Genomic DNA, 123,797 nt, shown 5'->3' with positions numbered 1-123,797 from the left:
TGGTAGGTGGGCCTACATAGGTTACAGTGCACTTGAAGCACATGTTTTAAAATCTTGTCAAATCTTTAGCAGTATGAAACAGTCTTTGACAAGTTTTCTTGTAAAGTATTGAATTGAAAGAAGAATTTGATTGTGTACAAGCTGCTTTAGGGAGATACAAGAGTGCTGCACACTTTTTGGTATGAGCCACGAGAATCGGGGTGAATAACAGCAAGGTAAGGACCCAGCCATTACATGAAAAAGATAAAAAGTTATGTTACATATGTTACTTATCATGTTGTGTGTTATTTCAGAGTTCTGCACATGAAATTGACTCATTTTCATGCATTCAGTTTATTCTTTCTGTGAGCCTATTCTTTTTTGTTTTTATTTTTCTTCTTTTTTTTTTTTTTTTTTTTTTTCTGTTTCCAGGCATTATTTATTTTTCACTTAAAACATTATGAAATGTTAAGAAACGAAGTGACACTGTTCATTATTGTAAAAATAATTGAATTATAAAAATATTAGGCTACATAAATTGTTGTAAATTTACGGATATAAAATTAAATTGCAGAAGATAAATTACTCTTTTCAGACTTGAAAGGGATAAATAAATAATTAAACAGTTTAGGTTTATGATCGTCCAAAGTTTCCAGCAGCTGTAATAGATGCTGTATGAAGTTCACAATTCTTCAGGATTATCTGCACCATTCATACATCTTTAACATAATATTCCAACATTTTAATTAATTTTGAAAGGCTGCCACATATTTAATTCCTGATAAAAGGAATTGGTTGGGTCACTGGCTGAGAAAAAACTGCCTACTGAAGGATGCATTGGAAGGAATGGTGAACAGGAGAAAAGTTGTAGGCAGAAGAAATCAGAGAGATATGGATCATATGCGGAGACAAAGAGGAAGGCAGAAAATAGGAAATATTGAAGAATGCTGGGTTTGCAGCGAAAGACCTGTCTTTGGGCAGAAAACTGTGAATGAATGAATATTGAACTTAGCGTGGGGATTTATTATTATTTACTTTTTTTTTTTTTTTTTTTTTTTTTTTTTAAGCAATTTCAACAACTGTTTATATGAATCATTTTAACATCTGTTTCTTATGTTATCACAGTCTACTATATACAGTCACGAAACTTGAGTTTTGAGGGTGCTAGAAACAATAGACTGTGCCAGTACTATTTTGCATTGCCTGTAATGAGGCGATATTAGCGATCCTAGTGGTGAGCAACTATCTAATGTTTGCATATTTACTACGTATTGAGCTTCGTGACTGTATATACTAGACTGTGATGTGATCCTATATTTCATTATATTTTTAATTAATTCTAATCTCTTTTCTTGGAGTATAATCTTGAAAATATTCTACCAAGTCTTTATATGAAATTCTTTTTGAGTAAACTTTGTTATTGGTAGATATTTTCAATGATTGTATCATTTGTCATGCTCCCAAAATTTTCTATGCTCCCAATTAATTGGTTAGTGTGTTGGCATTTCTTTATTGAAGTGTTATTTTTTATAGTAAAACGGTGGTGCACCCAGATTTTTGGGTGGAGTGAGTGGGTCTATTTATAATCAAGTGTCAGAGGAACATTATAGGTGTATCCTTATGTGAAGCATGAATGGTTTGAACACAAATTGCGTCACTGAAATGTGACTGGCAGGTGGAAATGGTTGGCAGTACTGTCTCGCTCTGAATAAAAGTTATAAAACTTCGAACTCACGTGCCGGGGGGGGGGGGGGGGTTTGCGTGTTTTTTTTTTTTTTTTTTTAATTTGTGTTATTAAACAACTGCTACATAGCAGCACTCTTGTTTTTATGCCTCCATATACTCGTTGTACGACCAAATTTTACAAAAAAAAAAAAAAGGGGGGGTTTCTTATCTTCGAGTAGACACGGTAGCTCTTTACTATGACTATCTCTTTCTTTTGTAGACATTTCTATATGCTTGTTTCTTCAAATTAACTTTTTCCTCTGTAACTTTGTACTACTAATAGGCCTACGATCCTCTGCCTTCTAACTTCCAACTTGGCGACCCAAGTTTGATCCCCATCTGGGTCATGAAGGAATTAGTGGTAGACAAAGTGAAAGCGAGGGGTTCTTCTCGGGGTTCTACTGTTTCCCCTCACAATTATAATCATCCCACCAATACTCCACAAACATTCACACAGTGCAACGTCCTGAACCAGGCTTCCAAAACATATAGACTATTATAATAAACGTGTGATTGCGGTTCTGGCTTTTGCATCTATTATCAGGTGGTACATCTCACCTGAAGTGTCTCAGAGGAAGAACAATGTTGTTTGTATACATCTTAAGTCTGAAAGTCAAAAGGATAGCAGTGGCAAAGAAAGCGTTTAATAGGAAAAGGAGCATATACTGCAGACCTCTGGAAAAAGAGCTAAGGAAGACACTAGTGAAGTGCTTTGTGTGCAGTGTTAAATTATATGAGGGAGGAACATGGACATTACGACGAAGCAAATTGAAGCATTTGAAATATGGATATGGAGAAGAATGGAGTCTGTGAAATCGATAGACTATAAGAAATTAAGCTGTACTAGAAAGAGTGAGTGAAGAAAGAATAATGCTGAAACTGATCAGGAAGAGAAAAAGTCAGCTGCTGAGAAGAAACTGCTGATTGAAGGATGCGCTGGAAGAAATGGTGAACGGGACAAGTTTGGGGCAAAAGAAGATACCAGATGATAGACAACATTAAGATATATAGATCATATGCGGAGACTAAGAGGAAGGCAGAAAATAGGAGAAATTGGAGAATGCTAGGTTTGCAGTAAAAGACCTGTCCTCTGTCAGGAAACTATGAATTTTAAGTCTGATTAGTGAAATATGTTACTATAGTCAGCGATGTATACAATGGAAAGGAACCGGCTACCCTACCCTATTATCTCCTGGCTTAGTTGCCTTATTTGTATCACTTACGAGGTTCCGACCAGTCTTTGGACTGCTTTATAATAGATGAAATTCCAATATTGTAACCAGTGATGCAGTAATCATGGCTCCTATTGCTCAATTAGTCCAATGTAACAGCCATAGACCCTGCCGATCCGGAATTGCGCTCGGGAGCGGGTTCGATTACCGCTTGGGCTTTTTCCAAGGTTTTCCCCAATCGTAAGGCAATCTATGGCGATTCCTCGGCCTCATCTCGCTATCACCAATGCCATCGGCGCTAAATATAACCTCATAGTTCATACAGCGTCGTTAAATAACCAAGTGCAAAGACCATATATACAGTATATAGTAAGCGGAGCTACAGCTTTCACTTGCAGCTGACGTGTTTTGTCAACACTCGACAGGTTAATGTGGTTCAGTTGCACCAACAACTAGTGATGGGCGAAGTTGTTCTTTTCCCGGAACAGTTCCGACTGTTCCGGTTCCGAAAAAATACTATGTTCCAAATAACAGTTCCGAAATAACAGTCACCAGTGGTGATGAGTCGGAGTCGTTGAGTCGTTCAAACGAACGGTACAGTACCCTCACTCTTCACCATGCTGCTCACACTGGAGCACTCATAGGCATGACATAGTACACATTCTTATCTATAGATGGCACTGCAATGCACATTCGAATCGATTTTGGAAAATTGCTGTGCATGCGGACAGAACTCAAAAGCTTAATGTTAGTAATTACACAGCTGTTGACTACAAGGACAGAATACAACACTTTGTTTTCGTACATAAAGTTATAAAGACATGGTAGCCAACTAAAAAAAAAATAATATAACATTTAAAACATATGGTATGTAATTTCTGTTCTCTCTATTACATAATAAAAAAAAAAACAAATCATTAATTTTTATTTTTACTTTTCTTAATGCACAGTTATAATAATAATAATAATAATAATAATAATAATAATAATAATAATAATATATATTACAATTTCATAAATAAAAAAGATATATATTGGCAGTACTGAAACCTGGAAACCCCGCAGTGGGTTAGTAAAATGTTGGAATCGCATCTTTACCAAAGTGTAATTTAAACTTCGCATTAAACCTCGCTCTCCAAATCAGTACTTATATGGGTAGTTTCCAACAAATAATGCTACAACATTTTTGTCGTTCTTTGATAACAGAGAAGATAGCACAAAAACTTGTGCTTGTCAGACTTAACCTCAACAAACGACATACAGACATTGTAACTAAACCACTCATTACCATTTACGACTTTAACCTTTGTATAGAATCAGCTGATCAATTAATTAATAATAGTATGCGTACTTTATGACTTTGTAGAATGTTTATAAAACAGAATTAGTCAACTAATGGTGAAATAAACCATAAAGCGGGAATGAATATTACAGATTATTAAATACTTACTATAACATTACAGATGATTGGCCAGTCTTACAAATGTTGATATTAAAGTTCGCGCCACCGCAAGGATTTCAATTTCCAACCACGTGAGAGTTTCAAGTACCAACTTCATCCAACGAAGTTCCAAGTATAACATAAAGAACAACGAGAACAGTGTAACTACAGCTGTCGTTGGTTCATCGGAACAAGCTCCGACGTTCCGACTGTTATCTCGGAGTCGGAACATACCTTGTGCAACGCGGTACTGCGAGCCCGCAACAGCTGGGCAAGTGAGCAGCTCGGAGTCGGAACACTGTTATTTCGGAACAGGAGGTTCCGACCTACTGTTCATTTTTGCAACAGTTCCGAGACCGGAACAGTTCCAAAATAACTGTTGTGTTATTTTTTACCCATCTCTACCAACAACATCGTACGAACAGATTGCGCGAAATATCCCGCCGGAAGCAGTGATGAAGGCGAATTTATTAACTGTTAAGAAATTTCTTTCATTAGCATAGTATTAAATAAAATTAAACTCCTTAACAACTGTCAGGTGTAATTGTAACGCATAAAATTGTAGAGTATACATTGAACTAAAATAAATAGCGAAGACAAGCATTTAAATTGCAGAGCAATTTCACATCACAACTTCAATCTCAAACGCCTCAATTCAGTACTGCAATGTGCACCGGTATACGTGTATGACAATGGCGACTGACAGGGATGTTTCTCAAGTAGATGGTCATTTAGATCGGTTGAGTATTGCTTCAGAGGATAGTTTTAACCGCTCAAATATAGACGGTGATGCTAGTAAAGAAGATGAAGAATCGCTGGGGAATTGGGGATTCCGGCTGAATGATTTGTATCGTCTTGCTTTACGATTTTATAAAGGTAAGCCAGAAGTCATTGTACCTTTGTATTATAACTTTTCACATTATCTTGCTTGACCTACTGGTTATATATGTTATTTTAATTCTTTTTTACAACAAGTAAACTTGTGAAAACCAACAATAACAGTAAGATGAAGCTTTTTATTGACTTTGAAGAAAGTAACTTTTCCAAGGACAGATTCAAAAAGTAGTTGCAACATTTTTTTTTTTTTTTTTTCGTTTTTTCAGCAATGGTTTTTGCAAGATTTGTACATTGTATGTACATTTGTCTTTAATATCAGGACAGTACCATTACTACAAAAAACAAAGGATTTTATGTACTGTGGCGCGTTCCCGAGATTGTCAAGTAGGCTAAAGATCCAACCTAACATAACCGTATAGGCCTAGACAGTAGCCTAGATTTAAAACATTTGAGTGTTACGACGCATTAGTATATGTTAATTTAGTATTGTGAGCCATCTTACACAAAATTTGTCGACTCATTGTTTATTTTATATGTTGACAAGTGGTAATCTCTAATGAAATGTGTTATGAAATGACAGATGTATAAGTGATCAAAATTTTTTCGTATTTGAAGTCATTTTACACTTTGTTCGATTTCGTTGGTCTCTACATCACCACAATAATACGATTGTTTTTCTGTATAGTACCGGTAAATAGGCGCGAAGTGGCTGGAAATTGTGTTAGCGATTCCTTGAACATTTATTCTGTAAATTTAATTTCTTGTTTTTCTTTGTTATTTACTATAGTGAATTAAAGAATTTGCGTGACACATGAGTACAGCCGAACGTGGAACTGATTTTGTTATATCATGCAGCCAGTGAGCAGAAAGCATTAATGCTCTGTTTCCATGACGATCAATATACTATTGCCATTTATAGTGATGAACTGACATTCAACTATTTTAACACATTTTTCTAGTGTCAAAAATTGCTGCAATATACAAGAAAAAGGGCCTTTGTTTATTAATTTGCTTATACTTGTTTTTCATAAGTAGGGCATCTCCTGTTGCTATAAAAACAGACGTATTTAAAAAGTTGACGCATTGCGTGTCCCTATACAAGCAGTCCAGAAGCAAATATGAAAACTTTGGATGAATATCAGTTGGTTTAGTCCCCTTAGAACAAGTTATGGTTAGGCTTGTGTTTCCTTGTGAGTTATAAGACATCACTCATTCTGCAGCACAGTGTTTATAGTACAATAAGTTGCAGGGTAACTTAGTATTTCTTTATTATAGCGTTACCACGTTAAGGTACAAATGTATTCACATTCTTCGGTCCTAGACGAGTCATAGATATCATAAAAAGAAATTGAGTGCCGCCACAAATTTCACACCCAGAATAAGGGTTGAAAGTTGCTGTGAAAGTGGGGACCGATGGAGAGATGTGGGCAGGAGGGATCACTCCGTCGAGGTGGAAGGGGTAGACGGCTGTGAGGGACAACACATAAGCTCATTTCCATTCATATCCTTACTGATCACAGAGAAAAAGCGAGATTAGGTTAGTTTAGACTTTTTGTATGCCTTGCATATACTTATAGTTATCTAAGAATGTGCCCTTTCTTCCAAGGTATACCAAAAGCCTAAACTAACCGAGTCTAACCTGTTACTGATTCAACCTTACGAAAACTCGCTGTGGTTGAATCACTGACAGGTTAGGTTAGTTTAGGTCAGCCTTGGGTACATAGGGGAAGGGAAAGGGAACGCAGAAACCCCCATCCATATCCTTTTCAATTACACCGCCTTATAAACAAATACACAGTAAGTACTGTGCATCAGTGGTGGATTTCAGGCGACCAGTGAGAGCCGAGAGTTCATAAAAGCTATGGTGCCCACTTTATACAATCCATCACTGAACAATGCTTGCCTTCCTGTCTACTCTTATCTGGCCAAAACATTATTGTCTCAGCTGGGGAAGGTGGATTGTGTAGTTTAGTGACTCAATTGAGTTATTAGTGCCTAGGTCTGGTTTAGGCTTTTGCTATGTCTTGTATCTTATATACTCACAATTTTATTGCCTAAGAATGTGCCCTTTCTTTCAAGGTGTTCCAAAAGTCTAAACTAACCTAACCTAACACTGTTTCCATCTTACGAAACAAGCTTTTTCTCTGTGAACCAGTAGGGAAACGCAAGAAAATGAGATGCAGGTGCTTCTCCTCCCTGTTGCCTACCCCTTCCGTCTTGAGTATGACTGTTCTTCTCGCCTACTGTTGCCCATCATGCTTTGCTTCTGCACTCTTCCCCAACCCCTATTAATAGTTCTTGTGATCCAAATTGATGATGTGTTAGGTCTAAAAAAAAATACATCTGTACATCGTTGCCATTGCTGCAATAAGCTATAAAGATTTTTTTTTTCTTTTTTCACAGAAAAAGAAGGCAAAGCCGTACATCTCTCATATGAAGACAAGTTGAAACTCGTTGCTTACACATGTCAAGTGAGCCATGGGAAGTTCAACCCAGAAACACTGCCTCCATTAGGGGTACTGGATGTGATCGGGCGAGACAGAAGGTGCGTAACTAGCATTTGTTATTAATTTATTGTGTGCTTTGATGTGCAAGCGTGCATTTGCATCTGAAGTGTGTTCTCCTATCGTGTTACCTTATCCACAGATTGGCATGGCAGGCTCTTGGAAATGCTAGTCGGGATGAAGCCATGTTGGGCTTTGTTGAACTCATGGACAGGCTGTGCCCTTTATTCAAACCCTTTGTTGAGGCACATAAGTGGGATGTGGAGGAGCGTGAACGACTGGCGTGAGTAGCAACCAACACTCTGTTAATACCTCATTCCATACAAGAAGACTCCGCATATCAACAGACATAACGCAAAATCCTTTCGCGCCCCAACCGCTGATTGCTCCTAGTTTGTGCTGGAAAATGAGGCATGCATTGACAGTTGTGAAGCAATGACAGATGATGTGACATAACAGATAATTATTTGAAGCTAACAACCTAATATAAAGTATTGAATGCATGCAGGATTTTTACAAGAATATCTTACATTATGAAGCATCCACATTCAGTAACAGATTATTTCTAAAAGATTTTCCCTTATCATGTTTTAAGCCTGAATTACTGGCAACTGATTCAGCCATTATAGCTTGCGCTATTACTGTATATGCGCCGAAGGATGTTACCAGCATACAATAGCACTGATACTGTATTATAATACAATACTTGGAGCAAACAGTAATAGAAACTGATTAACCGACCATCAAACTGCTTTAAATATCGTATTTCCTTCTCGTGTTTGAAAAATAGTAAGGCCCGTAACACACTTGAAGAGTTTTCGCTAGCGAGAAATGTGTTGCGAGAAAGAGGCGAAGAGCCTTCCTCCACACACTTGGCGAGTTCTCGCTATCACAGATCACATATGATCATCTATGCACAGCGTTCATGCAGGAAGCATTTTTCTGATTATAGTAATGACTCGTTGGGAGAAATATTATAGGTTATGTATTTACGTATATTGTCGTATTTAAATATAGGCTATAACCTGTAAGTATATTGTCGTACTTTACAAATTACGTACGAATGCTATGTTGAATCTGAGTATTCAGATGATGAGGAAATGGAGTTACATGAACATATTTTGTTAATGAAAAGAAAAAGTAGGCCTAAAATTGAAGCCAGAAATATCTGAAAATCACATTGTATCTTACGAAAATAAGGGCGAGTTTTCTGGTTTCGATTTGAATGATGATATGTTTAGGCGTTATTTCAGGTTGAATGGACCTCAGTTTTTTGCCATTCATGATATGATGGAGGATTCTTTGCTATGTTCTGATTAAAATTATGTAAATTGTTAAGACATGCAGATACATTATTTCAAATGTTTAATTAATACTATTAAATCTCATCAAAATAAAATATAGCTGTATTTATTTTCAGATAGTCTGATATTTGTCTCCAGATTTCTTCTTTCAGTTTTGTGTTTTTATAGTTTTCATCCCGTGTATCATATAAATAGGTCTATGGGTGACATCGTACAAGTTCGATAAGTTTCTCACTGCAATTATCAGCCATCTTTCCTCGTTTTCAAATAAAAACAATACAATTCATCGCCACCTGTGGTATCTTTCTCTACATTCAATCGTCATAAAGAGTATAAATGTCAAACATCTTTGATAAATATGTCAAGAAAATTTGCTGAGCTACCGATTCCCGCGAGAAACTCGTGCGAGGTTTTTGCCTCGAACGAGAATCTCTTCCAGTTTGTGGACGTCCATTTGAATCCATGTTATCAATCTTTGAATTTTCTCGAAACGCATTTCTTGCTAGCGAAAACTCTTCAAGTGTGTTATGGGCCTAAGTTTGCCATTAAGACTTTGAAAATATATAAGAGGTGTGCTTTCAGATAGGGAACTAGTATTAATGTCACATTGTAGATTCCATAAAGAGGTTGAATAATTTCAAGGGAAAAATTGTTCTGGAGCCAGGTATCGAACCCGGGACCTGTGGCTAAGTGCACCAACGCTCTACCAATTGAGCTATCCAGGAATTCTACCAGACACCGACTCAATTTTTCCCTTTATATCCACATACTTTAAAGTGGGCTGACAGACTGTCAAACATCCAACATTGAATGCACACAAATTCAGTGTGACTTGGATTGTGGTTTTCTGTTAATGAACAGTGACATGTATTATGGAATACCCGACCCCGGAACAATTTTTTCTTGAAATTATTGAAATCATCTTCACAGGGAGCTATACTTGAAAGGTAGATTTGCATAAAGAGGTTCTTCATCCTGCAGCCAATTGGAAGGGCTTCAGATGTGTATGTTTATTTATATGCGGAGTTTTTTTGTATGGAATGGAGATTAGTAATCTAATTATAAATGTCATTAAGCTTAATTACTACCTTTTTAAATATGAAACATATTCTTTATTTAAGCATCGGGCTTTTATACATCCAAGATCAGCAATGCAAGTATAGTTGCTATATGTCCCGATCATGGATTTTCCGGGACTGTACCAGAATTGAGATCTGTATTCTGGCATCCCAAAAATAATTCTCAGGGCACACAAATATCCCAGTTTTTAGGAAACAAAAAAGAAAATAAAAAGATACAGTTTTCTTTCTTTTTGCATGATTGGATTTTCTTCAATTTATGGGTATGGCAACTCAAAAAAGTTAAAAATAAATGACTTGTAAATACAGTATATACAACATTGGATTTAAGTTCACGATACAACTAGGTTCATATTAAATGAAACATCTGTTTCATTGATATGTCAGGGATAAAGTGTTTTGCTCTAGTCTGGATATTGTTATTATCAATATTAGTTTTTGTTTCCATCTGCCTTTTGCTTCAGAGTTCAATATTTGAAATTAGTTTTCTGTAACAATATTGCCTTCCACTAAATTCCTCAGTAATTTTAGAATCACAATAATGTTAACAAGAAAATTAACATTTCTTGTTGGCAAGCCTTGTTTTTCTTCATTACCAATTATATCAGATATGCATCACTGGAAAATCTTGAAAAATATTGATAAAATAGAAAATTATGAGTTGGAAATGTTGTATTATCTATTATTTGCTACAAATAAATTGGTATGTTAGTGAATAATTTTAGTTTAAAATATTTTAACTTCCTATACGTTATGCAATGATCATGTGTTTGCTGAACCAGGGACTGCTTGTGCACTTTTTTAAATCTCTCAATCAGTTGTTTAGTATTGAACATAAAATGAACGTGATTTTTAAGATAACTGCATTTATATGCGTAGTTCGTGTGTTTCAGTGATAACAGACCTGATTTGATTTGCATTGGCACCAAAAAGTCTGTGTTGTTTAATTTATAAGAATAGGTCTAAAGCCTATATCCAGCCTTTTTGGTTAAGTAGCCTACTGTGATTGTTTTAAAGTTTCATGTCATTTTATATTTACTACATCAATTTGAGGAAGTTATGGTATTTTTGTTTCTTTTTCATTTTGCACATTTTAAAGATTAGAAGAAAAAACACTGATTCAATATGAAAAACTTATCAGATTACCAGGAAACAATTGGCATTCATACAGTCCTCTCTGTAGATTGAAAACTCAAAAAAGTTTCATATCCATTGTTCAAGAATTAAAACAGAAAATCAATATCCCAAATTTAAAAGAAAACTTACAAATTAAACCAAACCCTTTAACTCTATTAAATATAGAATATAATCTAAATTTAACAGAAGAAATACTGAAATCAGAAGTAAACACTGAAATACTGAAACAATTGTCTTTAGAGACAATTAATATTAGGTACCCTCCACAAAACTGGCTTCATTTATACACCGACGGATCCTTGATCTCCAGAGAACAAGGTGCCGGTGCAGGTGTTACGTGCTGTCTCTTCTCACTTTATAGATCACTTGGATATGGAACAACAAGTTTTGATGATGAACTCATTGCAATAAGTGAATGTCTCAGGAATCTGCTATGCCACATCAATAAATTTAGGAATGCAGTTATATTGTCAGACTCCAAAGCAGCTATTCTATCAATAGTCTCTAAACACACACCTTCATCTCAAAGAGCAGAAATAACTAAAATGCTCTCTCAATTAATATCACTCAATAAAAGAATTGTATTCCAATGGATTTTTGGGATTTCCATCCACGTCATGTTCAGTGAAGAAACCTCTCAATTGAAGCATCCTGGGAAACGAGAATGCGGATGCATTAGCAAAGAAGGGCAGCACTGCTACTTACAGACCTGTTACTAAATCTACGTATTACTCTGTGAAGAGATTTATTAAATCTACATACTTAGACTTCAACAAACAAACTTTGATAACTCAATCCCAAGGGAAAAAATGGAACTCTCTGCATCAAAATCCACAGTCAATTCCCGATTTACCACGAAAATCGTCTGTAGCTGCATTTAGATTGGCAACAGTAATAATAATAATAATAATAATAATAATAATAATAATAATAATAATGATGATGATAATAATAATAACAACCATACCAGTAATAATAACAAGATGATGATAATAATAATGGTAATAATAACTATACTGGTAGTAATAATAATAATAATAATAATAATAACAACAATAACAGCAAAATGTGTGTAATACCTACCCACTTCACTTGAGTGATTTGGGTTCCGCATACTGCGGATAGATGGCAGGATTGTGACCCATTTTCGAGTTGCGCACCATTTCGGCAGGCCACGTTATGCATTATGTGTTGCTGAAGAGTTATGTTTGGCTAAACACCTGCATAGAATTGGAATATATCAGTCCCCTAACTGCCCATTGTGCAACTCAAACCAAGAAATGGATTCGGAACACCTCAAAATCTGTGCTTCAGTGGCTGACCATGATATTATTGTCAAACGCCTGGCATTAGAAAACAATAACAACAACAACATTTTAAAGATGAAAGTAAAGTGTCCTAGATTTTCACTTTTTAAATATGGCAACCCTAAATGCAAGGATTGCAGCACACTGGTTTATAAGAAAGCATCTGTCAGTATATTTCGTCTTACAGTAAGCTGCAGGACAGATTTTCTAAAGACAGTTTGGTTTCTCTTGGCACATCCATTCCAACACAATTAAAAATCATTGCGTCATATCTTTATAATCTGTGATTAGTCTCTGTAGCCTAAAGGGATTTTAATACAGAATTATCTTATCTTGCTCTGAGTCACCTCGCACTGAAAAGAAATATGTTGCCGTGTTTGTGGAATGTATGCCACGATAATGAAGGAATTGTTATGGTAACTTTCACGTTATTACCAATACCATCTTCCTATTCTTCTTTTTTTACCACCACTAAAACTATATTCACATCACGGCCAAGTCTGTTTCTACCCCACCCAACCCCCATTACTATCTCTATCATCATCACCTCCTGATCACCACCACCACCACCACCACCACCACCACCACCATTCTCATCACCATAGGGAGGAAATTCGTACCAAAACAGTAGATTTCAGTTGAGTACAGTGAGGAGTATACTACTAAACATACTAAAGTACTGTTTTTTTTTTCTTCAGAAGAGTGAATTTTTTAAGCAGGTCTTCTCTAGATCCTAATTTCCCCCCCCCCCCCCCCCAGAAAATTTCTCAAAGGTCATGTTGAAGTTGACATGAACAGTTTCTAAACTATTTTGGATTTTTGGGATTTCCATCCACGTCATGTTCAGTGAAGAAACCTCTCAATTGAAGCATTACTTCCAGGACATAGGCAGTTAAAATTCTGGAGTTGTGCATAGGGAATCATTTAAAAAAAAAAAATCCATTCAATTTTGAGAAAAAAAAGGTAATTTCCTAGTACCCGGTACTCATTACATAGATCGCTTTTGTGTTTACACAGTGGTTCCTTTCTGAAAAGAAAAACAATAAAAATATTTTCTTTTGTCGGAAATGAACTACAACCTAAACTAACCTAACCTAACAACACATTATTATAGATGACGATAAAAATATTTTCTTTTGTCGGAAATGAACTACAACCTAAACTAACCTAACCTAACCTAAGAACACATTATTGTAGATAACGATAAAAATATTTTCTTTTGTCGGAAATGAACTACAACCTAAACAAAACTAACCTAACCTAACCTAAGCTAAGAACACATTCAAAAATATATTAAAAACTGACTAGAATCACATCGAGTAACAAACTATTAAAGTTCTTTTCAGAAAGGAGCCACTGTGTAAACATAAAACGGATCTATGTAACGAGTACCGGGTACTAGGAAACTACCGAAAAAAGTAGCATTTTCTTAATTCCACTTCGTCATTTTCTCTCGTCACATAACCTATGTCTTCAAGCAAGAAATTTCATCAAATAAGCTATCTTCAAGTCAAGGCCATCTGTGTTTGAAGAAAAATAATGGACTCACTGCCTCTTCAAATTGTTCTCTTTCTAGAGGAAGCCTCAGCAATTTCATTGATATCTTATCTTGTGAACTAATAATCGAGGCACTGGAATATTCAACAGAATTTTCGTAAAATTCATGAGCGACACTGAGGATTCTGTTGTGAAATAGCTAAGAGCCATTTCTTCTGAAGATGCTCGAAAGTTGCTTAATTAATGGTGGAATAAATTTATCTTCTTTCCTGGAGTTCAGTTTTTGTATAAACTTCCATAACAACTTAAGACTCAACTGCAGTTACGACCTCCTTGAGTTTTGATAATAGCATCATGAAAATGCGGCAAAATTGCATTAGCAAAATTTATCACAGCAGTGTGCAAAGATCATTAAATCATATTAATAATTAATAATGAAAATCCGGGGATATCTGGGAAAAAATGTAAAATCTGGGGACAGAAACCAAAATTCGGGGACGTCTGCTAACCATAAACTATGAGAATCTTTGTCTGACAATGGGCTCCATAATTAATATCGTTTTGCAGCTAATTAAAATTGCAGATAGTTTTCTTTAAGAAGGTAGACAAAACTTTTGATAATTTTATATAAATTCAATCTTCTTAATGTATCCAGCTGTTTGCTGACAACATAAAGTCCACTATAGTCCACTGTAGTCTATTCAGTTGTTGTGTTTCAGAAGAAATGAGGGGTATTTTGACTGGTGTTCATTATAGATGCCTGTTGCTAGTAGCCAGAGTTGGGGTGTAGTCAATATATACTGGAGGGCTATGTCTTCTGCAACCGGTATTGATGATAATTTTATATAAAAATATAATAAAAAATATGAAAGGTAGAAAATATAATTTACTTAGATAATATGGAAGGTGAATTCTGCTAATTTGATGTTCTACTTTGGGACTCTTTTCATCTTAAAAAATTAGTCCCCCCCCCCCCAAATGTTTTATTTATTTACTCTATGTATTATATTTTTAATCAAAGTTGCATATTGAAAATGTAATTAATTATATTTCATTACCCAAATAAAAACCAAATGACCTGGAAATGTACAAAAACCTGCCCAGACATGTTCAAACATTTTTAACAAGAGCCAGAACAGGTCACATTGTCACACAGTTGTACCTACACCGATTTCACATTTCTGATAATCCTACTTGTCTGTGGTGTAATAATCATGATGATCTGGAACACATTCTTCTATACTGTCCATCCATAAACCACAAAAGAAGTAAATTAAAATCATCAGTACCAGTTCCAGAAGAGACAGTCCTGCAGTATATATTGACTACACCCCACCTCTGGCTACTAGCAACAGGCATCTATAATGAACACCGATCAAAATACCCCTCATTTCTCATGAAAACAACAACTGAATAGACTACAGTGGACTATAGTGGACTTTATGTTGTCAGCAAACAGCTGGATACATTAAGAAGATTGATTACCCAAATAATTTTTATTTTCTTTCTTTTTGTCGAAAAATTTCATTTCTACGTAATTTTCTTATTCGTCTGCACTGAATTCCAATTCAAGAAAGTTGCTGTCACTTTCCATCTTAACCTTTAAGTTGTGATGCGAAAGGTGTAAACAGTCGATCCTGTCTTTCTTTAATATGTATTGAGGAGACGTTGGTGATCATATTTATAAATTCGTTAATCTTCGATGCTACTTACCTATTAGAGTTCTACGAAATGTTTATTTGGCCATTATTCAGTCTATCATTCAATATGGTATAATTGTTTGGGGTGGAAGTACAAAAATTAATCTTAGTCCATTAAATTTACTACAAAAACGAATAATTAAAATTTGTTTGAAGAAACGTTTCGATTATCCAACTAAATTAATTTATTCTGAATTTAATGTATTTAATATTGAACAAATTTATAAGTATACACTGTTAAAGTTTTATCATAAAAATCGTAATAAGTTTGTATTACAGACACACAATTATGACACAAGACGAAATATTAATTCAACATTAGTAGAACCTAAATGTCTCACATCTGCTGGTCTAAAGCATAGCATAAATTTTGGCCCTCGGTTGTACAATGCTTTAACTAAATTACACCCAGAACTTCTAACATGTAACCCACTAACATATAACAAGAAAATTAGAAACGTGTTAATATCTTCAATTTGATTAAATAAATTTATAGCCTATGTGTATGAATTAATCAACCTATATTATATTTGTATTCTATAATTTTGAAATATATGTTAGTCCTACTTTTCACGTGCGATATTATTCTTCTCTAGTGTTAATATTATATTATATAATTCCATTGCCGCTGTAATTATATTTTAGTTCCTATTTTATTTTACTTATTTATTTTTATTATTATTATTTTTTATTTTAATATTATATCTGAACTGCGACCGAGCACGAGCGCTGCTCATTCAGTCTCAAATTTTGTTAATACTACTGTCCCTTTTTTTTATATTGCTTGTATTATTTTATTTCTATTTCTCTTGTTTGTTTTGTAATTATATTCTTTATTCTGTATATTTAATTTAAATAAAATAAATAAATATGCGTATGTCAGAGACACTCGCCAGTACAAGCCTCAATCCACTGACTACTTCTGATTGTTCTGGATCTGTGTCAAAAGTTTGTTGGAACGTCTGACTGAAGTACATGTTCCTGGTTCGGAACTGGTTTGGACGAGTATGTTGGAACACCTTTCCTGTAGTGCACATACTCACAATGGTTACTGACTGTTGTTGGAACGAACTTGTAGAATTAAAAAATGCTAAACATGATCATCAAAACTGCCTGTCTTCTGCTCTTGAAATTCCTATAATGCTTGAAGTTGTAATTCTGAGTTTGTATGTATTTCATTACAGTCGTGAAGAAGAGGCAGCTCGTGAGGAGGAGGCAGCTCAACTGAGGTTGGAGGAGGAGGCAAGGAGGCGTGAGGAGGAGGACCGAGCCAAGCAGGAGGCTCAGAGGTCAGTTCACACAAATGCATGCTTGTCATTTCTCGTAAATATCCTGTCCCTCCGTCCTAATTCTGTACAATGCATGAATAGTTCAGGATGTCTTTTTTATATAGAATATACCTTCTGACTATATAACAACTGTTATCTTGTAAAGCAGTGTTCCCTTGCCAGGTAAATTAATGGTTAATTTCTAATATTTAAATGTTGTATCCCAACATAACAAGTTTGAATGACAACCCCATTCTTGTATGCATGTCGGGTAGCATGAAAAATGTTTAGCAAAACAGCAGATATTGTTGTCTTGTGATGTTGGAAATTTCAACACTAACATTATCTAAATTGGACAGAGTTACACAACAAGAGACCGGCTAGCAAAATGACTTTTTTTTTTATACAGTTATTTATAGTTGCGACGCTGTTATTCCCGGCGTGACTTCTCCTCTTTGCTTACGTCTTAGGAAGTGAAGGCTCTATAAAGTCTAGGTAGGTACTGTCATTGCAAGTTATCTTGAACCTTACATCCCCTAAGTCTGTCTTTGGAACTGCTCGGTACGGCGTGTACTCATCAACGTAACGACACGGCAAGGAAGCCCCTCCCTCGGGTAACGTGACTCTTTTCAGAAAACGTTGGTTCTTTTACCTTACGGCTCTCTACTGTAAAAGAACTTGGTTCAATACAGACATCATCTTCTCTCGATACTCCAGTTTTGAGAGGAGAACATAGTTTCGTAGCAAGCTTTAATTAACCTGTAATGAGTAAGTATTTAAATATAATCGTGTTTACACTCCTCGCTCATCCGAGCTGGGGACCGGCAATGGAGGAGTTACTACAGCTACTTCTGTACATTATATAGGACTGCATGACTTACACCTTCAGCTAATATGTACATATTCTTATAACAATATTTTACAGGCTTATTATTTGAATTTACATTAATTTACAATTATACACAATCCATATCCCTATCATTGCTGCCATCATCGCTTGTTCCAAAATTAATTATTTCGCCAATGGCCTCATCCATTTGGAATTATCTTCTTAATCGTAGACTATGTACTACTTTCTGAACACGATATAATTCTTCGATTGTATCCCGAATAACATGTTGATTGAAGTCGTCCACTTCAACTTTACACAAGTCTAATTCTGGAATGAAATAATATGTTTAGTAGAACTATAAGAAAATAATGACTTGCAATAGTAATTCATTATGTCGCTCTCAATACACACACTATTGTACATAACTATCATAGCAATAATTTCTAAACATTACATAACTATTCTTTCCCGAGTAGTGTGAGGTCCATTCGGTTGTAATTCAGTATTATTTTTAATTCTCTTCACGGAACTAATACTTTTGCCAGAGTATTTAGCCGCTCTCTCATATTCCTTAGCAAGAGGTTCCAGCAAATATTTGTTTAATTTTTCCTCCTCGCAATGCTTAATTTTATTATATTTGCGATAATTTCTCTTTCTCGGCTGTGGATAACAGCATTACTTTTTCTCCGCGGTGGTGTGATTTCACCATAATTACTACCCTGTGGTTGCTGCTCCATGGTAACACTACTGGTACGCAGTGAAGGAAATAGTACATTGTTTCTTGACAAGAGATTATGCTGCGGAGCATGCGCAAACAACTCAGTTGGCTCCACCCGCGTTACGCGGTTTCTTCCCTCTGCCCCTCTGTCCCCGCTCAGAAGGTTCAAGATAACTTGCAATAACAGTAGTATCATTCGCCATTTTTGTTCTTTTGTTGCCGAGCTACCATACGAGGAATCTATTTGTCGCACTGTTAAACATCATGTCGTAGCTCCTATGATAATAAATCAAACACACTGTAATTGAGCGGCAAATAACGTCTTCATGTGCTTTCAGCGAACGCCAACGAAAGAGCTAAAATGGCGGGCGATTATATTAAGTATTTATCGAGCCTTAAGAAATGAATAACATCTTCCTCAGCTAATCACAAGACGCACAGGTTTAAATGTAGCCGACCTGCAATGCGATTGGCTGCCGGAAATTAGAGCGACGGGACTATAGTTGACTTTAAGAATAAACTCACAGTATCAATTTTGTTCAAATGCAACTGACTGTAAGCATGGAAGAAAATAATGTCAATACAAAATAGGGCATTTACAGTTGCCGGTCTCTTCTTTGGAATGAGAGGCACCATTCCAAAAATCTTTGTAAATTGGAGGGAAAAATACAAGCTGAAGAGAACTTCAAGATGCCGTCATCACCACTATAATAAAATTTTCAGTAGCGATATTTCACCAGCATCTTTATGGTGTGCACTCAATTTAAATTGTACTAGATGTCTTTTTTTGTTACATATCTAAATTTCTTTTATTTGAAACCTGTTTATATAATTTTTCATTTTAAATTTTATTGTGAGCTATTCTGTCTCGCAAGGCAACCCAAAATGTTGGGTCAATCTAATAAATTTATTTATTTATTTATTTATTTATTTATTTATTTATTTATTTATTTATTTATTTATTTATTTATTTATTTATTTCATCAATCTTTGTTCACGTCATGGCAGATTAGATGTATCGAGTTCTTAATCCACCATCACTCTCTATACAAATATAATAAAAACTAATACATATTGAACCTATAAGTATCCTCTGTTTACAATAATAATAATAATAATAATAATAATAATAATAATAGTAATAATAAACTAATAATAAGTATAGCTCTTGTATTTAAAACTCTTACTTTAGCTTTTTCACTTCTATACTCAATCTCTTAAGAATTATTCTGTTAACTTCATTGACTACTCTTTCGTAGTTTCTTATCGTGTGACTACTCAACATTTATAATTCCATCTCCGTTAGAGCTTTGACTTTCTCTTCCCATCTAATTTTAACTCTAAAAAGAAAATTTCCTAATTTACAGTATGCAGATTGCTGGCGTTTAGGTGACCATTTTTTATAAGCTACTATAGCGTTTATTTGTAGAAATTTTTTTATCCACCAAACTGTTTCTCAAATCATTCGTTGCCTGACACTTTAACGCAATACGCATTGCGTCTTCAGCTAGTCCACACAAAGGACATAATCTAATACAGTAGAACTTGGTTATAACGACATCCAAGGGACTTTAAAAATTATGTTGTTATAAACGAGTGTCGTGGTAACCGAAATTCACATTATCAATCTAGTGAGGTGGAAAATGAGAAATAACAAACTTAATTAGACTTATTTTAGATTTATGTATTGACTTTTAAGCCTACAATGAACATAATAAAATATACGAAGGCCTACAATTATAAATACAGTATTCTGTATTAAAACAGTTTGTTCAGTACTCACCACACTACTTTACTTAGAAGTGAAGTAATCAGTCATTTTACTCTGTTGTCTTCTACTTGCCCAATACACACTTTCTAGGGCTAACGTTATATGTTCATAATTTCTGTTGCAATTTCAGTGCTCCGTTCCCTAGCTTCATAGAACATGTTCATAATTCTAATGACTTCTAAAGCGTCACTCACTTCTTTTAGTGGCCATACTGCGTTAAAATGCGTGCACTTAGTGAAAACTTCCTGTCGAAACTGATCTAATACTGCATGAATTCGGGCAGGTTACAATGGTGTGGGGAATCCGTTTGCATTCCAGAGGTCTATGACAGAAGGGGACTGTAAAGAATTTGTCAGGGTCAGATTTTAACAAAATATTTCTTAAAATACTTTGTTTCTTAGAAAATCTTATTCCAAACTGAGGTTGAAAATTACGTTACATGTGAGGTAGACGCATATGCTTTTGTCGTATTAAGCAAGGTAGGAAAGCATATGTCCTATGGGGAATTAGTTGGGACCACAGAATATCTGACGTTATAGGCGAGGTGTCGCACAAAACGAGGTCGCTATAACCAAGTTCTACTGTAAATAAATGATGATGTAAATTTTCTAAGATAAAATAAATGTTGGTCTGTTGTCGTGAAATACAAAACAAAGAAAAAAACAACTGAGGAAGAATTAAAACTCAGTGTGGAAAATAAGCGACCATGTATTCAGGTAAAGTTAGTAGCAACTGTTTGCCTGCATACGATACCAAATCTCATTTTTTTTTACAAAATTCCTCAATGGTCTATTGTTGCAGAAATCCATTAACTTAGCTAGCATGCAAGGATTATTGGCATGTTCATTTTCCTTCATAAAGAATAATTGGGGATTGAAATCTGGGCATCAAGGTAGCAACAACCCTCATCCAGTTACAGAAATGTTGTTCAGTGAGGAATGAATAGCTGTGCAGGTTGTGTTACCCTTCATGGAATAGCTGAAGTTTTTGCTTTTTCCGTCAAGTCACTGAAGAATGTAGTCAATACGTCATTAACACATCATTAAAAATTTACTCTCGTGTCCTGAAACATAAAATTTATTACACACAAAATTCACAACTTCCTGTCATATAATCCTATGATTGAGGTTCTGGCTGATATATACCTCTATTATAAATACCCCTCATTTCTCGTGAAAAACAACAACTGAATAGACTACAGTGGACTATATGTTGTCAGCAAACAGCTGGATACATTACGAAGATTGATAAAATAATCCATGGCGCTACAGCCCGTGAAGGGCCTAGACCGACCAGCCGGCTGCTGGCCTCACGCCCACATGTCGAAGCAGAGGTGGACGATCATCCAACCAGAATGGAGGTATCGTGTGGTTAGCACGATGATCCTCCCAGCCGTTATAGCTGGCATTCGCAACCGGATTTCGCTACCTATCATAGCTCCCCAAGTGCATCACAATGCTGGGTGGGCACCGGTCCCATACACTGGCCGAAATTTCATGAGAAAATTTCTCCCCTCATGAGGACTCGAACCAGCACGCATTCCGTAACGCGAGTCCTAGGCAGGATGCCTTAGACCACGACGCCACGGCGTGGAACAAGAAGATTGATTGATACCTCTATTATCAGGCAGCACATCTCACTTGACGATATGTGTCAGAGGAAGAATAATTATTTGTAGGCATCTGAAGTCTGATTAGTGTCATATGTAGCTAGTCGGCGATGTATGCAATGGAGGGGGAAAGGAACTAGGCACCCTACCCCATTATCTCCTGACTTAGTTGCCTCATAAGTGGTGTCATCTTGGTATCATTTGTGAGGTTCAGATCTGTCTTTGGTTGGCATCTCCACGAAGCATGTTTATGAAGTATCATATATAAAAATTGTTTGTTTCGTAATATATATTCACTTGGCTTATCATATCAGTAACATATAGGTTATAGACACTGCCCACTGATAACAGCCCAATCTAAACACGGATGTGCACTGTGGAGTCTAGATTCTGTACCATGTTTGTCTTGATATATATAATAAATACGATATGCAACATGAAACATTCCACAGTGATGTGCAGTATCTGCTGCCTTAATGTAGACTCTCCTTTCAGAGATCACCCCTCAATTAAGGATTTTTACACAAAATAAACCCCTGAAATATTTTTGGAGACAGGGTGGGGTGGCCAATTCGAAATAATAATGAGATAAACACAATATTACAGGGCAAAGACATTGTCAGGTTTATAAAGTCAGCTAGACTCGCATGGTTGGGACATGTACACAAAATGGACGATGCAAAACTCCCAAAACATTTGTTGGATGGAAGAATACTGGGTGTGGCTAGACGAGGTAAACCTAGGAAAAGATGGTTCCAAGATATTTTGGATGATTTGAAGAGGTTACATATATGAAGAGTCCACTGCAAGAATGATGGATGTCACTTTCTTATCGAAAATGAACCAAGACTGTCAATGCATAGCTTAAGACATATAGAATGTACATAGAGAGTTATATGGCATTAACACTGATAGTCATTGTCCAGTAATGATCGGAAAATCACAGTTAAGCTTTGAGCGCTAAGCATTTCAAACTTTCAATTGCTTCTCCTGCAAAATGTATTCCAAATGACATCCATCATTCTTGCAGTGGACTCTTCATATCTGGTTGGTGTGAGAAAGTGAAAAGAACAGCTGAATGGAGGTGGATCGTTGAGGAAGCCAAAGCCCACACTGTGCTGTAGAGCTACTGAAGAAGAAGAGAACCATTTTTAAAAGCAAAAATATATATTTATTTCAATTCTTGGCCCACAGTTTTTACGTTAGAACAAAATTGTTAAGTGTGCTTAAATGTGACAGACTCATGTCAGTAGATTTACTGGCTTGTAAAAGAACTCCTGCTGGACAAAATTCCAGTACACTGGCGACACCGATATAGCCTTGGCAGTTGCGTCGTTAAATAATTTTTTTTTTACTACTGTAAATGTAAGTAAGAGTGTCCAGTTTACTGACTTTTTTTATATCTGGGAGTTCCACATTTGTGCCTAAGTACTAAAGTAGAAGTCTACAGCCTTAATTTAGAAGAAGAAGAAGAAGAAGAAATTTCATAATCTGAACTGTTACTGCTAGTAGTAGGGCAACAAGGTTTTTCACGATTAAAAATATGTAGAATGCAATTAATGCCAATACTTTTTTCATGTTTTGGATTGTTTTGGCAAAACTTCAGTATTATAAAAATCTTCATATTTTGCAAGAATTTTTTGTGTGTTGTCACAACAACCAAGGTTAACCTTGGAAGTAGCCAATCATCATTTGACACTTCCTGCTGTCTTTGTCCAAGCTGGCACATTATCAAACATATCACACTTGACTGACTGACCAGCTGATAGCAGTATTGTCCACGAAACTTATCTGGGCAGTTAAAAGAGACACGCACGAGCAGTAGAGAGGTCGCTTCTAGTGGAAGAGAGGAAGGAGAGGGGAGGATGATCTATGAGACATATGAAATACAATTGCTTGCTTAGTGTGATCGAAGAGTTCGTTGTACTTACAGTTGTGTATTATCTTATTATTATTATTTTACGGTATATTTATTAATATTATATGTTCTTGCAGTGTAGGCTTTCACGGCCGGAGTCTATAGATGTAGATTCATTTTCCGGGCTGAGAGGCCGTGGTCTATTAGTTGGTTTTATACCAGACGTTTCATCTGCAACTGCGGCAGACATCTTCAGTGGAGTGGTATCCGAGGTCGCAAGACTCTTCTCGGCGTACCTGAGGCAACTGTTCCTGTGTCTGGTTGTGCGGGCGTATTTATAGTGCGGCTCGCGGGCCGAGGCCTGTTGTCAGGACGAGACTGACAGAACATAATAGGAATTGCCGCCTAGGACAGATCGACAAATCGGCAGTGGCAGCACATGCCTATCAAGAGGGCGATCACAACATAAGATTCAAGGACACGGACATCTTGAGCACGACGACGCACTTCTTCCCCCGTCTACATAGAGAAGCGATCGAGATACATAAACATAACAACAACTTTAATCGCAAGGAAGAAGGCGTAAAGCTAAACAAGTGTTGGTACCCGGTCCTAAACAGAACAGATAAGAAGCCACTACAACAAAAGGACGGAACCCAGAACGGGAGCAGCGAACAAAGCGGCGCGGACCGCAGCGACAACAGGCCTCGACCCGCGAGCCGCACTATAAATACGCCCGCACAACCAGACACAGGATCAGTTGCCTCAGGTACGCCGAGAAGAGTCTTGCGACCTCGGATACCACTCCACTGAAGATGTCTGCCGCAGTTGCAGACGAAATGTCTGGTATAAAACCAACTAATAGACCACGGCCTCTCAGCCCGGAAAATGAATCTACATCTATTATATGTTCTAATAGAATATATTCATGAATTTCCTTATAAAAGTCTTTGAAACGCAATTTCTTCACAGTCATCCAATTTTTAACAAATTTTAACTTGTATTTAATTTTATGTGTGTATATATATATATATATATATATATATATATATATATATATAGACACACACACACACACACACTTAACATAACAGGTAAATCCATGGAAACAATCAAATGTAATGAAATATATGTGATTTTATTTTAAAGTTCAAGGGCGTGGTTCTGACCTGGTAACCTCCCCCTTGCGTACGCCCTGTAACAGATCTGTAGCTCTTCTACTGAAGAAACTTTATGTATCGCTTACTATCAGTAGTTCACTGTCAGATACGAATTGTTGTTGTTGTTTTCTAATGCCAGGCATTTGACAATAAAGTCATTTGACCTCTTGCACTCCAATATTTGTCAGAGATATTGTCATGGTTAGCCACTGACGCACAGATTTTTGAGATGTTCTGAATCCATTGCTTGATTTGAAGAGTGAAAATGGCAAGTTGTAGCCAATTTAAGTGAACACCATATTTTAATGTTTTGGTGGCTACTTCATTCACACACAACCCCCAGAATGTCTGGAGGACCACTCCTGCTGCTGGTCGACAGGTCCACTGGACCTAGCTGGGAGATCTTGTTGATCACCAGCTTTCCCTCCTTAAGCCACTGGCGGACGATTTTAGTACCATAGCAGGTCAGCACTAGGAACAGAAAAGTAGGAAGAGGAGGAAGGAAAGTGAAATGAACCCCTAGGCCTCGAAACCTCTAATACTGTCGGGGTCGAAGACAGTAAGAGTTCAGTCAGAGGACTGAATAGGAGAGGGTAAAGAGGGAATTAGGTATTGAATAGGGGAAAATTATACCAAATTTGGTCTTTAACTCATCAAGCTGACCAGTGCTAATTGATGAGTAGCCCCCTCCCTTTAGTTCAGCTTGTAAAATTATATATATTATTTTAATGTACCGAAGTACATATGATATTTCCATGCAGATATTCTGCGTCATCATACGATGAAAGAGTAATGGAATGGAGAAAAATTCTCTCCGGCGCCGGGATTTGAACCCGGGTTTTCAGCTCTACGTGCTGATGCTTTATCCACTAAGCCACACCGGATACCCACCCCGGCGTCGGACAGAATCGTCTCAGATTAAGTTCCAACTCTTGGGTTCCCTCTAGTGGCCATATGATGACGCAGAATATCTGCATGGAAATATCATATGTACTTCGGTACATTAAAAAAAATGTATATATGATATGCGTAAATCACTTCGTGATTTAAGACTGCGCTTATTCCGTCGGATCCCGGCCAACTAGTCACTCATAACGAGTGCACCTCAGCACATGTGTGGACTTCGGTCCTACGTTCATAGACATCTATGACGTAGTGCAGAGGGCGGCCACTAGAGGGAACCCAAGAGTTGGAACTTAATCTGAGACGATTCTGTCTGACGCCGGGGTGGGTATCCGATGTGGCTTAGTGGATAAAGCATCAGCACGTAGAGCTGAAAACCCGGGTTCAAATCCCAGCGCCGGAGAGAATTTTTCTCCATTACTCTTTCATTGTAAAATTATGCTTACTAACAGCTGCACCACGGGAAGGTAGGAATGGGACATTGGGTATTTGTCCAGGTTGGTTCCTTAAAGCCTTCAGGATTAATGGCTTTTCACCCTTTATTCGACAAATACCGTTTTGCAGCCAAATACGAATTGTAATAATTGGAGTTGTGATTATGCTGCATTGTACACAGACAAAAAAATGTAATTTATTTATATTTGTTATTTTGTGAATCCATGCACTTTCACCTACCATAACCAGTGGAATGCACTGAAAATAAATACCGAATGATGTTTTTGTAACTGTACGTACAACTGCTGCAGCGATGGTCAGGTAGCCAGCAGATAGCTACGGGGTAGTGAGAGAGCACTAGGGAACCCAGCTGCCTAGATAAGTTGCACGGACAGTAGCAGCAACTTGACGGTATTAACATGACAAGGGATCTGTAACCCGTGCGGCCAGCAAGCTGTCACAAATGGAAAAAAACTCTAATTCTACTAGAGTTCCGACCTTCAGCTTTACTGTCACCTAATTTGTTCTTTTTTTTGTGACTTCATGGGTTTTTCGTCGTAGAAAATAATATTACCTGACACAATGTGTAATTTTCTGCCAGAGAATATAAAAAAGTTACTTGTATTTTGTTGTAACCAGTGTTGAGTCCAGAGAGTTTAAGAAATATATATATATATATATATATATATATATATATATATATATATATATATATATATATTTTATTATTTAGTTCTCTTCAGTGTAAAAAAATTGAGTTACCTAGTTCTTGCATTCATATAAGAATTAGACAAACTGTTTAATTAAGCAGATTTATTATATTTTATTTGGTAACATAATTAAATGCAGACGAAGCTATTAATCTCTAAAGGCTTATTTTGTAAATGATGATGTAAACCTGCCACAGATTGGTTAGGAACGAAGATATTTTAGCATTAATTTAATGTTTTCCAGGTTATTATCGCTAAAACAGAGGATGCTTTACAAAGAGCCATTTATAATTTGCAAATAATCGCCTCAGATTTCAATATGGAAATCTCAAAAGAGAAAACAAAAGTCATGACATTTTCGGGAGAGAACCCAATTCCAAGTAAGATCATGATAAATAATACTTTAATTGAACGTGTTAATTCATTTAACTATTTAGGTTATAACCTCTCTTACATCACTGATGAAGATATGTCAAACAAAATATCTAAATTTATAAAAATCACTGGCGTAATTAACGCCGTCTTCAAATCCTCCCATGTCCAGAAACATACAAGGCTAAAGGTATATAAAACACTAGCTCGACCGGTCCTCACTTACGGTAGCGAGGCATGGACAATCAGAAAAGCTGATGAGCAAAGGCTGACGACAGCTGAAATGAGGTTCATGAGACGAACAGCGGGATGCTCTTTGCTGGAACACCGTAAAAATGTGGACATATTGCAGGAACTAAAAATGGATCCTATAGTTAATTTTGTTCAACAATATCGACTTCAGTGGAAAAAAACATGTCGAAAGGATGGATCGCACTAGATGGCCTAAACAGATTCTTACTTATGTACCAAGAGGAAAGAGGAAATTGGGAAGACCACGCAAGCGCTGGCATGAGACCGTAACAGATCCTGTAGGGTCTAATATGTGAAGGATATGATGATGATGATGATGATGATGATGATGATGATGATGATGATTATTTAATGTTTTCATATTTTGGCAAAATTTTCTTCGTGTTCTGCTGGTGTCTGTTGATAAAATTGCGGAACAGGGAATGCATTTGCAGCCAAGACCTTCGCATATGGCATCTTTATCCAGTGCCTTTGCTTATTCGACTCTCATTTCATAAACCTATGGCTGTCTTCAAAACAAAATTTTGCATGCCATACAAAAAAAACTAAATTATCTTACATTATATAGGCCCAGAAACAAAACTTGTCAAGATATATTCAAACACGTTATGAAGTGCAACAGTATTAGTGTAGTTAAAACACAATTAATTATAGACATTCACTTCCAATAGACAAAATTGAGATGTCTGAATATTGCAAACTCTAGATTATCTGAGCTAATCACTGGACAAACGCACATCTATAACTGAAAACATGGATAATACGATTTTTACTTTCGTATATAGTATTAGACATACAGCAGTGTGTTTAAAAATGCAATGTCAAACATTTAACACATTCAATTATGTCTTTTAACCATAGAATAAGCTAATGCAAAATTATAAAGTACTTAACATTTCCATTTAAATTCTTTCTTATGCAAATATGATATTTTAGGATCTTAAACTGCAGAGTGTCATTTTTTGCAGTGGGATAAAATGTTTCATGGAAATATCAATAATTATTTTCCTTTTAATATAAACTGTATTGAATAATAGTACATTATGCAACGAGCCTATAATGATAGTAATTAAGAAGCGAGTATGGATGTTTATGAAACAAGCGCAAGCGAGTTTCATAATTTTCATATGAGCTTCTTAATTACCATTATAGGCGAGTTTCATACGACGTTTTATGCTCGACCATATTTCTAACTTGAAATTATTCAGATGTATACATTTTATTTGTATCTGACAAGATTGGAACTGACCTTGTTCTAGGTCGTGAATTGTGAGATGTGCGCAGACGCGAAAGTATTGATTTTTTCCGAGGAATAATAATGTCATTGACCTTGATGTAATCCCGTTAAACTTGATGTAACCTTGATTATTGAATTCGACATTGAAAAACGAGATGACAAATTGAATTTATTTGAATATTATTTACAATTAACTTAACGCTAATTATTATAATAACAGAACATAACCTTCTGTGACAGTATTGGATTTCCAGCCTCCGTGACTTTTCGCTAATTCTCTTTCGATTGCATATCCGAGAATAATCGATACTTGCGGTTTTATAATGGTACAAAGCTGACTTTTCATTGGCTGAACACCTGTAAGCTGAGTTGTCATTGGCTGAACACCTGTACTTTAATGAGTAGGTGTACTTTAATGACCTGCATTAAAGGACTGCTACCGGGTGTATAATTACTACATTTCGACATGGTTGAGCATAAATACAATTACAACATACTATTGCCACACATTATGTATTATATTAATATTTCTATTACTTAAATTTTTATGATGGACAATTTTTCAATTGGTGACATAAAAAATTAACATATTTCTTAAAAATGATTCAGTCTTATTTTGTTTGTGAATTTATATTAATTAACCCTCCCAGGCCCAAGCTTTTCAGCACCTTCCTTTCACCAAGCAGGGTAGTTCAAATACCTCAGGAAATTTTTCTATATTTTCCACTGTTTGAAGCAATTTTTTTATATTTAATGACATTATATTACCTTTATCTATATATCTGTCCGTCTGTGTCTGCCTACCTACCTACATTTCTACCAGTCTATATCTATCTGTTTGGCTGTCCATCTGTCTGTCTGCTAGAGTCTGTCCTTCCATCCGTCTGCCCATACCTCTGTCTGCCTGTCTCTGTCAGTGCATCCTTGTGTCTGTCCGTATGTCTATCCATCCATCTGTCAGCCTGTCCATTTGTTTTAACTTTTAGGATATTTTTATGTAAATGTAAGGATAGTTTATTGGTCACTTTTAAGCTAATTTTAGGTCATCAACATCCGCCCCTTAGTCATGAAAATTCTAACCATATTCATTACAAATGGGCTTATGCTAACATGAGCAACATGATACTTCAAGTCAAGAATACTCAGTTTCATATCGACCATGAGAGGAAGTGCACATTTGATACAGTTATCAAGGTTACTTCCTTTCCGTAATCACAACCATTCAAAAATAGCGCATAAATTCCACGTCACTTATTTATTAATAAATACCACTAATATATATATATATATATATATATATATATATATATATATATATATATATACTAATATATACAGTCTGCTGTCCAAAAATCTGAAAGTTAGAATTTATAAAACAGTTATATTACCGGTTCTTCTGTATGGTTGTGAAACTTGGACTCTCACTCTGAGAGAGGAACGTAGGTTAAGGGTGTTTGGGAATAAGGTGCTTAGGAAAATATTGGGGCTAAGCGGGATGAAGTTACAGGAGAATGGAGAAAGTTACACAACGCAGAGCTGCACACATTGTATTCTTCACCTGACATAATTAGGAACGTTAAATCCAGACGTTTGAGATGGGCAGGGCATGTAGCACTTATGGGCGTATCCAGAAATGCATATAGTGTTAGTTGGGAGACCAGAGGGAAAAAGACCTTTAGGGAGGCCGAGACGTAGATGGGAGGATAATATTAAAATGGATTTGAGGGAGGTGGGGTGTGATGATAGAGACTGGATTAATCTTGCACAGAATAGGGACAATGGCGGGCTTATGTGAGGGCGGCAATGAACCTTCGGGTTCCTTAAAAGCCATTTGTAAGTAAGTAATATATACAGGGTGATTAACGAGGATTTACCGTCCCTTACAGAGCTCATTTCCGAAGTATTCTGAGGAAAAAAATGTCATATAAATACAGTATTTGTTCTAATCTCAATATTTTCAGAGTTACACTAATTTGAAATTGTTTGTAATATACCGGTGTCATTATTCTTGAGTTTTAAGGGTAAAAGAATATTATAGACAAAGAATGAACTATTCAGGAGTATCATTTCTTTAATTAACTAGTATCCTAAAGCTAGAAATGTGTTGTGAATTTCATAGCTGCTTCGTACAAGTTTTTTTTTTTTTTTTTTTTTTTTCGATTTTTTACTACAAAATTATATTTTCTTACATATTTATCACGACAATTTTTACAAATCACGCCACTCTTGTAAATTCTTCAAGACTGTACATTAGGATGGATAACTAACTGTAATGAATCAAGTTCTTAAAGTCGTATGATTTGTAACAATTTTTGTGATAAGTGCTTAAGAATGATGTCAATTTTAGTTACAAATTGAAAAACAAAATAATGGGTTGGGGACAACTCGCCACAGAAAATTGGCCACAGAGACAACTTGCCACATAATTGAAATTCGTATCAAAGGCAACTCGCTACATAATTGAAATTCGCATCAAAGACAATTAGCCACACAATTTAAATTCGTATCAAAGGCAATTCGCCACATAATTGAAATTCGTATCAAAGGCAACTCGCCACATAATTTAAATTCGTATCAAAGACAATTAGCCACACATAAAGGCAATTGGCCATATACTAAAATTCGCTACAACTTGTAATATATGAAGGCAATACTCAAATTCGCAATACTTTATGATATATTTCTCTGGTAACACAAGACAAATCCAGAAGCTGTAAACTAATTCTGAATTATGGCGGAAGAAATTTGCTTCACAAAATCAGAAAGAGGCTCTGACAAATTAATATATCTTGGCTACATGTACACGAGACTTAGAGAAAATAAGAATGGAGTTGTTTGGCGCTGTGACATGCGTGGCGGGTGTAATGCAACAGTCACGTTATCAGAAGATGGAAGCAGTGTCGTCAAAGAACCGTCTGAACACAAGAATCATTCTGCAGACTGGGGAAGGATTAAGGCAAAGGAATGTGTAGAGAACTGTGTGGCAAATTTTATATTTGTGGCGAATTGTCTATCTGTGGCGAATTGTCCCTATTACTAATTTTCTGTGGCCAATTGTCCGGAACCGCAAAATAATCTGTATAAAGCAACTGACAACACATTTTTAGCTTCTGGACACTAACTAATGATACTTCTGAATTGTTCATTCACTATTTGTAATATTCTTTTATCTTTAAAACTGAAGAAAAAAGGTATTTTACAAACAACTTCAAATTAGTGTAACTTTGAAAATATTGAGATTAGGACAAATGTATATCTGACATTCTTTGCTCAGAATGTCTTTGGAAACAAGCTCCGTAAGTGATGTTAAATCCTCGTGAATCGTTCGGGGGGGGGGGGGGAGGTGCTTGCGCGTGTTTTTTTTTTTCAACTTTATATATAATATTAAAGTTAAAGGATTAATTATTATGGTAATGAATATTTAGTTCACAAGATGAATAATAAAGGCAACAATCAAATGCTATATTATTGCCTTGTCGGCTTGGGTGTGCTGCAGTCGGTAGACTGCTGGCCTTCTGTGTCTGAAGTTGTGGGTTCGATCCCGGTCCAGGTCGATTAGCAGTTAAGTGTGCTTAAATGCGACAGTCTCATGTCAGTAGATTTACTGACCTGTAAAAGAACTCCTGGAGGACAAAATTTTGGCACACCGGCGACGCTGATATATAAGCTCGGCAGTTGTAAGCGTTGGTAAATAAAACATAATTTATTATATTATATTAGCGAAGCTCACTTGGCTAAGGCATTTGCCTGCCGATCTGGATTTGCACTCAGACGCGGTTTCAATTTTCGCTTGGGCTGATTACCTGGTTGGGTTTTTTTTCCCTATAATTTGCAACAATTTTTGTGATAAGTGCGTAAGAATGATGTAATTTTTAGTAAAAAATTGAAAAACAAAATCTGTACAAAGCAATGCACAACACATTTTTAGCTTCAGAACACGAGCCATGATACTTCTGAATAGTTCATTCTCTATTTGTAATATTCTTTTACCGGTACCCTTAAAGCGATGTGCTACTGAAATTTCTAAAATCCACAATTTTTGAGCTAGAGAGTTGAAATTTTTACTGAATATGCATATCAACATCATAATCACACATTGTAAATTTTAATCTTTTCTCATAGATACTTTTCAAAAAATTAAACTTATTTTTATTTTTATTTTTTTTTTTCATAGTGAAAATCTTATGTCTAAAGAAATTATTATTTTTATGTATTTTTTTCTTAAAAGTTACACTGCATATTGTGCAATGGAGCATTGGTAATGCCCTACTATAATTTGTTCATTTGTTGAAAAAACAATATAAAATTTCTTCAATGTCCAAACATAAAATAAAAAATAATACTGCTTTACATATAATTCTCTAGCAATAAAACTTTGCTGAATACAGTCAATCAAATGCTTCATTTCACAACAGAGATATTAATGAATAAGTATGCTAAGTTTCATCACTCAAACTTTAACCACTGAGAAATAAAATGAATACTTGTTGTTGAAAACGTATAAAATTTCTTTTTTGACATTATTAAATTTAAAGTTTTGGTTACACAACTCTTACATTAACACAACTTCTACCAGTTATATAAAAGTATACTTATAATTAAGATATTGAGATAAAATTTTCATGAAACCGTACTACATTTTTAGTGCGAAAATAAAAAATGATAAAATTAGTCAAAATTCGACTATTTGTAGCGCATCACCTTAAAACTAAAAAAAGGGTATTTTATTAGCAACTTCAAATTAGTGTAACTCTGAAAATATTGAGATTAGGACAAATGTTATATGACATTTTTTGCTCAATGTCTTCGGAAATATTCTCCGTAAGTGGCGGTAAATTCTCGTGAATCACCCTGTATTATATATATATATTTTTTTTTTAACGTGGCGCTACAGCCTGTGAAGGGCCTAGACCGACCAGCCGGCTGCTGGCCTCACGCCCACATGCCGAAGCAGAGGTGGACGATCATCCAACCAGAATGAAGGTATCGTGTGGTTAGCACGATGATCCCCCCAGCCGTTATAGCTGGCATTCGCAACCAGATTTCGCTCCCTATCGTAGCTCTCCAAGTGCATCACGATGATGGGTGGGCACCGGTCCCATGCACTGGCCGAAATTTCATGAGTAAATTTCTTCCCCCATGAGGACTCGAACCAGCGCGCATTCCGTAACGAATCCTAGGCAGATGCCTTAAACCACGACGCCACGACCTGTATTATATTACCGGTGGATTATTATATGTGTTGTATTTCATATTATAGCTTATCATATATCATATCTATATATATAATTTGAACTGGAAATGGAAATTACGGGAAAACGGCTGAACGGATTTTAATAAATGACCCCTCATTTTGGAGCTTGAAACTCAAAGTTTTTCAGAAAAATAGTAGTTTTCAGTGAAATGTCAATTTTTCAACACAATTTTCCTATTTTCCAAAATTCATCTGTTGTCAGTTTTGAGAACTAGATAATTGCATTTCAGAATAAAACAAAACACACACTACAGTAAACAATATTACACGAAGGCCATGATCTGCAAGAATGCTGACATGTTTAGAGCTCAAATTAAATTGGTTATTAAAAACTTAACTCACTAAAAATAATTTACAGGTTCGATTCTGTGGTGTGTAATTTTCTGGGTACAGCTGTGTATTGGATATTAAAAACTACAAACTTGAGGTGGTTTGATGACATTATTACCATTAGAAATGAAATATTATTGTAGTTAATGCCATGATGTGACTATTTTTCATTAATTATACATACAGGTATTAATGCTATATTGATGATATGAAAGTGGGGTTATATAAGTAAATGTAGAGAATAACTTAAATTAGATTTTGATTTCTATATTTTACTGAGTGGCAGCTATATAGTATATGTTACTGAAAGCTATAAAACTTACGTAAGATAATAATATTATTAAAAATCAAATATTTTTATAGTTATTAATCAAGTGGGGTTGGGTCTTTTTCATATATTTAATGGTGTGGTGTAGATATTTATATGCGTGGTTCTCTTCAGTATTGGCTCGAGAGAGAGTATCTTTCATTGTTATGGAAGCAAATAACTTTCAGAATGTCTGGTATTCTTCATTGGAAATAAATCTGAAAAATGTTTATTTGAACGTCTAATTAACTTAGTTTGCAGATTTGCTGCACAAGCCACTAGTCATGTTATAATGTTATATATAAATATGGATTTTCGTACAACTGTAATTATTTCCTGCTCCGAATAAGAGAAAAGCATCAGGAGAAATGAGGACTTGAAAAGGTCAAATTCTTTACGTAATCTGCAATAAATATAACTATCGGAAAGAAACAGAATTAATTAAACAGTTATATTCTAATTATATGAACTGTGATATCAGCGCAATTGAAAGGGGAAAAAATAATATTAAAACTGATCTGGACTGAACTGGTTGCAGCAGTTACAAAGTTGTATCGATCTGACATCTGCTGCGGCATTTTTATATCACTGTGGTTTGTGTGATAAGATAAAAGCGCGATGATGTATCTGCCTGTGAAACACCCTGTCGACCTTGAAGAAGCTGATAGTGTGACATGCATGTACAGTATCTTGTTACGTTGGCATTCTGATCAGGTACACAGCGCCCTTGCATAATATCTAGATAAATGGGAAAATATTTGGAAGGCAGACAATGAGAGATAAACATGTGTTTCAGGCGCCAGATCCAAGAGGCTCTGAATCAACAAACTTACCACCAGTTCAAATCTTACGCTGAGCAGCAGTATCCTGGCAACCCGGAACAGGTACACAAGCATTAGCTTTTTATTAACATAAATTTAACTACCTTCTTTTGTTTTATTCATCACGCATGTAATTAAGATAATTCGTTGTATGTGCTCTCTCTTGTTGATTGTTCTGTGCCTTTCATTTAATTTCCGTCTTTTCTGTCTTGTCATGGAACTGTTTGTTTTTTTGACGCATCCCTTACGTCTGCATGAGCTGCGTTTGTGTATCACAGCACACTTGAAACGTACTGATCTGTTTTGTACTTTTTTGTAAACAAATATTCATTCATTAACTCAACTGTTTTATTCTTATCAGATACAGGAGATAACTTGCTGGACTTAATTTTCAAGATAAAGTTTTAACAATGGCAAGAGGAAAAGTTGGGAGGGAGAAAACTAGAGAGATAACGCACAATCTCACGAGAGGTTTCAAATTTGATTAGGATATCTGTGTCAACACTAAGCTTGTTGGCTTGGCAATTTGACACTCAGGAGAATTCCCTCCATCACCAAAGATACTACAAAGAAAGTCACTGACGAGAAATTTGATACTTTAAGAAATCCATACAGAACTATAGGATTTGAAGGGTAGACTCAAACACATTAGGTTGTAGGCATAATATGGTTGACTATTTTTTTTTTTTTTCTGAAGAACGACTTTTTAAAATTGTGATGTCTTCAGGTTTTTTTTCAGTAGTCATCACTTACAGCCCATTTGCTAGGGATTAGGATAACAACAGATAACAATGTAAACTAAGGCGTGTGTTAGAATCTTCTTACTTCCAGTTTTACTTTTTTCTTATTTATTTACTTACGTATTTACTTAGTTATTTTTTTATTTATGTAATTTGGTAATTAAATTTACTGTAACCTTCGTATGCACATTTTATTTATTTGTTTCTCACTTATTTATTTTTAAGTTTTTTATTTATTATTATTATTTTTATTTATTCTTTTTTTTATTATTTATTTATTCATTCATATATAACAGGGCAAAGTTCCCATTACAATAGACAGTACAAAATTGTAATTCTCCAGTTTTTATACTAATATTTTATTCACATTTGCTTTAACATAGTGTTAGAATCATCACACAAAACGTGAGTAATCATGTATATCATACATTTATAATAATTCGCACATATATAATCACTTTATATAAAATTATTGTATACATGTGCAGATACAATATTTTACCTAAGTATCACGACCGTTATGTACATTAAAAAAAGATTTCAGTACACAGAGCTAGAGCATCATATCTATAAAATGAGCCTTTATGCGTTGCTTGCTTACTTACTTACAAATTGCTTTTATGGAACCCGAAGGTTCATTGCCGCCCTCACATAAGCCTGCTATTGGTCCCTATCCTGTGCAAGATTAATCCACTCTCTACCATCATATCCCACCTCCCTCAAATCCATTTTAATATTATCCTCCCATCTACGCCTTGGCCTCCCCAAAGGTCTTTTTCCCTCCGGTCTCCCAACTAACACTCTGTATGCATTTCTGGATTCATATGTGCTACATGCCCTGCCCACCTCAAACGTCTGGATTTAATGTTCCTAATTATGTCAGGTGAAGAATACAATGCGTGAAGTTCTGTGTTGTGTAACTTTCTCCATTCTCCTGTAACTCTTTATGTGTTGCTAATGTAAAAAATAAGTTGATATTATACTGTGGACAGAACATCTAGAAGCTTGGAGATGGTTACTTTTAATGTCCGACCGCCCCCTCCTCCCGCACTAGCAGGTATACTGTACCATTCAGCTGCAAAACATTTTCTGAACAGACGTTATTGTATTGTGAGAGCGCAGCTGGATCAGTGAAAGTAGATGGTCAACGTTTTCAGTTTGTAGTGCAACGAACAATTCTGCTGTCTGTGGGTTCTTCTGTAGTGACGTCACTGAAGCCTCTAGTTGTTCTATCCCCGGTGTACTTATCTCAAAACTTCACAGAAATCGTGTCTTAAAGAACTCTTGTGGGAACTTTTTGTCATGAAATGGTCACAACCGTCACAAAAAAAAAAGATGTGTGCTTTGTAGGATCTACAGTCTCTGTTATAATGTTCTTTTAGAGATTTTGAAGTATTCTGTAAACACTAGAAATAAATTTTGAACAAATTTGAAAGCACCCGGCATAGCTCTGTCGGCTAAGGGGCTTGCCTGTTGATCCGGAGTTGCGTTCGGGCGCGGGTTCGATTCTCCCTTGGGCTGATTACCTGGTTGGGTTTTTTACGAGGTTTTCCCCAACCATAAGGCAAATATCAGGTAATCTATGGCGAATTCTCGGCCTCATCTTGCCAAACACCATCTCGCTATCACCAATCTCATTGACGCTAAATAACCTCGTAGTTGATACAGCGCCATTAAATAACCAAGTAAAAAGAAAAACAAATTTGAACATGAAGTTCTCTTATTAAAACATATTTTCTTTCGTGGACAATAGTTCAGATGTCACAACTGTTACAGTGGAATGATTCTGCATTGAAACTTCTGGCCTTTCGTGCATTGTGTTTCTTTTTATTCCACAAAATAATTCTTGTTTATGTTAGTGTTTTTTTTTAATTAATAATTTTGATAACTTGTCTGATTGTGAAGAGGAAAGTAGTCTTCTTTTTGTACCTTGCTTAACAGTTGGCCCAATTTGGTAAATCATTTTGCATAATGTTTCTGCAGACATCCTTGGTTATTGGCCTTGTGTGAACATCGTTGTCTGTGAGTCACTGTATTAAAACGACCTGTGACCCTCATCCCGAGCAACCACATGACAAACAAAGCAAACGTTTATCAGTGAGAGGTAAATAATGTTAGACAGGTGCATTTTTATGTTTACTTCCTCTGTCGTCATGTGTTAATTGGAGTTGAGTACAATCCAGTGTTCATTGTTCACAGTTCTTTCTAAGGGGTCTGTACTTGTAGTCTGTATCTGAACAGTGCTGTGTTAATTAATGGTGATGTGTTCCATTCACACTAAATTAAGCTTGCTTCTAGTTCAGTGTTGGATTCAGTGACTAGACATAACCAAAGCTGAGTAATTGTCGTGACGAGAAAGGAAGAAACTTTCTTGGCATGGAGTGAAAATGTAATATTCAGCAAGTACAGATTACAGTGCTGAAGTAATATGAGCATAAATGAAAGAGCAATTCATGAGATTGTGAAGGAGTGATAAGTACAGGAGAAACATATTGGGAACTGCTAGGAAGTGTAACAGAGTGCATTGTGTAGTGTGGTCCATTTGTTTAAAAAAATCAATACTTCATTGACTACGTCACCTGCTGTTTCACTGCTCTGGTAAGTGACTCCACAGTTTTCGAAGTTCAAGATCCCTATACTGACAACATTGCCCAGTTCTGTTCATTTCATCATATGGGCTATTCCATCTCAAATCGACCGAAATATAGAGAAAATTGTCCTTGCAATTTTTAAATAAAATGAAACTTTTTCTGTCCATTGACAACTGTGATACAATGCTTTGTGCAAAGTTTGAGGCATCAGAACTTCATAGTGTTTAAATCAAAAATATTTAAATGTATCGTATTTTCATAAAATTAGCAACTTTAAACTGTTGTGGCTCCGAAATCCTTTCACCCAATGATCAGAATCATGGTTTATTTTGATGCTGAGAAATTAAAGTTTATATTGACATGTAAACAGTTTTTCTTACTTTTTATGGAGATGGAGAAATTTAGATTTTTCTTCATTAAGATGCCTTTGCCCACGAAAAAATATTTTTAAAATATGTGGTTAGATTCTGCATTGAAAGTACAAATAAACACATATTTTTTACTGGTGCACCGTTGATAAGAAAGTATTGAAAATATCAAATAAAGAAAATAAATAGTACGTGCGTGAACTAACTAGCTGACTGTGAGGCGGGAGCTAGCCTAGGCAAGCAAGGCCAGGAGACATAAACACGTGATGTTTCGTCTAGTAGTGCATAGCTGGGCTAGCTTTATCACAAGTTTTCATAAACACGGGAGTAAAATGACGCCCAACGCTAGCTTATCTTCAGCTCTCGGCCAGTGCTTGTGGTACTGCACCGTTCAAGTCTAGGTGTGTGAAAATAATTGATTTAATACCCTCGAAACTTATTGCCAAGCCACTAAGCAAACAATGCCGAATCCCTCTTACTAATGCAAGGTTTTTTCTCAATATTTTTTACATTTTTACAAATGGGCAAAAAGCCTAAAAGAAGTAAAATCAGATTATCTGTCTCTCTGTGTACAATAAAAATAAGGATTACTTCTTATCATAACCTACCAAATGTCAGCTTCAAAATGAGCTCCCGTTCAATGTTCTGAAGTAAATGGTTCCTGAGTTCTGAGTGTTGAAAGAGGCTTGTTTTTATAAAATACGCTAAATTTGTCGCTCAATAGTACGAAAACCGTTTGACTTTCGATAGTATATTTTTGCAAATGCACTCCCCTCAGCACCTTATATAAGTAGGGAAAAAATTAGACTATTAAAAAATACGAGGTTTTTTACTGCTCGATTTCATATGGAATAGCCCATATGCTTTAGAAATCTTGTATTTTTAATAATTTCTGTAATTGCAAAGATTTCAGTGATATTTAATTGGTTCCTTATTTCCTTAGTTTAATTTTCGTTGTATCAGACCCTCGGTTAATCCCAAAAGATCATCTGATCTGTAAAAGAGGAGAAAAATTCGCTCCAGCACCGGGGATCGAACCCGGATCCTTGGTTCTACGTACCAAGTGCTCTAACAACTGAGTTACGCCTAAGTTCAATCCACAGCACCGGATCGAATCCCTCTCCTCTAGTGTTTTTCCCTTTTCTAATAATCATTGTTACCATAACATATTATATTCTGTAGGACCAAAAAAATTCATCTTTACGTAGATTCTTCGCCGAACACTGCTTAATATTGTGGAATACCGGCCACCAAGTCACTCAATTGAGTGTGCGCCTTTATAATGGCAGTTAACTTAATATATGTCGAACTTGAAGTCAGGCCACAAAGGGAAAAAGACCAGAGGAGAGAGATTCGATCTGGTGCTGTGGATTGAGCTTCGGCGTAGCTCAGTGGTTAGAATACTTGGTACATAGAACCAAGGACCCGGGTTCGATCCACTGTGCTGGAGCGAATTTTTCTTCTCTAATAACCATTGTTACCATAACAGATTTATTCTGTAGGACCAAAAAAATTAATCTTTACATAGGTCTGTAAAATTGTTTCTTATTGTATAGACTTATTTTAAAAATTTCAGAAAAATAAATGGGACATACAGTAGACAAGTTTTGCTTTCTGAAGTTTGATTGCCATCTCCATATAAATAGAGATTGGAATAATACACAGTCGCAAATGTAACGAATTTTGAAAAAAATACAATATTGGGAAAATGGACAATATTTGACCTTGTCCAAATATTTTTGAACTAGTGATAAATTGCGAAATTAGGATTTACTGCAAAAACTTCGTGAATCTGGTCCTTGTAAAGCCAAAAACATTTTTAGGCAAATTTTTAAGGGGAAAAAATTGTTTGTAATTATTGGTAGTCGACATTCCATTCATAAGCTCACTCATGTAGTGAAAAAAAATCGTCACCCAAATTCTTAAAGATTCCCTGCAGATCATACAATTTCATTTATACCACTCATAAGGTCGTAATTATGAATATGCCATATGCTAATTTTAACTAAAATCTCTTATTTATAAATTTAATTTTAAGGTTATCTTTTATGATTCTATTTTATAATTTTATATTAACAGTGCTTAATTACCTATTACATTTTATTTTTACAACAATATTCATCTTTAATTCATTATATTATTGCTATTAATTTGCGGATTCTCGTGGTCATCCTTAATTAAGGCCGGCCAATTTATTTTTCTTTAAATCTCTCTCTCTTGAGATCAAAATAGATATGGCAACTCGTGATCTCGTGAACTGTGACGTCATTGCTTGAAATAAGTGCAATAGCACATTGTTGTTTTATCCGCACTGTCAAATGTTTGTATTAAATTAAACAATTGAGTAAGGGACAAACTAGAAATTAGCAACAAAACTAAAGGATGCGAAATACTCTCTACAGCTCTACACGAAATAAAATATTTCTTCCAACGATTTAGATTGTGGAAAAGTCCCCATAACACTTATAGCGTTCCCTCGTTGAATGGCAATACTAATTCTTTGGCGGAGGAAAGCCGTACAGCGAGAGTCACCGTTAAGTGCTGATAAATACTTGGCGATATCAGAAGTTAACAACTTCGCCTCGGAACACCATGGGCCCATAGATTCTACGGCGGAAACGACAAAATTATATCGATCCAGAAGATCGAGATACTTATTGCGTTTAATTGTAACAGCAGATGCAGCGTCTGACCCAGCGAGTTTGGAAGTTTGGGGCAAATAAGAAGAAGCGAAAGTGTTATAACAAGTGGCATCCCATAAAAGTGATTTGCCTTTGAACCATGGTGTTAAAGTTAAGCCATCTGGACGTTTGCCATCGGAACGATTTATGCCAATGGGTTCTAGAATGGTAGGAAAACCAGCGGAAATTAGGGCCCTTTTAATGATGTCGTTAATCATGACGTGTCTGGAAAATCGACCAGAATTTTTGAGGCAACATAATCCATGGAGGCCAGAAGAATCGACATCTGCACCACAAATACATTTGTTTGGAAAACAAATTTTAACACCAAGCCTTAAGGCAATAACAATCTTAGAGGACGTATTATCCATTAAGGTGCCTATGTTGGAAGAAGGTAAGGCTTGAAGCCAGCATCCTGATTCTTTTGTATTATTATTATGCACCTTTAGGAAATCTATTCAGAATGCTGAAAGGAAAACATTTTACAGGTATAGAAAGAAAGGAACTGGTTAGAGTTGTAATTGAAAATAATAAATTTGATAATTGCTGTATACAGGAAAAAATTGCCATTGAATTTAATGTAGGTAAACTCCAGAAATATTCCTGTAAGTATGATATTGTTTATTCCTAAGAAACTAGTTCGATTAATTAAAATGTGTCTCAGTGAAACATACAGCAGAGTCCGTATAGGTCAGTTTCTATCTGATGCTTTTCCAATTCACTGCGGGCTAAAGCAGGGAGATGCACTATCACCTTTACTTTTTAACTTCGCTTTAGAATATGCCATTAGGAAAGTTCAGGATAATAGGCAGGGTTTGGAATTGAACGGGTTACATCAGCTTCTTGTCTATGCGGTTGACGTGAATATGTTAGGAGAAAATCCACAAACGATTAGGGAAAACACGGAAATTTTACTTGACGCAAGTAAAGAGATAGGTTTGGAAATAAATCTCGAAAAGACAAAGTATATGATTATGTCTCGTGACCAGAATATTGTACGAAAGGGAAATATAAAAATTGGAGATTTATCCTTCGAAGAGGTGGAAAAATTCAAATATCTTGGAGCAACAGTAACAAATATAAATGACACTCGGGAGGAAATTAAACGCAGAATAAATATGGGAAATGCGTGTTATTATTCGGTTGAGAAGCTTTTATCATCTAGTCTGCTGTCAAAAAATCTGAAAGTTAGAATTTATAAAACAGTTATATTACCGGTTGTTCTGTATGGTTGTGAAACTCGGACTCTCACTCTGAGAGAGGAACATAGGTTAAGGGTGTTTGAGAATAAGGTGCATAGGAAAATATTTGGGGCTAAGAGGGATGAAGTTACAGGAGAATGGAGAAAGTTACACATCGCAGAACTGCATGCATAGTATTCTTCACCTGACATAATTAGGAACACTAAATCCAGATGTTTGAGATGGGCAGGGCATGTAGCACGTATGGGCGAATCCAGAAATGCATATAGAGTGTTAGTTGGGAGACCGGAGGGAAAAATACCTTTAGGGAGGCCGAGACGTAGATGGGAGGATAATATTAAAATGGGTTTGCGGGAGGTGGGATATGATGGTAGAGACTGGATTAATCTTGCACAGGATAGGGACCAATGGCGTGCTTATGTGAAGGCAGCAATGAACCTTCGAGTTCCTTAAAAGCCATTTGTAAGTAAGTAAGTATGATATTGTTAGGGAATATTTTTAAAGAATATGTATTATATCAGAAGTCTCATAACACTAGGAACATTCAGACTTCTTTCTTGAGGATGTCTGCCTTGCAAGGCTTTTTAAATAAAATTAGGACCTTGTGGTGTATGCAAGAAAGATTGCTTAATACATGGGAATTATCTGTTAAGCTCTGAGGCTATTTCTAACAATATTAATATAATTTCATGCTTCTGAGTTCTAAGTTAGTCAAATGGCTAGGTATAAAAAATAAAACCAGCCTACTTGATGCATTACCTGCGTATTGTAATATATCTGAGCTTTGTGTCATGCAGACAGAAGTAGTAGGCCTAAATACTTATTTATCCAGAAAGCTACGTTTCTCAGACTGCTATTTAGAGCTGAGACGAGATGTTATGGCACCAACATGCGCGAAGTTTTAAATTGCCGGCCAGCAGGGTAGAGGAGTGGGGGTTGTTTGGGTTACGGTTCTCAAGCTCAGAGCGACAGGCATATCCGTTTCATCTCTTTCCAAAAACATTCGTCTTACCTTAGTATCACCACTTTCCTACTCAATAGCCGAAGGTACCTAATGGAATTACTCCCGCTATTCCATCTTTACATTCTTATTCTCCGTCCGAATCAGACGACTGATCTGTGCTGGAATCAGATGTCCCTACGTTTATGGAAATGTTCTCAAAAATACTGTCCATCACGTGCTCAATTTCAATGTAATTATTCTCTACTTTCTTCACATAATCATACACTGATATCCATTTTTGGAAGAAGCGATTGCAGAGTCGGCCTCTGCTTATGCGTAGCGTAGAAATTATAAATGAGTCTTCTTATGACTTCCTCATCAAAACTGTCTACAGCTGCAACAATTTTCTTCTTCGGCTGTGATTTTTCCGGACTGGAGAAAGATCTGCTGTTCCTGCCTCAATATTTTTCCCTTCTTTCCTGATTCTTGCCAAGGTTCGCTTTGAAATACCAGTGGCAGCCAGTACTCTTGCACACACGCTTTTCAATGGAATTGGTATTCCATTTACAGCCTCTTCTGACATGAATTTCCATACATTGTATGCTATTTCATGTCCTAGACTATGAACTACTCTATGATTTCACACCTTAGACAATGCCATAATGAGGGCGGTCAGAAGGACAATGTTTTCAGTATTAGCAATAGCGGTAGTAGCAGAACGATCTGATCACTCGGAATGCTAGTAACCAACTAACCCAACATCCCTCCAGTTGAGTGTGAGGGCGAGTCCAAGCAAACGAACTAAAATGCGTCCTTCGCGCCGGTGCCATAACTTCTCGTCCGGCTCTACTTATAGCATTGAATAAATTGTTGACACGGTTTTGTTTGTGATCGACAGAAAGGAAATAGTAAACAATATACAAGAATAATGTTAATTATGAGACAACTGTAACAGATGGCTGTTTTGCAGAACATGAGAACTCGTGGCTTACTGTAGGAAGCACGCACCACTTACAAGCTGATAAAAGTTCTGTACTGTACTCCATAACTAAGTTAGTGTGCCTTTCTTTTTACTGTTATATATACTCTTTTTAACATCTCTGGTCATATCGCGAGTTAATCTTATTTGGGTGAAAACCGAAGGCCTATACACTATTGTTGAGACTGGTTTTATTGTTGTGAACTGTATGTGTATTACTGATGTGTTATGAATGTGATTCAGGGATGTGGGCCGAATTTCCTGGCATTTGCCTTATGTTTGAGGAGAAAACCCTGAAAAATCTCAACTCTACTAGGAAATTCCGCCCCTTTCAGGAATCAAATCTAGGCCCTGTGCGTAAGAGACCAGCATGCTGACCCCTACACCACAGAGGTGGTCCAGTGATAAAATAAGAGTTTTGGTAACTTCATTGAAGAAGAGTCAGAACTTGCCCTGCTTATCTCGTCGCAGTGTTTTGTTTACAGTATTTACCATGACAACACTGAGCTTGTGAGGATGGTAGTAATACTACTAGGTTCAAAAAGTTCCCGGAATTTTACTACCATTTTTCGTATTTATATATAACAAGGGATATTATACATTTGTTTTGTTGGTAACATTCATGATGTCATTTCCTTAAAGTTTGTTGCTAATGACAATTATTGGTTTTGAGTTGTAGGCAATTGTTTATCATAGTGTTTTGTTTGTTCGTCGCATTTTGTAATTATGTCCACAGAGCAAAGTACAAACATCAAGTTCTGTGTTTTGCTGGGGACATGATCAGTATGGCTGATGAAGATGGTGATTTCTTAAACAAAATGAAACTGGTGCTACTTTTACGACCCAGTCCCTAAACGACAGTCATCTGAGTGGAAATCGAAAACATCTCCTCGGAAGCAAAAATTTCCTAGGGACACTTCCAAAGGCAAAGTTATTTTAAATGTTATGTTTTATTTAACGACGCTCGCAACTGCAGAGGTTATATCAGCATCGCCGGATGTGCCGGAATTTTGTCCCGCAGGAGTTCTTTCACATGCCAGTAAATCTACTGACATGAGCCTGTCGCATTTAAGCACACTTAAATCAAAGTTATGTTGGAAGTTTTCTTCGACTCTCAGGGTCTCATGCACCATGAGTTCATTCCAGAAGGTCGTACTGTAACGAAAGAATTGTACGTAGAAACCCTCCGTCGCCTCTGGGACGCAGTGAGAAGGAAACGTCCAGAAAAGTGGGTAGAAAACAACTGGTTCCTTATGCATGACAATGCACCTGCTCATCGCGCAATTATTGTAAAGAATTTTCTTGCCAGGCACAACATAACTGCTTTGGATCACCCACCATACTCTCCTGATCTCTCACCACCTGATTACTTTCTGTTTCCCCGTCTGAAAAGTCATCTGAAAGGACGGAGATTCAATGCTGAAGAGGTTATAGCAAACGCGACGAGAGCACTAAGACGGGTTTCACAAAATGGCTTCCAGGCCTGCTTCCAGGAACTCTACACGCGTTGGCAAAAGTGTGTTGTTGCGGAAGGCAACTATTTTGAAGGGAATGCTGTAGAATAGTGTTTAAGGTACGTTGTTTCTATGATGCTAGCAAATTCCGGGAACTTTTTGAACCTAGTATGTATAATGGATATCAAGTGGAAATGAGAAATAAAGTCGCATGTAGTTGAGAAGAAACACTTTCCATAGAACAACAGTTACTACTATTACTAGCAGTAACAACTACGTCGAGATTTTAGGCAGCATATGGCACTGACTGCACTTGTTGGTAACACTGCCACTGTGGCAGTCTCATTCTCGTTCCAGCTTTCCTCCTATTTCAGTAATTGGAACAGATGCATTATAAGACCCACCCTAAATGTGTTGTTGTTGTTTTCTAATGCCAGGCGTTTGATAATAAAGTCATTTGACCTCTTGCACTCCAATATTTTTCAAAGATATTATCATGACCAGCCAATGAAGCACAGATTTTGAGGTGTTCCGAATCCATTTCTTGGTTTGAGTTGCACAATGGGCAGTTAGGGGACTGATATATTCCAATTCTATGCAAGTGTTTAGCCAAACAATCATGGCCTTTGCCAATCTGAATGCAGCTACAGACGATTTTCGTGGTAAATCGGGAATTAACTGTTGATTTTGATGCAGAGAGTTCCCTAAATATGCAAAGCCACAAAAAAAGGTCAACGGAAATAGCGTTTCCATCAATTAAATTATCGACATATATCGTTTTTATTATGTTGCCAACCAACGAATATTGTGTAAATTAGTTTGATTTTAATCATGGTAGCAATTTCGAATACTATAGTTAAATATAAAAAAGAAGTGGATCAAATTATTTCTATTGGCTTGAAGTGTAAGCCTAGAATTTGAAATTAAGGAATTATAAAGAGAACCTTTTTACTTGCCTTATCCATGAATACAGATATGTTCTATGGTTTTTTATGTGATTGTGGTTTATTTAAGAGTGAAATGTTCTGCAAAACATATAATTCCGGGATGAGTTTTTAGAAATGTAAAAGTAAACGAGATGCACTCATGTGTAGATATCATCGAAAATTGCAAGGTATTAAATGATAAACAAAGGAACGCCATATTGTAGCACTTTGTGAAACCACTTGGATAACGGAGAAACTGAAACAGAACATCTCACTTACGTTCATGGTAAAATGATAATTTTTACAACAATTTTAAAAATGTGTTTTTGGAAAGACTAGTATTTTCCCAGGACTAAAAATGCAGCATAAATGGAGTAAAATTAGCATTTTACGTGGACCATATTAAATTTGTGGTAAAATATTTTAAGTTTAGTTTTGGTTTGTTTCTTTAACTTTATTTTGAATAAAATATAATATATTGTATAACAAAGGTGACTAATATGCGCTTAATTTCATTGTTGTTGGTTTCATTAAATGATACATGTTTGTAGTATACTTTAGTTTTATTAAGATGGCATACTTGATATAATAATCGAAACTGTACAATATATAATCGATACTATGAAATACTTGGGGTGGGTCCTTTAATGCAATCTGAAACATGTAATAATTTGTAATTTCTTTATTTTCTCCAGCAAGGAGTATTAATCAGGCAGCTTCAAGAACAACACTACCATCAGTATATGCAGCAGTTGTACCAACAGCAGTGTTGTCAACAGAAGCAAGAACCAGTGTCACCAACTGAAGTCACTATGGAAGAGACAGCCCGATTGTTGAGTAATGGAGGTACAGATGCACTGGATGGCGATGGAGAGAGTGAGGAAGATGGTTCTCAAGGTAATGTGAAGGCATCAGGACTGAAACAGAAAATATGTTCATACTAACACGCATAGCTGAGAGGTCCTGGGTTCGATCCCCGGTGCCGAAACGAATTTTTCTCCAATAATAGGTATGAACACTTTGTTGACAGTTTCATCTCAGAGGACAGCTCTCTTTTTGTTTTAAAACAAGTCTTGTCCTCACATCATATATGAATTAAGTAGATTTGAAAGCTGACCATGTAAGTCTCTCTCACTTCCATATTTAATATATCTGGCAGCAAAGTGTTGTTGTTATGTTTTGTAATCCAGGTGAATTCCCCACAATTTCTGCAGCTTCCATGTGGACCCGCAAGGACATCAAGGAGTTCAAGGATTCAATACGGAAGGAGGGCGGAGATGCCATAATTAAAGTCGGACATGGCGAGACTGTCACGGTTAGTATCTTAATTGAGTTAATTTATTCTTAGTACTAGAAGTATCTGGACCGTGTAATAAAAAGCCACAACACACAACTATAGGTAGGTGCTCACTTAACTGGAATGGATTCGTTCAGTGCGTTTGAATTTCATTCTTTGCACTCTTGGCTGTATCACCTCTGCCTGCATGATCGGATTCCATCCAGAATTCTGGCCAGAGAATTCCACACGGATTCCTGTACGAGCCAAAATACAAATAAGGAAGGTCATTATGAACAGTGTGTGGCACATGATGGTACACATTTTGAAGACATACTGTACCAATGCAATGAAATAACATTTCAGTGTTGTTAGTTGTGCTGTGCATGGGCTATTCCATCTCAAATCGACCGAAATATAGAGAAAATTGACTTTGCAATTTTTAAATACAATGAAACTTTTTCTGTCCGTTGACAACTGTGATACAATGCTTTGTGCAAAGTTTGAGGCATCAGAACTTCATAGTGTTTAAATTAAAAATATTTTCATTTATCATATTTTCATAAAATTAGCAACTTTAAATTGTTGTGGCTCCGAAACCCTTTCACCCAATGATCAAAATCATGGTTTATTTTGATGCTGAGAAGTTAAAGTTTATATTGACATATAAACAGTTTTTCTTACTTTATATGGAAATGGAGAAATTTAGATTTTTCTTCATTAAGACACCTTTGCCCACGAAAAAAATATTTTTAAAATATATGGTTAGATTCCGCATTGAAAGTACAAATAAACACATATTTTTTACTGGTAGTACATTGATAAGAAAGTATTGAAAATATCAAATAAAGAAAATAAATAGTACACGCGTGAATAACCAGCTGACTGTGAGGCGGGAGCTAGCCGAGGCAAGCAAGGCCAGAAGACATAAACACGTGATGTTTCGTCTAGTAGCGCATAGCTGGACTAGCTTTATCACAAATTTTCATAAACACAGGAGTAAAATGACACCCAATGCTTGCTTGTCTTCATCTCTCGGCCAGTGCGTGCGGTACTGCACCATTCAAGTCTATGTGTGTGAAAATAATCTATTTAATATCCTCGAAACTTATTGCCGAGCCACTAAGCAAACAATGTCGAATCCCTCTTACTAATGCAAGGTTTTTTCTCAATATTTTTTACATTTTTACAAATGGGCAAAAAGCCTAAAAGAAGTAAAATCAGATTATCTCTCTCTCTGTATACAATAAAAATAAGGATTACTTCTTATCATAACCTACCAAATGTCAGCTTCAAAATGAGCTCCTGTTCAGTGTTCTGCAGTAAACGGTTCCGAGTTCTGAGCGCTGAAAGAGGCTTGTTTTTATAAAATACGCTAAATTTGTCGCTCAATAGTACGAAAACCGTTTGACTTTCGATAGTATATTTTTGCAAATGCACTCTCCTCAGCACCTTGTATGAATAGGGAAGAAATTAGAGTATTAAAAAAATTCGAGGTTTTTTACTGATCGATTTCATATGGAATAGCCCGTATGTCTATGCCATCGGTACTAATTGAGAGCATCTTGCCTTGCAGGTTCGTGTTCCCACACATGAGGACGGCACGTGCTTATTCTGGGAGTTTGCCACTGACAGCTACGACATCGGGTTTGGAGTTTATTTCGAGTGGACCAAGTCAGCGAGCAGCCAGGTGTCTGTCCACATCTCAGAGAGCGAGGACGAGGACGATGACGACGACGATGATGATGACGACGAAGGTATGAACTTCAGGAGTTTATAGTCTCGTCTGATTTTGTGACTTCAGCACCTTATGCTGTATGAACAAAAGCATATTCTGCTTCAAAAACTTTAAACTTTTGCCACCTTAGGCATTGCCCTTAGTGTACTAGGGGAGGCAAACAACATAGCACTTCATGATGATTAATGGATAGGGTTCATATTGTAACTTTTATACAAACAAGAATGTAACTTTTATTCAAAACAACAATAATTCCTTTCTACAATTCACTTTAAACACTCTCGTCAACTCCACACAGTATTCGTTAGTGCACTCCACAGACGACACTGACAATTTACTTCGATTATTGAAAACAACAATGTACTGCTAATCTTAACTAATGTTCACAAAGCACTATTTACAAATCAGAACTGTCAGTTCTCAGTTCACAGTATCTCGAACCCCAGACCTTAGAGACAGTCCACTGAACTTCGAACTCAGGTCCCCCCAACTGCGGTCCACTGCACTCGAACTCAGGACTTCGGACGCTCACACAGCTGCGGACACTCAAGTCGAACTCCGGTCTCGAAGCTGGCTTCACTGCTACACAAGACTGGCTGGCTTGCTGTCCAACGACTACAACAACACTCCGCTACTAACTTGCGTCTCTTCTTTTATAACCAAACCATAGTTAAGAGAAAGTTCGCGGTCAGTCGACAGATGCCTAGAAGATGACGCCTATCCAAACTTCTCTGGATTTCTCTCCTCAGTCCCCAGCTGCTTACTCCCTCCTCACCCTTCGTCACGTCCGCGCCTCCACCTCGCGCCCCCTCTTATGTCTGTCCCCTCCAGACCCGAGAGACCGCAACCTTCTTCACCGCGTTTTCTCATGCGCCCCCGACCTCTGTGGGACGCGATCTACTCCCGACTGTCACAATATATATTTAATAAAACAACAGGACACTTTGTTTGGATTCACCAAACAAATGTTATTGCTTGTCGTATTTACGAACTTCAGCAAAGGGAAAAGAACATACATTAATTATAGCGTATACCTTACTTACTTACAAGTGGCTTTTAAGAACCCCAGAGGTCCATTGCCATCAGTCCTATACTCAGCAAGATTAACCCAGTCCCTACCATAATATCCCACATCCTTCAAATTTATTTTAAAATTATCCTCCAATCTATGCCTTGGTCTCCCAAAGGTCTTTTCCCATCAGGTCTTCCATCTAACACTCTATATGCATTCCTAGATTCATCCATACGTTGTTGTTGTTTAATGCCAGGCGTTTGACAATAAAGTCATTTGACCTCTTGCACTCCAATATTTTTCAAAGATATTATCATGGCCAGCCACTGAAGCACAGATTTTGAGATGTTCCAAATCCATTTCTTGGTTTGAGTTGCACAATGGGCAGTTACGGGACTGATATATTCCAATTCTATGCAGGTAAACAACAGATTCATCCATACATGCTGTCGACCTCGTTGGCGAGTTGGTATAGCGCTGGCCTTCTATGCCCAAGGTTGCGGGTTCGATCCCGGGCCAGGTCGATAGCATTTAAGTGTGCTTAAGTGCGACAGGCTCATGTCAGTAGATTTACTGGCATGTAAAAGAACTCCTGCGGGACAAAATTCCGGCACATCCGGCGACGCTGATATAACCTCTGCAGTTGTGAGCATCGTTAAATAAAACAACATTTAATATCCATACATGCCCATCTCAAATATCTGGATTTCATGTTCCTAAAATAAAAATAAATTGTCTAGTCTTTATTGATCAGGTAATGTTTTAGTACTTTGATTTTTCTATTGTAGTTTTAAATTTAATATTACTTGTAATTATTGTTCTGATTTATTCTTCATATTGTAGTTGTAATTCCCTTGTAGAGGGAAAGAGAAGGTTTGATCACCTTATCTCTACCAGGTTAAATAAATACTAAATCAGTGAGTGTAGGACAGAAACATTTACAACAGTGTTTTGTGTTGCAGAACTGCCAGGGGAAGACGTGGAGCGTGGCAGTGGATTGGCAAGTACGAAGGCCACAGACCTGAGTAACCGCCCCCCACTATCCATCATCGTGCCCGTGTACCGACGGGACTGCCAGGAGGAAGTGTATGCGGGGAGCCACGTGTATCCTGGGCAAGGCGTGTACTTGCTCAAGTTCGATAACTCGTACTCGCTGTGGCGCTCCAAGACTCTGTACTACCGGGTGTACTACACACGCTGAGCCACTGTTAACAGTTCCATTTAATTTGATTTCGTTAAAGTCCAGCCGGAGGTTGGCAGTGCAGAACGGGATGGAACCCAAGGATGTGCGCACAAGAAGATTGGTGGGTTCGGCACGTAATGTGCATGTCTCCTCCACTCCCCTTACTTGTGTGTTGTAGGTGTACATTTGTAATGATACTGTATTGTACATACTGTACTAACTGTAAACTTGTGAGTGTAAATTGAAATGTTGATCAATAAAAAGAAAAACAAGTAGAATCTTGTCTCTAGCTAGAGGCTAGTTCACAATAAACAGGAAACGAGAATCGGAACGAAAACAGTAAAATTGTTAAAATGTGTACATTTAAATGTGAGCATTCACAATTAATGAAAAGCTTGCCGGAGCCCGGGATCGGGAACGGAGAGTTGGCCAAGTTTCAACTTTGGCGTTCACGTTTCCAATCACAGCCCACTAGATTCATTCTATTGCCATCTAAAAGCTATTTTGTCGTATATTTTGTAGCAAGAAGACCGTGACATAACCTATGCATTATTTTGTTCTGTGCTGTGCATCATGGAGCAAAGTTTTATTTGATGAGATTCTAATATTGAGTGTTGAGGAAAATCCTCATGTTTACAATAAGCGGTGCGCTTCGTATAAAGATGAGAAAATGAAGGAGAATACGTGGCTTTCAATAGCTGCATCTTTGAACACCGATCGTAAGTGAATCATATTTTATTACTGTATTGGTTGTATTACACACTACATATTCATGCTTCAATTCAACAACTACTGGTGTGTTCATTTTTGTTCTATTATAAATGTTTCTTCTCTAATTATTTTACGTTATGGGAGACTTAAAATAGGTTGTGATAATAAAGATGCGTGGGTATATTAATAGTACCGTTCAAATTTTGAAATTGGTTAATCTGTGTTTATGTAGACTGCCTTGTACTCATGAGAGAACTCCATTGGTCAATTATACACATATAACATCAGAATACGTAATATCGACTTTTCATATCGTTACTGACATGCATATCGATATGCATAGTCGTCTACGTTCTCGGGTTATTGTGAATAAAAAATTTTCATATTCACGTTCTCTGCTTCTCGTTTTCACTCTGGTTCTCGTTCCCGGTTTATTGTGAACCAGCCTTAAGACGTGCATGGAGTTCTCGGCAGGGTATTGTGAGTAGTGATGGGAATATTGGAATAAAAAATACGAATCATTCGAGATATATCTTGAATCGTGAGCAATATGTTGGAGAAATTATCTCTCACCATAATCACTGCAAAACCCAAATTCACAATGTTATTACTTTGCATTATTTACACTAATTTGTGTTTGATAAATCTGACAAAATGCATTAAAGATAATACACTGTTCTGTTGATGCAAAAAAATCTGTTGTTTTCTAATGCCAGGCATTTGACAAAGTCATTTGACCTCTTGCACTCCAATATTTTTCAAAGATATTATCATGGCCAGCCACTGAAGCACAGATTTCGAGGTGTTCCGAATCCATTTCTTGGTTTGAGTTGCACATTGAGCACTTAGGGGACTGATATATTCCAATTCTATGCAGGTGTTTGGCCAAACAATCATGGCCTGTTGCCAATCTAAATGCAGCTACAAACGATTTGCGTGGTAAATCGGGAATTAACTGTGGATTTTAATGCAGAGAGTTCCATTTTTTCCCTTGCGATTGTGTTATCAAATTTTGTTTGTTAAAGCCTAAGTATTGGAGTGTAAATGGCAAGTTGTAGCCGATTTAAGTGAACACCATATTTAAACGTTTTGGTGGCTACTTCATTCACACACAACCCCCAGAATGTCTGGAGGACCACACCTGCTGTTGGTCGACGGGTCCACTGGATCTAGCTTGGAGATCTTGTTGATCACCAGCTTTCCCTCCTTAAGCCACTGGAGGACGATTTTAGTGCCATAGCAGGTCAGCACTAGGAACAGAGAAGTAGAAAGAGGAGGAAGGAAAGGGAAATGAACCCCTAGGCCTCGAATGCTCTAATGCCGTCAGGGTCGAAGAAAGTAAGAGTTCAGTCAGAGGACTGGATAGGAAAGGGTGGCAAAAATGTATTACGGCGAACGCCAGTAGGGGAAGTTATCCCCACCCTCGCCGCTCGGCACCTTGCTAGCCTGCTCTCTCTCTCTCTACTGTCTCTACTATCTGTCCCGCTTCGATGGATCACTGCCTACCATTATGTAATACGCATTAGACAACTGTCCACAACCACAATGCAATACGCATTAGACAACTGTCCACAACACTGACACAACACAACACAATGTAATGTGGTTTTCATTAAACACAACTCACCTGTTAACTTTGCACGTCCTCGAAGTAACACAATAGTCTTTTTTTCCCACAGGTTGGACACTCGTAATGAGTACACGTCTTCGGTACGGATCATCACTACACGTGGTTACGTCTGTACACGAAGTTGGACACGGACACAATGAAGCCACCCCCGTAGTCAACCCCTACCAAGCGACATTCACAAGCCCACCAGTTTCTACCCACACTATTCGGTCATTGTCCCCTTCTACAATACATTATGGCAGTTCCCTTAAACATAAATAGATTCATTTTCCCTTCTACCCCCAACTCGCCTCGGTAGCCGAGAGGTCTAAAGCGTGAACAAAAAGCGTGCGTTTAGGTTTAGTTACGAACTTTCACGGATCGAATCTCCCCTCCTGCGAAGTCGTAAGAAAAAAAAAAGAGAGAGACATTAAGCAAGGAACAGAGAAGGAGAGACTGGAGAGAGAGAGAGAGAGAGAGAGAGAGAGAGAGAGAGAGAGAGAGAGAGAGTGACAGGACGAAGTTCCTCTTTTGCTTCGTAGGTGTCGTTACTTTTTTGTTCCACTTTCCTACACTAGATGTCACCCCACCCTAAACCCCTATTTCCACTCTTTCCCGCTAGGGGGTGTGGTGAGCTTGTAGGGGAAAAGTGGAAAGGGGACGTGGGTGGAGCTTTGCGTTCGCCGTATTACGTTTTTCCCAAAAGGATAAAGAGGGAATTAGGTATTGGTTAGAGGAAAATTATACTAAATTCACTCATTAACTCATCAAGCTGACCAGTGCTAATTGATGAGTAGCCCCTTCCTTTAGTTCAGCTTGTAAAATTATGCTTACTAACAGCTGCACCACGGGAAGGTAGGGATGGGACATTGGGTATTTGTCCAGGTTGGTTCCTTAAAGCCTTCAATGGGAAGGATTAATGGCTCTCCCTCCTGTATCCGACAGATACCCTTTTGCAGCAAAAAAATCTACATCCCATATTCCAAAACATATCTTTATATAGTAAGCAGGTACTGAGGTTTGTAAAATGCAATTTTACAAGCTTGTGGAATTTATACAAGATTTTATACATTATTCTCAGTTGAGCATTTTGTCTTGTCTCCATGGTAGCGCCAGGTCACCATGTAGAAGCAGGCTGTGGACTGAATTGTATTGCATGCAGCAACTACCAATGCGCCAGGCTTCCATGTTGTGAGTTCACTTAACCAAGCTGCATCTCCCGTCACAATGTGATCTGGCCTGCAACTAATAAAATTAGCACCGGTTTTACATAGGGCAGTGAACAGAATTTATTCTTTGGATCATTTTGATAAGAGAAAAATCGCGTTAATAATGATCCAGTTCTTGAATAATTTCAAGGAAAAATTGTTCCGGAGCCGGGTATCGATTCTGGGACCTTTCGCTTAGAGCGCAAACGCTCTACCGACTGAGCTACCCCAGGAACTATACACGACACTCACAATTTTTCCTTTTATATCCACGCAACTCACATGACCTGACAATACGCCAGAACTCAACTGTGAGTGCACACAAATACTGTGGTATAGTTCCTGGGGTAGCTCAGTCGGTAGAGCGTTCGCGCGCTAAGCGAAGGGTCCCGGGATCGATACCTGGCCCCGGAACAACTTTTCCTTGAAATTATTAAAACCTGCTTTACAGGGAGCTACTACCTGACAGCCAGATTTATATGATCCAGTTCTTGTTAAAAAAAAAACACAACTTACATAACTATTCGAATCATAAGAATGGATGTATTTGTGTTGTCTTTCAAACAGAAAATATACAAAACTTCAGAGGAAACAATAATTGAAAAATACTGTTGAAGTACACAGTGTTTGGCATATTTTTAGTGTGGAACATTTTTCTGAGTACCTCTCAAGAAAAGTGACAGGGAATTCATCAATCCCTATAATTGCGTGAAACATTTATGTTCGTGATTGTTATTGTAAGCATGGTTAGGATTGTAAGAGCAGGTTAAATTAACTATTTCTTCGGAAAACGTATTATGTGTCTTTCACGTGTTAAATCACATCCAATCACCCAACACAACACAAACAAGCTGCATTCCGAACAATGGTACACAGACTACTCAACATACCAATGAACCAACATGATTACAAAGAAGAGCTAAACACAGTCAAATACATAGCACAAGAAGATGGATACAACCCCAACATAATACGAAAGACAAAACATAAGAATACAACACAGACACAAGAACACAAAAAATACATCACACTAACCTACGAAAACAAAAACATACACAAGATTGCAACCTCATTCAAGAAATTAAATTACAACATCCCATACAGAACAAATAATACTCTACAAAAACATCTTAACACACAAACAAACAAATACAACCACACAGGCATATACAAACTCAAATGTAACAACTTAGTCGACCTGGTTGGCAAGTTGGTATAGCGCTGGCCTTCTATGCCCAAGGTTGCGGGTTCGATCCCGGGCCAGGTCGATGGCATTTAAGTGTGCTTAAATGCGACAGGCTCATGTCAATAGATTTACTGGCATGTAAAAGAACTCCTGCGGGACAAAATTCCGGCACATCCGGCGACGCTGATATAACCTCTGCAGTTGCGAGCGTCGTTAAATAAAACAACATTTAACATGTAACAACTTCTACATAGGACAGACAGGCAGATCATTTCAAACACATTACAAAGAACACATCACAGCCATAACATAATTACAAAACACTTCCACATATGCAAAACACATCACAAATGCTAACCGCACCTACAGACACATCAACACAGACATGGAAATTCTACACATCCAACCAAAAAGCCAGAAACTAAACACACTAGAACAATGCGAAATATACACACACACAAAAACACATCCAAATGAAATTCTAAACACACAACTCAATTTCAGAACACACACACTCTTTGACTCTATATTACACTACACAAACACATACCCACAGGAAACAAAACAAAAGGGGCCAAGACCAGCAACAACCAGTTCTAAAGATGGCCAGTAGCAGGCCGAAACATGTTAACAAGGTAATGTAAAATTTAACACGTGAAAGACACATAATGAGTTTTCCGAAGTGATATAGTGTGTAATCAAGATGTGTAACTACAGTAGCGTGCAAATTAATCCGAACACGACATATTTTTACATTTTCTGTCATTGTTGGCCTCACAGCTGCTCATACCGCTTTAATTGATATCTGTAGTACGTGTAATTCCATTGTTGAAGGTCTGTCATTATTTTTTTTTTTATAATATGTGACATTTTGCCTGTCGTTTTGTACTTATAAGCATTTCAGTTGTGTTGAAGACTTAATACTGCAATCCTGTGTACATTCTGTCGTCTTCACAAATGGATACAACTCCACGAAAACGGTCTAAAATTATAACATTAGCAGAGCATTCTTCTATGACACAGAGGCAAATTGCTGCAGAATGTCACATCGGTTTGGCTACTGTTAATTCGATCATAAAACGATACAGGGAGACTGGATCCATTACACCCCAGAAAAAAGGAAACTGTGGCCGGAAAAGGAAGACTTCACCTGCAGATGATCGTTTAATTGTCAGGAAAAGTAAATTAAATCCTAGACTAACTGCTGCCGACTTAACCCGCGAGTTAATGGCTACCACTGGGGTGAATATTCACTTCACAACAGTGCGGCATAGGCTTTTGGAAGCTGGACGAAGGGCTCGTCAGCCTATTAAGAAGCAACTGCTAACCCCTGTTATGTGCAAAAAACGCTTAATGTGGGCAAAATTACACCAACACTGGACAGTGAATGACTGGAAGAGGTCCACGGCCACGGCCACCGTGTTTCTTACGTACGGAAAGGATCCGAAAAAGTAACAGCAGCTCATCTCCAACAAGCACCCAAATACCCCCTAAAGTAATGTTTTGGGGTTGTTTTACACATGAAGGGCCTGGAGCATTAATACCTATCAAGGGAATGATGAATTCTGACAAATATATTCACTTATTGGAAACCAGAATCGTACCCCAGCTGCAAAAATCATTTCCGGATGGCAGAGGTGTGTTCCAACAAGACCTGGCACCATGCCATACGTCTCGAAAAACTACAGAATTCTTCAACAAGAAGAATATTCAGGTACTCCCCTGGCCAGGCAACTCACCCGATATCAACCCCATTGAGTACTTGTGGTCAATTTGCAAAAGAAGAATGCAAAAAATGGATTGTTCTACAAAGGAGAAGATGATTTCTGCCCTCATTGGTGTATGGTTTCGCGATGAAGAAATGAAGAATATTTGTGGGAAATTAGTGGAATCCATGCCAAATCGTCTCAGAGCTGTTATTAGGAACAAGGGAGGCCACATAGATTACTGAGGTATGTCTTAGATCATTTTTTTATCCCGTTTGAGTGTTTTTGCATAAGTAAGTTAATTTCGTTGTTCGGATTAATTTGCACGCTACTGTATTTCTGTCTTTATATTTCCCACATTTATTAATCACTCCCATTTGTGTACGAATAATAATTTTTCATTAAACTAAAATCAGATTAATATTTTGTTATGTTTTACACATTAGAAAAAAACATTTCCACGAATCTTCTCTAAGTTTATCTGATACCGAAATCACAGATCTACAACTGTTTTAACACAGCCCAGAGTATATAAAGATATAAATTACTGAAATAAAGAAGCATCAAAATACATTACTATCCATTTCAGTATTTTAAGATGGAACATTTTTCTGCATACCACTCGAGGATATTGTAAAAAAAGTTACAACATTGCCTCCTTACGAAAGTTCCATAAATGCCATCCACAATGCATTTGCTAGCTAAATAACTTCATTTGTTCATTCGTGGTCCAAGTTATGCTTCCACTACAACATTGATCAAATGGAATGCGCAACCTATGCTTATTTGACGAATCTAACCTCATTTGTTTTCATATTTTAAGAGGTTATGTACATCGCATCATTTCCTGAAAGAAATCACCCAGCCATCTGGAATGTCTTCTCTTTATATAGACCATGGATACAATAACTGGAAAATCTTGACAATTTTTTTCATCACAATATTTGCTGTAACTTCTTATGGTGAGAAATTCAGCGATGTGGACTGAGAATCTACTGCTTATGGTAGGAACAACAAAATACTTACAGTGGCATAGGATAAGTTGCAACTATGTCATCATTTGACATGTCTATAACCAAAAGTTCTTGTTTCATGTAGATGTTGTCCCACTGTATTGCCAGCAGGAATTGCGACCCCACAGCCACGAGATCAATGTCTGCACACTGCAGGGCCAGCTCTTTGAGAACTCTTCCTGAACTCCAGTCTGTTATCATAATTGTGCCACCCTCCTTGACATAGACGAGCTTCTTATTGTGAACAAAGAATCTGTGCTTGAGGGCACCTGATGGAAAGCTGGGCTCCGACTGCTCCATTCGGTTGGCTTGTGTCAGCCAGCTAAATTTCTCTATGTTCACGTCATCTGCAACGAGCAGAGTGTATGTAAGTGTGGGTACACTTGATGGCAACATTGCAACCTGCGACAGAGGCCTCGTTCTTGTTACAGTCCACAGAAGAGTTCCCGCATACAGATTCCACACTCTGGCAGTTCTGGAAAGAAAAGTGGTTGAATTACATATGGTTACAGGCAAAGCCAGAACTTTTCATGTGGATGTGCCAAAGATAATTCAACCCCAATCCCACCATAACAGTTCCTTGTGTATTGATATGCCAGATGACAAATGAAAACCTGTGAATTCTGACCAGGAAAAATTATTTCTGTGAAGATTGTTGCATCGTAGTAGAAAGAAGGAAACAGGCAAAATTGAAATTCTTACAGGATCCAGTTGAGGAGAAGAGAGATAATTATTTCAATGAAAGGCGGGAAGCAAGTCGTACACTTAGGAATAAAAAGAGAGGTTACTTGAAGGAAAAACTGAATGAGGTAGAAACAAATAGTAAGAATAAAAACATTCGAGATTTATATAAGGGTATAAAGGAATTTAAGAACGGATATCAGCCAAGGGTAAACGTGATCAAGGATGAGAATGGTGACTTGCTTGCAGACTCTCCATCAATCCTAAACAGATGGAAAAACTATTTTGCACAACTACTAAATGTACATAGTCCAAATAGAAATGATCGGGACAAAATTGAAATACAAACTGCTGAGCCATTTATACCCGAACCCACGATTTCAGAAGTCGAAATTGCGATAGAAAATCTGAAAAAGTACACGTCTCCAGGTATCGATCAAATTCCAGCAGAATTAATACAAGAGGGTGGAAGTGCATTATATAGCGAAATTTATAAACTTGTACTTGCTATTTGGGAAAAGGAAATTGTACCAGAACAATGGAAGGACTCCATAATTGTACCTAGTTTTAAAAAGGGGGACAAAACCAACTGTGGTAATTTTCGAGGAATATCACTTTTGTTGACGTACAAAATTTTGTCCAATATTCTTTTGAGAAGATTAACTCCGTACGTAGATGAAATTATTGGGGATCATCAGTGCGGTTTTCGGTGTAATAGATCGACTATTGATCAGATTTTTTGTATTCTACAGATAATGGAGATAAAATGGGAGTATAAGGGTACAGTACATCAGTTATTCATAGATTTCAAAAAGGTATATGACATGGTTAAGAGGGAAGTATTATATGATATTCTTATTGAATTTGGTATTCCCAAGAAACTAGTTCGATTAATTAAAATGTGTCTCAGTGAAACATACAGCAGAGTCCGTATAGGTCAGTTTCTATCTGATGCTTTTCCAATTCACTGCGGGCTAAAGCAGGGAGATGCACTATCACCTTTACTTTTTAACTTCGCTCTAGAATATGCCATTAGGAAAGTTCAGGATAACAGGCAGGGTTTGGAATTGAACAGGTTACATCAGCTTGTCTATGCAGATGACGTGAATATGTTAGAAGAAAATACACAAACGATTAGGGAAAACACGGAAATTTTACTTGAAGCAAGTAAAGCGATCAGTTTGGAAGTAAATCCCGAAAAGACAAAGTATATGATTATGTCTCGTGACCAGAATATTGTACGAAATGGAAATATAAAAATTGGAGATTTATCCTTCGAAGAGGTGGAAAAATTCAAATATCTTGGAGCAACAGTAACAAATATAAATGACACTCGGGAGGAAATTAAACGCAGAATAAATATGGGAAATGCGTGTTATTATTCGGTTGAGAAGCTCTTATCATCCAGTCTGCTGTCCAAAAATCTGAAAGTTAGAATTTATAAAACAGTTATATTACCGGTTGTTCTGTGTGGTTGTGAAACTTGGACTCTCACTCTGAGAGAGGAACATAGGTTAAGGGTGTTTGAGAATAAGGTGCTTAGGAAAATATTTCGGGCTAAGCGGGATGAAGTTACAGGAGAATGGAGAAAGTTACACAACACAGAACTGCACGCATTGTATTCTTCACCTGACATAATTAGGAACATTAAATCCAGACGTTTGAGATGGGCAGGGCATGTAGCACGTATGGGCGAATCCAGAAATGCATATAGAGTGTTAGTTGGGAGACCGGAGGGAAAAATACCTTTGGGGAGGCCGAGACGTAGATGGGAGGATAATATTAAAATTGATTTGAGGGAGGTGGGGTATGATGATAGAGACTGGATTAATCTTGCACAGGATAGGGACCGCTGGCGGGCTTGTGTGAGGGCGGCAATGAACCTTCGGGTTCCTTAAAAGCCATTTGTAAGTAAGTAAGTAAGAAACAGCACGATCTAACACTTCATTAGGGTCTTTCATAAGAAACTAATCACTCGAAAAATCGACTAATTTTTACGAGTTTTGGCTATGTTATACATCTCTCCTAGTAAGATCCTTTCCTGGTGCCGTACACTCAATTTGGTTACATGTTTTCCCACTAGAAGTCTCCACTTTTCTATTTAGGGATGAATGAAATAACACTATGAAATTTAACACTTGTTAGTGTCAAAAAACCACATATTAAGATAAATTGCGATGAACTTACACTTATTCTAATTATGGTTCACAGCTCTCAACATGTCTGCTGCCTCGAAGATGCACAAATCCAGCGATGGACCACCTCCTCGTGCACTCTCGAGAGCATTTCAGGAGTAACCATCTGTATTGTGTACACAATCCTTTTCGTGAATTCTGGGATGGTGCGAGGCTTATCTGCAAACACACGATCCTTAACAAATCCCCATAAAAGAAATCCAAGGAGTTAAGTCTGGAGATCATTGCAGCTAAGCAATTGGACCTGTTAGGAAACACTTCTTCAACCAAGGTTCGAACATAGGGTTGCCAGATGTATGGTTTTAGCTCTTTTTATTCCGTGTACAGCGTGAGTCTTGAACCATATGCCAAATGTTCTATTTTCAAATTCCAAATCCTGTGCATAGTACCTACATCACATTTGCAGTGTGTGTGGCTAACGAAAAAGATTGGCTATGGCCCGAATCGGAGTCGCATGGTTATCTTGGTCTAGTCAAGGCCATCATGACAATCACCTAATATAAAACATGTTCAAAGTTCTTAAAAAAAAATACTATATTAAACACATGTTAAATGTGCATTTATATTATAATTATAAACTTATTCAATGTTGGCCATGTTATGACTAAGAATGTGACGTCACTATGACGCGAATTGAAGTCACGTGGTTATCTTGGTCTAGTCAAGACCATCGTGACAATCGCCTAATATAAATACATCTTCAAAGTTCTAAAAAACAAAGGAATTGCTATATTAAACTCATGATAAACGTATATTTATATATGTTTTTTTTCTAAGAAACCGAATGTGGATGAAAGATGTTCCTAATTTCCCATCTCAAAATCTGGCAACCCTGTTCGAACATCTCACGCCACTCATTTGTTATACTAATGCAAACACGCATGAAATAGAAATAGCGCTTTCTGGTGGACACATTTGTGACTAGATCGACTTCTGGCACCAGGAAAGGTTCTTACTAGTAGAGATGTACAGTGTAACCAAAAATCATAAAAATTAGTCAATTTTTCGAGTGATCAGTTACTTAATATAGACCCTGTATATATTTATTTATGGAAGACAAACTAGTAAACGAAAACACAGCTTATCCCGAGATATCAAAGAATGTTTGAGAAAATTGCTGAACTTTTCCTGACATCTTATACAGAGTGTGCACAATCACATTCTGTAGCTATGTACATCTCTGATGTGGTGCAGCAATGTTAAAATTTGTAAATTACAATACTAACTGCCTTAATTGTTTTAGTTATTTATGGCTTTTAAGGAAGCCAGAGGTTCACTGCCACCCTCACATAAGCCCGCCATCGGTCCCTATCCTATGCAAGATTAATCCAGTCTCTACCTTCATATCCCACCTCCCTCAAATCCATTTTAATATTATCCTCCAATCTACGTCTCGGCCTTCCCAAGGGTTTTTTTCCTCTGGCCTTCCAAACTAACACTCTATGCATTTCTGGATTCGCCCATACGTGCTACATGTCCTGCCCCTCTCAAAAGTCTGGATTTAATGTATCTAATTATGTCAGGTGAAGAATACAATGCGTGCAGTTCTGCATTTTGTAACTTTCTCCATTCTCCTGTAACTTCATCCCTCTTAGCCCCAAATATTTTCCTAAGAACCTTATTCTCAAACACACTTAATCTCTCTTCCTCTCTCAAAGTAGAGTCCAAGTTTCACAACCATACAGAACAACCGGTAATATAACCATTTTATAAATTCTAACTTGCAGATTTTTTTGACAGCAGACTACTGGGTGTTCATTTCAAAGTGTGTCATGACGTCACTGTTGTGAGTTAGCGATTTGAAGAGAGTTTCAGCTTTTATGTCAGAGAAGTTGCCTATTCAAGGCGTTCAATCTGAACTTGAGAACGTGTACGGTATAACTTGAACGTCGTAGCAACAGATGGTGGTCTGTATGGTCTGTGTGCTACCATAACCTCTTTCGAACTGTGTTTTGCGCGGGCAAGTCGTACGCAGGGTATTTGTTATCATCGGTTGCGTACGGTAACATTCCACAGTACAAATCAAACGCTCCGTGTCCATGTTGACCATCGAAGTTAATGTCAACAAATACGTAAGTAATCGTCTTAACTCTCTCCACAAATCCCGACAGTAAGAAAAAAACTCACCTCAGTACGTGTTTCCAAACAGTTCACATTCCTGTCACTATAGGTGTTACCATATGTATCGGTAAGTACTCTTCAGAATGAACGCCGTACTTGCTAGGCAATTTCTCTGGCACATAAGTAATACCCGTCTGTGGAAGTGTAGGAAGATTGAATTCTCTAGGCTCTACGACTAGCCACATGACGGCATGCAGCGAGCCATGACACACTTTGAACTGAACACGCAGTAGATGACAAAAGCTTCTCAACCGAATAATAACAGGCATTTCCCATATTTATTCAGCGTTTAATTTCCTTATGTTTTGTAAATGATATGTCAAGAAACATTTATGAAAACGTGATAAAATTACTGAACTAATGAGAAAGGTGTAAGTAAAACTTATGTGTTTGTCTGGTGGCTCGGTAGTTCAGTTTATAGAGCATCTGGTTACGGTTCTTGGTTCAATCCCGGATATTGGCGTGATTTTTCTCGTTGCTAAAACTAGAACGTCTCCGGGGTCCTGTCAAATTGAGCACCTACCAGATCTTTTCCAGGCAGGGGTAAAATACAGTGAGTGTGATGCCCACTACACAATCTTATTCCACTTAAACACAAACTTACTACGCACTTGGTCAGTAATTGAGACCAATTCAGACATGACTTCTTGTAAATAGTTCTCTTCATCTATTGCAAAATATTTCAATGCCCTATAATTTCATCACTATATAATTTTATTATTTAGGTTTAATTTGTACTTCAGTAAAAAAAATCTTTCTTTGTTCCTAACTTCCACAATAAATTATCTAGTCTTTATTAATCAGGTAATATTTTCATACTTCGATTTTTATTGTAACTGTAAATTTAATGTTAATTATAATTGTATTCTTCATATTGTAGTTGTAATCTCCTGGTAGAGGGGAAGGGAAGGCCTGATGGGCTTATCTCTACCAGGTTAAATAAATATATACTATACTATATACAGCACACCCACCTGTCTGTACTGCCACTACACAGTAGACCCAGTTTACAGCTGATAGCTAAGCTTGTGACAGTGTTTGTATGTCCGTGGTACTCCAGAAGTTGTTCATTGCAGACTTGCTTTTCGGTCCTTAGTTTCCAAGTGTTTATATATCCATTATGACGACCCATACCCAGTACTTCACCATCTTCAGATACAGCTAAACACGACAGTTTATATGGTACAGAAAACAAGCCCACAGACTGCAGGTCTGCAATCTTCCAAATCTGGACTTGGTTGTGGATTCCTGCAAAATGACAGACACTCTAAGATGATGATGATAATGATAGTAATAATAATAATAATAATAATAATAATAATAATAATAATAATAATAGTAGTAATAATAATAATAATAATAATAATAATAGTAATAATAATAATAATAATATGATAACCAACAAAGTTGTTTTTTTTTGGGGGGGGGAGAAAGAGTGATAAACTTTTCACTGTCATTTAGAAATAGAATCCTTTTTGCATGCTGTAAAGAAATGACGTAGGAAACATGAAGAAACAATCCACAATGTTATTACAAATGCGACACTGAAGTAACAAATATTATTTGACTGTTTATACCAGTAGTGTCAGAGTTGCAAGCTCCGAAACCGGTTGTGGTGCTAGAGACGTCCAGTCTGAGCGTGAACTTGCTTATGTCCGTAGAAGCACCGGAGCTCGCAAAGAGTTATAGTGGAGCGCTCCGCTCCGTTTAGGCTGTGTCTGACAGCGCTGGTTTATACTGACAATGTCCAATATTTAGAATAAGAAATCCTGTATATTTCTGCTGACAAGTTGTTTTGAATTGACTGATGCTTTTCAAAGAAATTATGAAGTCCATCTTGAATCTTGCGCACACTACTTTTAACACTTAAATAAGATAAAATGGCAGACTTACTAGTGTTAATTATACAAGCACGTGTGGGTTAGGGCCTACAGCTGTTTCGGTGTATACTATACACCATCATCAGAGCCTTTAGTAGGCCAGACGTGCTTATATAATTAACACTAGTAAGTCTGCCATTGTATCAATCAAATTATGAAGCTACCATTCTTAACACAATAACTAGATTTATTCAGGGTCGGCATATGTTGATTCATTCTGCAACAATGGAGAATGAATCTTGCTTTATAACAACTTTTGGGGAGTCTAAATGGATTTTAAATTCATAGCATTAACAGTAATTATTATTGTCTTTGAAATATATGCCGCGTGTATTTTATAGATGAATTTGACAAGTAATATTCCCAAAACTTATCTCCACCCCATCTTAAATTCCTAACTACACCACTGGTGTAAAATTACGGCTTTATATCCTTCGAGAGAAAATCATACAAATACTTTTTCTCGCCTTTAAAATCCATTGCATTGTATTCAGTTGGGTTTGAGCCCACAAACCTCGAATCCAATGGTAAACGTGGGAGGTCACTTGACCATGTAGATAACTCTTACTCAGAATTTCTAGAATCTTTTATGAGCTCTATCAATACAATATCAGTAAACGCATACCTGCAATCAGATACCCATTACTATACGCTAGTCCTCTGATAGCTGATCCCCGAAAAGTCTCCGGAACATGATTAAAGTGTTGAAATGCCCTTCCTTGTTTGAGGTGATACAACTGTCGTCTGTGGGCAAGATAATGTTTCTTCCAATCGTCAGTTTCACATGGTAGCACATGACAATTCAAACGACGACACATGCAGTGCCATACAGTATGCAGGGAAGAAATTATCCTGAAACAAAATTAAATTTCTGTGAAAGAGTGTGCCCGGGTTAAAATCCTGGTTAGGGAAAGTTACCTGGTTAGGGTTTTTTCTGGGGTTTTCCCTCAACCAATTGAAGTAGAATTGCTAGATAACTTTCAGTGTTGGCTCTGGGATTCATTTCGCCATCATTAATTCACATATCATCATCATCATCCTTACCATAGCCCGGGTTCAGTTCATGGTGCAGCATACTGAACTTGTACAAGAGCGCGGCCGTTAGGTTACCCAATCATTCACAGAATAACCCTCAGGAGAAAAATAAAAAAAATGGATACTTCACATAACAATCATGTTATTAATAAGCTACCTCCTGATGCAGTCAATATAAATTATTTTAATTTGTTCAAAAGGAATTGGAAACTTTATTTATGTGAAAGAATATATTATATGCTAGGTTTATGTTATGTATTGCAAAAAGATTTAAATAAAACTATGAACTAATGCAAGATTTAAGGGACTTATTTTTTTAATGTAAAATAATAATAGTAATAATAATAATAATAATAATAATAATAATAATAATAATAATAATAATAATAATAATACATAGGTAACTGTATGCATACTATATATTCACACCATACTTATTTGCACTCAGAACTCTTATTTTCGATTTTATTAAGGTAATTTTTAAGTTTATGAATACAGACAAACTAAAACCACAATAATCGAAACTAAACTTTATATTATTTGAGTAATAAATTTAAAATGACATTTTTATACATAGGTCTGTGGATAAGTAGGATTAAATTGTTAAAATAATAAGTACTGAAATTAAAATTATCATTATCCTGAAATAGTTGCTCCAATTTAATATTTAGTAAAATAAATTTATTTTAAAAATGAAATGCTTCTACTTTATCACTTTTACTTATCATCAAATACCGGTATTTAAATTTTGTGAATGAAGAAATGCAGATTATATGCAAGTCAAAATACAGTGAATAAAGAGAATTGGAAAAGAAGCTATTATGAAAGAAGTTACAGGCCCTTTACACACACTAATGAAAAATTCAGTAGGTTGTATGTCCTCAAACCTGTAATATGGAAAATAATTTTAAAAAATTGCTGTAGGGGAATAATTGTATTAAAATTAGTAACATTTAGAACCCAATTCCCTTTCCTTTATTTACTATAAGTGATAATTTGTACAGTACAGTTTTATTTCATATTTAAGAAAATATGTTTATGTATTTCAAGGGTCCAAGGAAAGAATATGCAAAGTTACTTTTCGTACATTTTACAGAGAGCATATCTTAACTTTAATACACTACCAAGACATTTAGTTTAATTTGTCATGTGACAATGCAGGCTTTTTGCCATTCTGATCCACTACAAAGCTAGTTCACTTTATGAGCTAGTAGATAGGACCAAAAAAAAAAAAAATAAAATAAACAAAAAGTGATGTAGCATGTTCTTTCACTGGACCCTTAATTTGCGTAAGAAGAATAAAAACATTAAAATAATTAAAGTCGTTTTTCATCCTCATGTTCTCTTCACTTTTGCATGCAATAAAATAAAATTATATCCAAAATGAATTAATTCTTATTGATTTCAATTTTAATTTTATTAATGAGAAAATTAAATCTACATTTAGTCGGTGATATTTATTAAAAGGACACAAATAACTGCGTTGTGTAATACCATATACCGTAGTTAACACTAATTTTTTTGTAATGCTCTCTATTCTAAAACATACTTGTTCCATTGTGTACTGACACAGCATGCTTTTAAAAGAGTGTCACCATCCAAGTATTTGCACACTATTTCCTGCAACTCTATAGGCAGAGTCTCGAAGGAACACATAATGACTTATTGAGATCTAGTACGTTTGTGGTGCCGTTTATATTTAGTTTCAAGCAGTTCCAAATGACCACTCACTCCTACACTACTATTCTTTGCACAAACATTGATCCTTAATGTGGGTTTTTTCCAATGTACTATGATCTAGGTTAACATCAGTCATCGCAGAGTTTTTTTATATGAAGTTTACAGAAAAATATTTAGACAATGTAAAAATTTAATTTCGAAATTTACGTTTTCAGGATTTAAAGTAAAATCAAATATTTTAATATACAACAGTCTGTATACAACACAAGTTTCCTCATGCAAAAGTTATGTACGCGATTATATGGCAATTTTTATTTGAAACACCATACTTTTTTACTTTAAACTTATTTATGGTGAAGCTGGAATAACATTATTAGCTCGAAAATAGTTCTGATTATTTTACACTTTTAAATGAAAAAACGTGGGAACATTCAGCAGCCTATATTGAAGGCCATGGATTGCCATGTTTTGTTTTGTTTTGTTTTTTGTGACTAAATTCAGATTTAATAAATTCGTATTACTTTCTAAATAGTAATTTATTAGAATTGTACTTATCGCATAAAACATTATGGATCCACATTAACACAAATATTTATTTCAAATAAACCAATCATTCTTGGTCTATAGACCCGGGTTAATAGACGAAAAAAATTAAAAGCAGAACATTTTATCTGAAAAAGTAGGATTTTCCACACAAAAAAAATAACGTAACACATGACATGATGCTTGTATTTAATATTTTATATACCGGTATTAAGGTAAATAGGAAATATTGGAGAATACTGGGTTCGCAATGAAAGACCTGCCATTTGGGCAGAAAACTTTGAATGCAAATGAATTAATAATAAGGTAAATTGTTAATCTTAGTATACAGCAAAATTAATATAAAACACTGTTGCCTGATATAGATCAAAATATGGCGCCGAATCCAGGGGGGCAGCGAGGACTGTTGCCCCGTGGTTATTTAGTAAGTCTATGGTTGCCCCTGCGCTCGTTTGGATAATGGGGGGCGATCAAGTCCTTGATTGTAAATTCGCTAGTCGGCCATCACAGCCGTAAGCGGATGGAACCAAAATAAAATTGCAATGAAAAAGAAAGAACTCGGAAGATGAAGGAGTAGAAAAAAAAGGAACAAACTATTTTAAGAAACTTTTAAGAAAGTAAACCTGCTAATGGCATATTTCGTCCGATTTCGTCAGCCAGAGGGTCTATTCAGCCGTCGAACCCGGTTTCTTTCGTGAAAAACCGATAGGCTATCGAAATGTTAATTTATATTTCTCTGATTTTTCCTTTTTTGTGTGTTTATAATTTATATTATTCATTTTTGTTTGTTTGTTTTTGTTTGATTTGTGTGCTTACTATTTTACTTGTTTTGTAAAGTGGTCAGATGTGGTCTCTGGTTACTCTATTCTCTTTGGCGAGTAAACCTGCTTCAGTTTTCTTGCTACATGTATGGTTTCCCTTTCCGTTTTGTATGTTCGTCATCGCTGAAAATCCTTCTCACAAACTTGGACGCCGTGGAAGGTAGAAGTTCGATGTAGTTAAATCGAAGGAATCGCCATTATCCAATAATAAAAATCACTTTAGGAAAAGTGTTTTAGTAGCAGTAATATGAGAGCAAAGGTACGTATTACTTAGTTTTGCGAAAGTATAAGGAATATTCTTTGTATGGAATGTAATATGTAATACCATGTGTGGTAACATCATGGTTTTTTACTTTAATCGTATTTTACTTTGTGGGTATAGGAAGCGTATAATAATCTTAGTTCAAGTTTACAGACAGCCTACACAGTGATAAGACATTTTAAAACGATCAGATAATTATTTTTCATAATTTTTCAGGATAGCCAATGATTCATGTGTGTATCTTTTGTTAGGCAGTTTGTAGGTCTTTCAGCTTAAATATAGTTATAGATATATAATCTGGGCTCCCCATAATCTGTATTTCCTGGCCGCTACGAACGCCGAGTGTCCGCAATTTGTATAACTTTGCAACTTTTCGGTACCGAGTTCCATAGTATAAATTCAAGGTTAGTTTTTGTATGTTTATGTTCTTTGCTAATTGTTGCTAACAAACGGGGCGTAGCGTATAGTTTTCATGGCAACAGCGCTGTGTCTGGGTATTTTAATCTGGGAAGCCTTTAATCTTTCGGTGTGTGAGAGTTTGCACTGAAATGTTAAAATTGACAACTACGAGATCCTACAGACGCAGGCCTATCTCTATAGGTTACTAGTACGGTATGTTTCAGCCCAGTTAGGAATGAATTGGGGAAACTCTTCACTTAGTTAAATTGCTGAATAAACTCCAGAACATGGATTGCACCCTTTCCCTCTTACTTCAAAATTCCAACCTTGTGCACACAAAATAAATTAGTGGCACTGAAAAGTGCCTTTTTGTAAATATAATGATGCGCATTCGACAAACGCAGACAAATCTGCTCTTTGTAGTATTTTAAGACATAATTTGGTAGGTGCAATCCGGAGTTGAATAACCTGTTCAATAGCTATTAACGTATGCCCCAAATATTTTATAGGACGACCACGTGTTCATTATCGATGGGAGTTTAAGCCCTCCCAAAGGAATCCCCCCCCCCCCGTCCAAGTAGTACTGTGGTGACCACATGAACCGCATTTGCTTTATAAGACTTGTGGAAGAAATGAGTTTACACCGCTGTAGAAGTATTTGTGCGGATATATTACCCTGCTACTAGCTTCCTAAAAATGCGCATTAGGTCCAAATTTACTATAAACATTCAGCCGCAACTCGTAGTAGTAAGAATTTAGATTGCATGGATTTGGAGCGTTTTATAATACGCGACACTGAAGTTATTTTAAAGGTTCGTTCCAACAAGCGGTTCATGGATCAGTTCATGCACGGTTCCTGTACCATCTTATGCGCATGCGCTAGTTGAGCATCTGCTATGGGATTGAAACTGGACTGGACGCTGTTGGAACGCTTTCGCGGATCGTTATGTACTAAATCCAGAGATGCTATAACTGTGATCATCTTTGCTAAGAACGGGATGCTTAATTATTGCCGTTTTGCAGCTAATTCTAATTGTAGAAAATATAATTTCGATCATTTTCTTTAAAAAGATGACAAAAAATATGGAAGGCAAGGATTCCGATAATTCAACGTCGTGTACTGGAGACTCTCATCTAAAAATAGTTCTTTTTAAATTATTTTTTAATTATTAATGTATGTACGTTATTTATTATACTTTTAATCAAAGCTGCATGTTGAAATTGTAATTAACTGTTTCAATACCCAAATAATTTCCATTCCCTTTCTTTTTGGCGAAAATTTAAATTAAATCTCTAGTTTTATTATTCGTCTGTACTGTCACTTTTCATCTTTAACCTCAGTGATGTGAACAGTCGATCATGTCTTTCTTCAGTATCCAGGAGACGTTGGTGAGCTTATGCGCATGCGCGTCTTGCGTACTCTTCCGTACGTACCTCAATCCACGGACTATTTCTGACCGTTCCGAACCCGTGTCAAAAGCTTGTTGGAACGCCCGACTGCAGTACATGTTTCCGGTTCAGGACTGGTTCGGATTGTGTTGGAACACTTTTTCTGTACTGCGCATGCTCACGATGGTTACGGACGGTTCCTGACTGTTGTTGGAACGAACCTTAAGTCTACACCTGTGGAGTAACGGTTAGCGCGTCTGGCCGTGAAACCAGGTGGCCCGGGTTCGAATCCCGGTCGGGGCAAGTTACCTGGTTGAGGTTTTTTCCGGGGTTTTCCCTCGACCCAATATGAGCAAATGCTGGGTAACTATCGGTGCTGGACCCCGGACTCATTTCACCGGCATTATCACCATAAGAAAAAATGATCTAAATTTTCAGAGGAAAAATGGTTTGGAATGTGAAGAATTCGTATAGGACGTCATTTGACTTGAAAACAGAAAATATGTGAAAATTGGAACGTAAAAGTAATTAACACGTGAAATAAAAAGAGGTTAAAATTTGGATCAACTTCGCTAAGAAAATAAGCTTCATTTGAAATATGCACCAACTCGGAAACGTGGATAATAGCAGCAGATTTAATCCGAAATTAGATATAGGCCTAAAAAGATACCTGTATTTTGAAATTAAAACTTCGTCAGGATTGGGTGTGTTGAACTTCCATTTTGTTTTGGTAGTACATATGTAATATCGGTATGGATCACTACTTAGAGTTGCTGTATTCTGACGTGGTGCTGTATCTCATACGCCATATTTTATAATTGTAATTTGGAATTTGATGTATATTCTAATTTGTGGTGTTTGTCTGTTCTAGTGGAGGAAGAAGAGAATGCGAAGGCTTAAGCGGAAGAGGAGGAAGATGAGGGCGAGGTCCAAGTAGACTGTGATCCCTCTTTTTCAACTGTGAGTTCGTTGGAAATAATCCGGAGCACTCCAGAATTTCGTGATAATGTATTGACATGTAATTTAATGCATTTATACCCCAAAAATGGTGTAAAATTTGCAGAAGTTTTGTTGAGTAGGGGAAGGGTACTGTTCTCTCATGAGAAACCTCTTTAACATGGTAATGTGGAAGTTAGCGAGGCTGAATCTGAAAAAAAAAATCGTCAATAGAGGAAGTTATCCCCACTCTTGCCACATGCCAGCTGCTCTGTCAAGCGCACCGTAATGAAATGTGCTCACTTATTTAGCATAACAAAAAACCTAAATTACACCTATTAACTAGCTCAGTTCCGCCAAAATTAAATGTGCAATAGACACTCAACGTGGTAAAAATTACACGTATTAACTTGCTGCACTTACGTAAAATTAGGTGTGCATTCGACTGCCCTCACGTGATAACAATTATTTACATCAATAACAAATTTAAAATTACTGTACTTGGCACGGTACAACACATACCTCTGAAAGTAACACTATTGGAGACCCAAACTCGCTTCCTCACAGAATCTCCCCATTCAATGTAAGTACACTTAGCGGCAAAAAGAATGGGCCGGCCGACAGTTTCTAAGTTCCAGAGACATAACATTGCGCATGCTCGTCTCGTCAAAGCCGTAGTTCACTAGGTAACACATGATTAAACCATTTAAATTTGCTGTATTTTAAGAGTCTAAAATATGTAATAATATCGAATGGCGGGTTGATTCTAGATACACCAGGGCCCTTGAAGAGTGAAATAATAATAAAATTGATAAATACAAAATCACCCGGAGCGATTATGAACAGGAAAACCACGTATTATGTCGAACTGATATTAACAGTCACAGTAGTGTAAGTCGTTACAGCATTGATCATATGAACAAGTTGATAATAGTAGCTCAAGGTTCGAATCTCCCTTAATCTTCTTTTTTTTTTTTTTTTTTTTTATTACAAATTTGCCATCATATGTGTCTCGCAAAGCTATAATTATGTGGCGATATCTCTTAGAATATGCCCAAACTCTAATAAATAATAAACCTTCCTCTCTCTTTCAAGCAATACTGCTATCTGTTAATACAACAGAAAACGATATCCAGAAGGAACACTTCTTCCAGCAGGATAATCATCTGATACACACCGCCAACCGGATTCAAAGATGGTTTACGAGGAGGCGTGATGTCGACCCAGTCGACTGGCCTCCAAATTCACCAGATATGAATGCGATTCAAAATTTGTGGGCTGCAGTCAAAAGAATCCTACGCTCTAATTGGGCAGAACAACTTCCCGTTCAGACACCTGAGGAATTGTGGGACAGAGTTCTAGATGCGTGGGAGGAGATGGCCAAGAATTTAGACCTGTTCCATAAACTTGTGGACTCCATGCCGCGCACAATGAGGGCAGTTGTGGACGAGATGCTAGTCCCCACCACAGGCCTTGTTTTGTTAAGATATTAAAAAATTGTTTGTTTTTGTTAATTTAATTATTTGTGTTTGATATGTGTCCGGTTTTTTTAGGATATGAAACAAGTATTTTTGTTTATACAGACCAGGTCTCAGCTATTAATAGCCCACAGTTGTTGGGCAATAATATTTTTACAAGGCAGGTATAACGAAGTTTGTTAATAAATGCCATTTCACATTTAAACCATTTAATCTATTTCGAAATGGATTCGGAACACCTCAAAATCTGTGCTTCAGTGGCTGACCATGATAATATCTTTGAAAAATATTGGAGTGCAAGAGGCCAAATGACTTTGTCAAACGCCTGGCATTAGAAAACAACATTTAAACTAATAAATTAAGTAAAAATTAAAATAAAAAATAATTTTACCATACCGGGAGGCGATCTCACAATCTCTGGTATGGATGTCAGACTTCTTACCACTGGGCCACACACTGCTTGTAAGGTTTACTATATTATAGACAGACGACTTTCAATGACACGACACCACAGCAATGCCTTGCAGTGGGTTACGTTTACACGAGTGAACCGTGCGATAGAACTTAGCATTTCTATCGATCAAGAGTCGGCCCATTCTTTTTGCCGCTAAGTGTACATTCATTTTCCCTATTTTCAGCATGTGTCTTGTGGTCTAAAGTGTTACTCATTAGTTATTTTATTTTGTTATCATTCGTTAATGATTAAATTAATTACTGTAAATATTGTAGTAAACTTGAATCTTTTCATAGGGGAATTGAAATATACTGAGAGGCCACAGGGGTAACAGTTTGAAAGCCGAGTACTGGTTCTAATCAATTGCATTGGTAGAATAATTAACATGGGGGCATGAGACAATAACTCAGCCTGCCATTATAATTTTACTTTCACTCATATCTCCCTACCGCAAAGAAAAATGAATAAGTTAAAACACGTGAAGAAATATTACATTGCTGCAATTTTTAATCAATGATGGAAAATCAAATCAAAAGATTCGTGTATCTAAATATAATTTGGTTTGGATTTTCAATTAGATATATTGACTGGATGAGAGTTCATGAGTGATGTATTCTCTTTGCCTCATATTTTTGTATGCGACAATGGACTGGGTTTCAGAATATAACTCATAAGGATGAGGGTAGGTTATGGGTTTTTTTTTTTTGGATGAATCCCATCAACATATTATTTTACATAAAATATATTATTTCTTAAATTAATAGTCTTTGCCTCTTTGAGAAGTCCTCTCGTACACTACCATGACATTCTGGAGCTGTTCTGTAACAATACGTGATTTCAGTAGTAAGACAAATATGAACATCATTTAACTTGTAGAAATGTTATATTTGTGGCTTCTGCTTACATGATATTTTTCTTTTCCATGTTTTCAGCACCACTGACATGTTGGGGGCCGTGTGAATGGATCCAGGCTGTATGAAACAGTTTTGCAATCTCAGAACTTGTGTTATTGTTAATTACTACCTTGGTGTTCCAATAAATGACAGTGGTTTATATATCCCAGTTGTTTAAATTGCATGTAGAATGGACAACCATATGCATATTAACAGCAGAGCCACAAGTATTTGTGCAATTTCATTCAAACTTTGTGTTGTACGAAGTTATCCTTTCCTTGCCCTCATACTTGTGAGAAATCTTTGCTAAATGCATATGGTTATGTTCTGAATTGATTCCTTACATTGTTTATCCTTTGTAGAGAATTGTTCATCTTTGGAGTTGGTTGAGGTTCATACTGGCTTTTGTTACTAAACGGTACTAGAGTGTGAATTGTATTAAAAAAATTGCATGAACTGATGTCCTATTTCAGATTTAACATTTGAAATGTTAGTAGAGATCGGACCAACTAGGAAACGTCATGTGAATGTGGAGATGTGGGAGTGAAAGTGCTGACTTCTCCTGAAGAAGCCTTTGTAACATGTACAGATCACCTCAAATATTTCTTTTTGCCTGAGTAACTGATCGGTCAGTTTGGCGTACTGCTTTTTAAAACCTTGAGATGGCTAGATTTATTACTTTGTATATTGTGTTACGTGCTGTCTCTTCTCACTTTATAGATCTCTTGGGTATGGAACAACAAGTTTTGATGGAGAAATCATTGCAATAAGTGAATGTCTCAGGAATCTTCTATGCTACATCAATAAATTTAAAAATTCAGTTATATTGTCAGACTCCAAAGCAGCTATTCTATCAATCGTCTCTAAACATACACCATCTCAAACAGCAGAAATAACTAAAATGCTCTCTTAATTAATATCACTCAATAAAAGAATTGTATTCCAATGGATACCATCCCATTGTGGAATCCTGGGAAACGAGAATGCGGATGCTTTAGCAAGCACTGCTACTTACAGGCCTGTTACTAAATCTACGTATTACTCTGTGAAGAGATTTATTAAATCTACATACTTAGACTTCAACAAACAAAATTTGATAACACAATCCCAAGGGAAAAAATGGAACACTCTGCATCAAAATCCACAGTTAATTCCCGATTTACCACGAAAATCGTCTGTAGCTGCATTTAGATTGGCAACTGGCCATGATTGTTTGGCCAAACACCTGCATAGAATTGGAATATATCAGTCCCCTAACTGCCCATTGTGCAACTCAAACCAAGAAATGGATTCGGAACACCTCAAAATCTGTGCTTCATTGGCTGACCATGATAATATCTTTGAAAAATATTGGAGTGCAAGAGGTCAAATGACTTTATTGTCAAATGCCTGGCATTAAAAAACAACATATTTTTATAAAAACAAAATGTAAAGAAACATGCATGTAAACTAAGCCCTATACTTTTAATACTCGTAGATAGGGATGTGATTTTGTGGCGATTATTTTACCTCTGTTTCGGTGCTTATTTCATCAGGATTTTGGCGAATATTTCGTGGAAATACAAACAGGTTAATACTTTGTGAAAGTATCAGGTCAGACTCAGAGTTATTTGTCTACTGTTGTATTCATTACACTTTTGGTAGGGAACATAGCATAGCTCGTCACCTGTCACATACACCCAATCTATGTACTCTAAACTCTTGTAAGTAATCACAGCTTTCTGCTATGAAGTTCAAGACCTCTGCATCGGGCAGAGGAACTAAAGGTAAACCAAAACACATACAGGATCTGGCAGAAAGGTGTTACATTTGTGGAACGATGTTTATGCCTTTGTCGTGCACTGTCTGTAACTGATATGGTGTCACAACAAAGTTCAGCAAATATTTATTGTCTTTAAACCACAAGGAAATACAATACATAAAGTTGGGATCATTTTTTTATTTTTTGTATTTCAGTACAAAAGGATTTTTAATTCGTATTTCACAGAACATAAAACATAATCAATGCACTTACGTATGATAAACATCTGACAGTTCATTCACTAAGCAAAACAATGTTTACAATGGATAAAACAAAAGTACTTCTCACTTCAGTCCATCTTTCTGCATGCTTGTGAAGCACCAATCTTGGTTACCTTCGTAAATACCTGATCAATTAGACGACACAACCTTTGCATCATTCATGGCTGGTCAAGCTACATTTGACAAGACTACGAAGAATTACAGTTTCTGCCATACTGAAGCAGTTTTCGAAACTAAATAACTATGACAATTTGGAATTGGACTTATGTTCTTGGCTGAAGTGATTTCAGGAATAACTTTCAGCAAAACTGATGTTATTACTTCAAATGGGATTTTATTTAATAAACAATTTTTATGTACAAAAACGAGTCAAGAAATCATTAGTCTAATAAACTACCATTTTTTAGTGTTATTTTTCGAATAAACGTAATATATCTCAATCTCCTGTCTGAATGTAACTATGATAACTGAAATAAAACAAATTCCACAGAAAGACAGATGTACAGTTACCCAAAGAAAGATTGGGTTGTGGAACATTAAAAATCCCAGATACGAGACACTGCATGACCAGAGACCCAGAGCACAGATACACAAGATAACGTACATGAGTTGTCTATTTGGTTTCTGTTGGAACTCGTTCCAGAACTTGAAAAACTGCAAGAAAATACCGTAGAATTTATTTTTTATGAAATGGACTTAGTGGAAAAGAGGTCCAGGCCACAAAAGTTTAATTTTGTAGAAACATTTTATTCCACCGAGATACTATCTTGAAGTTAACTTCTCCTCAACCTTCTCGACTTTTAATTCCATACGTCCATAAACAGCAACACGATCGTCCTATATATTGTAGCATATCATTTTGGGAACTACACCTGCATAAACTTGAAGATTGTCATGCCTTCTTTGTTATGTACACTTCCATGTTAATACAGTGTTATCAGCATATTCCACGACATCTTGGTAACATCATTTTGCTACACGTATTTTAATGGTATATTACTCAGACTGCCTTTTATACCAGTTTTTAATTTTTAACGATTGTGTTTAACTGGAATATCCTAAGTGTTCATTCTATGTTAATATATTTTAATATGACCTGAAGATGCCAAATTTATTGGTGAAAACGTTTGTCATAATTTGTAAATACTATTTCATGTAATAACATAAAGGTTCAATGCATGTAATATTGTTAAGTAATTGTAAGAACTTACACTATTTGATAGGTAGCAAAGAGTTTGATAGCTAAATGAAAGAAAAACTCTAATTTTTATTTTGTTTATAACAAAGAAAATAAACTATCCACAGATGTTTTATTTGTATTCCCCTTTGTAAATGAGATTTAGAACATTTTCAATTTATGGCTTTATTTTAACAATTAATTACAATTTAGATTTGACAGTGAGGGATTCCTAATTGGTATCACTTATGAGGTTCAGACCTGTCTTCGGATAGTTGACTAAACAAGTGAGGAGCATAGTATCAGAGTTAAACTCCTTTTTTTTTTTTTTGCGATTTCTCATAGAATTTTGTATGCTGAATGCGATTCTGGAACTGTTTAGGTTCAAAATCGGACAGAACAGAGCGAAAATAGCATTTAATTGTCTGCTTTACAATCAAAATGTAGAAAACTCCACTGTGGCTTAGTTTCAGTTTAGGACAATTCCTTCAGTAGCCAATGATGAGTCCAAATTCGTACCACATTTTCCCATCATGCATCGTGAATCCAACATGGCTGATTGTTTATATAATCGGTTTGTGGATGAATAAGTACTGTTTTACGTAAATCTGCTTTGAAACCGAGTTAGAAGAGACTTAGATTCAAAAATAGACAATTTCACTTTAAATATTGCTTTGTTTGGTTTAAAAAATAGACAACTCCTCTCTAAGGGGATGCGCTACTGAAAAATGACAGTTTTTGAAGAAATTTCATGTTTTTTTTTTTTTATTTTACTCTAAAAATATTTCACATACAAGCCATGCAAATATATATGTGAAATAAATCAAATTCTGATTTTTTGAGTTCCAAAAACGAAATTTTGAACATTACCCTTGCTTCATATGCTAAATTCCAATGCTCCATTACCACAACCTGTGTTTCAGCTATAATATGCATTATAAAAAACATAGAAAATTCTTGTTTTAGATTCCAAAAAACGGTTTCCAAAAATAAACGTGTTATTTTCAAATTATATTTTTTTAAAGAGTTATTTCTTGACTTAGATCATTCAAGTTTTCCTGATTAATTCATAATCACGTTCATAATATGCTGTTAAAATTTCAATACATTCTCTTAAAATGTAGAAATTAGAAAACAGTAGCGCATCCCCTTAAATATAGCTTCGTTTGGTTTCAAAAACAGACATTTCCATGACTTTGTTTCAGAGATGGACAAGTTCACTTTTTAAACTTAAATTGCGACCTATATATTAATTTTTATCACATTTTGAGACTGAAAAAATGTTTCTATGACCCATGAGAATGTTTAAAAAAATGTACATATAACGGTGACATTGGTTTCCAAGGATCTAGTTTTTCGCCTCTCCTGTAAAAAAAAGCAAAAGTGGAGTTGTCCAACTTTGATACCAAGCTCCTCAAGTGTCATTGTAAATAAAGCGACTTTTTAACAACAGCTCTGAAATTTAAAATATCTTCAAAAGCAAGCATTAAGGAATTTAACTACATTTTCAAGTATCAATTCCTGAAAATGAGAAGGAAGAAATAGGGACTTTTACCTTATGTTCAGAGAAACTGACAGCACTTATCTTATACTCTATGCAAGAAATAAGCTGATAAAATTTGCAAGTTATATTTTCACTCTGTGTATGTAATTTTGGGTTGGGGTAATTACTGTGTAAGGTATGCCTTATTTCTTGTTTTTATTTCACGTTAAATTGTCATTCTCTACACTAGGATACTAGTCATGTCTCATTCTAATAAACTACCATTATGATGCCAGACCAGCAAATATTGTGTGAATCACACAATACAACCCACTAAGAGTTGACCCATATTTTCTTTGAGGAAGAGTACATCATGATAAAAACCAGTCATTGCAGCAATAAAACCCTTTACAATTTATATTTGGAGAAAGTAAATTTGAACTTCGCTAGTTGTACTGAATTCAGTCATCTCATAAATAAAGGCTTATTGCCAACATAACCACAAAATATAACAGGAAATTTTTATTTAAATAAATACATATTATACTGTATGGATGAGTGAAGAATGCAGAAGAAGCTTTCTTTTATTCATGACAAATTAAATCAGTTTTCATAAGATAAATAAACAGTTCGATTGTGACAGACTGAAACAAAAATTTGACACTAGTTTTGAGGTTCACTTCACATATTTCTCCATGAACTTGCGATGGAACTCGGAACGTAAAGAGTCATTGATGAAGTGTTGATCCTTTTTCTTGTCTGGTTCTGACCGTGCACAATTCTTGAACACCACGTCGTCATCCCATCTACGTTTTACCTGTAAGGATATACCAAAACAAAGTTACATATTATGTTGGGTCTACATATCCTCATTTATTTTTAATACTTTACAACAACTTACCTTTAGATCTCCCTTCTGCACCTGTGATGCATAATTCAGCAGTGGGTTTCCACTCAGGATGTTTTCCATTCGAATTCTTTCTTCTTCTTGTCTCTTCTCAGTTTCCTGTGAAGGAAAGAAAAACATTAGAAACTTCCAACATATCATAATGAATTTTATGCTTGACCATGCCGAAATGATGTAATTGTACACCTGGTAGCAGTCCTTTAATGCATGTCATTAAAGTACACCTACTCATTAAAGTACAGGTGTTTTCAGCCACTGACAACTCAGCTTACAGATGTTCAGCCAATGACAAGTCAGCTTTGTACTGTTATAAAACCGCAAGTATCGATTATTCTCGGATATGCAATCGAAAGAGAATTAGCGAAAAGTCACGGAGGCTGGAAATCCAATATTGTCGCAGAAGGTTATGTTCTGTTACTATAATAATTAGCGTTAATTGTAAATAATATTCAAATAAATTCAATTTGTCATCTCGTTTTTCAATGTCGAATTCAATAATCAAGGTTATACCAAGTTTAACGGGATTACATCAAGGTCAATGACATTATTGTTCCTCGGAAAAAATCAATACTTTCACGTCTGTGCACATCTCACAATTCACGACCTAGAACAAGGTCACTTCCGATCTTGTCAGATACAAATAAAATGAATACATCTGAATAATTTCAAGTTAGAAATATAGTCGAGCATAAAAAAGTCGTATGAAACTCGCCTATAATGGTAATTAAGAAGCTCGTATGAAAATTATGAAACTCGCGCTCGTTTCATAAACATCCGTACTCGCTTCTTAATTACTATCATTATAGGCTCGTTGCATAATGTACTATTAATGAATTTCGTTTTATTGGTACTACCTCCCTTTAGAAATGGAATTCGACAATGCCGGAATTCCAAGAATCACTTAGCTCACAGTGGCTAGAGGCAAATATTGGAAACAACACCATGTTGATTCTGAATACTTACACGTTTGGCTTGCTCCATTGCTCGCTCCTTCTTGATCCGCTGCAACTCCGCTAGCAGCTGTGCTGTGTCATCATCACTGTCAGGATCATCTGAGTCATCCTCATCCAGAGGATCGTCTGCATCTAAACTGGCAGCGGGGACTTGGTCCAACTTGGGACGCTTGCTGCTGCATGGATACAAGCAATTTTACACTAAATTTCACACAAATTCCACAACAAACCTCCTTCATTTTCGCTAAAAAGTAACTATGTTAAATACTCTGTGTAGCAGAGTCAATTATACTGAGAACTAGTCACTGTTAAGGTGGGTGATTGCTGAAATTTCTACTTTCCACATTTTTCAAGCTACGTCCTTGATTTTTTGTGAGTCAATTATTTTCAGAGTTATTAAGAAAAATAACTTGGAAAAATTTGCATATTTCAAAATGAAATACATATTAGTTTGCTTATATCTTTACTACAAAAGGAGCAAAAAAAAAAAATTATAGTCACTGGACATCTAAAAATGAAAATTTTCCATTGCTACTAAATTTTGCATTCTTTTATTAAAAAAAAATATTCATTTAATCATAAAACCCATGCACTATTTTGTTAACTACAGTATATAGAACATGCAGTAAAAATGTCGTGTTCCTAGCATCAAAATTGTAAGAGCCTTTACACTTCAACCTGATGAAATGTGCTGAAAAAAAAAGTGTAAGAAAACAGCTTGTAAAATTTCCATGGAATTGATATTCAAGGATGCAGCCATTTATATACTGCGTAATTTTTATAAATAACAGATTGCTGTTTTTTTTTTCATAAGAAAACGAAAACGCGATTTTTGACTGAAAATGACCAAAATTTCACTTTCAGGAATAATTGACCAAAGGTCTTTGTAGCTATGGTAACTTAGTGTGCTGAAGGGAATCTGTGCCTATGAAGTTGGTCTTTCACAAGTAAAAAACAATATGAAATCACCAGGGAGAGTATGGATAATGCGGCAGACGAATGAACCATGTGTCAAAATGTTACTAATTAAACTTACATTACAATGAAAAAAGAGATTGTTAAAGTGAAATATATGAAAAACGAAAGTTATATATTTTACTGTGTCTTGTAACATATAAAACTAAAAGGTCAGTTTCATTATAAAGAGCTTATATATACTTCGTCTTATATCCTAAGAAAAGTGGTTACCCTTACTGTGACACGGCATCTGGAACACGCCTTTCACGTGCTCCACTCTTCTCTTTTTCACGTTCCTCTAACTCCTTACGGAAATCTCTGGAACGCAGTTCCTCTGAGGTCCCCTGGCCATGTTCTCTGCAAGAAAGTCACATTTTATTTGACAAGAGGGCCGTAGTTTTCACATGAAAATAGGGCAAAGTCTAGAATCCGAGTAATGACTGATGCCGTTTATTGCACTCACAAACTCACTCACATGCAGGTTAAACGTGACAAGTAAGCTTACAGTCCTGGCTTTTTCAGTTTAGGTTAGGTTTTGTTTTCTGGAACTACTTTCAGTTTGTTTACATGATTTTTGGGTTAGATTTCTTGAAGTGTGTAATGTGGGAATAACGGTGAACGAGCAACTATAACAATTCGAAGTATTAATATTCTCTCATAGTGCCTGAAACTCTCCAAAGAATACAACATACTAATTAAAAAATGTAGAGAACCTGATAAACCAGGATATTGGGAGTCTAGTACGGTCACATGAAAATATATTTGGTACGTTTCTCGGCAACTCTCCAACTACGAACTACATATACTTAAGAAGTTTACATGTATTTCTTCACTTTACCTGTATTTAAGCTTGTTGTGTGATGGTAGATCTCTACTGGAGTATTGTCTTGAAATTGCTGACAGGTCTTTCTCTCCGCGACCTTGTCCTCCCCGAGCTGGCTCAAATGTAGGTCTAGCTGCTGTAGTCATTTTTAGAGTTAAGATAACTTATGTTGTAACTTTAAATCAATAATTTACACATAACATTCCATCAACTCATTTATACATTGTTTATTCTCTCTGCACACCACTTCGCACCACTTCCTAGAGATGGAAAAAAAATCACTAGCAGCGATTTCTCACCGGTGATTAATAAATCACTTTCACTCCAGTGAGTGAGCTGTTCATTAACCAGTGAAACAGTGATCGAACTGTGATTTCACTGCAACATGCAACTACTGTCACGTATACTGTACATACAGTGATTAAACTCTCTCCTTGTTCTCAAAATATAGCAACCAACGAGTTAGAAAGAGAAGACAACTCGTTGATAGCAACAGACTGTGATATAGCTGAATCTCTTCCATTGCAGTCTTCTTCCATCTGTTGCACAAGTTTTGAACTGCTTGGCAAAATCCTTTACTGGCACCCAAGTTCATTGATCTAGGCTGGCACCTAGTGACCAAGAAAATAGACTTCCCTTCACCTTGAATGACGTCATTAGCGGGAAATTTTAATACCCGCGAAGGCCGCGAATTCAAAAGAACCAATATTTAGCCACTGGCGACAGTTTTGATTTGGTGAAATAAAGGACGCTAATTTGTATATCACATGTTCGTAATTCTATTGGATTTTCATTAGTCAATATGTATTAATACTATGCAAAACATATTAAAATATGCTAATTGTATGCTGTCATTACCTTAATATAAGCAAACTAATGTTAAAATATGCCAATATTCTGAAATAAAACTCCCTCATCCAAAACAAATTTCTGAAATGTCCACTCAAATTTCACTCACATATTTATGACAAATATAGCCTATGCAATTGCATTAACTTCCAATCTTCGGTAATTGTTGACTTACAAAGTTAATGTTGTGCAAAGAAATATTATTGTAGTAATTTCACTTAGTTAATTGTGTAAATATATGTTATTGTAGAGATTTCACCAAGTTCATTTTGTAAATAAATGTTACTGTAGTAATTTCTCCATAATTCTCCAGATTAACTGTACCACAGGTAGATAGATTTTTTAACGTTTATATACAAATAGTATGGAAAACAAATTAAAATATGCTTATTTTATGATATTATAGTATGCAAAACATTGTTCGAATATGTCAATATAATGAAATAAAATTCACTCGTCCAAAACAAAAATTCTTGAAATGTCTACTCAATAAATTTCACTTACGACATTTACATACAGATATGTAATTGCATGAATTTCTATCTCTGGTAATTATTTATGTAAATAAATTTTTTAAATAAATGTTGTTACAGTGATTTAACCGTAGTAATTATTATTGATTTCATGTTAATTTATGGTATGTTCTCCAGAAGAACTACACTCTCTTTACTATTTGCAACATAACCTGCGAGCGGTCCAGGATAATTACTAGAGAAATAGTTTCCTAGTATTGCGTCTTGGACCTGTCGAGTGTTATATTGGTAAGCAGTGGGAGGGAGGGCTACAACAGTGCATTAGAATATACAGGTAAGTATGAAACGATTTTTATGTTGAATATATTGCTACATAGGTCTACACGATAGCTGTTGTATTTATGGGAGCTAACTAAACCACGTGTACATCACAATATACATCTCACAGAAGCCAGTGAAGTCAAAGAAAATTGAGCCTTATTGAGTGTAGCTTTTCTGGAGAATTACTAATATTATTTGCAGTTTACTGTAGTAGTTTAACGATACTGTGGAATGTGGAAAAAATAAAAAGGACTGAGGCGAGGTTCGTTATGGTTAATATAAGAAAGTAAGCCTACTTTGTTCAATCACTCTTATCAGTTTATTTTAATCCTACCAAATGAAAATTACATATTTAATTTAAGTTAAATATTTTTTAAATTCCGCAAATATTTTCAACTAATTTGTCTGATTTCACTGTAACATTTTTTTCTAGACCACTTACGCTAAACTAGTGCTGAGGTAGTTCCCCTTTGTACTCCGCTTGTACACCTTGCATAGCCCATACTAATCCATGATGGGTTAGGTTAGTTTAAGCTTTTATTATTCCTTGCATATACGATTAACTGTATCTCCACAAACATACTCCCTCATAAATTCAATGATTTTCGCTTCCAAAATCACCTCAGCGCTAGTTTCATCTCAGCTAACACAACTTAATTTATACATTCAGGGCCAACCCAGCGCGAAAAGTATTTTCTCTCCACTGAATGTATCCATTTCTTATCCCTTCATTATTTTGAATTTGACACCAACGCATTTCACGATCATAATCACATTCACTAACAATTTCATTAAAAACAGTTGGAGTACTGGCATTTCGTAGTGAGAAATCACTCCATTCTCCAATCGCCGAATCGCCACCACTCACTAGATCACTGCACCAGTGATCAGCTGTTGCAAGACAGCTCGTCGTAATCACAGGCAGTTGAAAATCGCTTCAAATCACTGGATCACTACTTTAAATCACCGTGATTGAAAAAGAACTATCACTGCTTCACCGGTGAGTGAAAAATCACGTTTTACCCCATCACTACCACTTCCTCGCTTTCCTGTCGACAATCACACCGAAACACGACAAATCAGTGTAGCCAAATCTATTCTTGGAAACCCGCCGTGCGGAAATTGCTAAATTGAAATAGTGTAAATGTGAAAATAGAATATTTCGCCGCTGTGAAGGTTTATAAACGCTTAACCTCTATATAAACAATACAAATTTAATAGATTTTACCCACTACACAAAGAAATATAACGAATCTAGCGGGAAAACTGCTACAGTGGTGACACTGACACAATTTACCAGGGTTGTCGATCTTCACAAATTTACCTCACTAAATATAATTTCTTCCCGCTGACAATTATAAAGAAGCAATGAAAAGTTAGAACTGTTATTTCATGGCTTTAAAATAAATAAATAAATTACATTTCTTATTCAAAGCGGCGGCGAATTTTGTATAATGGTCTTATTGATATTATTTTATAAGGGACATTTGAATCGTGAAAATGATTTGAACAAAGTTCATATTCCTGGGTGAATTGATTCACCAGCAAATCACGATTCACGAATTTTCTCCCGTTTACAAACATAAAGATGGCGTATTACATCATACATATGGTCGGAGCGTAAATTGAAATATGATAAATAACAATATGTGTATACTTGATTGTGAACAGTATTGTAAATATATATTACTCCATCAGCGTTTGATTAGGTATAACCATGTCTCTAGGAAGAGGAGAAGAAAAGTCACTCCTTCTTGAAGATTTGCCGACTGAAGTGTTACTTGTAATTTTTAAATACTGCACATTAAAGACACTTGGGAACATTTGTCAAACGTGTCAAAGATTAAACAGTGTAGTAAACGACTTCATATGGTACGGGAGAAGTCAGAAAGCGCTTGTTACTAATCAGATCAGTGCTGACATTAAGAACAGGTACGTAAAATGGTTAAGTGTTAACATAACCTTGCACCTCAGTTTCTGTCGCACTCAAAGTCTACGAAGCTGCTTCATGTCGTCAGGGAGATAGAGAACAAAACATGTTACTGTGTGTACGTTAGGTTGGAAGAGAGAGATTTGCTCATTGTTTTTAAAGATATTATTTGACGTTCAATGTTGTCAATCGTCTTGTTGTCGTCCGGACTATTTAATTTTCTGTATGCTACACATGCTGTGAAGCTCACTTTTATAACTGGTCCCAACATTTCTTCCCCACCCACTGAATTTCTGGAAAGGGTCATTCCATCGTCACTCACCTTAAAATGTAACATCTCTCACCACACATTCTTAATTAAACAGTTCCTGATTTTAATTGCATATTTTTATTTGATAAAGTAGGCAATTTAATTACCCAGTAGAAAGAGTGAAAATAGGTGTACAATTACTTCAGAAATCATAATTTATTAAAGAGGAAAAAAAAAACATGTTAAAATGTAATGTTACTCACATTACAAGACAAAGCTATGCATACACAATAATGGCAAACTTTCTTCTTCTAAAAACGGGAAAGATAAGGTTTTTCCTGTATGTCGAAAAGACAACCTGGTGGCATTGGATTTAAAAAAAAAAAGAAGTTTTTCCTGTTGGACATCACAATATAATAAGTAGTGATAACTGAGTGGAAATAAAATTCCTGTAGGCCTAGAACATGTTTAAATTATGAAAAATCTCCTGCATTTGTGTCACTCACATTACTTGGTCAGAATTGTTAGTAGAAAAATTATTTTGAAGTACAATTTATGCCAAGAAGACATTGAAATATATCATTAACACATTATAAAATGAAACGCAAAGAAAAAATCATACAATTTCTAGTATTCAAAAAAATATAGCCTATAATGCCCGTCTTAGCATAAAGTTACCAATTATATTGTATAACTCAGAGCTTTAGAGAAGCCAAATCTTAAAAGAGTTTACTTATATCATGATATGAGATAAGAAAAGACTAACCTTAAAACCACTGAAATTTGCATGGAGGGGGAGGGGGAAACAGCAATTGAATGGTTACAATGAAATTTCCACCTCATCTCATAATTTTAAAATTTTGATGAAATGTCCCATTCCTCATGGAATGACCCGAAAACATACATCCTGAGTAAAATTCGGGCAGAGAAAATGCTATAGTGCATGAGCTCTACCACAAAATGACTCACAGATGCCAAATTTGAACAGAATCCTTCCAGTAATTCAGGAGAAATAGCAGTAGACCTACCCTACATAAATATGTCATACCAAAAGACTGTTGTTTGATACTAGGTATTCTGAAAGTGTATCTTTTCCAAGAAGATGATGAAATTTACTCTGTCCGTACTCTGTATAGTGCAGACATGGGCATCAGTAGTACATGTCGAACGGAGTCGAATGCAAGGACGTGATCTCCCTCCCTCCACACCCCTAGCTGGGGTACCTGTCCGACCGGTTGAAGTACTGGCGGTCAGCGGTGGATTTCACTAAAAAAAATGTCGCTCTCTAAGGAAGCTCCTGAAGTAAAAAAGTCCAAAAATATTATTTCCACAAAGAATGGGAAAATGAATTCTTTTGTTGCGAAGAAGGGGAGAGCATTAGGTGCTTATTATGCTACAAAATTTTACTACCACGTTGAGCGACATTATGAAAAGACCCGTTTTAATGGAACATTTTTTTTTTAATTTTATTTTTTATAATAATAGTAGTCCACACCTGAGGAGTAACGGTTAGCGCGTCTGGCCGCGAAACCCCAAGTGCAAGTGCACAAATATGGCTGGTTTAGATGTATAAAAGCTTAAACAACTTTGCAAAGTAAAATATTCACATCTTCGGAGTTTTGTTATGAAAATTGCTTCTATGTTTGGCTCAACCTTTATTTGTGAACAGTTTCTTTCTCAGTTGGTCATTGTAAAATCTAAATCAAGATCACGCATTTCAGACGAAAATTTATTCTATCAGCTCCCAATTGCAATGTCTGACATAACTCCAAATTTTGAAACACTTGCTGATTTACGTGACGAAGAAGAATAAACGAATCCTTTCTTTTAAGGGCATGAGTCAATTGACGTAAATTGACGAAAACAACAGAGAACTACAGTAAGAAGTTTAAACAATAGCCTAATTGTTGTTTTTCTGTTTCTTAGTAATGTGCTTGATATTTTGTTAAGAATCTATTTTTCCTTAGTTTCTTAATTTTATTTTCAAAGGATGCAAATTAGTGACTGTGCCCTTTCAAAACAAATAGGTTCAGATTATGGCATTTCTTTTTAACTGTTGTGAAATTGTACGTTTTATATCATTTTATAAGGTTTTTACAGTAATTGTTTAAATTAGAAATACAGTTATGTTTCAGCTTTTTGTAAAATAGTTTGTATTTGTTGTGGAAAATTTGTTTTGTTTCATTGTCATTATTCATAAAAATAACATTTGTAGACAACTGTGTATCTTTTGTCCTGCGTAATTACTTAACGTTCCGTGTTTCAATACTTCACGCAATCCACCGCTGAGTATTACGTTAATAGGTGATGCGTGTTGCAGCAATCAGAGTAGTACGGTGCATCTCTTTAAATGCCCACGTCTGGTATAGTGAAAAAGTAAACAGTGGACCAGAAAATTGATGACTTTAACTGGACAGTATGTTGCTTGTTTGAGGAAGTTTAATTTTTCATGTAAGTAGGAATTATGTTGGCATGTGAATTGACCTACTTGACTCTGCTGGTATGATATGGCGATGTTGTTTGCAGGTCATCACATCTTCTGTCTGCTGGAACCAAGTGTCGAATTGCATACAATTGGGTCAGGGGCAGATATTCTGAGAAGATATACCACCCTTTTAAAACAAAGTAAGTGATTTTATTCACTCTGCTGCAGGGACTAGGATGTAACTTCTTGCATTACTGTAGCCTTTTTTTAGTAGATTATTTTACGACGCTTTATCAACAGCTTAGGTTATTTAGCGTCTGAATGAGATGAAAGTGATAATACCGGTGAAATGAGTCTGGGGTCCAGCACCGAAAGTTACCCAGCATTTGCTCATATTGGGTTGAGGGAAAACCCTGGAAAAAAACCTCAGCCAGGTAACTTGCCCCAATAGGGAATCAAAGCCGTTTCGTGGCCAGACACACTAGCCATTACTCCACAGATGTGGATTTACTATATCTTGAATGCAGTTAAAATTATGGTAATATTTGCAGTATAATTACCATTATCATCATCATAATCCTAACAGATTGTAGTCCTATAAAAACTGTTACGATCACTAGGATATGCAAGCTCCACCACCTACGAAAAGGTCATGTAAGCTTATTCCTCAGGTGGAGGCCATTCTTCAACATATCTCTGTTTATGGATGCAATTGCAGCAATGATTCGATGGCTTACTTCTTGTTACACGACATACATCAATGCGATAGTCAAATTCTTGCCACTCTCCAACATATCTCTGTTTATGGATGAATTCTTATCACTTTCCTACATATATTTGTTTATGGATGCAATCGCAGCTATGATTCCATGTCTTACATCTTCAAGGTCTTAGGTAGAAATAACACACGAACTGCATCCTTTGCATGTTCTCAAAGAAAGAAGTTAATTGGTGTCAAGTCTGGAGACCTGGGAGGCCAAAGCTAGTAGGCCAGATCAGCAGCATGCCCAATCCAACAGTGTAGTAGATGGTCAGTTTGGAAGTGTGTACGAAATAGCCTTCGTATCATTGCAACCGAATTTGTTTTCTGAAGCTGCAGAACGTAAAATGATGTTAGGCCTACAAAGTATATAGTTGTCATTTTTCAACATGTCTTCCATGGCAATAGAATTTAGAGAGTTTGACTATCAAAATGATGTGTATCATGTTATCTTGCCATTAATAATAATAATAATAATAATAATAATAATAATAATAATAATAATATAAATGTGTTACCATCATTTTGAAGTATTATGTATTATGCATGTGTTTTCGTTAGCTGTAATCGTCTTTGAATTTTGTTGGTTCTCAGGTGTATTATTTGTATTTCTAGGTGCAGAATTGATCTCTTACATTAGTTGAGCAATAATAATAATAATAATAATAATAGTAATAATAATAATAATAATAATAATAATAATAATAATAATAATAATAATTTTTTATTTATACTGGCAGAGTTAAGGCCATAGGGCCTTCTCTTACACTCTACATGGTCACAAAGTATACAATCAGTGAAAAATGTAACAAAAAGTTAAAGAACAGAATACTAACATATTACAAAAAAAAAATAATGATAATAGCATAATAAATCGACACTAAACAACATGAAAATAATACCATAATAGAAAAAAAAAAAAAAGAAAGCAAAATACATTGAAATATAGCAAAAGCAACTCATTTAATACAAATAGTTAATATGAAAAACGTAAGGAAGAATATAACAAAATGGAATGTAATAAAATAATAAAAAAATAAAAGAAATACGAAAATTAAATAAAATTCACAATAAAAAGGGTATGATAATAAATTTATCTGGTGATCAAGAGAACAAAAAGGGGAAAGGAAGAAAAAAGATATTTATATATTTTTACAAAACAATCGCAGAGAAAAGGGCTTATAACTGAAAGGAATCAGAATTGAAAAAGTGCAATTTTAGTTTAGTTTAGCAGTGGCTGTAGAGATGTATTTAGTGACAAATTATTATTTCTCTCTTCAGTCATTTATATGCTTTTATTTATTTTTGTGCTCTTTTTCCCTTTGCAGATTCTCGTAATACTAGATTCCAGAATTTGTACTATGATCATCATTAGTGCTAGTGCCAAGGTTCTATTTCCTGACACAGTAAGTTTAAAAGTGAAATTGTTGGACGTTGTATTTTCAGGCACCTACCCTGGTTAGTTCTAGAGCGTGACCGTTTGTGGCTGAGTAAAGGAAAATACATCCGAGCCTTTCAGAGGAAGTCTACTGGCCTAGTACAGTCATCTTCATTGTTCTTGAAAGGTCACAGTGATGATGTCTGTCGCTTCGTGAGTGTGGACGGTTTGATTGTCAGTGGAGGAAGGTAATTGAGTTTGTAGAAAAGTACTTGACTCAAATAGATTTTAAATTTATTTGATGTATTATTTTAATGCTTTTTTTTTTAGGTAACTTTTATACATTAAATATTTAACTTAAAATTTAATATATATTTTGATGTACCGAAGTACATATGATATTTCCATGCAGATATTCTGCGTCATCATTTGATGAAAGAGTGATGGAACGGAGAAAAATTCTCTCCGGCGCCGGGATTTGAACCTGGGTTTTCAGCTCTACGTGCTGATGCTTTATCCACTAAGCCACGCCGGATACAACCCCGACGCTGGTCAGAATCGTCTCAGATTAAGCTCCATCTCTTGGGTTCCCTCTAGTGGCCGCCCTCTGCACTACGTCAAAGATGTCTATGAACGCAGGACCGAAGTCCATACATGTGTTGAGGTGCACTCGAATGAGTGACTGGTTGGCCGGGATCCGACGGTATAGGCGCCGTCTTAAATCACAAAGTGATTTATTACGCATATCATATATATTTTGATGTACCGAAGTACATATGATATTTCCATGCAGATATTCTGCGTCATCATATGATGAAAGAGTGATGGAACGGAGAAAAATTCTCTCCGGCGCCGGGATTTGAACCCGGGTTTTCAGCTCTACGTGCTGATGCTTTATCCACTAAGCCACGCCGGATACAATTTAAGCTTTATTAAATGTATTTTTGCACACTAATAGGAAAACAGAACTGAAAAAAATTACAGGTGCATATGTAATTCAACCTCATTTAATTATTGTCTGGAGGCTCAATTAATGATGAAATATTTTTCCATATTTTCTGCGGTCATTGATTGTTTTCTGTCTGTTACAATCTTCTTATAAATGGAAAATGACCACACAGAGCAACTGGCGGTATTTCAGATGAGGAATGATACTTGGAACAATGTTCTCAGGGAGCTGCACGCACTCACCTTTAAATATTTTGCATACAGTGGAAAAAGTTGTGTATCCTGGCTTCTTTTTCAATACATCATTAAATTTTACTGAAACACACTCACCGATTACTCCCTCACTGGTCAACAACACTCCTATAAATTCTGATGCGTTTTGAGAACAAGAAGGAAAACTTTTGAAATGAGTCATTGTTGGTGGCATCGAACTCGTGCAATTTTGCTTTGAATATAACGACAATGTATGAGTGGCTCATTAGCGTTCAAATTATTTTTCCTTTCTTGCTACTGTATTGGATAATTCAATATAAGTGCAAAATAAACTGAGAAATTATTTATTATTATTGTAAAAAGGTAAAGGTATCCCCGTAACATGCCATGAAGGCACTTGGGGGGCATGGAGGTAGAGCCCTGTGCTTTCCATGACCTCGGCACTAGAATGAGGTGGTGTGGTCGACACCACGCTCTGACCGCCTTTTACCCCCGGGAAGGACCCGGTACTCAATTTTATAGGAGGCTGAGTGAACCTCGGGGCCGTTCTGAAAGTTTGGCAACGAGAAAAAAAATCCTGTCACCACCTGGGATCGAACCCCGGACCTTCCAGTCCGTAGCCAGCTGCTCTACCAACTGAGCTATATTATTATTGTTGTTATAATATTATAAATTATTATTTATTATATATTCTGCAATAATGTTAAAATATGTAAAATTATGTAGTATGGTGTGAAATATGTAAAGGTTTGGAAGTTTATGAAGAAGGTCATTGTTTGGCTGTTCAAGATAGCATATGGAGGATTGACATCATCACCATCAATAGGAAAAAATCTGTAGCAGAAATCATCAATGCTACAATACGCTTTGAACAGTCCAAAGCACAACCTAAGGATGTTGATAAAGAGAAAAAAGAAATTACGAGTCAACAGTACCTTACTTCTGTAACAAATACAACGTCCGGAGTATCACAGTAACAGGTCTGCTGTTGAGGTCCCAAGGAACAGTCCCTAAATTTTTTGTGACATGGAAAGGGAAATATAAATTAGGCGAAGGTATTGAGGACGAAATTGTCCAAAACATAATTAAATACTCCGTTGCCATCTTAAAAAATCATCTACAGTAGCATGCAAATTAATCCGAACACGACATATTTATACATTTTCTGTCATTGTTGGCCTCACAGCTGCTCATACCGCTTTAATTGACATCTGTAGTATGTGTAATTCCATTGTTGAAGGTCTGTCGTTATTATTTTTTTTATAATATGTGACTTTTGCCTGCGTTTTGTACTTATAAGCATTTCAGTTGTGTTGAAGACTTAATACTGCAATCCTGTGTACATTCTGTCGTCTTCACAAATGGATACAACTCCACGAAAACAGTCTAAAATTATAACATTAGCAGAGCATTCTTCTATGACACAGAGGCAAATTGCTGCAGAATGTCACATCGGTTTGGCTACTGTTAATTCGATCATAAAACGATACAGGAAGATTGGATCCATCACACCCCAGAAAAAAGGAAACTGTGGCCGGAAAAGGAAGACTTCACCTGCAGATGATCGTTTAATTGTCAGGAAAAGTGAATTAAATCCTAGACTAACTGCTATCGACTTAACCCGCTAGTTAGTGGCTACCACTGGGGCGAATATTCACGTCACAACAGTGCGGCATAGGCTTTTGGAAGCTGGACGAAGGGCTCGTAAGCCTATTAAGAAGCAACTGCTAACCCCTGTTATGTGCAAAAAACGCTTAATGTGGGCAAAATTACACCAACACTGGACAGTGAATGACTGGAAGAATGTACTTTTTTCCGATGAGTCTCATTTCGAGGTCCACGGCCACCGTGTTTCTTATGTACGGAAAGGATCCGAAAAAGTAACAGCAGCTCATCTCCAACATGCACCCAAATACCCCCCTAAAGTAATGTTTTGGGGTTGTTTTACACATGAAGGGCCTGGAGCATTAATACCTGTCAAGGGAATGATGAATTCTGACAAATATATTCACTTATTGGAAACCAGAATCGTACCCCAGCTGCAAAAATCATTTCCAGATGGCAGAGGTGTGTTCCAACAAGACCTGGTACCATGCCATATGTCTCGAAAAACTACAGAATTCTTCAACAAGAAGAATATTCAGGTACTCCCCTGGCCAGGCAACTCACCAGACATCAACCCCATTGAGAACTTGTGGTCAATTTGCAAAAGAAGAATGCAAAAAATGGATTGTTCTACGAAGGAGAAGATGATTTCTGCCCTCATTGGTGTATGGTTTCGCGATGAAGAAATGAAGAATATTTGTGGGAAATTAGTGGAATCCATGCCAAATCGTCTCAGAGCTGTTATTAGGAACAAGGGAGGCCACATAGATTACTGAGGTATGTCTTAGATCCTTTTTTTATCCTGTTTGAATGTTTTTGCATAAGTAATTACGTTGTTCGGATTAATTTGCACGCCTTGTATATTGTAAACACTCCACATAATTGTTAAAATTATATATTTGTGATTTAAAGTCTGTATTTTTATCTATATATATATTTTTTTTCATGTACTCATTCATGTACAACCGTTATTGTAAATTGTGTGTTATTCTGTGTCTATAGGCAAGCCTTGGAAGGTCAGATAGTAAAAATAAAAATATACCAAATGTGTAAAAGAAATGTAAAGTAAAATAATTTATGTACAACATTCCTACATGTGTATCTCGTCAACATATGTCTTTAATTTGTGCATAAATATGTAGCAATAATATATGTAATTACATAAAATCTGGGCTATATTCATAAATTTTGTCAAGTAGGCTATAGTCTACTAGATTACAAATTTTGCTAAGGTAGTATAACTTTTATGAAAATGAACTTAGAATTTTATAAATTTACTATAGTGAGCTACTAGAGTTTTTACGATACTTTTATGAAACAGGTCCCTGGCTGTTAAGACTCAACCGTGCATTGTTTGTAGGGATGGTTCAATTTGTGGATGGTCAAGTGATTCAGGCCGCCTGCAGTTCTGTCATTCTGGCAGTCACAGGGCCGATATTGTGACAGTGGACATGTGCAACGGTATTGTTGTGTCCGGCTCTCATGACAAGTCTGTGAAGGTGAGCGGTGTGTGAGATAAGTGATGCCAACGTTATCCCTGGTTCGGAGCACGTCTGATGAGTGCTTCTGTTGCAGGTCTGGGGTGTGTCGGAGCAAGACGTCCTCTGCCCGAGGCTCAGTATTGATGTGGGTGATAGAATATGGTCAATCGCTTTGCGATCTCAGGGAGATTTGTGTTGTGTAGGTTCTGCAGGCCATCAAAGAATCCCACCACTTCATTTGTTTGATATGGAGAGGTAATCAATTATGCTGCCAGTATGTGTCAGCATTCATGTTACACGATGAATATAAAAGTTAATACAGTAGAAGCCTGATACAGTGATATCTCAGTGTAATGTACATCAGAAAATAATATTATTTATACTTTATTTTGAAAAGTTGTTGTTGTTTTCTAATGCCAGGCGTTTGACAATAAAGTCATTTGACCTCTTGCATTCCAATATTTTTCAAAGATATTATCATGACCAGCCAATGAAGCACAGATTTTGAGGTGTTCCGAATCCATTTCTTGGTTTGAGTTGCACAATGGGCAGTTAGGGGACTGATATATTCCAATTCTATGCAGGTGTTTAGCCAAACAATCATGGCCTGTTGCCAATCTAAATGCAGCTACAGACGATTTTCGTGGTAAATCGGGAATTAACTGTGGATTTTGATGCAGAGAGTTCCATTTTTTCCCTTGGGATTGTATTATCAAATTTTGTTTGTTGAAGTCTAAGTATGTAGATTTAATAAATCTCTTCACAGAGTAATACGTAGATTTAGTAACAGGTCTGTAAGTAGCAGTGCTGCCCTTCTTTGCTAAAGCATCCGCATTCTCGTTTCCCAGGATTCCACAATGGATGGTATCCATTGGAATACAATTCTTTTATTGAGTGATATTAATTGAGAGAGCATTTTAGTTATTTCTGCTGTTTGAGATGAAGGTGTGTGTTTAGAGACGATTGATAGAATAGCTGCTTTGGAGTCTGACAATATAACTGCATTCCTAAATTTATTGATGTGGCATAGAAGATTCCTGAGACATTCACTTATTGCAGTGATTTCACCATCAAAACTTGTTGTTCCATATCCAAGAGATCTATAAAGTAAGAAGAGACAGCACGTAACACCTGCACCGGCACCTTGTTCTCTGGAGATCAAGGATCCGTCGGTGTATAAATGAAGCCAGTAATGTGGAGGGTACCTACTATTAATTGTCTCTAAAGACAATTGTTTCAGTATTTCAGTGTTTACTTCTGATTTCAGTATTTCTTCTGTTAAATTTAGATTATATTCTATATTTAATAGAGTTAAAGGGTTTGGTTTAATTTGTAAGTTTTCTTTTAAATTCGGGATATTGATTTTCTGTTTTAATTCTTGAACAATGGATATGAAACTTTTTTGAGTTTTCAATCTACAGAGAGGACTGTATGAATGCCAATTGTTTCCTGGTAATCTGATAAGTTTTTCATATTGAATCAGTGCTTTTTCTTCTATTGTCATTTTGATACTGTTAATATTAGTGAGGAATCTCATAGAATCTATTGGAGTTGTTTTGATTCCACCAGTAATGAGTCTGAGAGCTTGGTTTTGAACATATTCTATGTCGTTATTTTGAAAAGTATGTTATCGCGAAAAGAGGAAGTTTTATCCAAACGAAGTTGTTCTGAGTCTACATTACAGTAGATATAGCCAGGCAACATTCAAAACATAACTCTTCTGTCCTTGATTCCTTCATAAGTCATTATTCTACATGACTTAATCCCCATCTCAGTGTGACCTGTAAGAGCATTTTGTTTCTGCGCAGTATGAAATGTTTATTGCCTGGTTATAATACAGAGTTATTCCACAATATAAGAGGGTCATTTCATAAATAATGTACAGGTTGGCAGCATTGTGAAGTGGATGACGCAACACCAGTGAAAATTACGTCAGTTGCAGTTGAAGGATTCAGGAAGAAGCAAGTATGTTCGTTCATATAAATCATCAGCAAATGGTCAGAGAACATTCGCCTTCGCTGATTATCCGCAGTAATAGCAGACGAAGATATAATTATAGCAAGTGTAGCTGTTGTTATTATTATAGACAGTTTAACATAAGAAAGTTAAAAAAACGAAAGGCGATGGTGGCAGACGCCACTCTATGAAAATCGCAGTCAATTATATAGAGACGCTGATTTGCTTCATTACTTACGTCGAATTGAATCGGGACAGTTTCGCAACTTCTGTCGCATTTCAGAAACAGACTTCGAAAGATTACTTGCAAAATATGGCCATAAGATTTCCTGCTTCCTATATACATCATTAAGTTTGACGACAGCTTCTTCAGTCCACTCGAGTTTCGACATCCTGTTGGTGAAATTAAACTAACTGCTGCGTTCTGCTACGAACTGCAAACAAGCGACAAATCCCGTCCACAACGATTACCAACTTCCTTTGATGTAGCCCTACCGACAAGCAACGGATCACTACCGAAGGCAAATCAAACGATCGGTTTGCCTTTACTGAAACGTACACACATTCCGATTTTAATCATTGAATGCATTCGTTTGTCGTTCGATCGCTATTCGTTCGCTATGTGTGTACGCACCTTAACGCAATTTGTTGGATGACATACTTCACCCTCGCATTATAGCTAAAAATGAATTTATTTTCATTAAAAAAATTGCACAAAGTATTGATTTACTTCAAATCAGCTTCAGCGATTTTCTTCTTGGATCTTTTAGTGCATGAGTTAAGTAAGAAATGAAACAATATAGATCATGAACTATCAGAAAAATGAATTGCACATCCAGTTGTAAAGTTCTTGAGACAGGAATTTTATTTCGTGACTTTATTCTGTACCCTCCTGTTACTTGTGTGGTGTTGCAGAGGGTGTGAAGTGGTGCAGCTCGAGCACAACACCAAGGCCGGAGCTGGCATGCTGGATATTCACTGGGAGTCGCCAAACGAGTTCCTGTCAGGGGGGTATGACACCTATCTCGGACTGTGGGATGTTCGGTGCGTATAGAAATTCAAACAGAATGGTTTTCATTTTGATCTTCCTTGATCTAGTCAGATCAATGCAAGAATACAAAATGCTAATATCATTCTCTTATGAGTTTTCTGAAAAGTAAGATAGTATTATCTACAAATGGTCTTACTAATAAAACTCTATATACAGACGTTTAACTGTCTTATACTTATACAATGAGTAGCTCGTTTATAAGTCACGTGTAAATTCCTTACTAATAATCACTACATACGTCGTGTATAACAGTATAACTGTTACACAACTACGTCATAGTTTCGTCATTACTTCGTTACGAAAGGTAATAGAATATCTGAGGTTCTCTACTGGATCTAGTAGAGCGCTCTAGTGTGGCGTGTTAAATATCAATAGTACAACTGGCTCTAATCGATTACCACACACTACATTTTAGTCAAAGAGTACAAGCTAAAGCAATATTATTCTAATAATTCTATGATCTTTGGTTTGTTGTTCTGTGGTTACAAGGTAAACATCATCATAAAATGACAGTCGATACGAACAGCTGTTAAAGGGGCAGCCATTTTTTCGCTATATACAACGCTTAAACAAGGGGTTTCGTGTATATAACTACTGCAAAGCAATTCCCATTGTATAGTTACAGCCTGTTTATATGTCCATAGCTTATTCACGGTTTATTAGTAACGTTTTCTGTCTCAACTCTGCATAAGTCTCGTATAAAAACTATACACGGTTTATTAGTAAGACTGAAAATGCAAATGGCACAAATATAAATCAATAGTCATTTCATCCCTAATTTAAGCTTGTGAGACATGGACCCTAACCAGAAACAAAGAACAAAAGTTTGGAATATTTGAAAGAAAGATGATGATAATAATAATAATAATAATAATAATAATAATAATAATAATAATAATAATAATAATAATAGACCTAACACAAGAAAGAAAAATATTAAGAAAGTCTTGAATTTTTCCATATATACACAGTGCGCCAAAAAAAAAAAAAATAAAGGCACAAAATTAGAAATTTTCGGAAATACATAACATTAATTTATAATGCATACACTGTTGGAAAGGTAGACTTTAAAGATGAGCAGAACTTTTTATTATGTTTTTTTGAGGCTCAATTAAAACCTTATGGAGATCAATACACAATGATGCGAAAAATCTGGTTTTTGAAGACAATTTATTATTTCAAAATGCAGAAACTAAATGTTGGTAAAATTAATAATAATTATCTTTTGAATAATCAAAATTATAAATTATGCTCTATGTGACCGCCATTTGCCCGCACAACCATTTGTAGGCGTCTTCTCCATTGTCCAATAGCACTGGATATCTGTCTTTGATCAAGCTGGTCCCAACATTCAAGAAGGCGTTGTCTTAAATGTTCAATATTACGAATTCTTGTTTTGTAGTAAACTGCTTTTTGTAGTTGACTCCATACAAAATAGTGCATAGGATTAAGATCTCGTTTGAAACTCCAGCGGAAACCATTAGAGAATCTGAGAAATACGATCTTTCACGCAGTAATCTCTCAGGAGGGATATCATGTCCGTATCTTACTAATCAATCGTTGTACACTTGAAACAGACCATTGTTGCTGAGCATAGTTCCTTACAACTTGACGGGCAGATAAATTATTATATTGGTGCAAATGTTTAATGAAAATCTTGTCTTCGTTCGTTAAGCGACCCATTATTCACAAAATGAGAACTCAGAATGGAAGAAAACAAATGATGATAGCGCAACAAATGGCTTGGCCTGCTAAGACCATAATGCTTAGTTGGGCATAAACGATCGATTTTGCACTGCCTTACAAAAAATAAAAAATAATGTTTAATAAATGGTAAAAAATTAAATATTACAGTACTTTCCCGGTCTACAAGGACTGTGAAATTTGCCTGCGAAATAACTTTCAAGTGAAATCATTAGCTACTGGAATATAACCATTTAAATTTTGTGCCTTTTTTGGCTGCATGTGTGTATGCGCTCGTGCGTGTGTGTGTGTCGCGCATGTCAATTTAGATATTGAGGGGAAGTCTGAAATCATGCTTAATTGCGTTTTAGATTTCACCCCCACTTTGAAATTTCAAATGGCATCGCTATATTTTTATACTTATATATGAAAGAGCATTCAATTGTTTATACATGTCATTAATTTGTTTTCTCATCTTTTGTTTTCTACTTTTCTATCGTCGCCTGGGAAACTGTATTTTTGTTATTATCAGTTGAGTGTAGGATGTAATTTTCTAAATTTAATCAATAAGGATCATGTATGTTCTCTCTTGAAGGGTATACACCATTTTAAAATAATTTAATGCACAAACACAACTATTACATGAAATGCTGAATAACGTTTTGTAGCTTTATTCTCTTCAGCTCTAATCAACAATCTCAGGACGCAGTTGAAAACATGAATATGTTCTTCAAAATCTTATCACCATATAAGCCTGAAATCCCATTTTCTTACAGTCGTTCATAGATTTTATGTAACTTTATGTTGAAGTGCTGGCAGACTAGATTCCTTTTACATTAAGGTTAGAGTCTGATTGTTTCCAGAACGGGCTGCAAGCAGCTGACGTGGGAAGATCCTTATGATTCTGTGATCTACAGCTTGGCCTCAGACAACATGTACACCATGTTCTGTGGCATGGCCCTGCACGGACGTGTACACCTGTGGGATAAACGTCACAGGAGAACAGTCGGGGTACGTGTAGTGAAGTGGCTCAAGTATGACTGGGGCTGATTTTTTATGTATAACTAAGTCTTTGTATTTGTATGGTCACCAATCTCTTGGTAACAGTATCTTAAAAAATTTTAACATTGTAATCTCTTATAACTTTGGAACAAATAAACATAGTGAAATGAAGAGTATGAGGGGGAAAGAAACTGGCCACCCTACCCTATTATCTCCTGGTCTAATTGCCTCATAAGTGGTGCCTTGTTGGTATCACTTGTAACGTTCAGACCTGTCTTCGGACAGTTGACAAAACAACAAGAAATGAAAAGTATACAACCATGTAGACAAGGGAACACTGTAACTTTGTGTTTGTATGCTTTCCTACAATGACATTTTTCACCACTTACAGTCACTGACCTTCTGGGGTGTGCAGTAAAGAACAGTGCTATTTAATTCACATTAAATATATTTACTACGTTTTCATGGAGTATTCAGATCGAATTGAGTTCCATGGAAACGATCTCGTATTCAATTCAATTTCAATATGCTAAGTGTGATCGAGCGTCATTTGTTTGATGTGTCAGCTGTTTTACCAACAGCGAGGGAAATATGTATGTTGAAAAAGAGTGTTGTAAAACATAATATTTCGTGTTTTCCTAAAAGTCAATATTACCATTATTCATTAACAGCAAGAATATAAGTTTTCATGCGCCACATTTGCAAAACGCAACATTATTAGCTAATCCCTACAGAGTGACCAACATGCTAATATGTCGATGACATGTTAACCAACATAACTACTTTCGAAACTTCAGCTTCTGTACTCAGATATTTTTCAACACGTATCGAAAATTGCATGAAAACAGGGATCGTATTCGGTATGAATCGTACTCAGATCGAATTGAATACTCCATGAAAACGTAGTAATTCTTAGGTAGGGTGACCAGATTCACATTGATAGAAAAGAGGACTCAAAGCTTCAAAAAGGAGGACCTAACCTAACATATATCATACAACTTATAATTTCATATACAGCCAGGGGAATAGGACGAAGAGGTTGAGTTATATTATGAGAAAAATTTGGCTCTTTTTACATTGGACATTTATGTAATAAAATTATTGGACATTGATTAAATTGAGCATTTTTCCAGTGGACATTAATTTAGTGTGGACAATGTATGACATTTTAATCTCCAGCTCTATCTGTTATTGTTTTTCTTGTATTATACTGGCATTTCTGTTACTGTTTTTCTTGTATCATATTGGCATTTCTGTTATTGTTTTTCTTGTATCGTACTGGGATTTCTGTTATTGTTTTTCTTGTATCATACTGGCATTTCTGTTATTGTTTTCCTTGTATCATACTGGCATTTCTGTTACTGTTTTTCTTGTATCATACTGGCATTTCTGTTACCGGTACTGTTTTTCTTGTATCATAATGGCATTTCTGTTATTGTTTTCCTTGTATCATACTGGCATTTCTGTTATTGTTTTTCTTGTATCATACTGGCAATTCTGTTATTGTTTTTCTTGTATCATACTGGCATTTCTGTTACTGTTTTTCTTGTATCATACTGGCATTTCTGTTATTGTTTTTCTTGTATCATACTGGCATTTTTGTTATTGTTTTTCTTGTATCATATTGGCATTTCTGTTATTGTTTTTCTTGTATCATACTGGCATTTCTGTTATTGTTTTTCTTGTATCATACTGGCGTTTCTGTTATTGTTTTTCTTGTATCATACTGGCATTTCTGTTATTGTTTTTCTTGTATCATACTGGCATTTCATCTGAAGAATAAAATTTTAAAAGCAATATTTTGTTAACTATTGGCATTAAAAACATGATGTAAATGCCATTGTTATTCTAATTTTATTTAGTTCAGTTTCTGCTACATATATGCCTACTATTTCATTATAAATTAAATTTTGTGCTGAAAATACCTTTTCTTCCTTATTAACATTCATTCTCTATAGGCTAGATTTGTGAGTTCTTATGTGCCCTTAAATCTAGTAAAACAGCTTGTCGATATCAGTAACAGTATAGGATAGTTTTAAGTGCTTCACCTTGTATATGAAACTCGGGAATAACAAGCCCTTCGAAATGTATGCTACTTGGAATAAACTGAGTTTTCACTGTAATCAGTCCCAGTCATATTTGAACTACAGTACCACCTTGATGTTAAGTTGTCAATATCTTGAAGTCAGAGATTGTAGTTTCCATCTTCCTGTTACAGAAATACTTCATGTCTGCCAGGCACAGCAGTCCTGTATATGGGGTGGCGTTCGATCCATGTAACCTATTTGCCGTGTTGGATCAATCTTTACACGTTTTGGACTTTTCAGTTTTCAAGACAACTCCTGGAATCAGAAATTGTCCATAGTTAAGGACTCATGCAAAGTGCATTGGATGGGGCCAAGTCTCTCGCTGTAGTGGAGAGTGTAAATAAATTAAAATATTAAAAATTGTTAATAAACTGTTCGGTGTTGCTGATGTTTAATTTAATTTTAGATCCTGTTATCCATAGTAATCTCTTGTACTTCCCTTCCGCCGATACTTCACCCCGTCTCCCCCTTTGTGCTTATGGTCTCCACATCCTCTCTATTTCTTCTTTCTTCATTATATTATGACATACAACTATGTCATTGTATTTGGCATGGTATATCGCCAACCTCTCGGTAACCATGTTAAAAAAAAAGTTATATTTGAATCACTTACAACTATTCAACAAATAAACTTAGGAAAACGGAAGTATACCACTTTATAGACAAAGGAGTCCTCTAATCGTAAATAAGGAGCGGATTCCTATGTAATTAAATATTATTTTTGCATGTGATAAAACACAATTAACAAAGTTAAAAATTTCGAACATGAAGTTTCAAGTTTAAAATCCGAATTTTATTTCACATAAAAACACATATTTTCACAAAAAATTATGTAAATACATATTTTCAGGAAATGTATTATAAACACATAAATCTTAAGATTTTTTTTTTTTACTTATATAATTTTTTACGAGAACGTTTAAACATTTTAAAATAAAACATTTTAAATCAATTATGTCACTCAGAAGTACGTTATCTTTTTAAGAATTCTTGGTTGCTTCGTGTTTATAAGCGCTGTGTGGTGTATCCGTGATCCATTTTTGTAATAGTATCGCCACAAGTTCTGAGAACTGCTAGGCACCATATCAGTGTTATTATTAGAGAATAAATTAACATGGGCAAGGACGAGAGATCTTGCAACATATAATTAGGAATGTTTATTGTTGCTGAAGATGATTTCATTCCACGCTTTGTTTGTGCAACACAACAGATAAGAGCTCGGGTATGAACATTTAATTTAAACAAATCTCTCGTCTCTTGATCATGTCTATCAAGTAAGGCAATATGTCTTGTTGTGATTCCCTGTTATCTGGCTTCGTCAATCGATATCCTTCAAGATATATGAAAGATGGTTGTTTAAAAAACGATTTGGCTTTCCTATTAGCAAATGTAAGCTTTTTGTGTGACACCATAAAAAAACTCGAAACATCCAAAAACCTGTTTTCTGAAACAGGGAGGTGCGTGCCGTGAAAATTAAACTAGACTCGCTACCAGGTTCAGAAGCACAATTACTAAGGGATAAATTCCAGAATGTGTTTGGGAAAAACAATGGATATAAAAAATGTGTAAAGTTGCTCAAGTATTGGAGGGTGTGCCTGTAGGTGAAATTGACGGTGTTGTGTTTGTGACATTCCTCTCTTTCACGTCTGACGTCCTGTGATGTGGAAAGATCGTTTTGACAGATATAAGTCATTGTTCAGAGATAATCGGCATGCATTTGTGATGGAGAATTTGGAGATGACCTTTGTTGTTCACTGCAATTCTCGACCAGCATCTAGCACTCAAGTGTGGTTGGTGAGTACCTAGTAACATTTTTTTTTTCCAAGCTAAGTAAGGTATTTTTGACATATTTAAAACAAATATTTTTTTTGTTTTTAGCAAATATTTTCGTACTTTTTAGCACATAAAAATAAATATATTTACATTTTTTAGCACATAAAAATCCGCTCCCTAATCATAAACATGGCATAAAAGTATTATTTCTTCAAAAACGAGCAAAATGATATTAGATCTTTTTGTTCGTGATATTTTAAGGAATCACATCCTACAATTAATGTTTTTTTTTTTTTTTTAATCCAATGCCACCAGGTTGTCTTTCGACATTTCTGGTCTTCTCTCCTGGCCATGGCTTAGTTGTAACCCACTTCTGAGGTTGGGGCGCCTGGAAGGCAGAGTTACATTACCCCGATGATGTGATAGGATGATTATGATAATGTGGTGCCAGGAGAGGTCTTAAATCTAAACTTAACCTAAATTCCAGACCATGGACGAACACAGGAATAATCCCCTTTAAGGAAAAATTCCTGTGCTCTAACCGGGAATCGAACCCGGGACCTCATGAACTATAGCCAGAAGCTCTAACCACTAGACCATGAGGCTGGTCCCTACAATTAATGTACTACCTTATCTTCCACCCTGTATACATTACAAAAGGCGCAACGTACCTCATAGGAATACAAAACATCCTATGTGTCCCTCTGTGGTCTCTGTATAGTCGAATGCCCCGCCATGTTCTCTTGTTCATGTCAACCAGCTTTCTTGGGGTCACTGTCTGGAAAGCTGCGTGCACCGCATTTTCCAGCTCATCAGCGGGAGCTGCGATAAATCGTGCATTCGTCAGAAAAATTGGGCTACCTTTGCCTGCTGAGCCATTGTTGGAAATTGTTGCAGCATCCGACCACAAATGTTCACACGTCTCTCCAAATCACCATCTGATAATTCATTAACATTTAATAGACGCCAACACTTCAATTTCAGGTCCAATTCCATATTGTGTTTCCACATGGTTATTTCTGGAAGTCCCCACTCAGCAGCACGTTTTCGTGTGGATTCTTGGACAGGTTGTGCCAACGTTAAAGCCTTGTGGATGGCCTTCCATTTCTCTGCGCATTGCCCGTTGTGAAAGCTTTCTTTTCCCACAGCAACAAAGTCTTCCTTGTCGGTGCTGCCTTCTCGAACCGCGCGACGAAATCGTCCATGACATTTTTCATTGATTTGCCATTAACTTGGCGCTCATGGACCCACACAAAATCCACCAAACGTTCCTCAGTCGTGTATTCGCTTGTGTCAGCCATTCCTTCAACTAACTAACTTCAACTATCTGCTGTCACGCATTGCGATTCTTAAAGCGTCAACAATGGACAGCAATAGTGCCAACCTCACCAGCACGAACATGGCACGTCAGCTTGAATTTAATGTAATTTGATGTAATGAAAGTGTATACTTTGTAATGTAAAGGATATTTCAAAAGTCAGTTCAAACTTTAAACCGCTATAAATATTATAATATTTGAGATAGGGAAAAAACAAAAAACATCACAGTGTTGGGCAAACAATGGGGTTTACAAAATATTGGGAAGATGTTCGCCGTTCTCTTCTTCAACATACAGCATTCTGTCTGCGACACCATGAACAGCATTTTGCAGATAATGTCTTAGAATTTTGGAAATTTCTTGCGAGATAACATCTTTCAGTTGCAGTAGGGTTGTTGGATGTGTCAGGAAAGTTCACTCTTTGAGGTAACACCACAACCAAAAGTCGGCCGGATTGAAATCTGGAGATCGCGGGGGCCACATTGTTGGAAAGTGCGTAATTGAGGTTCGTTTTGCTACCAAAGTCTTCAATTACGCGTGTTAACTCCACCATTAATTTTTAGTAGCTTATTTTACGACGCTTTATCAACATCTTAAGTTATTTAGCGTCTGAATGAGATGGTGATAATGCCGATGAAATGAGTCCGCGGTCCAGCACCGTAAGTTACCCAGCATTTACTCATATTGGGTTGAGGGAAAACCTCGGAAAAAACCTCAATAGGTAACTTGCCTCCACCGGGAATCGAACCCGGGCCATCTGGTTTTCCAGCCAGACGCGCTAACCGTTACTCCACAGGTGTGGACAATAATGGAATAAGACAGACTGTTACAGTAAACGGAGAGCGCTACTACAGGATGTTACAGATCTTCGTCGGCTCTAGACTGAGGAATCGCGATATGGAAAACATAATCCTCATGAAAGATGGCGCTCCACATCACATCTTTATTCCTCCAAAACAATTAATTACGCCGATGTTTGGCGATCGTGTCATCAGTAGACACTTTCCAAAAGTGTGGCCTCCGCGATCTCCAGATTTTAATCCCGCCGACTTTTGGTTGCGGGGTTACCTTAAAGAACGAGTTTTCCTGACACATCCAACAACCCTACTGCAACTGAAAGATGCCATCTCGCAAGAAATTGCCAATATTTCAAGACATTATCTGCAAAATGCTGTGCATAGTGTCGCAGACAGAATGCTGTACGTTGAACAAGAGAATGGCGGACATCTTACCAATGTTTTGTAAACCCCGTTGTTTGCTCAACACTGTGATGTTTTTGTTTTTTTCCCAATCTCAAAAATTATAATATTTATAGCGATTTAATGTTTGAACTGACTTTTGAAGTACCCTATATATACGGAATTTGTGCGCGGAATGCAGATTAATACTAAAACTATAACATTTATGGGTTTCAGCTTAAATGCTGCGGCTTTTGAGGGCATCCCCTTTTCCCGCTCTGTTTACCAGAGATTTGTGTCCTAGAATCACCTCAAGAAGGCATGTAAAGCATGAAAGAAGGAGTCCTATTCCTAGAATGCACAAGGCTCCTTGAACAGAACTGAAGGAGAGTGGAGTTTGTTTATTCTCCTGTTGGTCTGATTGGAAAAACAAACTCATGTAGTGATAACCCAGGTTTTGAATCACCAGATTCTGCCAGTGACTTAAAATACCTCCATCTTGAAGCTGTGTGATTGTCCTGTCTAATGATAGCTTATAGGGTGAATTTTGCCGCAAGCCTATTGCTACATAGAACGTAAAAGTAGGCTCCTTCATGAGTCTTAGTTTATGTCTTGCTCTGTCTGACAATCTTTCAGTATCAGTCACAAAAGTAGTCGATAGTGCCTTCGTGAACACAGCGTAACGTCCCTGAAGAATATGCTTCTCTTTATCTGACTCCGCTGTTTCTAGCACAAATCGGTTCGCAAATTCCAGAAGCTTGGGATTTGATGCACCGTGTAGGAGCGGGAGAAGGAAATTGTCCCTGTCGCCCCAGTAGATGTTCTGTTCCAGCAAGTCGTTGACTGTGTTGATGGGAGGAGAAAATGGCGGAGAAGCGAGCAGTGACGTGTAGCCGGTCAGGTAGATGGTCGTGATGAGCAAACAGAAGAACGACCACGACGTGATAAGATATCGAAGTGCGGTTGGTCTAGGGAACTTCGGAGGGCTGTTGAGCACCAGGACACGAACTGCATCCAGAAGGCAGGTGTGCAGATTGAGGTATCGGCTGCCTCCTCCAGTTCGCAGCAGTTTGGCTGTGCTGTACATGATCAGAGTGAAGACGAGCAGTGCCACCACCAGAATGGCCCACGTCCATATCTCGAGCGGCAAGTACAGAATTATGGCCTGGGGCAGAGGCCACGGCTTGGGCACCAGGAAAGTACCCTTCTGTCGAGTCCAAGGAGCCGACATCTGCAGACCTTTTGGAGGGGTAACTGTGAGCCACAGTGAACATACCTGAAACACGTCGAGTAGCTTATTATCGTGTTACAGTCTTACTAATAAACAGTGTATAGTTTTTATACGAGACTTATGCAGAGTTGAGACAGAAAACGTTACCAATAAACCGTGAATAAGCTATGGACGTATAAACAGCCTGTAACTATACAATGGGAATTGCTTTGCAGTAGTTATATACACGAAACCCCTTGTTTAAGCGTTGTATATAGCGAAAAAATGGCCGCCCCTCTAACAGCTGTTCATATCGACTGTCATTTTATGATGATGGTTACCTTGTAACCACAGAAGAACCAACCAAAGAACATAGAATTATTAGAATAATATTGCTGTAGCTTCTACTCTTTGACCAAAATGTAGTGCGGTAATCGATTAGAGCCAGTTGTACTATCGATATTTAACACGCGACACTAGAGCGCCCTACCGGATGCAATAGAGAACCTCAGATATTCTATTATCTTTCGTAACGAAGTAATGACGAAACTATGACGTAGCTGTGTAACAGTTATACTGTTATACACGACGTATGTAGTGATTATTAGTAAGGAATTTACACACGACTTATAAACGAGCTACTCATTGTATAAGTATAAGACAGTTAAATGTCTGTATATAGGGTTTTTATTAGTAAGACCATTAGAATGGAATGGGACTATACAACGTAATAATAGAGCATCGATTGTCTACGTTAATTCATTAAACAAAACTTTATGAATGACGATAATCGAGTAATTGAAATTCATGTTAAACTGCCACAGCGACAATTTATTCTGAAAATAAAACCTAATCACATACAAACATCAATGCTGGATTAATACAAGTACCCAAAGGTGTCCTGCTCTTCACAGGACCCCGCGTTTCGAGGGCCCTCAATAGAAAATAAATTGAAATTGGGGGGAGGCGGGTGAAATTTTGATCATTTTCAGTCAAAAATCGCATTTTCGTTTTCTTATAGAAATGAATCAGCAATCTCTTATTTATAGTATGTTGAGCAAGTTTCATTGCTCTGCGTCGCTCGAAAACATACAAATTACGCGATATATAAATGGTGCACCTTTGAGCTTCAATTTCATGCAAACAAGCTGCTTTCTCACACTTTTTTTTCAACACATTTCGTCAGGTTCGAAGTTTAAAGGCTCTTATAATTTTGAAATTTTTACTGCGTTATCTATATACTGTGGTTAACCCTTAAATTCACAAAATATCCTATAGGGTACAACAGGTTAATATATGCTATAATTTTAATAGAACAATAGAAAAAATTGTTAGGAAAATGAAATAACCAAAATGACACAGTACTATAATATTGTACAACATATAAAATATGGACATAGCGATAGTTGTTTTCTTTACAGTCCGACACGGTTTAATAAACTAGTGTAAGAAATGAAGTTTTGCCAGTTTAAGGGTTAACAAATAACTCATAGGTTTTATGATTAAATGAATACTTAAAAAAAAAATGAAATATTTATAGTCGCAACACAGTATAAAGAAGATACAGTAAGGTCAACTAGCCCATTTCGTGGGAACAAATTCTGAGTGCGCATGTCACGAAACCGGGTGTGTTGTCTGGAACCTCCACCAGATGGTTCTCCATCTACGACAGGCTGGCATAATTTAATATTAACTGAAAAGATTTATTACTCATCTTTTAACAATATGAAAGACATGAGGCAAAGGAATGGCAACATAATCATAATAATAATTACTTCCGTATATAAACATCATGAAAATATTTACTAATTGACGCTAATTTTAAAGTCACTGGTAGATGCTTATGTTGGTAACTAATATTCAATCATTAGCTACATAGATCATGACATTCTTTTCGATGAAGTTACGTCAACAATGGCTATAATAAAATTTTGTTGGAAAGAAATGCAATGGATATGAAGAAACAGAATAAAACGGTAAGCACTTCGCTAATAGTTGTCTATGTTTTACTTCAATCATAAACACTGCAATTTTATATGTATTTTGAAAAGAAAAAGTGAATTTTCATTAGACCTACATAATAAGACACAAATATCACTACAGAACAAAGGGATAATTACAACAGTTAATACAAAATTTCATCTGAAAGTTTAGCATGTCTGAACAGCTGATCGCTAAAATCAGCTGTTAGCGCTGCCGATACTAGCGACATGGTTGGATTCATTGAGAACTACACCTCCCTAAGTTTGATTTTAGTACCAACAACATCAAAGGTGCCGACAAGAGTTGTCTCTCTACTGTATCTTCTTTATACTGTGGTCGCAATGGAAAATTTTTATTTTTAGGAATGCAGTGGTTATAAAATATTATTGAATTGATTTTAAGTTTTTATCTGGTGAAGGAGAAAATCTTATGTTTATTGATAATTCAGAGTGGGTCATGGTTGTTGACGTGGTTGTTTGTGAATGTATTACGGTATGTTAAATGACAATTTCTTTGTTTTTAATACATATACAAATATATTATTAAGCTTATTATTATTATTATTATTATTATTATTATTATTATTATTATTATTATTGTTGTTGTTAATCATAACTGCCATCGTTATATGTTGCGCTGTTTATGTTAAATAAATAACCACAAAACTAAAATTCATTGCGCTATGCATGCTACGTACTGCCACATCCGCCCTGTCTTCAGCGACGTCGTCAGTGACTCTCTGCCAAGGGCTGGAGGCGGTGAAGTTATTGTACCACGATTCATCTTGGCGTATGAAAGTAATGCTTGAATTGCGAAATGCCTCCTGCACGATCCTCACTTCAATCCCGTCGTACTGCACACCCCCTGACTTGCTACGTGTGTAAGTAACATAGGGTGGACACTCGAACAGCGAGACTCTGACATCTGGTAGGCGCTTCAGCTGTGCATCCACCGCATCTTTAAGCCAAGGAGTTTCTTCTTTTGAGATCAATCCTGTGCCTGAATTCCACTCTCCAAACAGTTTCCCACTAACAGCTTCTGTCACTTGAAAACTGTTTCCTTTCTTCACGACAAGAACGACCGCTAGGGTTTCGTCGATGCCTGTCGGTGGGGCATCCCCCATGTAGAACAGCAGAATCCTGGAGTATGGCTCCGCGGATGTGTGGATGTCGGTGGAGTTGTCGGTTACGATTATGGTGCCGTCGGTAGCCTCCTGGGGTTTGGTTCCCACGCTGAACGTGACCAGAGGGCAGAGCTGGAGCACGGCCTCCATCACGAGGGCCTCGCCCGCGTGGCCGGTGGTCGCCATGTGCAGTGTGAGGCAGCTGGCCTGGAAGGTGGCCTGAGCCACGGAGCTCGCCACGGCTTGCAAGTGCTGCATGCTTGCTTGTCCGCGCCGCTCCGACTGGACAGAACAGCTGATAACATCAATGCACGTGTGTGCATAATCAGACGTACAAGCGGCCCGCCCGCCCTCAATCAAGCACTTGTCACAAGTGTGTCATTTCTTTCCTTGTACATAGCAGGGGTGTCTACCTGTTTTGCTGTCCTCTTATGACGAAACATCTAAGAGTACTCCTTGCTCATGTGGTTAGGGGCAGAGTTGCTAAGCTCCGGTAGGCTGGTTCTCAGTCATTAAATTAGTATTAAACTGTAACAAAACTAACATCTATACTAATAATAAATCTGTAGCCGAAATTTTTCTGATAATTTTCGATTTTCCAAAAATAATTGATCCTAACATATATAATTAACCACCCTGAAACCGAAAATCGCTTTTTCGAAATTTTTGTTTGTATGTATGTCTGTCTGTCTGTATGTTTGTTACCTTTTCACGCGATAATGGCTGGACGGATTTCGATGAAAATTGGAATATAAATTAAGTTCGTTGTAACTTAGATTATAGGCTATATCGCATTCAAAATACATTATTTAAAAGGGGGGTTATAAGGAGGCCTGAATTAAATAAATCGAAATATCTCGCTTATTATTGATTTTTATGAAAAATGTTGCATAACAAAAATTTCTTTAAAAATCTTTTCCGATAAGTTTTATTCTTTGAAAAATTTTGATAGGACTGATATTTAATGAGATAAATGAGTTTTAAAATTAAAATAACTGCCATCTAAGGCCGTGTAATGAAATAAATAATTGACTTCGTCTATAAGGGGCCTTGGTCAACAACAATCGAAAGCTATGAATCATAGCCTACAGAAAATGTTTCTGTGTTTGTATGAAGCAATATCGGAAGTTAAATTAACCGATTTGTATAATTAATTATTATTTCACCATTTGAAAGTGTAGTTTCTTTGTATGGACATAATGCTATAATGTTATTACAGTAACTTGTGAGTGAATTGAGTACAGGTAAGATTAAAATAGCTTCTTATGCACAGAAAATTTGATAGGCTATTCTGTGTATTCGTTTCCTGTATTTCTTAAAATAATGTTTATCTCAGAGAATTAACGAACAACGTGAGTGTATTGATTTAGTATGCAGTAATAATATGTTAGCTTAGCATTTCATTATTTTATAATCCAAATTTTAACTATGCTCAATTGAATCGAGTTAAAATACATAATATATATATATATATATATATATATATATATATATATATGTAAGTGTTAAGTATTTTAGATAACGTCATAGAACAATGACCACATGTTTTTTAAAATTGATCTTAATTGGTTATTTTAACATATCGATAGTATATAAGTGTTTTATGGTTTTATATAACCACTGTAAATATGTATGGGTATAAAATGTATATTCACACATACACACTATCCAAGACCACAACATATGTACCTATTGGCCAGGTTTAAATTTAAATTTACTATCATAAATACATCTGATGATGGTACACTGAGGTACCGAAAACGTTAATGTAAGACGTCAATAAATTATAATTGTAATACAGATAAGCAGAGACGGTCTAATTGAATTTTCATTACTTTATTAGTCAGCTTATCGGAACAATCAATACAAGATGAAAGTAACATAATTCAATTTAAATCCTGTCCAAATTCAACGTCGCAAATTTCTAGCGCAATAATTAACAATAGATTCCTATTAGAAACAACAACAACCAAATTTCTTGGCTTAAAAATCGATAATGTGTTAAATTGGAAAAATCATATTAAAGAAATTACCCCCAAACTAAATTCAGCTTGTTTTGCTATTAGATCTACGCAAAAGATAGTAAATATCAATACCTTAAAAACAATATACTTTGCATACTTCCACTCGGTAATGAGTTTTGGAATAATATTCTGGGGAAATTCCACAGATGGTAACAGTATATTTCAATTACAAGTAATTAGAATAATAGTAGGTGCCAAATCTAGGGAATCGTGTAGGACTATTTTTAAAAAACTACAAATAATGCCCATGGCTTGTCAGGATATCTTTTCATTAATAATCTTCCTCGTATGTAGTCATGAAAACTTTGTAACTAATTCATAGCATAAATACACGTCAAAAAATGACTTTCATACTCCATCGGCAAGTCTATCGTGCTATCAAAAAAGAGTGCGTTATATGACAGTAAAAATTTTTAATAGCCTCCCTATCGATATAAAAAATGAAACTCAAAACATAAAATTATTTAGGGCCAAATTAAAGAAGTACCTAATTTCTCAGGCCTTCTATTCTGTAGGTGAATTCATGACATTCAATAACACTTCATGAAATTGATACTAAAACTTTGTGTTGTACTAGTAGACTTTATTGTAAATCTCGTCTGTATATATTTCATCTAGACTGTGACTATAAATTAAGATTTTATGATAGTATTAAGTTTTTTGACTTGTTCCATATTCTAGCTGTAAGCATGTATGAATACCATGGAATGTTAATAAATACAATACAATACCATAGAATAACAATTACTGATACTTTTACTTTTCCTAAACATTATCATGTCGTAGCTCCTATGATAATAAATCAATCGCACTGTAATTCAGCAAATAATTGAGCGGCAAATAACGTCCTCGTGTGCTTTCTGCGAACGCAAACGAAAGAGCCAAAATGGCGGGCGATTATATTAAGTATTTATCGAGCCTTAGGAACTGCAGTGAATCACAAGACGCACACGTTTAAATGTAGCCGACCTGCAACGTGATTGGTTGCCGGAAATTAGAGCGATGGGACTATAGTAGCATTCGTAGAATGCAATGCAATCTTAGATACACCAAGGCTCTGCTGGTTGCATAAACAACAGGCGATGTGATTAAAATGACGATCATATTTATGATAAGCAGATACTATAACGTACGACTTTGTGGTCTAGCAGTCAGCATTCGTGACTACAAATCATGAGATTCCGGGTTCGATTCTCGTCCTGAGCATGTAAATTCGACACTTGTACGAGTGTTAACCCGATACTTAACGGGGCTCGATGCGGCCTTGTACAGAATGAACAGTAAGTAATGTCATTAATTTCAGGGGGTTATTCTGTGAGATATTTCAAACAAAAAGTTTAATACAATTTTGCTCGTTTTTGTTTCCTTTTCGAAATAAAAATTGTTTTATATGAAGCATATCATAGTGTGTTTTGGGAAAGCCACGCTCAGTCAATTTAAGAGAGCATTGTATTACGATGATAAATGATTGAAAGAATTTTAGTTTTGTCCTTCAAATCAGCGGTTCCCAACCTTTTTTGACTCACGACACATTTTACTGAACGCCTACGATATCGCGACACACTTATTTGATTTTAATAATAATAATAATAATAATAATAATAATAATAATAATAATAATATAATAACCCATACTTTTCTTCTGGAGAAAAAGGTGGACTAACTCGGTGCAGAATATTTTATAGCGGACTGGGGTGTCAAAATTTTCAAAATTAGTCCTGAACTGTGTGAAAAATATTAAACTTCTGCTCTAATTTTAGGATCAAAGAGATTACTGTTCACTGCACGGGAATTTTGTCGTTTTTAACCTCCTTTTTGTCCAACTAAGACTTCCAAGATCTAAGCAGAATTCAAAGAAGAATTATATTAAAAACATAGTTATTCACACATATTTCGGTTCCATGATGAAAAATGCAACAAAACAGTGCCGTTTCATTGCATTCAGCCAGAAAAAAAGCACTGATAACAACTTCTATGCAGTGTCGGATATCCAGTGTTGTAGATAGGTTGATATTAATACGCAATCGAAAAAAAAAAAAAAAAACAAGCAGCAACTTGAGTGGCATTAGAAAAAAAACTAGATATGTGTCAAAAATCCCAACCTGTCTATGCTGGATACCCGATAAAAGATTTTTATTATCGTTTTTGAAAACTCGCTTATTTAAATTAATGTGAAGTCTGCGCTTGATGGGTTGCACAGAGTTTCTCTATACGTGGCCTTACGGTTGAAAAACTGAACTGCACATTGTTGCAGGTGTTCACGTTTCATTGGTAAAGTCTGTCTCAAAATAAAATGTACCTATGAAAGACTTCGTTGCAAATAAAACATGCGTTGTGAAGAAACTTTCTGGATGCACTAAAATTTATTTTGTGCGAGATCGTGCGTATTTGCTTGCTTTCCGCACAAAACCAATACGCGGTAAGTGTGAAATACCACATTCAGTATTCCCAACGTAACACACATAACAATTTCCCTCTTCTTACCGCTTAAGCGCCATATTCATTTTACTGCTTTAGGCTTTTAACATATTATTTTCAGAGACGTTTAACATAGTAATAATTATAAATTGGAAACTTACCACTGCAATTTCACCTAAATTGCACTATTAATTATTGTTTTTAAATATTTGCAAAAATTAAGTAAAGTCTACTACTGCACGAAACTTATTGCATTCCTGACACAAGTAACATTAAGGAAGCCGTGAAAAAATCAACAAGATTCCAGATGCCGATGTTATTACTGCAATATGTTATACAAATAATATTGTTAAAATATTAAAATGAAAAATAAATCATTACATAACCTTACCGTTTGTTTTAAGTTTGCATTTATAGACTGGGGGAAAAAAAGACAGACGTATATCACGGCCTGCTGGAATATAGTAAACATAGAAAACATTTTATAGCAACAATGTTGAAGATAGATATTTTAGTTTTTAAAAGTTGCCGTCATTGAACAGAAACAAGATGGAGATTTCATTGCAACTAATTAGAAATTCCTCTTTCAGGTATGTAATAAACGATCTTCGTACAAAATAATGTACGATACACGAGCGGTATGTTTGTTTTCATGTTTTCGGAAATTAAAAAAGCTCAACTACGTTTCGCTTTTTCAATCTTTTCCTCGAACATGAAAACATCAACATACCGCTCTTGTAACGCATATTACTATTTCAATTCCAAATGTAACTTTTGAGTGCATAACAATAAATTACTTCATGTATGAAAATGTTTTAAATGCTAGTTAAAGAATGTAAACTGCCTATAAATAGTAATATCAGCCGTAACAAATACAGGTGAAGAAGCGTATAATGACAAAGAACATCTAATATACGTGACTTTGTTTTTCCCCTCTTTTCTAGAGTAAGATTACCTAGTCATAGCTGTATGCCTCTTCGCATGAAGAAGTAAATCCTCACGCCATTTAGTTATTGTGTAGCCTACGTTAATATTTGCTAAGAATGTTTACGTTCATCGAAATACCAAATTAGACACATTTGAGTGATCCTATGAGCTTTTTCTTGTGCATCAATCCTCATGGTGATTATGATGGACTTCTTCAGCTAATGACAGGGGTACTCCATGTATTGCTTATAATAAATAATTTATTAGTATCTGTCATTATGTCCAATATGAATTGCGTGCAGAATACGGAAGGATTGTTGAAGTCCAGTACAGCGGAAGGGAACATTCTTGGCCGAAAGCTGTTGCAAGATGTACAAAAATACGGACTATACTCTGTCCAGCAAAATTATAGTGCTGTAAACCATCGAGGACCAATTACAAACCGGAATGTATCACTCCGCCGTTGTTCAGTATTCATGACACCATATTTAACGATATGAATAGATCTCTTCACATAGCAACAAACAAAACAAAAACGTTTTTTACAACATTTAAAACCTTTTAAAACATGGTATAATAAAATAAAATTGAAACATTTTGCTGTGATTATTTTATAGGGGAAAGCGTGTGATACGTCTAAGAGTCAATTAAAGATCTCAGTATCGTGTGCTTGTGTTATATCGCTTTATCCTTTCGTTGAACTGACTTTAGGTGTGTGGTAGATTCATGTAGCCTGATAAAACTTTGACCGCTTATTTAATTTCTAATTCTTACTTAATGAAGGCTGAACCTAACTTCCCCATTGACACTTTTTTTTCAGCTTTTTGTATTGTTGGTAAATATTCTGAGCAGTTGGTTAAGGGGGTACATACAGCTTACAGCAGTAAAATTTTGTAAATATTAATTTTTTTCTCTTATTATAAATTTAGAAAAATTAAATACAATTTGTAGGTGTAAAACACTATTTTTCCTAATTAAGAAAAAGAAATTATAGTACAAAACTACTTGCTTGTCTGCCTGCCTGCCTGCCTGCCTGTCTGTCTGTCTATTTATTTGTTTATTTATTTATTTTTATTTATTTATTTATATTTATTTATTTACTTATTTATTTATTTATTTATTTATTTATTTATTTATTTATTTATTTATTTATTTATTTATTTATTTATTTATTTATTCATTTATTTATTTATTTGTCTTCTCTTTTTTCTTTTTTCAAACTTCTGAATATGCAGAGATGTTTATGGATTTTGTGACGGCATTGTATTGGCTGCTGTTGAGAAATACAGACGACGTTTTCACAATCGAAGGGTTTCATCTAGGTGTAGCCTATGTTTTCCTGTGTTTACAGGATGTTATCTAAAACTGGCATGCTACCAAGTGTTTCATTGAGGTCGGAAAGATGACTGGTACCGGTACCTGATATGAATTTATAATTCATGGAATCCATAAGGACAACCTTAGTAATTTGTCTTCTGTAAATATTTTATTTTCTTACAGAGTTTGTACTTAATCTATACTAATAATAAATCTGTAGCCGAAATTTTTCTGGTAATTTTCGATTTTCCAAAAATAATTGGTCCTAACATATATAATTAAGCACCCTGAAACCGAAAATCGCATTTTTGAAATTTTTGTTTGTATGTCTGTCTGTATGTTTGATACCTTTTCACGCGATAATGGCTGAACCGATTTATATGAAAATTGGAATATAAATTAAGTTCGTTGTAACTTAGATTTTAGGCTATATGGCATTCAAAATACTTTATTTAAAAAGGGGGTTATAAGTGGGCCTAAATTAAATAAATCGAAATATCTCGCTTATTATTGATTTTTATGAAAAAGTTACATAACAAAAGTTTCTTTAAAAATGATTTCCGATAAGTTTTATTCTTTACAAAATTTTGATAGGACTGATATTTAATGAGATAAATGAGTTTTAAAATTAAAATAACGCCATCTAAGACGGTGCAATGAATTAAGAACAAATGACTTCGTCTATAAGGGGCCTTGGACAACAACAATCGAAACAGGGGCCTTGGACATCAACAATCGAAAGCTATTAAACATAGCCTACAGCGAATGTTTCTGTGTTTGTATGAAGTAATATCAGAAGCTAAATTAACCGATTTGTATAATTAATTATTATTTCACCATTGGAAAGTGTAGTTTCTCTAGATGGACATAATGCTATAATGTTATTACAGTAACGTCTGAGTAAATCGAGGACAGGTAAGATTAAAATAGCTTCTTATGCACAGAAAATTTGATAGGCTATTTTGTACATTCGTTTTCTGTATTTCTTAAAATAATATTTATGTACACTCATTTTAATCTCAGAGAATTAACGAACAACGAGAGTGTATTGATTTAGTATGCAGTAATAGTACGTTACCTTAGCAATCCATTATTTTATAATTCAAATTTTAAGTATGCTCAATAGAATCGTGTTAAAATACATAAAATATATATGCAATAAATGCAATGCAAAAAAAAATTGGGTAATGAGCGAAGCAGATTATCTTGCGCTGTTGTAAAAATTGTTCCCTGGATCAAACGTCCTATTTTAATTATGTAATTACTTTATATTTATTTCTAACAGGTGCAGCGGAGCGCACGGGTACGGCTAGTTATGAAATAAACTTATTAGAACAACACGAGATTCAGCATTTTCAATTATGTATCATATCACAATGTTCGAATACGTAGAAAACGTCTCCTCATTTAAAAGTTCGCCCATCAATAACTTCCCAACCGTTACATTTCGGACATAGGTATGTCAAGTTAAATTGATGTAGGCTAACCCAAACTACATTATCTTTAAGTATTTTACATTCCTCCTGAGGCAGTCTGTAGTTATATTAGATAGTATTTTATTTAGCCTATCAGGGAAACTTACTTGCGGATGTAATTTGCGGGAAATAAGCAATAGACTTCCCACTGTCAAGTTGAGCCGAGTTTGCAGTGTTTTACTTTTTAAGCCACTACTCTAAATATATTGCAGATAATGATTAATTTTTACTGCAAAATATTCTAGAATAATGTATGCATAAAAGGAAAAACCTTTTGAAAAAATTGACTTTTTGAAGATCTTGAACTGTACCTGCCCCCTAATGGAGAATCGTCTAACCTAAGGTTGTTGTTCAAGTGTAGTACTAAAATTGTGGAATGCCTACTGATCACATTTACCTTGTACAGCCTAACTGTACAGCCAAATCTTCGTAGAACATCTCGCCTTAGATAATCGGCAATTCTTTAGTTTCAAATACAATGGAATTTCAAGCATTAGGCTATAGCAACTGATTTTTATCTTGCAGTAATGGAGAAATGTTGCAATGACACGGAAAAGTCCACACCTGTGGACCGGGTTCGATTCCTGGTCGGGAGGTTGAGGTTTTTTCCGGGGTTTTCCCTCAACCCAATATGAGCAAATGCTGGGTAACTTTCGGTGCTGGACCCCGGACTCATTTCGCCAGCATTATCACCTTCATCTCATTCAGACGCTAAATAACCTAAGATGTTGATAAAGCGTCGTAAAATAACCTACTAAAATAAAAGAAAAAGACACGGAAAAGAAAAGTACTCAGAAAAATTATCTTGTACCATTTACATTCTAACTATCTTCCAATGAGAAACATGCCCTAGACTTTAAAACAAATTCTACGGAATTGCCATAATGGGAAAAAGATCACCGAAGCTCCTACATCTATCCTGAAAATATATTTTTATACGAAATAAAGTAATAAGCAGCGAAGGACACAGTGGGATGAAATGAAGAGTGTCAATGGAGTGAAATTTGTTTTGTTGAAGAAACGGAAGAAGCTTGAGAAAAACCCATATCATCAGAATTTTGTCACCGAAATAATCGAAATTATCACTCCAATCAACGTCTTGGACAAAATCGTGTTTGCGCAAAGATAATCCCGCGGTCTAACACTAAACATTCTGAAGGTTTTCTTATGATAATTACTCCCTAGGACTTGAACCTAGGTTTCCAGCACTAAAATTGCCGCAATACATCAAGACTAATATATCTGCGGTATCTGTGGTATATTAAAGTGATCGATTCTGTAGCAAAGGATACCCATTACAATAACGCCTTTTCTTTGAAACCCATGAGCGTATTAATGAATTCCCTCATTGAAATTTCATTAAGTTCCGTGCTGCGCACCTAGCCTGCTGTGTGAATGTACACGTGTTCAGTGGGGTAATTACACACCACATGAGTGATCATATCGCATTCATGTATACCTTCGTAAGGGTAACACGCGAAGAGAAGCAATGAATCAATAGGCAG

At 36.2% G+C, this 123,797-nt stretch overlaps 5 protein-coding genes and 1 long non-coding RNA gene across 9 annotated transcripts; 3 read left to right on the top strand and 3 right to left on the bottom strand.

Moving 5' to 3' along the window:
* The first annotated feature begins 4,765 nt into the window (after positions 1-4,765).
* LOC138711073 (Golgi resident protein GCP60) lies at positions 4,766-52,890 on the top strand. 3 transcript variants are annotated; one of them, XM_069842382.1, is made up of 9 exons: positions 4,767-5,193; positions 7,558-7,699; positions 7,801-7,941; positions 16,867-16,971; positions 35,495-35,582; positions 48,099-48,300; positions 48,594-48,718; positions 50,256-50,436; positions 52,392-52,890. In XM_069842382.1, the coding sequence occupies exons 1-9, from the start codon at positions 5,004-5,006 to the stop codon at positions 52,628-52,630; spliced, it is 1,413 nt and encodes a 470-aa protein (XP_069698483.1). In that variant the 5' UTR covers positions 4,767-5,003; the 3' UTR covers positions 52,631-52,890. The 3 variants fall into 3 exon arrangements, with proteins under 3 accessions (XP_069698485.1, XP_069698483.1, XP_069698484.1); XM_069842383.1 differs by having other exon boundaries at positions 4,768-5,193; positions 48,618-48,718; XM_069842384.1 differs by lacking the exon at positions 7,801-7,941 and having other exon boundaries at positions 4,766-5,193.
* Positions 52,891-55,912: 3,022 nt separating this feature from the next.
* LOC138711074 (F-box/WD repeat-containing protein 2-like) lies at positions 55,913-69,681 on the bottom strand. Its single transcript, XM_069842385.1, has 5 exons — positions 69,507-69,681; positions 67,548-67,774; positions 66,017-66,290; positions 60,059-60,520; positions 55,913-56,177 (listed from the first exon to the last, which is right to left on the bottom strand). The coding sequence occupies exons 1-5, from the start codon at positions 69,611-69,613 to the stop codon at positions 55,997-55,999; spliced, it is 1,251 nt and encodes a 416-aa protein (XP_069698486.1). The 5' UTR covers positions 69,614-69,681; the 3' UTR covers positions 55,913-55,996.
* A 1,380-nt stretch (positions 69,682-71,061) lies between these two features.
* On the top strand, positions 71,062-76,976 carry LOC138711072 (uncharacterized). Its single transcript, XR_011335345.1, has 3 exons — positions 71,062-71,260; positions 73,923-74,011; positions 76,852-76,976. It is a non-coding gene; the product is annotated as an uncharacterized lncRNA (long non-coding RNA).
* Positions 76,977-78,731: 1,755 nt separating this feature from the next.
* c12.1 (spliceosome-associated protein CWC15) lies at positions 78,732-85,704 on the bottom strand. Of its 2 annotated transcripts, none has more exons than XM_069842381.1 (5): positions 85,150-85,704; positions 84,549-84,668; positions 83,365-83,527; positions 82,396-82,500; positions 78,732-82,311 (listed from the first exon to the last, which is right to left on the bottom strand). In XM_069842381.1, the coding sequence occupies exons 1-5, from the start codon at positions 85,278-85,280 to the stop codon at positions 82,171-82,173; spliced, it is 660 nt and encodes a 219-aa protein (XP_069698482.1). In that variant the 5' UTR covers positions 85,281-85,704; the 3' UTR covers positions 78,732-82,170. The 2 variants fall into 2 exon arrangements, with proteins under 2 accessions (XP_069698482.1, XP_069698481.1); XM_069842380.1 differs by having other exon boundaries at positions 83,365-83,530; positions 85,150-85,503.
* A 2,562-nt stretch (positions 85,705-88,266) lies between these two features.
* On the top strand, positions 88,267-105,922 carry LOC138711070 (F-box/WD repeat-containing protein 4). The gene is made up of 8 exons (XM_069842379.1): positions 88,267-88,709; positions 91,484-91,582; positions 93,589-93,768; positions 97,647-97,785; positions 97,862-98,022; positions 100,639-100,767; positions 103,321-103,468; positions 105,678-105,922. Exons 1-8 carry the CDS (start codon positions 88,495-88,497, stop codon positions 105,822-105,824), a joined length of 1,218 nt encoding a protein of 405 aa, XP_069698480.1. The 5' UTR covers positions 88,267-88,494; the 3' UTR covers positions 105,825-105,922.
* A 3,988-nt stretch (positions 105,923-109,910) lies between these two features.
* Positions 109,911-114,552, bottom strand: LOC138711068 (probable glutamate receptor). Its single transcript, XM_069842378.1, has 2 exons — positions 113,706-114,552; positions 109,911-111,091 (listed from the first exon to the last, which is right to left on the bottom strand). Exons 1-2 carry the CDS (start codon positions 114,387-114,389, stop codon positions 110,054-110,056), a joined length of 1,722 nt encoding a protein of 573 aa, XP_069698479.1. The 5' UTR covers positions 114,390-114,552; the 3' UTR covers positions 109,911-110,053.
* Between the last annotated feature and the right edge of the window lie 9,245 nt (positions 114,553-123,797).

Source organism: Periplaneta americana, chromosome 12 (genome assembly GCF_040183065.1).
Source record: "Periplaneta americana isolate PAMFEO1 chromosome 12, P.americana_PAMFEO1_priV1, whole genome shotgun sequence".
NCBI lineage: Eukaryota > Metazoa > Arthropoda > Insecta > Blattodea > Blattidae > Periplaneta > Periplaneta americana.
The sequence above is the reverse complement of the archived record's forward strand: the minus strand, read 5'-3'. Positions and strand labels throughout refer to the sequence as shown.

What these genes read in the sequence shown, in the direction of transcription:
- c12.1 (XM_069842380.1), bottom strand. Translation starts at nt 85,280, where the DNA reads ATGACTACAGCAGCTAGACCTACATTTGAGCCAGCTCGGGGAGGACAA. An exon ending in CACAACAAGCTTAAATACAG is followed by an intron (nt 84,669 to 85,149) that starts GTAAAGTGAAGA and finishes ACTTTCTTGCAG; the next exon opens with AGAACATGGCCAGGGGACCT. An exon ending in TGCAGAAGGGAGATCTAAAG is followed by an intron (nt 82,312 to 82,395) that starts GTAAGTTGTTGT and finishes ATATCCTTACAG; the next exon opens with GTAAAACGTAGATGGGATGA.
- LOC138711073 (XM_069842382.1), top strand. Translation starts at nt 5,004, where the DNA reads ATGACAATGGCGACTGACAGGGATGTTTCTCAAGTAGATGGTCATTTA. An exon ending in GAGGAGCGTGAACGACTGGC is followed by an intron (nt 7,942 to 16,866) that starts GTGAGTAGCAAC and finishes ATTTCATTACAG; the next exon opens with TCGTGAAGAAGAGGCAGCTC. An exon ending in GCCAAGCAGGAGGCTCAGAG is followed by an intron (nt 16,972 to 35,494) that starts GTCAGTTCACAC and finishes CATGTGTTTCAG; the next exon opens with GCGCCAGATCCAAGAGGCTC.
- LOC138711074 (XM_069842385.1), bottom strand. Translation starts at nt 69,613, where the DNA reads ATGTGTTCCTTCGAGACTCTGCCTATAGAGTTGCAGGAAATAGTGTGC. An exon ending in GTCAGTACACAATGGAACAA is followed by an intron (nt 67,775 to 69,506) that starts GTATGTTTTAGA and finishes ATTTTGTTTCAG; the next exon opens with GATAATTTCTTCCCTGCATA. An exon ending in TGTAGTGGCAGTACAGACAG is followed by an intron (nt 60,521 to 66,016) that starts GTGGGTGTGCTG and finishes TTTTCTTTCCAG; the next exon opens with AACTGCCAGAGTGTGGAATC.
- LOC138711068 (XM_069842378.1), bottom strand. Translation starts at nt 114,389, where the DNA reads ATGCAGCACTTGCAAGCCGTGGCGAGCTCCGTGGCTCAGGCCACCTTC. An exon ending in AAGACAGGGCGGATGTGGCA is followed by an intron (nt 111,092 to 113,705) that starts GTACGTAGCATG and finishes GACGTGTTTCAG; the next exon opens with GTATGTTCACTGTGGCTCAC.
- LOC138711070 (XM_069842379.1), top strand. Translation starts at nt 88,495, where the DNA reads ATGTCTCTAGGAAGAGGAGAAGAAAAGTCACTCCTTCTTGAAGATTTG. An exon ending in TTGATTGTCAGTGGAGGAAG is followed by an intron (nt 93,769 to 97,646) that starts GTAATTGAGTTT and finishes CATTGTTTGTAG; the next exon opens with GGATGGTTCAATTTGTGGAT. An exon ending in CTCATGACAAGTCTGTGAAG is followed by an intron (nt 97,786 to 97,861) that starts GTGAGCGGTGTG and finishes CTTCTGTTGCAG; the next exon opens with GTCTGGGGTGTGTCGGAGCA.